A 144,179-nucleotide genomic window follows, 5' to 3' on the forward strand; every position below is an offset into this window, starting at 1 on the left:
ACTTTGACGTGGATTCACCCACAAGTTGATTTACTTACCTGACTTGAATGGAATGAAGATATCTTTCATTGTACAACTGCCACCTTTATTATATACATATATACAATCACTAGAAATATACGCTATTCTATTGGATAATAATTAGATACACACCAAATATATCTTCATTCCATCTGTGTCAGCTCTCGTGAATCAAATTATTTGCCAGTGATCTATTCTAAAATTTCAATTTTATAACCTATTCATTTCGTAGGCTTTTTATGACTAGTATGTATATCTAATCATGACTGAATGTAAATGTGTAGAATTAAAATTAAACAATAAATATACCAACATTGTTTTTTAACATTTACTCTCATGAATTACACCTTACAAATGTGTTTTTGCATATTGTAACCTTACAAAATATTACATCATTACAATGTGCTAAACTTAAAATAACCTATTATGTAATCATGTCTTTCTTTCCTTGCAAGCAGTCCTCTCATTTGATTACATTTTTACCACTCAATGATTCTTAAGAAGATGTTAAAATTTATCTTATTTTATATCAAATTTTTGATTAATGAAAACTGTGTATCAAATTTGGCAATAATTCAAAGCAAGGCATGTAAAAGATTATGTAAATTTAGTCACACCAGATTCTAAATCAATATACACATTACACATAGCTAACAAAAGATTATTTATCTATTGTACAAAATGCTTAATTACACATTGAAACACATGAATACATATTTCATTTAACTCCCCATTGAATAAATAGACCTGCCCAAATAAATTTTAAATATACAGAATTAACTATGATTTTTACATTCATATAAAATTAAAATTTTTGTTATGTAAATAAAATACTATGTTTATTATCACAACAAATAGGATGAAATTCGAATAAAAAAACGGAAGGAAGGTCAGTGAAAGGACACGTTTTTGGTAAATAAATGCGATGTATGTAATGTGAAAAATTAAAAGTAAAATACACACAAAATACATAGCTCCATCCCCTCATGAAGAGTCTAACATTTCACATATAAAATCACAACTAATAACATTCGTATATGTGGTCCATAATGATTCGTAGCTTGCCAAATTGGGGGATAGGGGTACGCAATACTGACTGAGAAATTAGAAATACAAACATAGCAAAAGTAGTGAACATTTTCAGAAAGAGTAAGTCTGGGATGAATACAGCTGGCGTTTACAGATCAACTCATAAAAGCTAGCACGAATGAGTTAAGGTGTCATCTTTAAGTGAAACTATCATCCCTTCTATTCGTAGCAGGTTTAAAATCAATCTGTTTATCAACATTAGTGTTTACCAAGAGCCCATTTCTCGAACGATATTTGACTAATATTATTAGTCCACGAACTGTCATATGGGTTGCAAGGGCAACACACATGTTATTATTAGGGCCACTTGCACCACCCGCTTAACTCAAGTTTAGTGGGCTGTCAAATTCCATAATTATAAAATGGTGGGTTAAACCTCCGTTTTCGGTGGTGCGACCCTAAAGGCCAGTTGCATCAACCGCATTTGACAGACACATCATCGTCACGCGGCAGATGTGTATGGAACTTCCCATACAATAAAATTTAACGAACGCTTTAACGGTGACGGACGGTTTGATGCAACCGGCCCTTAGACTAGGATCTTTCGAGAAATGGGCCCCAAATACCAAGGCCAGGCACTTCGCTTACCCGTGTTGTCATTACTTTTTTCTAAGAATGCTCTACAAATAGTCATAGAGTACACACTTGTCTCGTACTGTAAGTCTTACAATTACTAAGTATTAATTAAGGCCAGTCGCTTTCCGGTCGCCATAGTGGGTTTATTTATCTAGGAAAAATGACTTACAGCTTGGCAAAAAGAGTATAAATAGAGCAAATTTTTTTATCATAGCAACACTTTTCTCTTAAAAAAGTGACTCAAAAGTTGCCACATGCAAAACGATTTACGTAGAGGGTGGCGCCCCTATTATTTTCTTTTCTTTTTGCCATGCTGTGGGTCCACTATGAGACCAGACAGGAGAGACGAGCTAATTTGAGACTTTAATTTTACAATTATTTCTATAAATCGAGTCAACCTTTGTATCGCCAGGTAGTTATAACAATTTTCGGAACCCGTAACGCTAACGAAGTGATTATAGTCGAATAGTTTTGTAAAGCCTACAGTCGGTGTTCCATACAAGTCTAGGAGTTTGTAATTGTGTTTTGGAAGCACCTCTTTTTTTGCAGTTAGAAAAAGTCCTAAGTCAAAAATATGTAACATGCGTTCACAATTGGACTAATATTATCTTTTACTATAAGAGATACGTATAAAAAAGATCATCTTTCCACTGAACTAGTATGGAAAGCAGACTTTAGCCCTAACAAATACGATAATAGTTAAGTTAGCACCCCGAGATTTACAAACCATGTGAATGTTAAGTCATTATCATTCCTTTCACACACTGTATTATGTACTATAAGTATTAGAAGTGCCCGAGTGGCATGCTACAATTTTAAAGTGTCCGGATGCAAGCGAGTTTGCAGCGCTGAAATAAATCTGATACATGATCTGTCCTGCAGTAAATTTCGTACCAATGTTCGTTGCACACAGCTGCGCCATTCCTGTGAACAACATATATAATTAAATAACACAAAGAAAATACAAAAGTATTCAACTTTTCTGGCAAAATTAGAAAACTTATGATTTTGTACAGAATGTTATAATTTGTACATGGAACACTGATTGAGGAATTTTGTTACAGCATACAGCAAACAAAATTTAGCCTTAAAATTATAGTGTTTTCGCTTTTCCTTATAGTTCTTGAGGGAAAATCAATATGAAATCCGCTTAAATTTCTCACGATCAGACACCGACACTCTTATAAGCGGTCCGTCGGGACTGAGCTGTTGCTGTCGTGTTGCCAACAGTAAATAGCGATAACTACTAACTATAGATTGTGTAAATGTTAGTTTTATAAAACAAAAAATAAAGTTATTAATTAATTTTTCCCCTCACTAGCTCGGAAACACGTGTTTTGTCCTTTAATACCAGCGGGTAAAAACGCATTTTATCCACTAGTGGGTAAAGTAATTTGACATTGAATAAAGTCAAATAAACTGCTTTAAAATTGATAAAAGTAGGTGAATCTGGTAATAAAGATGATTTACCACCTGTGGAACTACTGGAAGCAGTGATAAACGCATTTTTTTGCCTTATAGTTTCCTCGCTATAGTGAGGGGAAAAGTTTTGTGTTACACTCGGGTGCAAATGTATTTTACTTCTCGTGTGTTAAAAAACTCGCAAGTTCAGGATTCTATTCTCGAACCACTCGCTTCGCTCGTGGTTCAACTATAGAATCCTTTCGCTTGCTCGTTTTTCAATTCCACACTCGGCGTTAAAATACAACTTTGCCCCCTTGTATAACAAATAACTATTATTGTGCACTACAAAAAAGATGCAATTTACAAAGCCAATTAAGACTAAAATAGCAGACTACAACAGGCGGTCTTATCGCTAGAGAGCGATCTCTTACAGACAACCTTCGGATAGCGAAACGGTGGTAAGAAATAATTTATTGGGCAGTGCAAAAATAAACTACATGAGTATTAAGATTGTAACATAAGAAAATATAAAGTACAGATCACAAAATATAAACTACATAGACTACAATACATGTATTTTATTGGTATAGAAAAATCTTATTAAAACCTCTTTCAAAACCTAATCATACTAAACTGTATACCAACAAAACATCTTGAAGTTAAAAAAAAAAATACACACATTCCATTCTAACGTTTGCCGCGTTACTGTGTTGAAATCCTAATTTATTCATCATTCTCCTTGCGTTATCCCGGTATTTGCCACGTCTCATGGGAGCCTGGGATCCACTTTGACAACTAATCCCAAGATTTGGCGTAGGCACTAGTTTTTACGAAAGCGACTGCCATCTGCCTTCCAACCCGAAGGGTAAACTAGACCTTATTGGAATTAGTCCGGTTTCCTTACGATGTTTTCCTTCACGGAAAAGCGACTGGCAAATATCAAATGACATAATTTCGCACATAAATTCCGAAAAACTTATTGGTGCGAGCCGGGACCTCCGGTACGAAAGTCGCACGTACTTACCGCTAGGCTACCAGCGCTAATCCTAATTTATTAATGTCTCATTTTTCTTCACAGTGATCTGGAATCCCGGCGCGAAGTTAAAAAGGAGGAGGGCGAGGCGTTCGCCCGCGAGCACGGCCTAGTCTTCATGGAGACCTCGGCGAAGACCGCCGCCAACGTAGAGGAGGCCTTCATCAACACCGCCAAAGAGATCTACGAGAAAATCCAGGAGGGAGTCTTTGACATCAACAATGAGGTTAGATTTCCTTAGATATACAAGTACTGTACTTACATCACTGGCACTGAAACTTCGTTAGTAGTTCTTGTGCTCCGCCTACCCCTTTATGGGATACAGCCGATACAGGCGTGATTATATGTATGTAGGTACTGTACTACAGTCTAGTCTTGGAGACCTCAGCGAAGACAATCATGAATGTAGGAGGTTTTCAGTAGTACCGTCAATCTATGAGCAGGTGATTTCCTATTTCCTGGTTAGATTTCCTAAGATATGCGAGTAGTAGGCACTACAGTCTGGTCTTGGAGACCTCAGCGAAGACCGCCGCCAACGTGGAGGAGGCCTTCATCAACACCGCCAAAGAGATCTACAAGAAAATCCAGGAGGGAGTCTTTGACATCAACAATGAGGTTAGTTTTCTAAGACATGGTACCACAGTCTAGTCTTGGAGACCTCAGCGAAGACCGCCGCCAACGTGGAGGAGGCCTTCATCAACACCGCCAAAGAGATCTTCGAGAAAATCCAGGAGGGAGTCTTTGACATCAACAATGAGGTTAGTTTTCCAATGAGGTTAGACATGGTACCACTGCCTCATTTTTAAATTTTTCTTTTTTTGCCAGACTGTAGACTAATTTATGAGAAATTAATTTAAAAAAAAATATATCAACTTGTACTAGTTGTACTGTATGTGTTATTATAATAATCTATTGCTAATCGCAGCTCGAAACTAGAACATCTGCTTATCTATTGTATCACAGTTTCTCACAGAGAACCTCCTATAGAGTGGCAGTCTTGTATATTTGGTTCGCGATACGAGTCACCAGTGTTTGGGGTGCGAGGAGCGGGCGGGGAATGTGTTAAGCGCGCTGTGATTGGCCGTTTCAAGGACGGCGGGCAGTCGCGCCAGATGAAAAGGGACAGAAGTATGACTGTCCCTCTACTGACGCGTAAGTGGCCAATGTAAGTTGACCTATGCCGGCTCTGAATAAATTATAAATATGACTTATTTGTGGAATGTAATGCCGTCTGTTTTTAAATTTGAGCTTCTTGTTACCTTTCCACACCATTTCACACTACAGGTGGACATCTTTAAGGCATCAAAATACCCTTTTCCAATTTTTTTGTGCGAAAAACACGCGCTGCTTTCGGGTCTGTTACTTGGTCGATACTGATCGGGCACGGCGAGCGCCCGCGCTTATATCAGTGCAAATACTAGGAAGGCTGGCCACCGCGAGTCGTCTTGTAATAGATGTCTATAGGGGTTGGTCTGTGCAGTTTCTTTATCGAAGTTTCATCCTTACGTAAGGTGAACGCATATTTCGCCCGCTTTTACATCGGCCCATTAGCTCAGTTGGTTAGAGCGTCGTGCTAATAACGCGAAGGTCGCGGGTTCGATCCCCTCATGGGCCACTCTTCTTTTTGTATTTTTTTTTTCCTTTTCTACACAGAAAATAATTCCGTGTCACGATATAAGTATTGAAAATTATTGGTGTTTTTCATTTATTTGATTATTTTCAAATTATTATTTGTTCTGTTTTTTGTATTGTTATAAGCGTACCTATCTACAAACATTCCGTAATCAGATATTCAAGTTTTGACGTTTAGGATTAATTTGTTATTTATGGTAGTGTTTTTTTATCGTTATTAGCACAGAATCACAGATACGTACGTTTAAACATTTGGTTTCTTTTATAGTTTGTTTTTTGTTTTGACGTACTCTCGCGATCTAGGTTGATCAATATTTAGCCTAGGAACCATCCGGTCTTGCTACTACTGGGAAAATAACTTAATTCTATAACAGTACTTTTTATGTCACCAAAAATTAAGTTTGGTAATTTGAAATAGTTTTTTTAGTTAAGCCACCAAAATTTGTGACAAAAAACGTATAATAGAATAAAAAAAATATTATTTTAATTCACTAAAAATCAGGCGAAAATGGAATCAGGACTTTTGTTTTAAATTCGACTACTTTAATTTATGACCTTTATAACACATTAAGAAACCACCTATTTTTGTGAATGATACTTCGTAGTAGCAAAAAGCGGACTAATTAAATCATGACACAAGCAATAAAAGGACAAGTGAAGTTATGGTTGTTTTGTATATACATTATGTGTTGAAACACTATGAAAACTGAAACCACCCCAAAAACAAGACGGATGTTCAATATTTTACTAGCTCGGAATAACATTCACGGCAAAAATTACATAAGCAAAAAAATTGGAACAGACTTTTCGTTAGGATCATAATAAAGAAGAATAAAAATTAATCCACCTTTAAATGCTCGCCAAGAAGCGCTAAAACCACATACGTACGTACTGAAATAAGTATTTTCATATTCTTCTTACCTACAAACTCTCTACCATTGACGACGTAATTTCCTGCATTATTTCAAAAGTGACTCATGTGTTCAACCGCATTTTCATTACATCATGGTATAATAATATATTTCGTCGCCACTACTATCGCTTAAATAGCTCAGGTTGTACTAGCGTAACGTAAAATGACGGACGGTCCTGATGTCGTGGATTCGATCCCCGGCAGTCAAAATGAGCTTTTTTTGGTTTTTATTTTTATTTTATTTTTCTTTTACCGCCCTTTTACCCCCTTTATTTAAAATATTGTTTTTTTTTTGTTGTATATAACATTTTATTTAATGCTGTGAGTAATTTAGGTACAGTCAAGATATTTAATTCCCTAGCCATTTTTGAATGTTATTAGACACATGTAATGCAATAAGGTCGAAAACTGTATTTCAGTATTAGTATTGATTGAAGGTAACCTAAGGTTCAACATCGTTCCTCCCCGCAACCGCAATACTCTGTCTTAGCTAACCATCGCTAGACGTTATGCCCTTGTAATAAGGATTACAAATGTACAGTGACAGTTGTCCGGTATGACTCATAGATTTATATATTATTAAGCTAGATTGAGTTGTTAGGCCCAAAAGTGTGTCCACGTGAGAGGGTAAAGTTGGGGCTGGTGTCCCTCTCGCACTTATTGCCACTGTCAAAATTATTTGAATGACGTCATCACTGTCATTATTTGGGGATATCAGTCAATATTCAAAGTTACTACCAAATCTACTAATACCGAATGAAAGGTTTTTTTTAATTGCGCAAATCTTTGATTTTATGGCTTCATAATAATGACTTACCAATTCGCTACAAGGTATTAATATCCTTGCCTCGATATAATACAAAAATCATTTAAGAAGTTTATTAACTTAGTTATCATACAGGTAAAAACACTACTACTATAGTAATCTCTTTAACACTGGTCACACGTGCGAGAGGGACACCAGCCCCAACTTTGACCCTCTCATGTGGATACACTTTTACTATCCTAATAAGAACGTTTTTCTGCACCGGTGATAAAGTTCAATTTATTATGGCAAAAAAAGTGTGAGCTCAGTCCCTATTGAAAGTCCATGGTATGACTAAATGAAAAATTGGCTAAATAGTAATCGGAAAACAAGCAAAAAGGGTAGAATATATTTCTATAAGTTATTTCGTTGGATTACATTACAAAATTAATGTATAATACATTATAATACTCGTTGTAATTGTATAGATTTAAATAAATAATTTTATTAGTTCAAATTAATGACCGTCAAGGAACAAAAACTAATTGAGTCGCTATTAGACCGTTTTCACATTATCCGATCCGATAACGGATGTCGGAAGGATATCAATAGATGAATCCAAGATTCCGCCTGTAATGTATGGGATATCGGTCCGACATCCGATATCGGATCGGATAATGCGAAAAAGCACTTAGGTCTACATTTTACACGTTTGAAAACCAAGATTAATTAGAGTCAGTTGTATGGTCGGTATGTAGTGTAAATAAAAAGTCGAAAAGTAGTAGGTTCTTTCTATACTTTTTGCTATGTATTTTATATTTCAATAGGCAGGCTTCTGTACCCATATTACAGTACTTTCAATATGTGCTATCCTATAATTAAATTCGGACACTCGCGTAGACACTTCTAATATTATTTGAATGGCATTACCAACATTAAATCTCCTTTTGAAAATAAATTTTAAAGAATATCCCACTATCAGATCAGAGCCACTGGTATTTAATTTAAAACAAATGCCTATAATAAATAAATCCGATGAACCTTTGGGTTGTCTGCTGTCGAATTTAATTATTTTCATAGAAAATATTTTAATTTGTATCCTTCCAGCTCGAGATTCTTGGAAGCCCTGTAAATTTCTCTTTGTGACAACAAGATATGACATGTCAGGAAATTTACACATACATACATTACATACATTTATTGTAATAAACGTAGTACAAGTGACCAAGATAAAGATGATACAGTAGGGTATTTTTAAAGTTTATGTAATGAAGAAGTAAAATTGCGGCCTTTTTTAGGTATTTCTATTTATGGAATAAATTGGAAATATCTAATACCTACATACTTATTATATATTGGTAGCGGCTCCATTCGTTCAATATTCGTTCGCAATTCATTTTGACATTTAAGTCATTTGAGCATATTATGACAAAAGGTATTTTGATAAAGAGTTTTTAGTGTGTCGCAGTTCCATTTGCAATTTTGATACTTAGGTCTTTATACACTAAGTTGGTTATGGCATGAACGATTTTTTTCCTAAGCAGATAAGAAGTTAACGTTATTAGCATCAACAAGAATGTTATAAATGCAATTTAGACCCAGATTTTTAAAACATTTTTGTTATGAATTGTGCGTCCTTGTATTTAATGTCATTGCAGTAGCTTGTACTCATCAACTTATAATATAAATAAAACATTAAAAAAATGAATTAAAAAAGCTGTAATATCTACATTCTACGTATGCGACGACTGAGATTTGAACCCGTGACCTGTGGCTTGTAAGTCTAACGATAATCGCCGGGGCTATACCTGGCCGTGACATATGGGTCGAAATTAGACTTTGCATAGCTTTCGCGTGTTTGTAACAAGCGTTGCTTCAACGATTCTGAAGAATGGAAGAATACATTTCACAAGATGACGGAGATCTGTCAAATGGTAGAAGAGAAAAACGTGAGATAGATGTATGTACTGACAAGTATATACTCTTTTCGACGACTGTCAAATCGCATGCCTAAAATAAATATGTAATTTTTTAAATTACTTTGGACTTTATTATCGGTGGGAAACGTCTGTTTTTAATCTACCTAAAATATTACTTATGTAGAAATAGGCATGTAATGAGGAGGAACACTCAAAGGATACGACAGATGGCGCCACCCTATTAGTCCGTGAAACGTGAGAGCGAGAAGCTGATAATTATGTTTTTTTCTCTCTCTCTCACATATGAATGACAGTAACATGCCTAGACTCTTGCATAGGCGCCGCCTGGCGGGGTAAAATGTCAGTGTGCCTCCTCATGTGTAATAGAAGAACAGAATAAAAAGCATGCGACACGGCTCATCACCTACTCTCGGCCCAGCTCCACTGGCGTGGTGGTTTGCCATATGGATTCCTAAATGTAAGACACTAAGGTCCAAACCAAACCACGCAAAAAATGTAAATATACCTATTATTAAAGTATTAAATAAAGGTCAAACTTATTGGGTGGATTATCATGCTGTTAATATTGTTAAATAGGGACAGTAAAAGTCAACCTCGTACTATTATCTGTTCCTAATTTGCCCGGTCAAATATTTAGATTTTTTTATTTCCATATAAATATATTGGTGGTTTTTTTATGCTAAATATCTGAAATATTATGTGCTATTCATTTCTGCTTAAAAATATCTGTTGTTATATTTGCTCTAGAGCACGTTAGAAAAAATTCAAAAATTCTATATCATTAAAAAAAATCTTATTTCCCGTCATATATTTAGGTGGCTTCGGGTTGTAAACCTTAAAACTGATTTTTTTTTACATGTGTCCACCATTAAATTACTGTGAGGTATTTTGCTGAAAGAAAACGCTTATTTTTTGGGCGTAGTTTTTTTTAATATCTTCCATTCCAAACTATTGGTGGATTCGAAAATATAGGTTTTTTAAATTGCGATTAAACGCTGTATATGAAAAAAAACTACTGTTGTAGAATTATTTTCAAAAATATCGCACCGTTCTTAGGCTAATTGACGCCACGTCCAGTTCAGTCGGAACCGTAAAATCAGCGTATCACATACAAAATTATGTAGATACGGACGTGACAAAATGTCAATGTTTATTTTTTATAATTTTGGCAACCTTCGTCCCACTCACTACTCATTATAAGAGTAATTTATCCGGACGACATCCGCACTAATATTGTAAATGGGAAAGTGTGTTTGCCTGTTTGTTTGTCCGTCTTTCACGGTAGAACGGAGCTTTTTTATATACCACGTCGGTGGCAAACAGGTATACGGCCCGCCTGATGGAAAGCGGTCACCGTAACCTATGGACGCCCGCAACTCAAGGGGTGTCACGTGCGCGTTGCCGACCGATTAGAAACTTGTACACTCCTTGTAGCTTTTGTCGTGATTTTTTTAAGTGGAGATAGTTGAAGGGATGGAGAGCGACATAGGTTACTATTTGTCTCTTTCTAACGCGAGCGAAGCCGCGGACAAAAGCTAGTAATAAATAATGGAACACGATGTGCAGGCGAACGGCATCAAGATCGGGCCGCAGCACTCGGGCGGCGGCGCGGCGGGCGGCGCGGGCGCGGCGGCGGGCGGCGCGGCGGGCGGCGGCTGCTGTTAGGCGCGCGCCTGCACACACTGAGCCCAGCTGGCACGTCTAAGGTATGTACTGTTTAGGGTTGCAAAAAAAACGGGTTTTTTCTGGCTTGAAAAAAAAAACGGGTTTTTTCTGGCTTGAAAAAAAACGGGTTTTTCTGGCTTTAAAAAAACGGTTTTTTTCTGGAGTGTGTTTTTTTTTCTAAAGATCGAAATATCAAAATTTGCAGAACAGTTAAAACTTGTATACGGTTTTTTAGACTTTATGTTAACTATTAAACAATAGTTATTTGTTATACAAGGGGGCAAAGTTGTATTTTAACGCCGAGTGTGGAATTGAAAAACGAGCAAGTGAAAGGATTCTATAGTTGAACCACGAGCGAAGCGAGTGGTTCGAGAATAGAATCCTGAACTTGCGAGTTTTTTAACACACGAGAAGTAAAATACATTTGCACCCGAGTGTAACACAAAACTTTTCCCCTCACTATAGCGAGGAAACTATAAGGCAAAAAAATGCGTTTATCACTGCTTCCAGTAGTTCCACAGGTGGTAAATCATCTTTATTACCAGATTCACCTACTTTTATCAATTTTAAAGCAGTTTATTTGACTTTATTCAATGTCAAATTACTTTACCCACTAGTGGATAAAATGCGTTTTTACCCGCTGGTATTAAAGGACAAAACACGTGTTTCCGAGCTAGTGAGGGGAAAAATTAATTAATAACTTTATTTTTTGTTTTATAAAACTAACATTTACACAATCTATAGTTAGTAGTTATCGCTATTTACTGTTGGCAACACGACAGCAACAGCTCAGTCCCGACGGACCGCTTCTAAGAGTGTCGGTGTCTGATCGTGAGAAATTTAAGCGGATTTCATATTGATTTTCCCTCAAGAACTATAAGGAAAAGCGAAAACACTATAATTTTAAGGCTAAATTTTGTTTGCTGTATGCTGTAACAAAATTCCTCAATCAGTGTTCCATGTACAAATTATAACATTCTGTACAAAATCATAAGTTTTCTAATTTTGCCAGAAAAGTTGAATACTTTTGTATTTTCTTTGTGTTATTTAATTATATATGTTGTTCACAGGAATGGCGCAGCTGTGTGCAACGAACATTGGTACGAAATTTACTGCAGGACAGATCATGTATCAGATTTATTTCAGCGCTGCAAACTCGCTTGCATCCGGACACTTTAAAATTGTAGCATGCCACTCGGGCACTTCTAATACTTATAGTACATAATACAGTGTGAAAGGAATGATAATGACTTAACATTCACATGGTTTGTAAATCTCGGGGGTGCTAACTTAACTATTATCGTATTTGTTAGGGCTAAAGTCTGCTTTCCATACTAGTTCAGTGGAAAGATGATCTTTTTTATACGTATCTCTTATAGTAAAAGATAATATTAGTCCAATTGTGAACGCATGTTACATATTTTTGACTTAGGACTTTTTCTAACTGCAAAAAAAGAGGTGCTTCCAAAACACAATTACAAACTCCTAGACTTGTATGGAACACCGACTGTAGGCTTTACAAAACTATTCGACTATAATCACTTCGTTAGCGTTACGGGTTCCGAAAATTGTTATAACTACCTGGCGATACAAAGGTTGACTCGATTTATAGAAATAATTGTAAAATTAAAGTCTCAAATTAGCTCGTCTCTCCTGTCTGGTCTCATAGTGGACCCACAGCATGGCAAAAAGAAAAGAAAATAATAGGGGCGCCACCCTCTACGTAAATCGTTTTGCATGTGGCAACTTTTGAGTCACTTTTTAGGGTTCCGTACCTCAAAGAGGAAAAACGGAACCCTTATAGGATCACTCGTGTGTCTGTCTGTCCCTCTGTTACAGCCGATTTCTCCGAAACTACTGGACCGATTTACTTGAAATTTGGTACACATATGTAAACCTGTGGCCCAAAGACGGACATGTAATTTAATTAAATGAAATTTAATCATAGGGGTCACTTTTGGGGGGTAAACTTGAAAATTAAAAATCAAAGTTATTAAAACTATATTGTGTTATATATCAAATGAAAGAGCATTTTATGAGCATTTGAAATATATTTTTTTTTTAATTTTTAATTTTGGTACTTTAGAAGTAATTTAAGAAAATAGACAAAAAATGACCATTCCCCCCTTATCTCCGAAACTACTTAGCGTAAAATTTTCAAAAAAATACACGAGATAGCCCTCTACCTGTAGATTACAGGAAAACCTATTAGAAATCTACAGTCAAGCGTAAGTCGGACTTACGAGAAAAAAACTCAAATTAAGATTTTCACTCACTGACGCTGCAAGCAGTTACTAAACGTCTTAAAATTTTGTAAGCGTGATGGACAGGTAGAAAGAAATTCATTTCTGTCTTTTTCTTTTTAGAAATTGTTCAATTTTTTTTTCATTTGCCAAAATGACTTAAGTTCCTACTAAAAAGGAGGCGCTTAAGACCGTTTGTAAGTGGACTGAGCAAAATTTTGTTCAAATCGGTCCAAAAAAAGGTCTCTGTTGACGAAAACATAGAATTTGTGGCAACGACAGCCCAAATCTGAAGTCCATTTTGCTCTATCTCTTATCGTTTCCGAGATATATACGTAAAGTCTTGAAAGTGCGAAAAGTTAACTTTGCCATCACAGTCGTTCAGGCGCTCATGAGTTCTTTGTATGGAAAAGTCGAAAACCGACTCGCACTTGACCAATGTTCATAGAACGTGTTGTGGTTTTTTACGCGGGTCCGCGACTGACGACGTTCGAATGTTTTGTTCGAAAATGTTTGAGGGTGGTTTTTTTGAAACGTCGCCGGTGGCGGGTGGTTCGACGGGCGAAGGTCACACGCCGCACGCGACGGTCTGTATTCGTTTTGTACAATAGCAACGGACGGCGGGTGGCGTCTTGATATGGAAAATGACTGACTTCACTAAAGATAATGATGAACTCATTGAGGTAATACTAGAGAGGACACTGCGAGCAAAACGTTTGCGCTACAAACATAAGTCCATTGGACTTATGTTTCTGCCTGCACACAAATAAAATGTAAAAATGCCTTCCTGCGCAACAAGATGCTGTTTAAGCCATACGAGAAAATCGAATAAAACTGACGTGTCACATTTCATCGGTTAGTATACACGCTATGTTAATCGATCTTTATTTAAGTAATTATTTCAATGAAGGGACGCGCTCCTCAAACGCGAAGCTATCGCTGCCATTTTGTTGAACGAAATCATAGATTAATCGCATCATAATCGCACAGACTTGACATGTAGGTAATGAAGTATAGTAATTGTGATTATATTCTGTTTGTAATATATAAAAGAGAAATGTTAAATTTATTTCACGTTATACTTATGAATACTACACAGTTCTAACACGAGTTGTAATCGATATTTTCATACAATAATAACCTATGATTTTCTTCAAGGGCAATTAAAGTAGGTATATGAAAAAAATCAATAATGTATTTTTGTTTCACTTAGTAGAACTTAAACATAGCACAATGTATGATAGTGCTAAAATTAAACTACTTACCCCCTTATTCATAAACGTTCACTAAAGTTATCAAGCCGATAAAGTTCGTTTGTCCCTTTCTATCACACCAATACGCCGAAAAGGGACAAACGAACTTTATCGGCTTGATAACTTTAGTGTGCGTTTATGAATAAGGGGGTTAGTATTTTACAAAAAGTATAAAAAAGGTCTACACTAAGAGTGTCGCGTCTAGGTGGTCATTGGTCAAGTCTTACTCTATGACACGGTACCTCCCCACGCATGCGCCGCGCGCTGCCGGCCGGAGCACAGACTTTGTTTGGGGTGTAATTTCTAGTATGTTAGTACATAGTAATTCAATGGATGAATTGTACTTCTGTGAACTGTTTTCGATATACTTAATCGAATATATGATGTTAATTTTTCTTTACTACAATGAAAGTGTTTGAGTACCAAGTTAAAAATTTTACTTTCTTTTTGCCGGTTTCATACAAAAATATCGTTTGACTGTCTCTTTTTTTGGGTAATATCAATATTTATATGGAAACGGATTAAGTCGCGTATAATCTTCTTCCTCTAAGAATTACAATGTAAGTATTTTTACATTCATTTTGATCAGAGCACAACACAACAGTTCAAAAATCAGTCTACCAGAGCTTCTGAGTTCCGTCGCCGACGACGGATGACCAAGGGTCAGAAAACCCACGCACCCGCGACCGACAGCGTGTGGCACAGCGGCACATGCGGCTCACATCCAAACATTCCAAACGCCGCCGGGCGCGTGTGACGGGCCAGAGAAACCAGGGCCTTAGGGCTAGGTGATTATCGCCGCGCCGCAGAGGACGCGCTGAGGGGGGGGCGGTGCCTACAGCAGTTGTAGTTGTATGCATACCTAGCTCACGCACACAGACGCGTCCGCTGGCGCTGCCAGGGGCGGCTCACTCCGCTATCCTATCGCCGCGCTACAAGCTACAAGTATATCCTGGCGGCCGCGAGCTGTGGCCGCGAGTTCGCGGCCTACTCAGGGGTGGCGCACATTCTCACGGAATGCACGTTCGCACTTTCTATTGTTACTTTACGTCGCGAGGTTTTTTAAGCGATGTCCGCGGGTGGAATGGCTAATAATACTTAATTAAATAGACATATTGAATAAAATAAATACCAAAAGATATTCTTATACAGATCTACTACTGATTAAGTCCCACGGAAAAGTTCAATAAGGCTTGTGATGTTGGAACCTTGAACAAAAATATATAAATACAGCGTATATACCTAGAAAGTACTCAAGACTTGAATATAATAATATAACATTTAATGTCAGTATTAATTCGTTTGGATCCATTGGTAACCCTATCACCGGACGCCGCGCACGTGCGGCTCGTTTCTTTGTAAGAATGTTGTAGGTATTTAAAAAGGCGGCATTTCGGAAACATCAAAGCAGTGCGCCTTCTTTACTTGTGCTATTATATATTCTGTGGCGCCGCGCCGGTGTCCACGTGCGCTCTCTGCAGTGTGCGCTGCCGCTGCCACGAAACGTTTACCTACTCCGTGTAATACTGATAAAAGAAAGTATTGACATGAATTCACACGTTTCGGAAATGACTGTAGGTTTTTTAAATATTTTAGCACAATATGTTTTTTGCCTCTTATTGCCTATTATACAATATAGGTATACATACCTACTATGGCAACTCTATCACAGCGCAGAATATGCAGAAGCCACATGGTGGTCTGCGACAGAAACTCAATAGACATTTTCAGAGTTTTTAAAATAAGTACCTAAGTAGGTACGTGAAGTAACATGGTAAATTAAAAAAATATCATTAGATACTTATTGCGAAGGTGTAAACAATTTCCTTCGTTTTGCCACATATCAATAATTACCTATCTATATTAAATTCATTAATCCGTATACAACTATACATTACATTTTTACAGTACGGTAATACTCACCCCGTTATTCATAAACGTACACTAAGTTATCAAGCCGATAAAGTTCGGTTGTCCCTTTCCGACGTATTGGTGTGATAGAAAGGGATAAACGAACTTTATCGGCTGGATAACTTTAGTGTACGTTTATGAATAAAGGTGTTAAAATTTATAGCTACGAAATTTTACATAAAACACCTACTTTAAAATAAAAAAAAAAATGTTGAATTTGGTTAACATTATAAAAGACCTCACGCAAGCTGTGCTAATTAGTTCGCGAATTCGTCGAGAGGTGGCGCTAAACACAATTATGCTCATTAGAGAACCTATACTTCTAGCCTAGCCCAGTCTTTAGACTTATGTGAGTAACGTAAAAGTACCTAATAGTTTTGTAGGTACGGAACCCTCGGTGGGCGAGTCCGACTCGCACTTGGCCGGTTTTTTAAGAGAAAAGTGTTGCTATGATAAAAAAATTTGCTCTATTTATACTCTTTTTGCCAAGCTGTAAGTCATTTTTCCTAGATAAATAAACCCACTATGGCGACCGGAAAGCGACTGGCCTTAATTAATACTTAGTAATTGTAAGACTTACAGTACGAGACAAGTGTGTAATCTATGACTATTTGTAGAGCATTCTTAGAAAAAAGTAATGACAACACGGGTAAGCGAAGTGCCTGGCCTTGGTATTTGGGGCCCATTTCTCGAAAGATCCTAGTCTAAGGGCCGGTTGCATCAAACCGTCCGTCACCGTTAAAGCGTTCGTTAAATTTTATTGTATGGGAAGTTCCATACACATCTGCCGCGTGACGATGATGTGTCTGTCAAATGCGGTTGATGCAACTGGCCTTTAGGGTCGCACCACCGAAAACGGAGGTTTAACCCACCATTTTATAATTATGGAATTTGACAGCCCACTAAACTTGAGTTAAGCGGGTGGTGCAAGTGGCCCTAATAATAACATGTGTGTTGCCCTTGCAACCCATATGACAGTTCGTGGACTAATAATATTAGTCAAATATCGTTCGAGAAATGGGCTCTTGGTAAACACTAATGTTGATAAACAGATTGATTTTAAACCTGCTACGAATAGAAGGGATGATAGTTTCACTTAAAGATGACACCTTAACTCATTCGTGCTAGCTTTTATGAGTTGATCTGTAAACGCCAGCTGTATTCATCCCAGACTTACTCTTTCTGAAAATGTTCACTACTTTTGCTATGTTTGTATTTCTAATTTCTCAGTCAGTATTGCGTACCCCTATCCCCCAATTTGGCAAGCTACGAATCATTATGGACCACATATACGAATGTTATTAGTTGTGATTTTATATGTGAAATGTTAGACTCTTCATGAGGGGATGGAGCTATGTATTTTGTGTGTATTTTACTTTTAATTTTTCACATTACATACATCGCATTTATTTACCAAAAACGTGTCCTTTCACTGACCTTCCTTCCGTTTTTTATTCGAATTTCATCCTATTTGTTGTGATAATAAACATAGTATTTTATTTACATAACAAAAATTTTAATTTTATATGAATGTAAAAATCATAGTTAATTCTGTATATTTAAAATTTATTTGGGCAGGTCTATTTATTCAATGGGGAGTTAAATGAAATATGTATTCATGTGTTTCAATGTGTAATTAAGCATTTTGTACAATAGATAAATAATCTTTTGTTAGCTATGTGTAATGTGTATATTGATTTAGAATCTGGTGTGACTAAATTTACATAATCTTTTACATGCCTTGCTTTGAATTATTGCCAAATTTGATACACAGTTTTCAAATTAATCAAAAATTTGATATAAAATAAGATAAATTTTGACATCTTCTTAAGAATCATTGAGTGGTAAAAATGTAATCAAATGAGAGGACTGCTTGCAAGGAAAGAAAGACATGATTACATAATAGGTTATTTTAAGTTTAGCACATTGTAATGATGTAATATTTTGTAAGGTTACAATATGCAAAAACACATTTGTAAGGTGTAATTCATGAGAGTAAATGTTAAAAAACAATGTTGGTTTATTTATTGTTTAATTTTAATTCTACACATTTACATTCAGTCATGATTAGATATACATACTAGTCATAAAAAGCCTACGAAATGAATAGGTTATAAAATTGAAATTTTAGAATAGATCACTGGCAAATAATTTGATTCACGAGAGCTGACACAGATGGAATGAAGATATATTTGGTGTGTATCTAATTATTATCCAATAGAATAGCGTATATTTCTAGTGATTGTATATATGTATATAATAAAGGTGGCAGTTGTACAATGAAAGATATCTTCATTCCATTCAAGTCAGGTAAGTAAATCAACTTGTGGGTGAATCCACGTCAAAGTAACACGAGTCACGACTTCATTGAGTGTTTATTTGAACTACAGCTGCAAATGAAAGGATCTATGCATATGCATATATCGGGAAAGTAACACTTATTTAGAGATAATTTTCACTTGAACCTGCATCGTGAATAAATGGAACATGCCATAAAATCGGGACTTATGTTACTCTTGCCTCGGATTGACCTTGTACAGTTTTACACACAAGGAGGAACTCAGACTCAGTGTTTGTTTACAACCACTAATGCCCACTCTCAATAATTATTAATAAATTTAATAATTAATTGTATAGACAAAAACATTCACACAGGAAATCTATGCACATGTCAACTCTACTGACAAAGTACAACCACAAAAATACAAAAATTAAGACATGACTTTTAGCTTACATTTTCGGTTGAGAGCAATCACATACAAAACTAACCAACATGATCAACACATCATATATGTTTTTCCATTACAGCAGGGTCCTCCGTCTGAAATTCAAACATAAATGTATTGCAAGAACCATTAGGACCCTTTAGTGATGGAATGCCACACATGAAATCAGCTCTCTAACGGAGTCTCATTGCAAATGATCTCATTCAACACATTAAAAACAGAATTCACCACTTCAGGTGATTTCATTTTAACAATACCGTTGCTTTTGACCTCCGCTTTTAGCAGTGTGATTTTGAAGATGTCCAAGAAAGATATGTCATACTGTATCGTATGCATTATTTGTTTTTGTAGAATCTGATATACTTGGCTTATGAGCTCTGACACATTCTCCACCTCATCTTTTAATCTGCAAAAATAAAATATTTACAATTTATCTACAGGGTGTAACAGAAATGGTGGTGATCCGTTTTAAGGGCGTATTCAGTATCGTATTCTCATCAGGAAAAAATAGGATAAACATTTATTTTCGCAAAAATTTTTTTTATCTTTGTATTGGAGATTCGACCGATTCGCGCGGCCCGGCTCATACAAAAATGAAAATTTTTTTAGCGAAAAAAAAATTTTCTTCTACTTTTTCCTGATAAGAATACGATACTGAGTACGCCCTAAAACGGATCACCACCATTTTTGTTACACTCTGTATACAAAATACACAAAAGAAATTGAACACAATATGATCAAAAAAATTTGGTATTTTTTTTTAATAAACAGGAACTGGGGTAACCACTTACGCATTCCACATGTAGTGTACGTCGCCAACTTCAAACCGAAGATCCAGTTTGTCCTTGATGTCAACTGCTCCTGGAGTGGTGTAGGACAGGACAAAAGGGTCAGTGCCCCTTGCTGATGCGCACTCCACAAAACTGAAGCCCATCATAGATTTAGAATTATTAAACTAGATTGTGTAGTTAGGTCAACAAGTGTGTCCACATGAGAGGTCATTGTTTGGGCTGGTGTCCCTCTCGCACTTACTGACAATGTCAACATTATTCAGTGAACGTCGTTTTTAATTATACAAATCTTTGATTTATTGGCATCAAAATAATTACATTGTAATTACATTGTAATTATTTTTCTAATAATTTTTATTGTAATAATTTTTATTTTTATTTTTTTAATTACATTGTAATTACATTGTAATTATTTTTCAATTCTTTGAAATATATCGAAACCCTAGTTTGAATATAACACTAAAATAATATAAGAAGTTATAAAGTCAGGTAATATATATATATAAAAATACTACTATTATGGCTCATTAACACTGGCCACACGTGCGAGAGGGACACCAGCCCAAACAATGCACGTATAGAGTATAGACATAGCGGAAACTTTAAGAGGATACGTGTTTTTATTGATTTCCGTCAAATTTAAGGGAAGGTTCTTTAGCTCTTTTACAATAAATTTCTAAGAAACTAGTGTCTTAACTCATAATACGAGTTATTCAAAAATAGTACATTACGCATGTGTATGTGTGTGATTTTCATGTGTGTTCAATACAATTGCGGCAATATAGAGGTAGGTAAGTAATTCTTGCGTTTGAAAATCTCATCTTTTAATCTATACTACCAAATACTATGTAAACTCTACGAGTTAATACGTGCAGCTCGGTGCCAAAGTTGGCAACAGGCACACTAGCGCTCCTAGCGGCATGAGTTGATCAAAATAGTTTAGTTTCATACAGCATAAAATTAAAAAAAATTACAAATTCTTATTTTTTTGTTTTATTCCGTCTAAAAATGTTAAAGTAGATCAAATAATAGCATTTTCTATTTTAATTTACTCAAATAAAAGTCTGAACAACTACTTTGATCAACTCGAACCGCTAGATGGCGCTAGTAAAATTGTTGCCGCTCAATTGTATGAGAAACGTCAGAAGCTGCACGTATTATAGTATATAGTATTTGATACTACGGTAATGTTTGACGTTATCACGTTAAACTACCGTCCGTAAACCGACTTTACAGACAACCAATTTTTCTTTTTTCAAAACGTCAAGTCGTCAACGTCAAATCTGTCGTAACTTGTTTGAATTTTGTAAGTTAAGTAAATAATAAAATAACTAAAGTTATTGTTGAAATTTCGGGCAAACCAATAAGAAAGTGTGAAATTTGTGGTGTTAGATATTTGAAAATATCAACTTGTGGCTTGTTTTTGCCTAGCTTTGCACTGGATATATGCAGGTCGGTAACTAGTATTTTTTTGTTAACCGACTTCAAAAAAAGGAGGTTCTCAATTCGACTGAATGTTTTTTTTTTTGTATGTATGTTACTCGATATCTCCGAGAATCGTGGACCGATTTTCAAAATTTTTTTTTTGAGCGAACGGGTATAACCCCGAGATTGTCCCATTGGCACCAAGTCGGGGTCTGATGATGGGATCTTGGAGAAATCGAGGGAACTCTTCGAATGTTATAGGCACATGTAATGTTTTTAGTATATTTTTCAAAGGTACACCAGTATTTACGCCTGATGGTAATAATTTTATGTGGCTGAGCTGATGCTGGAGCAATGGTTAGGGATTGAGGTTTTTGGACCCCCCCCCCCCCCCCCTAAGGTCTTTAACTCACTCAATGACGTATGGATGGCCTTAGGAGTTAAAGAATAATTCTTTCACTGCTGTATGCATATTCGGACTGATACATATAATATCAATAGGAACCACTAAAAATCAACAAATAAATAAACTTTTTAACAAAAAATAAAACCGCCTTCAAAAATTAGCGCGTTACAAAACACGGAGAAACTAAAAAGCAAAAAATAATAAACCTTTGAATTCAGATTTCTTATCGTATTGCAATAATCTAAACATCCAAATTATAAACAAATCAATTATTTTTGTAGTCGGTGCCAGACCTGTTCGTCGCCTTGCTATTTCCTGTTTGCCCCACCCAACCATACGCAGGCTGGCCCCGACTCCAAAAATAATTGATTTGTTTATAATTTGGATGTTTAGACCGCGACCGATCAGTGTGCACGGAACAAAACATCCAGCGAGCCAGCTTAGCTTTTAAGCTAGGAACATACTACGCGGACGTCCGTCGTAAATCGACCGCGGACGGTAATCTGTACAATGAAATTACACATAACCGTGCAAAGTGCAAACTATCGGTCGACGGACGTGGACGTGGCCTTGAGCGCATGGACGTCCGATCGAAATCTGGCTCGCTGGATGTTTTGTTCCGTGCACACTGATCGGTCGCGGTCGCGGTCGATTTACGACGGACGTCCGCGTAGTATGTTCCTAGCTATCGGTTTAAGGGTTGTTCGAGAGTGCCGACTCTTAAAACGTAGTGATTCAATGCCCTTTGATCCCATCAGCCAACGTTGACACGAGTTTCAAATAGGCACGCCTCAGACAATCTGAAAAATTCATAATCTTCTAGACCGACAACAGACAGTTTTAAATTTCATAATCTTAAAAAAATCATAATCTTATGAAATCAGATCGAGTGTCGGATTTCCATACAACTTCGCAACTGTCCACACACAGTCTTATTTTTTAAGATTATGAAATTTAGGCCGGCAACAGACAGTCTTATGGCCGCTGTACACATGGGGCCAACGGTTGGACCAACCCTTGGTGGAACCCCTTGGCCAAGATAAGAGTCGCTGTTTTCACGTTGGTGAACCAATCACTTGGCATTGGCCCTTCATAAAAGATGGTCGTAGTATGGAAAAGACTAGATAATTCTAGGTCATTAACGTTGTCAGCAAAATTTAATTAATAAATTATAACCTTGTGATAAAATTAAATTATCTGAAACATTAACAATTTTTTGAATATTCTGATACTTAAGCACATTTATTTTTTTAGGCAGTACATTAAACATTTGCAAGGCTATTGTATTTCCTAAAATCAACACTATTACTGGTATAGATAAACTTATTATTTTCGTAAATCTTTCACTACTGTCCTCTCTGACGGCTCACGACAAACTGAATGAGGCGCCAACGTGTGAACGCAGTTGGCCATTGGCGCCAGCCAAGATCCTTTTGGCCGCTGTACACATGTGGCCAACGGTTCCACCAACCCTTGGTGGAACCCCTTGGCCAAGCGTGTAGAGGGCTACTTGGCCGTATGTTGGCAGTTGGCGTTAGCGCTGGCCGGCCAACCGATTGGTGTCGGTTTTTTGTCCACACATCAAAGGATCTTGGCGCCAATGGCCAACTGCCTTTACACGTTGGCGCTTCATTCAGTTTGTCGTCAGCCGTCAGATAAGACAGTAGTGAAATATTTACGAAAATAATAAGTTTATCTATGCCAATAATAGTGTTGATTTTAGGAAATAAAATAACCTTGCAAATGTTTAATGTATTGCCTAAAAATGATAAATGTGCTTATCAGAATATTCAAAATAACAGGCATAATCCATAGTTTCTGAGGTCGCCATCGCCAAAATCGGTGAGGAGGACTATAATATTGGGTTGGTAAGAAAGTAATGAGCGATCGATTGAATTCCACATACAATTTTTGAGAGAGTTCTAGAATCTTCTATGGTCGAAAGTATATAAAGGGCGAGTCGCACAGTTTCTCGTCAGTCATTCACTAGCTGTCGCCGAGCTAATATAAGGAAGAAAATGGACGAATTAAAAGTGCATGTAAGGCATTGCTTACTATATGAATTTCAGTCTGGCCATTCAGCCGCCGAAGCAGTGCGTAATATATGTCAGCGTGTTACTCCTGAAGTTGTGTCTGAGGCCACGGCGAAACGATGGTTCCAGCGGTTTCGTAGTGGCGACTTTTCATTATCAGATCAACCTAAGTCTGGTCGACCGGTGAAGATTGATGTAGCCAAATTAAAAACCTTAATTGAAGGAGATCCGAGGCTAACGAGTCGTACTCTTGCTACCGAGTTAGGCTGCTCTCATGTCACCATAGAAACACATTTACACGAGTTGGGAAAAAACTACAAATACAGTGTTTGGATACCGCACGAACTTGATTGAGATCAACTAAACCGCCGTGCCGATATCTGCATACAACTTCTGTCTTTTCGCCGCACATTCAACTGGTTGGACCATCTTATCACTGGAAATGAAAAATGGGTCTTATATATAAATCACACACGCAAACGTCAGTGGCTAGCTCCAAACGAAAAAGGAATAGAGGCACCAAAAACAGAGCCTCACCCGAAAAAAGTTATGCTGTCCGTTTGGTGGGATATTCATGGTATTATTCACTGGGAACTCCTACCAAGTGGAATGACTGTTACCGCATCAGTAATACTGTAATCAGCTTGAAAATTTAAACCAAAAAATCTGTCAGAATCGTCCACAGCATGCTAAAGTTTTTTTCTTACAGGACAATGCTCGCCCACACATTGCAAAAGTGACTCGGCTAAAGCTATTGGAGCTAGGTTGGAAAGTGATACCTCATCCACCGTACTCTCCAGACTTGGCACCTACGGATTACGCATTGTTCAGATCGCTAAGCAATGCCTTCAATGAAAAAAAGTTCGATGATCAAGCCCATCTACGACAGTACATAGCTGAGTTTTTTGAATCTAAACCTAACAACTTCTTCGCCGATGCTATTCATTCTTTACCAGAACGATGGAGACAAGTAGTAGATAACGAAGGCCGTTATATTTTTGATAAATGATTAAAATAATAAATTAAATAAAAGTTACAATATTGGTTATGATTCGCTCATTACTTTCTTACCAACCCAATATATTCGCAATATGTCAGATCAATCTGAAAAAAATCGTAATCTTAAAGCTAGGAACATACTACGCGGACGTCTGCCGTAGTGCGACCGCGGACGCGGATCTAGACAATGAATAACACTTAAGCCAGGAATATACTACGCGGACGTCCGCCGTCGCGCGACCGTGGACGCGGATCTAGACAATGAATATACACTTAACCGTGCAAACTATCGGTCGTCGGTCGTGGACGTGGCCTTGAGCGCACGGGCGTCCGATCGAAATCTGGCTCGCTGGATGTTTTGGTCAGCCGAAGCCACGTCCCGAAGACCGTGCACACTAATCGGTCGCGGTCGCGGTCGCGCGACCGCGGACGTCCGCGTAATATGTTCCTATAGCTTTTACCGTGCAAACTATCGGTCGTCGGTCGTAGACGTGGCCTTGAGCGTACGGACGTCCGATCGAAATCTGGCTCGCTGGATGTTTTGGTCAGCCGAAGCCACGTGCCGAAGACCGTGCACTGCACTGATCGGTCGCAGTCGCGGTTGCGCGACCGCGGACGTCCGCGTAGTATGTTCCTAGCTTAAAAAATAAGACTGTGTGTGGACAGTTGCGAAATTGTACGGAAATCCGTGCACTCGATCTGATTTCATAAAGGCCGCTGTACACAGAGCTGTCTGTTGCCGGCCTCAAGATTATGAATTTTTAGACTGTCTGTGGCGTGCCATACTGACAGAATTTTCAGATTGATCTGACCAAGTCTGTGGCGAGCCTAAAGTATGTCATTCTGTTGGATTCGGAGAAAATCGTTACTTCAAAATTTCTGCGAGTGAGATTTGTATTTCTAGGTTTTCTTTGGAAAACCTGTAGGTGACCGCAGTGTTTAGTAAAAATAATAATATCAACTTCTTATGGTAATGCTGATATTAAGAGCAAACTCGAAAAACTAACCGATCATTTTATCGGTGCCATATAGGTGCAATACAACGAAAGGAATTTCATGAGTCATGACGCGGGCACAAGTGACTGAATGGCATCAGGCCCCGTAGCCGAATGGCATTTCTGCGACGCGAAACACCACCGAAATGCCGCAGAAATGTAGTCTGGCTCTATCGCGCCAATACGCAAGAGCGATAGAAATAGATAGCTACGAAAGAGATATTATCGTATCTAAACGTTGCGTGAGCGTTTATGCATTCGGCTACGCATACGCACACGTCGCACAGGAAAGGAGCGAAGCAACGATGGATCGAAAGTGTGTGGCCCCTTGCGACCAACCATTCTATTTTTATCTCATACTTACCTACTGACTTTATTATTCCGTTTCGTTTTCGATTGATCGAACGATCAATCGCTTCGTATATGGCTGGCACTAGCACACAGCACACAGCACTAGCACTTTCGATGCGACCGATCGCCACGATATCTGTCCGATCGATCGAAGCGATGAATCGTACCGTGAATTACGCTTTATACTTTCTAAACTGCCTATATGTAACGGCTATATTACTTATACTAGATTTTGGCCGCGACTTCGCTCGAATTAGAAAGAGACAAAAAGTAGCCTATGTCACTCTTCATCCCTCCAACTATCTCTACTTAAAAACCGGCCAAGAGCGTGTCGGGCCACGCTCAGTGTAGGGTTCCGTAGTTTTCCGTATTTTTCTCAAAAACTACTGAACCTATCAAGTTCAAAACAATTTTCCTAGAAAGTCTTTATAAAGTTCTACTTTTGTGATTTTTTTCATATTTTTTAAACTTATGGTTCAAAAGTTAGAGGGGGGGGGACGCACTTTTTTTTCCTTTAGGAGCGATTATTTCCGAAAATATTAATATTATCAAAAAACGATCTTAGTAAACCCTTATTCATTTTTAATTACCTATCCAACAATATATCACACGTTGGGGTTGGAATGAAAAAAAATATCAGCCCCCACTTTACATGTAGGGGGGGTACCCTAATAAAACATTTTTTTCCATTTTTTATTTTTGCACTTTGTTGGCGTGATTGATATACATATTGGTACCAAATTTCAACTGTCTAGTGCGAACGGTTACTGAGATTATCCGCGGACGGACGGACGGACGGACGGACGGACGGACGGACGGACGGACAGACAGACATGGCGAAACTATAAGGGTTCCTAGTTGACTACGGAACCCTAAAAAATCACATCCATTTGTCGCTCCGTTTTGCCGTGAAAGACGGACAAACAAACAGACACACACACTTTCACATTTATAATATTGGTATGGATTAAATTACAGTACCATACCACAGTATAATAAAGAGTACTATCGTACAGTATGGCCACTCCCGCTCCCCGCTGAAAGTGCTGCCCACCCCCTCTCGGTTACCTCACAGTTACCGCCTGTCAAAAACGCAAACAGTCGACCTGTCATATTTCACTCATACAAGCATAGTACGCGTTCACTTACACGGGCTTAGACTGTGTGCTAGGAACGCGCTTCTTTCATATATTTGATCGCCAGTGTCCGAGGTGTGACCATACCATGTTGGTGTCAGGGTTTCGAATCCCGGCCAGAAATTAAGTTTTTGTTTTTTGTCTTTTTTTTTGTTTTTGTATTTATAAGAGTTTTTTTTATCTAAAGACGTGATATATTAAAATAGAACCGAGCGAAGCTCGGTCGCCCAGATATTTTCCACATAATCTGCAACAAAAAAAAGTAATGTGTACAATGTGCATAGCTTTGATCTCAGACGATGCGGCTTAAGTTAGTACATTTGCGCTTGTTACATCGACACAAAGCTGATTCAACCCGGTTGCCACGAGTTAATGCCGTGCCCCCTCCGGAAGTAGGGGTCAAATTCGAGCAAAAATCGTAATACTCATACTAGTAATAATTACAAACTTATTACTTAAATGAATCTTGCCAAACTATTCATACTGTTTTCATTATCATTATAATGTACTTATTTACCTAGTAAAAATAAACGACTCTACACTTGTACAAGTGCTGGCACAGATTAATAAATAGTTACTAAGTATGGTAGTAACTAGCAAATGTTGACATAACCCGAACCGTCTGCTTTGGAGATGTCCAACGTTGTAGCGACTAGCGACGACCAAGTTGCGAGTTTTCACGACATTTCATGTAGCAATACGAGTAAATGCTTCTCTTTATGCTGGTTACTTAGGCCTGATTTAGACGGTGTACGAACTCGCATGCGATTGTAGTTACATTGCGGGCTGTTGAGGGTAATTAAACTCGTATGCGAGTTGTCGTACCGTCTAAATGGGCCTCAAGTTATCGTTGTTTGCGGTTTTTAAATAATGATAACATAACTGTCCTTGCCGGGATTCGATCCCAAAAATCTCCTGTTTCGTAAGCCTCTTACCTAATTTAAACAAAATCGGGGCTTTAATTGTACAAATACTATGTTTCAGAATATTTTAATAGATGAGGTCAAATAAAATAAAACGACTCATTATTCCTTAATTCTCGTATATTTTAATACTGTAACAAAACAACCATTATAATCTAAAATTGATAATACATACCAAAAGAACTTAGGAATGATTTCCTTTACAGTTAACTAATAATAGGTATACATTTGACATGTAAATTAAATTTAAATACACAAAATAAATCGCCAATATGTGTTAAATTTTGATAAGTAGGTAGTAATGAATGTTAACTCATTGACAAACTTAAAGAAAGAAAAAACAGTATGACGGGGGAAGAGATGTACTGAATATTTCAGGCAAATATTACACGGGGAAACAGATGTTAAGGGTGCCTACCTTCCAATAAAATACTGAATATTTTATGCAAACATTACCACTAACTGCTGTTTCCATCTATTTTCATTAATCGCAATTAGACATATTAACAGATGCACAGATATACAAAATGGCAATTAAGTACAACATTTACATGTGTATTATTAATATAATATTAATAAGAGCTGTGTGTAGTAGCAAAAAGCCGGTACCTACTATTAAGTGTTGGTTATGACATGACTCAAGTCCTTTAGTCAAAATTTGAGTAGGTACTTGTCTAAACATGAGGCTTCTGAAAAGAATTAACTGAATCTATGAAAGGTAATCTAAATGCATATTGACTTCACATGAAATTCAAGGGTAAGGTTCACACCATTCAATAATGCCTATTTTCTCAATGTACACTTGTTTATTTACATAGCAAAACATGACGAAGTCTCTATCAGGCTCGAGTCGGCGCTAAAAGACTCAATAAAGGACTTGGACTTCCCCAAGTCTCGGGAACTTGGTAGTTTTGTAAACACTGAGTCGCGTGAAAACGTCTTCATATTTTGACTCGAAGGACCTGAGTTCCTATCAGCACTAGGTACAACGCCAGGATATTGACGGTAATAGTAATACATTCAAAATAATGGTTATCGTGTCAGTAGATGTTGACATTGTTGACACACGTTTTGAAAGGAATTCCTTTATACAGTCAGTATTTAGATATTTTAATAAACAAGGAATTCCAATACATTACACTTTTTAAATAGGTAGTAACACAGAGCCAATTACAGGAACTCGCAAATAGAAATTGGATAGGTTGGTATATATGATTACAAGAATGCCAGCTATTTGTATAATTATTCTAAACATTTGAACATTCTGACCTTGTAACAGAACAAGCGTCTATGACGAGGAAATGGACTCGTTATTACATATAAAACTTACGGCGAATCAACTTTTCCTTGACCAACTTTCTTGGTGCAAATTTTCTTTGGGATTTCATTGGATAATTTAACAAATAATATCTGTGAAGCTTTATCACATGTTTAGTCACGTCTTCACTCATAGGGTTCACTGTTATTCGATGCAAAACAGGTTGGAAAAACATATTTATCAACAAACTACGTTCACATGGATGAAATACTGACACTGACAGTTGTCAACTGAGTAGCGTTCCAATATTATATCTTGATTTCAATTATAGGTCGTAAAAATTGATAATGATAAGTAGTGTATATATTTTCTGGATGTGTTTATTGTAGCATTTAGAAACAAATATGATATTTTGCCTCAAATTTGATTTACAAAACTGGTTAAAAACCTTTGATAAAGTAATATTTGCATATTTATATTTACCACAATATAAAATGTTTCATTACGTACTAGGAATCAACAAAAGATATCTCCATCTCACTCTAAAACACGTGCAGTCATGCAGATGTTACTATTGAGAAGCAAAAACGTACGTGCTGAGATGTCTTGGACATTAATGCCTAAGGCATACGACTTAGTAAACAAAACAGTTACGACCTTTTTCTTATAAGTGTAATTTAGCGGCTATCCATTGTTATTTGTCGCCAGTCGCCCTTTTGTCGCTCTTTTGTCGCTCTTTTGTCGCTCTTTTGTAGCTCTTTTGTCGCTCTTTTGTCGCTCTTTTGTCGCTCTTTTGTCGCTCTTTTGTAGCTCTTTTGTCGCTCTTTTGTCGCCGTTTTGTCGCTCTTTTGTCGCTTTTTTGTCGCTCATTTTGAATCTATAAAAGGGTCGGAGCGAGCCGACGCGAGGCATTCTTAAAATATCTACAAGACTAACAGTGTCTCTGGCTTTCGTGTGTTATACTGGTGAGTGAAGTTGTTCTGCTATTATTTCTCTGTTTGTTTTTACTTGGAAATTATTCTAAGTGATTGTAAACTTTGAAATTGTGTCTCTGTTTGATTGTGCGGGGACAATATCGTCGTACAGTTGAATTTAGACCTGTGGTGGAATTGCTTTACTGTCAGTTGTGGGGTTATTTTAGTGTTCTATTTATAGTGTAGTGTTACATTTAAATTAATGTGTATAGTGAAGTTTTCTGTGCTTTGTTTCATGAGTGCCGTTAAGCAATACAAAGACTGGGTCGATGTATGGCTGGTGCTTGGAGATAAGTCTGTGTTTGGTTTTGTAGGGAGTAATTCTTGCAAAACTAAGCTTAGATTATAGCACGTAAAGGAAACTTCACTCGTTTGTTTAGTTAGTCAGTAAAATTGAACTTAGTAATTTTCTATGGGGTTATTTTGTGAAAGTTATAAGCCAGATCATTGTTTGTGACAGACTGTTGTCCGGCTAAGCGCTTTATACCTTGCGGCTGTTAAACATAAGGCGTTTAGGGGTCTTTTTGTTCCAAGTGGAGGGCTTGGGCGCTTTTATTTACTTACAAAAGCGTATTTTCTCACCGGTCTCAAAGAGTCCAACTGTTAGATGGAAGTGAGGACTTTCACGATTGACGAAAGACATTAGGAGTAATCCTTGCTCACTGAAGTCGGCAGTATTTGAGGCTGGGGTCCTATATTTATATATATTTATTTACTCGGTGTTCTGGTTCATGCTGGCGTTGGTCGCTGGGGATTTTGGTTGTGATCGATCCACATCTAAGTAAAGTTGATCGCAGCTGGGTCTCTCATGTGGCTGGTACTGGTATGTCCTAGAATACTGGATATATACACGGATAGGGCGATCTACTCTCTGCTACCCTAGCCTGCGGGCAAAAGCAGAGGGGGGGGTCTAACCAACACAAGCCTATAGGTTGCCTATCTCAGCTTCGCTGGCTGAACTGTACAGCTTATGGTAGGGATACACTTGTGCATATTTTGAACATTAGATCTATGGTAAGTGACGGTCTTTGTTTCAGATATGCTAGAATAGGGAAAACGATAGGAATAGGGTAGAGTCACACACTATTTCTATAAAAGTAGAGTTCTTTTATGATTGGTCTTGGAATATAATTGGTCAACGTGTATTGTGGAGAAATAATTTAACTACTACTATTTATATGGTTTTAATGGACTTTAAATGTGGTGTTTACTATCTTAAAATATGTGTTAAAACTGGTAATTTATAAAATCTCTTATTACTTAATTTATCTGAGTGAAATTAATAATTGTGGTAGCAATTTCTGATTCTTCATGTAGCATCGAGCCAGTGAGTGTTGCTAACTAGTTTTTCAAGGTAAATTCTATCAAGTTGGTTAGGGAAACAAACTATACTTTGGAATAAAAAGCATAGGTTTGTTATAGGGCCCAGTGGCATGCGAGCGCCGTCCACTGATGACAAGTCAAAAGCTTCAAGGAGTTACTAGACTTACTTACTTCGTTCTCAGTGGTAGCAACTACTCGGAGCCTTGATGATACATTAGAAGGATCGAGAAGTTATGGTCTATTAGCAGTATTGGGGAAAAGGGGGATTAGCTAGGGAAAAGAAACAAAACAAAATAAAAGGGGGTTAGTTCGTAGATAGATAGCCCTTCAGGCTTACTTGCTTAGGATGCCTGATAAAGTGGTTTGATCAGGTTAGGGGATTCAGACGGCAACGCAAGGCAGTCCTGCAACTCGAATCCACTAATAAGGCGTAGCCGATGATTACCAAAATATTTTTTAATATTTATTGCATGTATGTTTCACTCACTAACTTTTATTCTAAAATTTCTTCATCACGTTATTAATTTTCTCACATATAACTTTCTAGGCCTAAATCTGATAAAATTCTCTACTATAACACTATATTATTATGCTACAATAACTTTTATTCTTCTTTAAAATATAAATAAATAAAAATTTAAAAATTAGTCAAAAATACAGCTGATACTCATTAAAGGATCTAGGTTATCGCGGTTCACGTCGAAGGGTTCTACTTATTCACGCTAGACGATCACAAGGCCAAATTTACGGGGTATATTTAAAGGGGGGTTAGTTATAAGTATGTTTAGTCAAGTAAGTAAGTAAAAAAGTAAGGTGAGCGGAGGTTTAGTTACAACCTGCTAGCAAAAAATCCTGTTTCAACTCTTTCAGGACACATGCGGTGTGCTATTTTCAGACCATTTACTACTGAATTCACCGTGCTGTGCGTGCTTGCTCTCTGTTATATAATAATTAATTCCTTTATTAGGTAGGATAAGATACCTAGTAGGAATAAATTAATAGCGTGTCTAATATTTTAGTAATAAATAAACCAATAAGAGCTGGCGCGAGATTAGTAGGTACCTACCTAGTAATAATGGTCAATGTTTAAATATTTGCAATCTGTAAGTTAGGAAGGCTACGCCCTAAAATCACCCAAATATCTGGCTCTGGAGGACATCACGACACAATTAACCTCGGTACTTACTAAAAAAACCTGCAGAACCCAGCACTGGTTATCAAATTATCACCGACATGGGCGACATGAAATTTTACTTTGACGAAGGCAGGGGACCATTTCACAAAACTGAAAATTTGAACTTAATTTACTCGTAATTTACACTATTGTAAGGAAAAGTCATCGCTATTTTATTAAAATAAAATTTAGTTAATTTTGGATTTTTATGATTTAATGTTTAATTAATTCATAAAAGGGCAAATACATTTGATGTTCGATGTTCTTTCAATGATTTAATACGTACGAGATTCATTTAATTCTGTCAATTGCCATCTTATTGCATCTTAAAAAAAAACTCTTTTTTTTATAGCAATGACCATAATTAGTGTCCAAATGACCGTTATGTATAACGGCATAAATAATATTGTACCTAATCCGACGAGTAGTCCCAAGCAGCTAATAACTGTTAGACCAGCCGTCGTATTTCCACAGGTAAGAGACGAATTTAGTGTAATAGGCACCGAAATATAAATATGTATCAATCCTATCTATCTATTCCAATATGCCGGCTGCAAGCGTACTGTTAGATCTGCTGGTTGGTATAGGAACATTTTAATAATACCTATTCTGAAATTAAATATGTTTCATCAAACTAATAATAAATACAAGTATAAATTATGATTGACCCTTCAACTTCACTTCGAACAAAAGCGCGAGTCAGACCCATGCTTCAAATGTTCTATTGTTTCTTGTGAAATTGTTGAATATATTTCTTATCAATATTACGTAATCTAATTTTGTGCTCAGTTGTAGGCCTACGTGACTTACGACGATTATTTAAAAGTGGCTTGGGGGCTCTAAATAAGTTGAAAAGCGAGGGATGTTTTCTTTAACGAAAATTGCGTATCACACTCTAGGTTGCATTCATTATTCAACGGAGTTAACTAATGTCACAGGTAGTTTAAACAATATCTTAGGTATTAGCTTTGTAAGCTATTATTTAAATGCTTTCAATCGCTTTATAAAAATCAATTATAAATCTCTCCTTTAGTAAGCACTCATTGTATTTACCCTAATGAAAATGCATTCATCACACTATCACAAAATATTTCGTATTATGATTTTTAAACTATTAACCAAAATCTAATTAGGTGTATTTTGCACAATTTTGGTCTTCTTAAACGACAATTAAGTGGTTACCACCTGATTTATTATCTACATCAAAAATATATTTTTGCTTATTTTAAACAAGTTCAATAGTGGGTGTTATCATTAACCTAAATGTATCACATTTCATTAATGCACTAGAAAATTCTCACACGTTCATATAAAGTTATCTACAGTTGTTTTAACCTACATGGCTACAGAGATTCGAGGCTAAGGAATAATGCTTCATGTAAACACAAGACACCACATACTCTACTCATAGCTTAACTGACCATTGGTAGTCCTTTCTTGTGGCATTGACAGTAAGTGCGTTTTCACATTATCCGATCCGATATCGGATGTCGGACCGATATCCGCCATCTTGGATTTTTTCTATTGAAATCCTTCCGACATCCGATATCGGATCGGATAATGTGAAAACGGCCTAAGGCCTACTAACGATCAGTCTTCGGTCTTAACGATGGTACTCCGTAGTCCAGTGGAACTCGGGCAATGTGCTCAAATGCACTTTTTAGTCAGGTTTTAAAAGTAACTCCATACCTAATATACCCTATATTATAATGGGTCTAGTGACCTTTGCGTTCAGTCCTGCATTATTTTGCTTTGCTTTACATGAAAATTGTTTTATAATTATTTATCAAAAGATACGTTCGCAAATTGTACAAAAGACAATCGCCTACTTATTTAAATTTTATCAAGTCGGTCGTGTCCAATTGCCATCTTTAACAATCCTCCGGTGCTTGACAAAATTGTGGATACCTATTACTTTAATTTTTCTATTACTTTAAAAGGTTTCATCTTTTTTCCTGTCTTTTTTGCGTGGGCAGACATCTTATTTTATTTACAAAACAAGGCCGCGATGTAACTTTAAATGTTCAACTAAGTATAAAACTATTGTTATAAAATAAAAGCAAAAAGTGATTCAAAATGGATCTTATTCAACTACATTTTATACAAGTACTTTTATCTATTCCTCGATTGCCAGACCGAGTAGGTAAGTTTTATTATTTACTTAATTAGCATATTAATCTCCATTAATTATTTCTAAAATACTAACATAGGAACCAGTTAAAAATCCGAGGATTCCAAAAGAAACCAAAAACATATTTTTCCACAGAACCCACTTGCAAAAGCCGAGTCCATTAGGTCTATCCCAAAAAGTGACCGTTTCGATGACAGCCGGAAATATGAGACCCAGGAAAGACAGGCACACGGCACCGACGAGTGATATGAAAGGTGATAATTTAGGAATGGCAATGGCAATTCCGAGTGTCAAAAGTACAATCCCTATTCTTATACTGTACTCTGCGAGGTTTTTCCTGGCGCCAAACAAATGGCGAACGTTCTTCCAGATGATTTCCATTGGCACGTAGAACTGCAGACTATAAGTAAAGAAAATAGCTACGGCGATCATCAGTTTCACACTCTGGCCCAATCTGGAATGATAACAAACACTGTTTAGTATTCATATCTGTAAGATTATGGTAACAATATTTAGCGAGGTCAAGCTAATGCTTCTTTACAATGATAGTGTAAGGCTGTTTTCACATTATCCGATCCGATATCGGATGTCGGAAGAATTTCAATAGAAAAATCCAAGATGGCGCCTGTAATGTATGGGATATCGGTCCGACATCCGATATCGGATCGGGTAATGTGAAAACGGCTTTAAGGTTTCCATAAAATAAGAATTCATACATTTACGAGTATACACAACTGGCCAAGTGTTGAAAAAGCTGCAAGTTTTATAGGTATTACATGTGATTTTCATGTAATGTAAACCTATCTTGTCTTATCTTATACCTTTAAACAAGCAATTCTTGTATATTTATTTATTTATTTATATATACCGACGATCTCGGAAACAGCTGTAACGATTTCGCTGAAATTTGTTATGTGGGGGTTTATGGGGGGTGAGAAATCGATCTAGTTTAGTCTTAGGTCCTGGACAACGCGAATTTTTGAGGTATCATGTGTTTTTCTTTCTCATTAATAAACGCAAAAACGGTCACTATTTTGTCGGCTGATCATCGGCGGTACGTAGCTCCGTCGTAAGAGCGTCGGTCTAATAATCGCAGGTATCAGGGTTCAAATTCCAGCCAGAAATAAAGTTTTTTTTTTATATACGAGTTTTTTTTATCTAAAGACGCGATAATATAATAAAATAGAACTTCGCCCAGGTACTTATTTCTAATGCAATGTTTTGTAAAATGTTGGCTTGTAAAATAGCCCTTCTGACCTACTTGCAGAAGAAATGTTTGTATTTTGCAATAGGTACTTACAATTCATCCTGAGGAAGATTAAGCGTGATGCTTCCTTGAGTGTCAAGTCCATATTTCAGATATCCGAAAAATCCAGTGGTTGCATACAGAGACACGACAAAGAACATGCCAATATTTAGCACGCCAGGGCAGCCGATGAAATGCGTTGGTGTTTTCATGTTGTTTTCCAATGGCATAACGACACCAATGCCTTCTAGGGCGAATATAGCGGTACCAAAGAATGTTGGTAGTTTGTCGAATCCAGCGAAACTATCACGTGTACTGGCATCTGGCATATCTTGAAAGAGGTAGTAAAATGTGATACCCATTCCGCAGCCAACCAACAAGTTTGCAATCATCGAGAACGGAGCCAAGTACTTTAGATTTCTGATAAGATTAATAAGAATTAGAAAAGGTAGAGTCGCAAGCATGTAGAGCCGTACATCCATATCGTGCCATTCGCTTCCTTTTGCGTAAAAATCGGCTACTTGCTTCACATTCGTTGCCACAAATACTATGTACACGCAGCAACATCCTAATAAGTCTACCACAAGGAACCAGTTCACCATAGCTCTGAAAAATAAAATACAAATACTTAATAAAAAATCAAAATGCTACACAAGTTACAAGACTTACTAGTCCCTCTACAACGCCATCTATTTCAGCTGTCAAACTATGTGCATATTTTTTTCGTAGACTTTAGACTTTTCTACTGCCAACTGTATGTTGTTGTTGATAGGTAAATATGTGATTGTGCACGGGAAAACGTCCCACTTTGTCGGTTGCTATTAAGCCGCTTTGTCAGTTTATTCATATGTGGTACAAGTAAATCTCGCCTTAATGGTAACCGACAAAGTGGGACGTTTTACCTACTAAACACACTCACATATCGAAAGCGGCTCAATACCGCTTTGACACCTTAACTTGTCATATGATCCACTATTCTGTCTCGTCAACAGACAGTGCTGGGCTGGCGTTGGTCGAGGTCAATCTTTTTCAAAAGGTCAGCAGTAGGTATTTTTTCATGCTGACTTAATGGCATGTCAGCCGGAGTTAAAAATGTGGCACAGTTGGTAACGTCAATACGGATAAGTGTGTCATAAGGGGTATTGTGCCTGGCCTTCAAATTTGGCCTGTTTAAACCAATTATCAGTGTTTATTGAGAGTTCACAACTAATCGTGAGTAGCAAGTAGCAAAAGTATGAACTCGCAAAAACACCTATGACAATGAGTAAAACGGACAAACGTGATGGCCAGACACACTTCTCCTTATGACACACTTACCCGTATTGACCTCACTTTCATTTCACGCCGTTACTATTTTAAACTATTGGACTAATTAATTGCAATAAGGTTTAGACCACAGAGACGTACCGTACCTATGTAGAATTGTAGATTTAATAACAAACAAAATAATGTTCAGCTTTTGGCAAAAGATACTCAATAACTATACTTCGTTTCTTTTAAGATTAGAATTATCTGTTAAACGGGTAAACAAAGAAGCAGTGGTCGTAGACCTTCCTTCTTCGATTTCGGCCGATACCACTGATTTCTTGGAACTTATGTACATAGCATTATAAGTTATAAGTTCCAAGAAATCAGTGGTATCGGCCGAAATCGAAGAAGGAAGGTCTACGACCACTGCTTCTTTGTTTACCCGTTTGACAGATAATTCTAATCTTAAAAGAAACGAAGTACATATAATAAACCTACCGCATGAATACGAATGCTTAGGTCAACTAGTGTTCGAAGCAGATGTCATGAAATCCGCATTTAAATGAACTCTCCTAAAACTAAAAATAAAACTGAAAAATAAGTACTAGAATTTAACCTACTTCGCTAGTCTTGAGAACTTGTGAGCAGCGGGAGGGCCGGCCAAGAAAGCCGCCTCAGCCGTTTCGGCGAAGCCCAGCGACGGTTTCTGCATCCTGTGGCACAGCTCGTGCGCCGTCTTCACCAGCACGTGCACGCAATACGTGCAGATGCCGCCCACGAGGAACGTAGCGAACAGCCCCACATACAACCCAGCGTGCAAAAACGCCATGGGCATGGCTAAAATCCCGCTGCCGAGTGACCCTTTCAGTAAATGAATCAGTGTATCCAGATCTCTGAAAATGAAAAATAAAGAAATCAACCATCACTGTTCAATAATTTGGTTCTAAGCACTTGTGGAAAATTTTTAAAGCCGAGAAAGATGCATTTTCTCTTGGGATGGCATATAACCTAACTCGGTATTAAAAGAACGCACCATCAATTTCAATGACAATACCTGCAAGGTTTGGTGGACCAGATACTGGGAAAAAGGTGTTTTGAATTTTTATCATCATCATACAAAAAGGTGAAATTCAAAGTGGTGTCCAACTCTATATTTTTAAACTTTTACTGCAAATTTCCATTAAGGTAAGGTTTTTGGTTCTTAAGAGGTTACCTTTCATCATGATTTGATCAAATTTTCTAACAGCTAGTTTCTGCGCTACAAACCAAAAACCAAAGACTGAAGAAGTGCGAAACTTTTTTCACAACTCGTGGGATGGGTCAAACCGAGGCATTTAAAACCATATGAAGGTAGTGAAACTATGCCCAGCTTGCTGGGAATTAACTCTTTGAAAATATCTTATTTCACTGGGTACTTAAAAGTAAACCTACCCTTTTCAATGTCGATTTAATGGATCTCCTTCTAAACTATATAATTAATTAGGTACCGATGTGACAAACGAAACGATTATGAGCGGCTGGACATATATTTGACTTACGATGTCGGGTGCGCCAGTTTCCGGTGCTCAAACGGATTGTAGTCTTCGTCAGCCTCTATGTCCCGTCCCGGTATTTCCATAAGAGGCAGGGTGGACCCCGCCTGTTGTTCCACCGGGATTTCATTAGGGTCAACTTTATACCTGTCAAACATTCCACAATTCTGTTATAGCCAGTTTAATCAATAATATAATGCTTAAATAATACTGTATGCGAGTTGATGACGTTAGAAGTGAGTATAAGAGTGTAGTATTTAACGATACAAATGAAAACACAAGTAATCATAGGAACATGATGTGATAGCTAGAACAAGTAAAGCGCCACACTTGGAAGCTGATCTGTGATCGGTAAGAATGTAGGACGGTGTGCTGTCGCGACCGCGTGTCCATGTCTAGTATGTATCGAGACTATCGAGAGCTATTGTGGCTATTACTTGAAATAATTATATTGTAAATAAGTCGGATAAACCGCGCTAATAAAGCTGCGTTAATGTGTGTCAGTGTTGTTGTGTACAGTGTGAATAGTGTGATACATTCATTATGGTCTCTAAAATAATAATATTAATTTCTTTTCATATGCGTTTCACTCTGTTAAGACTCGGCATTTACAGATATGTGGCTCCAACATTAAATTCAATACAGCTTTACATTATGAATTAGGTACATTATTTTATAGCGGAGACCAAAAATTGAAAAGTATAAAATACACTGTTAAATTAAGACCAAACCTTACTTACAATCAATTATTTTACCTTGGATGAAAACAAAATATAGGAATATCAGATATTATAAAGCTAAATCAAATTTGTACAAATCTCTTGCTAGAGCCAATCCCGAGCCTGAATAGAGATGGCGCACGGAGAGCCACCACCGTGGGCCGAAAATTAGCTCTTAAACACATAGAAACTGAAGTTATATATTTTCTGATTGAAATGGCTTTTATTTAGCAAAACTATCTTTGAATTATTTCCCAGAATATGCAAGGAGCAAAATCATAAAATCAATACATATCTAGAACTGCCTAAACAATCGTACCTACTATCCTAGTAAATAAATAAGTGGCTATACAACAAATAGCTTGTGATTTTTAGCAACCTACAAGAGAACATTTCATTCACGGTGCCTTTACGTTGGAGGTCGTTATATAAATCTCCCATTATATTCTTAAACATGACGCAGGGAATGATGATCCTTATAACAGTTGTAGGAATCGACTGTCAATATGAAATGTCCATAAAATTTTAGACTTTTTTGGCTCTATATAAATTTTTATTAGTGTTTAAGTCTACTATCTAAAAAATCGTAGATTGGGGGAACTGCAATATGTTTCATAATCCCCCGCGTCAATATAATTTAAATCGTTGTCAAAACATAAGTTTAGTTTAATAGGTATTATAAGGGTGAAGTCATTTCAATCAAGAGCTAAAATGAATAACCTCAGGGTGTATGCATGTGAGAACCGATTGTCTGCCCACAGAGCGCCGGTGCGCCCGCGCGTCGTGCGCACCTGCGCAAGCGCGCCAGAGGCGGCCGCTCCCATCGTTAAGTATCAAAATTTTACCATTACCAAACAAAACAAATTATAAAAACAAAATTGAAACCATAAAATGGAATGATGTACCGGTGTAAGAGTCCATTGCGAGATGGTCAAGGTCGGTGACCGACTTTAACCTCGTGAAGCAGCGCACGTCTTCCCGGAACGTCTCCGAACGGCGTCGAGCATTATTAGCTCGTTTTAAGGAGCAAGTACTTAACAATCAACATACAATATAAAATACCATTTTAACAACAAAACATTTTTGAAATCATTAAAGATGAATATTATAAGCCCACGCCTCGCATGCCTCGTGCTCTACGAGTACACCACAGGGCGTAGTAATAAAGCACTGATTCTGTAATAACTATTACAATAACGAGTTGCGTAAAATAACCCCAATATTAGGTACAGTATTTTGAAATAAAATTTTCTTTTCATTGTCCTGTTGAACAAAAATTTAAATATTATTAAGTTTTAAAACTCAACTTCGTCTTGATGTTTGGACAATAATGAGGTTAAGCTATGAAGCATGCCATTTTTTTATCCAATTCCTAAAATACAAGCATTCAGTCACAAACTTCAATGAATTAAATTAGTATTCTAGTGACGGTAAAGCCATGTAGTTACAGGTATTAAAATCACTAAGTGATACTAGTGAATCATTTTTAACAAAAAGTGGGAAAAAATGAATCAATTATGAAAATTTGAAGCTCAAGTCTGTTGTAAATGTGAATACTACAGTAACGGTTTAACTTACTTGACCATAACGACATCTGATAAGTCAGTCCTGACTCCTTTTTTCTTGGGGTCATACTCGGCTATCATCGGCCGCATTTGTGGTTTCTGAAACAAACAAATGAAGCATTGTATTTATGTATATTGTTATTCGACCTCCATGCAGCGCTGGAGACGTCACGGAGCTGATGACGTCTCGCTTGGCAAGCGGAGCGGGGGCTCGCTTCGAGCCGTGGTTAACGCTACGCTTCCATGTCGTGGCTATTTCGGCTCTTTTATAAATAGCACGCACTCATGAACGCATGAGGCAAACTTGCAAATATATCCCCCACGTCCAAACCAAATACCGTGGATAAGTAGATGGAAATATTTACACTTGCGACTTTTACTTCATACCAGCTCCGGCCGATGCAAGTAGCCAAATTGCTCTGATATTTAGAATAAGATGATAATTGTACATTGTTGACGATTTGAAAGTGCTTATGTTAAGGCTATTTGAATAAAGAATATATTGACTTTGAGGCATTGTATGTCTGGCTATCTCTACATACAGGAGCGAAAATGGAATGGAGGCCTCCTTTCAATTTGGGAATTTTAGTTCAATATATTATATTATTACTTAACTAGATTTATCTAAAAAAACATTGTCCATTCGGAACAAATCAGTTAAAAGATGTTGCGAAAAAATCTTTAAAATCGAGGTTCCGCTCTAGACTGTTTCCTTTCCTCCTTCAAAACTTAATCAATCGTAATGAAAATTGAGAATCTGAATAACAACGAAATTATCTGTGTCGGACCGTTTAGTTTTTTTGGCTAATTGTTACCAATTTTGAATAACACACCTTTTTTGCGCCATAATCAATAAGGCCGTTTTTGGAAATTTTTGATGGGCTCTAGCGTCTTTAAAACTAAGAATATCAAAAAAATCAAAACGGTCCGACACAGATAAAAATAATGATAATCTGTGTTAAAAAAAACAGTGCTCTATCTTCAAAAACCAGGGAGGAAATAGTCGAGAGCGTTTGTATGGAGAATTGACCCCTCCTGTATCTTCTTAAGGGTGCTTTCAAGAAAAACGTCAAAATAACGTAAATATGATAGTTTTAGTCGGTGAAATACTACACTTTCCGTTATGTAAAAGATTATTTAATTCAAGTTTCAATTAGAGCATCTTATTCCTAGTTGACTACGGAACCCTAAAAAATAAAGTTTAGGATCTGTGTATGGCGGCCATTTAGAGAATGTGGCATGGCGCTTCGCTTACGCTAACTCCGACTTTGATGTCGAATTTATCTATCATACAGTGTTTATATCGATCTGGTTTAGGGACTGTTCAAACACCATGAATGTCTATTAGACTTTGGTCTATGGCTAATTTTGTTATCTGTTTCTCTCATCCTGCTTGCATTAATAATTTACGGCAATCCGAAACGTTGCTCAAAAATGCGTTTTTTTTTTAATTATATAAATTCACTGCATTTATTCTGCAAGTGCCCAATTGAACAGCCATGAAGAGGACTCTTAGGCCCACTTGCACTTGCACTCCTGCCGGCGTATCATGCTTCTAATTTTATCACTTATCCACGTGGATAAGACGTCTGTCACGCTTTAGCAAGTATGTCAGTGTGAGAGTGACAGATGTCTTATCCACGTGGATAAGTGATAAAATTGGAAGCATGGTAGGCCGGCTGGGTGGCTAGCCGAATGGCACAATCGCTCACGAAACGCTCACGAAACGAAGCGCTAGTAGATATCTATCTCTATCGCGCTTGCGTATTGGCGCGACAGAGCCAGCGGCGTATCGCTTTCGTTTGGCGTCGGAGAAATGCCATTCGGCTACGGGGCCTGGAGGTCGATTTTTGAATCTCGCATACGGGATTTTGTTACTGAAATACCGGTTGAAAACGGTGACTTGCCTATTACTATTACTTTCATTGACAATTTTCTGAATTCGAACGCGTGAGACTCAAAAATCGGCCCGCTGTACGTGTATGTTGTCCCGCGATATCATATTTATATTCATAGCTGAGCATGCTTAATTTGGGGCTAGGTTGGTGTAAGATGTCCCCAAATATTTATTTAAGTTATACTTAAGTACATTTATTTCATTAAACACAATGAGGTACCAATTATAAGTAGGTAGTATTAATTATATTGTAGTCACACCTGCGGTCACACCTATCATCGTGGCTGAGTCAATATTTGCTACAACTAGATACACAGACGACACTAGTGTCCACAATCTAAAGCACGACATCGGCTTAGTGAAAACAGACTGCTGATCACCTAGCTTAGTCTTCGGCATAAGCCGAGAGTCATTTTGAGACCAATTCTAGTTGGTTTGACTCGACTCCAAGACTTGTAATGTAACAATATCATGCTGAAACAGAGATCTCACTTAAATTGTTGGCGTTTTCAATAACAACAAAGCTTATCGTCACGAGTGCTAATAAGAAATACCTATAGTCGGAGAAGAATGACGACATGTTAGGCGGGCAGTCAATGTGCGCAGTTTGTCTAAATCAATTGTGAAGGTCGCTGTAGCTGAAGAACTACTGTGCAAATTATTTGTCGATGAGTGACACGCCTCCCGGCATCTCGACATAACAAAAATAAACTGAGTGCTATTGATATATAGTTTTGCAGTTATCACATACCTACCTAGTCACGACAGTTTTACTCGTGACTGTGAAATATTAAAACATAATTATTTAAGTACGTATACTACGTACACTACCTATGATTTTAAGTAACGAAGTAAAGCTATTTTTTTTTATTTAAAAGTAAATCGGGACTGATATGGGGCTGCAGACTCATGGTGGTTGAGGTTATAATGCATAAAGCAAACAACAAACGTTGTTAGGTATTAAAGTGGTCAAGTCAACTGACTATGGGTTCGCTCAGTTCGCTGGACTGTATCGGCGCGTCAGGTATAGGCAAAAAGTTACGGCGACGAATAACTGGCAGGCCTTTACAACCATTCAGGGCTTTAGGTAAACGTCACCACCATTTCCGCAGTGTACTATCCTCCATAGGTATCTACGCTTTAAAGATGGTGCCGATGGTAGATAATATCACAGAATATATAATAGTACAAGTACAGAAGGCCCACTGCTTTGATGTTCACGACATGCCGCCTTTTTAAATGCCTACAAAATTCTAACAAAGAAACGAGCCGCACGTGCGCGACGCCCGGCGATAGGGTTGCCTACGGATTAAAACGATTTAATACTCAGATAAAATGTTATACTATTATATTCAAGTCTTGGGTACTTTCTAGGTATAAATATATAGTACTAGCTTTTACCCGCGGCTTCGCCCGCGTAATAAAAGTATTCATTAAGATTTTCATTTGGATCCGTAGGGACCGTAGGTTTCTCTGTAGGTATATTTATCTGCGATTATTTCGATTGCACATAATACTTTTGCTTGCAATGATTGTAGAAATATTACACATCGACCACAGCGTAGGTAATTCTATATACGCTGGGGAAACCTTTATAAACATCCCACATAGCCCGTATTTCGACACTATGATCGATGGGTAAAAAGTACTTTTTTCTATTATCCCTTACAATTTTTTACATTTTGCTTATACTTATCGCAAACGTAATCTTCAAGCAAGCAAACAACGATCGTCTTAGAGCACATTGATTGTAAGAGACCGCCGACCGATTATCCGTATCCCGCTAACGATACCCATATTATCCGTATCCGTATCGCTATCCCTATCGCTATCCCTATCGCTATCGCTATACCTATCGCTTTCCCTATCGCTATCCCTATCGCTATTCCTATCCCTATCCCTTATCAAGATGTTTAATGATATAACACTTTAAGTTCTCGCGCTTTGTACACATATTTAAAGTCACATACAGGTCGAACGCGATTAATTAACATTATTTTTACCTTTTTTCCCAACGTTTCGGCCAGGTTGCACTGGCCGTGGTCGCGGAAGACTGACGTCCCAGCAAAATGTCACCGGAGATGTAAACAACACAAAACTACCCGATATTAATTTATATAAATGTTCGGGGTAGACAAATAAATATAATCTACCTGCTTTTAGTTAATGTTTATTTCCCACCATGTTTATTTCAAAGGTAAAAATAATGTTAATTAATCGCGTTCGACCTGTATGTGACTTTAAATATATGTTTAATGATTTCTTATCAAGTGCTAAAATATAAAGTTTCATGGTTTTATCATTTAAAATTAAGAAATCCCATACAAACTTTCAACCTCTTTTTCAACCCCTTCATTCCTTTTTTTCGAAATAAAAAGTAGCCTATGTTCTGTCTCAGGGTCTAAAGATTGTCTGTTCCAAATTTCATCAAAATCGGTTGCGTGGTTTAAGCGGGAAAGCGTAACAGACAGACAGACAGACAGACAGACAGACAGACAGACAGACAGAGTTACTTTCGCATTTATAATATTAGTATGGATAGTATGGATTTATAAATTTTTGTTTAAGTTCCAATATCACAAGCCTTATTGAATCTTTTCGGGGCCTTAATCAATAGTAGATCTGTGTATACATGTCCTATGGTATTTATTTTATTCAAGATATCTATTTAACTAAGCATTATTAGCCATTCACACGCGGACATCGCATATGAACCTTAAAAAAAACTCACGACGTAAAGTAACATTAGAAAGTGCGAACGTGCGTTCCGTGAGAACGCGCGCCACCCCTGATTAGGCCGCGAACTCGCGGCCGCCGGCATGTATTTGTAGCGCGGCGATAGAATCGCGAAGTGAGCCGCCCCTGATAATATGTAATACGCTGCCAAAATAGTATTATTTATCTGTATTAGATAGTCACGAAAAATTTACCTATGTAATTTTTGTTACTAGTAAAATAACCGTTTGGGGGCGTTGTTCACAATATGTAACTATTTACTTAGTCGTTCAGTATTTGTAGTTACTCGTATTATAAGTTGACAGCGATTTCGGTAGTCCCGTCTGTAAGGGATATGCCATAATGTCATACATATAAGTGCGTTTTCACATTATCCGATCCGATGTCGGATGTCGGACCGATATCCCATATATTTACACCCCCATCTTTGATTTTTTCCTTTGAAATCCTTCCTACTTCCGATATCGGATCGGATAATGTTAAAACGTACTTAGGTAGACGTTTCAAAATAACACTTACACCGGGGGGGTAGTCGAAATCCTTGCTCACTTAGCTTGGTATAATTCTAATACTTAACCATGTCGCGGCAAAAATACCATTAATAAATGCTGATGGAACATGATTTTTGATAGTAACTTTCAGTAGGATTTTATATTTTCCACCTTTTTGCCAGTTGCCAGATATTGGCGTATGCATAACGTTCTCGAGTTACGCAGATGACGTTCAAAGGTGAAGCATCTAAAGTAGGTATATAGCAATGTGACACCAACATACATTATTTAAATATTTGTAGACTATAACATTAACCTTTACCATAAAATTAAAATATAATGGAACCTTAGAACAACTAATATGTCTATATTGGCACTTGACCAGGTTTTTAATAAGTTAGTGCGTTTTCTTGGCAAAACTTCAGTTATATTTTTTGCGTGTTATTTTCATGGCGTCTAAAATAAAAATCTAATAGTCAGGCTCAAAATCAGCGCTCTATATTTAACCTTTTTATTTAAAGGGAAATCAATTTTTCATCTTCGAACTTTCTGAGTAGGTAAGTACCTACCTAATTTTATTATCACAACTCCAAATCCAACCATCCTATCTGGTATTAATTTCTGAATTTTATTTTATGCTTTGATGAATGTTTATGAACTGGGATAATGCAGTTTATAATTTATACTTACTAGTATAACTATTACAATAATAATTTGTATATAAATACAAACAATTGACAGTTTAAAAAAGAAACGGCAAATGTTCACAAAAACCGGCCAAGAGCGTGTCGGGCCACGCTCAGAGTAGGGTTCCTTAGTTTCCCGTATTTTTTCAAAGACTGTTTAACCTATTAAGAAAAATGAAAGACTTTAGGAAAATTATTTTAAATTTTCCTAGAAAGTCTTTACAGAGTTCTACTTTCGTGATTTTTTAAAATATTTTTTAAACTTATGGTTCAAAAGAGAAGGAGCGATTATTTCAGAAAATATGAGCATTATCAAATAATGTTTTTAGTAAACCCCTATTCATTTTCGCGCGTCTTTAATGTCCCCCTTACCTCCCTTGTTGCACAATGTACTATTATTAGGGTGGCCCCCTACACGTAAAATGGGAGGTGATTTTTTATTGTATTTCAAGTATTTCAACTCTAACGTGTGATATATTGTTGGATAGGTATTTGAAAATGAATAGGGGTTTACTAAAAACATCATTTGATAATGCTCATATTTTCTGAAATAATCGCTCCTTCTCTTTTGAACCATAAGTTTAAAAAATATTTTAAAAAATCACGAAAGTAGAACTCTGTAAAGACTTTCTAGGAAAATTTAAAATAATTTTCCTAGAAAGTCTTTCATTTTTCTTAATAGGTTAAACAGTTTTTGAAAAAATACGGGAAACTACGGAACCCTACTCTGAGCGTGGCCCGAGACGCTCTTGGCCGGTTTTTGTGAACATTTGCCGTTTCTTTTTTAAACTGTCAATTGTTTGTATTTGTGAATAATAAACACAAGTCTTTATTTAATGTCCTTACCTCCTGAGTTACACACAATGATTTTCATCACATTTGAGAGAAAAATACAGAGGAAACAGTCATAAAGCAAAACCTTCAACCGGCGGCGGCGTTGCGACCAGTGTATCTTGATATTCATATTAAATCCATTGTTTTTGATAACAAACACTTTTTGAACGAAAACAAACACGAAAATACTGCATATAAATTAAGTTCAACGTTCAAAAAAAGAATATAAATCATATAATTGAACTAAAATTTTACTAATTTTTCATTCATTTAAATATTTTGATCTGTTGTACTCTCCGTTGCTAGGCAACGGTGGGTGGGTGTAAATTATAACAATTTAACTGAGTTAAATTTACGAAATAAATGTAACACACACTGAAATAATTGTAAAGATTCAGATTCATTCAGATTCAGGGGGTAACTCCAGCCAGCAGATCCTGCTGCAAGGACTAGGAAGGGGAGACTACAGGGGGAGGAGATTTTGATACACAATAGCGCTGTAGGCTCACGTGACTCTGATGATTGAGCCTAAGAGGCAGCGAGTCGTTGGATATGTCTGCGTCACATCTCACCGACTAAGACTCGAACGCTGAATCAGACAGAGTACGTTTGCAAACTGGCTCATTGCGCAGCAACCCCTGCTGCCCCGCCGTAGGCCCCCGCAGCCTGTCCAAGACACCAGAGCACCCAGTAGATAGGGTTGGGAGTGTAGGGTTTGCAGTCAGGATAGTAGGAGAGACGGGAAATTTGGAGCCGACCCGAATACAAGGCATCGTAAAGTCAGCGTTGGGTAGATAAACACTATACTTGGTGTGTAATAAATATTAGGTGTGAGGATATGTGACTGCATTTAAAATACACCCTCCCCTTTGTCTCACTTGTCATTTCTTCGTCTCGGATGTATCAGACGGAAGCTGGCTAGCTTCCAGAGGGGCTTCTCCCGTCTTCTTTTACGGTTTCAGAGCCAGCTTGATGTCGTTGCACGTTGTAGTTGTGTTATTTCAGCGATAGTGGAGTATATCGGTAGTTTTCTATAACTCCACGGATCCCATGTATATTGTTCTTCTTTGTCTCAATTCTTCCATAAGTAGTCTCTACGCGTGAAGTGTGTAAATATTGGTTGATTACTACATTGCCACTGTTAAGATCACCCACAACACTTAACTAAACAAATGACACTAAAAAATCAAAACGTAACTAAGTAATTGTTAAATTTGGTAAATATTTCACACTGTAACTGCTTTCACTGTAAGATAAAACTGAGGCTAGCATTCTGTACAGTTCTCAGTTTTGTTCAACCGGCTGCGCAGCGCATTCTTGATGATGATCTACGAAGAGGGTTGAGTTGAGCACTGTTTAGATAATGAGTTATTTTTTCTGTTGCTTATTCTCGTTGATAGTTTCATTTCATGTCATTCTTTGTGAACTCGATGTATTTCTTATTTCTTGACAGACGACAAACACGTGAGGTTTAGTGCAAACAGTTTGAGTGTCCATAATATGAGCAGACTTGGCGAAGTAATAAGGGCTCCAGTAACGTTGTCCTGTTGTGGGTAAGTGCAGAGTAATGTAATAGTGTTGCTGGTTGTAGACGTCTACGGCGATATGTTTGATAACACGTCCGCTGATGGGATAATTAAGAATGAATAACGTTTTAAAGCGCTGATGCAACTATGTATTACCATTTAGGCAAATAAGGGTTTATGTATTTCTTTGGTATCTTCTTGTGACATCTATTTCTTCGAGCTCATAAAAGACCCTCACAATTTTAGGCCCATACTTTCACGGTGCATCCATTCACCACAACACATATAGCATTAGATACACAAGTTCACTTAAGGATAGCACAGATAATAACAACAACAAATTATGGTAGTAATAGTCACTTCATCATCTACACTCGAAATCACTTAATAAGTACTATACTTCTGTTAGTACCCACTATTTTGACTACCACAAGTACCACAACACTAGATCGCGCCCGTATGTATTCATGTAGGTACCTAAAAAAAAAAAAAAAAAAAAAAAAAAAAAAAGTTCGTTCAACAAGTTTTTTGGTTAAAATAGCGAATACGTGCTCTTTGGCTCAAACAACAAATTAGGTTTTGTTAAGAGTAACTAGTACATTCTACAAGTTACTTGTCATTTGAATCAAGAATATATTTAAATGAACAGGTCGATTTTTTAAAAGCAACATGACACATATTGTATTAAACATCTGTTTGGCTGATTAAATCAAATATCTTTTAACAAGTTTGACCTTGTTGTTCGAACAAATCCGACTTTGAATTCAGATTTCTTATCGGATTGCAATAATCTAAACATCCAAATTATAAACAAATTATTTTTTATTTATTATTTTTGACTTTTTAGTTTCTCCGTGTTTTGTAATGCGCTTATTTATGAAGGCAGTTTTATTTTTTTGAAAAAAGTTTATTTATTTTTTGATTTTTAGTGGTTCCTATTGATATTATAAGTATCAGTCCGAATATGCGTACAGTAGTGAAAGAATTAATCCTTTAACTCCTAACCATTGAGGAGTTGACCTTCCATCATCAGCTCAGCCACATAAAATTATTACCATCAGGCGTAAATACTGGTGTACCTTTGAAAAAAACATTACAAGTGCCTATAACATTTCAAGAGTTCCCTCGATTTCTCCAAGATCCCATCATTAGACCCCGACTTGGTGCCAATGGGACCATCTCGGGGTTATACCCGTTCGATTAAAAAAAAAAATTAAAAATCTGTTCACGATTCTCGGAGATATCAAGTAACATACATACATCCTCTAGAGCTCTACCGATGCGACATTGTACAGGTGTCATTTTTATAAGCTGCAATATTTTAAGGACATCATGACCTGGCTATGTAAATTTAATTTACTTACTTTTCATATGAAATAAAACTATGGAAACGGATTAAATCGCGTATAATGAATTTAAAATTCATCCCGACGTTTCGAACTCTTTACAGCGTTCGTGGTCAACGGGTGACTGATTCAGATTCAGATTCAATCTGAAATAATTGTAAAACATAAATAAAATGCTTTTTTCATACCGTATATACTATATTTTATAGCTTAATTTAATAGTCAAATTTTGGTTGTGCAATAAAAATCCTTGCCAGATTGAATGAAACATCCTTTGCCTGAAGTATTGTACGGATTGTATTCATTTTTAAAACTAAATCCATTATTCCCCTGGGAATAAAATAATACATTATGCTTCAGTACACGTAGACGCAATGATACCTTTAAACAGAAAATGTGATGAAAAACATTTTTTCTCAAACATGCAATGAAATATTGTCTTTACGTTCCTTAAAATGGGCTGACAAGTATCGCTTTTTGGGCGCAACAACTCGAGAGGACTGTAAAGGGATTTCATATTATTTTTTAGGTCTAGGCCAGCAAAGTAACTTTTTTTTATAAAATATTGTCCTTTAGAGAATTTTTTTTTATTTCATTGTATGTTTGAGAAAAGCACTATACATGCCTCGGCGTGAAAACGGATTCCCGGCCTCGTATCCCTATCCGGCCGGAAATCCTCATTTTCCCGGCCTCTGATGTAATGTACTATTTTGCACTTTGTCGGCGTGATTGATATACATATTGGTATCAGCACGGGAAGCATGGTCGCGCGATAGACGATAAAATATCAGGCCGTCCCTATCGCACTTACATATAGTGCGATAGGGACGGCCTGCTATTTTATCGTCTATCGCGATCGCGCGACCATGCTTCCCGTGCAAATGTCAGCTTTCCAGTCCTAAAGGTCACTGAGATTATCCACGGACAGACAGACATGTCGAAACTTTAAAGGGTTCCTAGTTGACTACGGAACCCTAAAAAACGTAGGTAAATGTTTAATATTACATCATATTTATTTTTCAAACTTGTGTATAAATCATAAAATCACTCCAAACAATGAGGTCACAATTAGCAACAGCGGTGTCTTAAAAAATACTTTAATTCTAACAAACTAACCAAACATGTTAGTAACATATTCTACAGCAAAGTTAGGTGTAAAAATGAGTCAACGGTGCGCCTAATAAGGTGATGTGCAGATTATAATTATAGTTCAAAAATTTAATAAATAGCAAGTGATACACGTCTCACAATATGTTCATTAGTCACATTACAGCTGAAGGAGAGGGTAGCTGAAAGATAGGATCATTGCGTTAACCCGGCATATTGCCAAGGCTCATGAGATGAGAGCCTGGGATCCACCTTGGCAACTAAAAGCTATTGCGGAACCAAATTCAAATTGCAAATGCACATCCTTGACACGTCACTGACATAATAAATGTGTAAAATATTCGCTGCGCTCGCACGTTAAAGCAGTAATAAATGGAAAGCACCAACAGCTAAAATTTAGAATGATATACTCGTACATATACAGATGTAGTGCGGAAAGGGTTTCCTTCGCATTTTTCCGGAAACATTCGTATTTGTCATGCTAGTTCAGTCAATGTCAATACATCTTGTACTGAGACAGACTGAAATAGCATGACACATAGGCTTGTGCCGTTTCGTTCGTTGATCGGAGCGCTCCGATCTCGTTCAATCGCTCCCACGAACTAGTTCGCTCTTTTAGGTCTTTGCTCATTTAGTTCAGTCAGACCAGCGACCACTACGGTCGGAAAGATCAGAACGAATGGGATCGACTAGTCTCAAAATGATACGAATATTCCACAGACAATAACAATTCCGGGCCGAAAGGTTGTAAGTAACCGAAGCTTAATATGAAAACCTGACGTTTTTGTTTCGCTTTGCTAAATACCTCGCTCCCGGTCGGCGCCGTCACACACTCTTTCTTGATCCAAACCGCTCGCGCTCGCCGATCCTATACTGAACCTGTGACTGAACTAAATGAGCAAAGACCGATTCACAGAGCACGGAAAGATTCAGTTCATTTCGGTCATTGATGGGATTTTATTCCTAACAGTTCATAGTTCGTGAACGACACAAGCCTAATGACACATTCGTACGTTCCCGTAAAAATACGAAGGCAAATCTTTTCGCACTACATCTGTACATTGCTGCATTGCGTCCTCATAGCCAATAATAACAGACGGACAGAGTCGCGCCATAAGGGTTCCTTTTCCTTTTGTACCTTTTTGGTACGGAACCCTGAAATAGTATTTTATGCAACTGGTGGTTAAAAGAGATCAAAAAAGGTGAGTGGCGTGGGTAACAATTTGAGGCGAAGCCGAAAATTGTTAATAAAGACGCCACGAGCATTTTTTGACTCAGTTAAACACCGTTGCATACAATACTTTTTCTACGACCAAGCACTTACTTAGAAAGAAAATTATAAATTCAACAAATACCTAATTCCAGTCATCTTAGTTATCTAGTGGACCTACCATTTTGAATTATGCAGTTTAACACACACACAACAGTACGGGTAGTAATAACAGTACGGGAGTATAAAAACGATTATAATAGGACCTTCGTATGTAATATACCTGTACATTACGCGAACGACTACATCCTCGAGTAGTGAATCAGGAAGACCCCATCTTTAAATGATATTACGCGAAATTGATCCAGCCGGATCAGAATGATTTATCACTTATGCTATGCCACCAGACCAGATTGCGGCGCTAAGTTTGCGACGACACTGACAATTCGGGACAATGAATTTATTTACCTGCGGGCCGATTTTTGAGTCTCACGCGTTCGAATTCAGAAAATTGTCACTGAAAATAATAAACAAGTTACCGTTTTCAACCGGTATTTTAGTGACAGTGAGACTCAAAAATCGGCCCCCTGGAGGGCGATTTTTGAATCTCGCATACGGGAATTTGTCACTAAAATACCGGTTGAAAACGGTAACTTGTTTATTATTTTCAGTGACAATTTTCTGAATTCGAACGCGTGAGACTCAACAATCGGCCCGCTGATTTGAAACTAGCGTCCCTGACTATAAGCACTTGGTCGTTGAACGTTTAGTTTAATAGTTGTTTTTGATAAGTTAGACAGTGTATTTTTTTTTTTGGTTTGAAATCTAATCCAAAGCAAGATTATCATAAACTTACGACCACATTATTTTTACGGTATTGAATAATTGACTGTCTTGTTTTCATGAGGGGTAATTCATGAAATCATGAAATGAGTAGCAATTCCCATTCAGACTAACAATAAAATAATTAACGAGATTATTGGACATACTTGTGAAACGGTTACATAATTAAAATGATGTATTGTATGGAAAAGTTAACAACCCCCAAATTATTATATTTAACAGAACTGATTTAAGTACATACTTAATTATATTTTCCGAGACGTTTAATGCTATCGAGTTAGACATTAAAACTCATGGTAACCACAAATAGGTTACTTATTGATTTAATTCACAGGAACAGTTATGAAACTCTTTTGATATTTCGCTAATTTATGAAATAAACCGTTATGTCAAACGAAACAACGTGTTGTAACACAGACTTATACTTAGGGATCATATTGGAACAAAATTGCCCTAAAGGCCTTAAAAAATAAGTACCTACGCTCTGAAACTCTGAACACAGTACTTTTCATTGATCGGTCATTTTAACACATAAATCACTATTTATATGTAATATCATGACTAATATGAGCAATAAAGATTTGATGTCTCGTTAATTCAATTGGCTTACAGCTACTCATTTATACATAAGTATATACCTACTATGCAACGGTTTATATCGTTGTTAACAGCAGACATACTTACTACGTTTAAGGTTGTGAGTTGTGACCGTGACCATATACACCGTGTTTCACTTAACACTAAAAACCTGAAAACCGTTTCTTCAGAATCGAGAGTAATATAGAGTTCGCCTTTGTACTGAAACTTTTTATTTTAAATATTATGTGATGTATTCTTTTCTTGTACAATAAAGTGTTTACTTACATAGAATCTATTGAGCTAATTCTTAAGATTTTTTTTAATTTATGATTTAAATTTACTTACTCATCATTACCTGTCCAATTTGAAGTTTACTGTGACAAGGTTGTCACAGTAAACTTCGAAAGTGTCATAGCTGTCTATTGGTAAACTTATGTCGTTGCAGTAACATACACAAATAAATAGTTTTTAAGGTTTATGATGGTAGCTAGCAATTATTTTATTGAGTGTAGAGTTAAAAGTCGAGTAGAGCTGTACAGAAAATTATTTATTTTATTTATTTATTTATTTAGTAAAAACATGTTTGCATGACATTACAGTAAAACCAATGCGTCACGAAACTTAGATAACAAAAAACACAGAAAATAAAGAAAACAAAATTAAAAATAAAATTAAACAATTGATTTGGGCGATGACGTCACAGCGTGGCTCCGTTGCGTCGTTTGCCCCGGTGTGGGATTATAAATTCAAATAAAAAATATATATACATCAGATTAAAAAATTAATACTCTACATAAGTTTAAAAAAATAAAAATCAGTTGGCGTATCTGAGGTTGAATGATGATACTTACCAGAAACACGGTGTAGAAATAGGATAAGACAATATTTATAAAATTTGTATATAGATACGTCATTGACTGTACTAATTATACCCTGACACTGATAACAGAGCGATTCCACTTATGTAAGTACGTATGAGGGATTAACAGATTACATAGAAATCAATGTGTAACTGAGAGACGAAGTGCTTTCAAATGCTCCCATAGAAACCTAAACATTTTTTAAGTTGTTAAATTTTCTAAAGTACCTACCTAGCATATTTTAATGCGTCATATAATACTTGAGTTGAGTGTTACGTCGGTTAAAATGTTTGTATACAAGTTCCAGAGATAGTATTTACAAGCGGTCGGCTTGCCAACGGACGGCCGCGGTATTAGAGGTGCCTTTAGGAGCGCCGATCACAAACGCACGTGCACGTGACGCTGCCAATACTAAAAATATCCTAGTCGTATGTGTTGCTTGAGGGTTTAATGAGTTTGATTTGAGTTCAATGTGATAATACTTAGGTATGTACTATGAGTAACTATGATTATACTAGGTATGATACATATGTTTACTATTTAACGCTAACTGGACACGGTATTAAAGCGGAAGCTTTTCTTCATGGCTTGTCCATAACGAAGGATTGAGAGTATGTCAAACCTATGGTGATGTTTAATGACCGTATGACCCCATAGTACTGGACAAAAGTTACTTCATTAGTTACCTACTGTTTTCCTCTTCCCCAACAAAGAAAGCATATAAGGATACTACCTAAATGTAATCCATTAGTAGGTGAGTGTTCCTACACTTCCTATCTTGATCAGAATGTATTGTACGCATATAGGTTTGACTTTAAATGGTATGGGATACGGGTTCATTGGAGTGGATGCGAGTGAAGAGGGTTACGTTGAGTAAATCGAACTGTTTGCGGGCCGTGAATGAAGATTGAGCCCGAGGGCACAATGGCGCGTCACGGTAGCTGAATAGTGCGGCCTTGTTGTGCCGGAAGTTAATACTTACAGCTGCGACAGATTTTTACATTAATTCCGCTGCGTTTGGTTGCCTCCAGACACTATACTTTAACATCTGGAAAATAAAACAAAAAACATTAAAATCCGTTCAGTAGTTTTTGAACTATACGCATTGAAAATGAAGCGCGCGGGTTTGAAAGACGTCTTTGCACTTGATATGTGATGCATCGTATCGTTTGGTACCGCTATACACGCAAGACTGATTATTTATTTTGGTCACAACTTACTATATTACTATTCAGAATCAATGTTTTTAGTATTTATATACATTATTAGTTTTTTATTCCGAGTTTAGGTATATTTAGACGACCCCCGTAAACTTGACCATCACATAATTTTTATTTTAATACGTAAAAGAACTTAAATGCACATAACATAACATTTGTATTACATAATAGCGATTGTCCTTTCCGAGGACTCCAGAGATATTTTTCGACAACTTCTGTAGGGGGCTTCAGAAATATCTATGTATAAAATAACTTGTTTTCTGCGACAAGGAGCGTATGTTTTTGTAGTGCTGGCGATGTTGGTGGGATGCTGGTTATTAATTTTGGTTGGAAACAGTTCCTTGCGCACCAAGTTAACCGATAAATGTTGATTCTGCGGATCAAGTTTTCAAGCTTGGCCATTATTCCTCCAGGAAGACACTGTTCAGGATGACAACCAACAAGACTTTTTCCAGAAACTGTAGCCTGTTGATGTTATAAGTGTGGTGATTATTTTTTTCTAAACAATTTACTTCCTCAAAGAACATTTGCTCTGCTATTTCAGGGTAAACCATAGGAACGTAACCGGAAGAAGCTGATAGCCTCATTGTACCTCGCGCAAAAGATATGGCGGAACAGGGACTCACGCGTATCATCACATCTTCCGATACAGATGTCTTGGTATTTAAATAAAAACCACTGGAGTCTTCGGGTGAAGGATAGACGTAAAGTCAGTGGCCAGATTCGGGTTTGGACCTAGCTTAGAGCCTCGAAAGGTTTTTTGCCTCATGTGAGACCTCGAGTGAGTTCAGGGTGGTAACGGATGCTAGAGTGTCCCATGCCCTTCGTTGAGTTTATCTCGCAGTTTGTAGCCGTGAAGGCTTTCAGGGCGTTACGTGCGAGATCGGACGTGATGTAAATGGAGGCAGGAATGACGGCAAAACGACACTTTACGAATGCCTCAGCCGCCAAACCATACCGGTAAACAGGCCTGAGTCCATGCTTGCTCAGTAAAATATGTGTTAAGAACGGTCCCAATTTGGCATTTAGGCATGTGATCTATGGAGCTAATTATATTGGAAAATTTCCAATTCTTATCTAGTATACTTTCTTAAGACTTCAAATGAGAATAACCTACCGGAGTATAAGGTACTACTGCTATTAGTGGTTTTTACGCTTTTACGTCTGATACCACTTCTTTTTTTCAATACAAAAGGAAAAAATCATGTTCTAAAACATTGTTTGCACACACACTGAAGTTATACCAGCTTTGATAGAAACATCGCAGTAACTACAAAGTCTTCCTGGAGGAATAATCGCCATGCTTGAAAAGTTCACCTGAACTTGGTGAGCAAGAAACTGATTACCACCAAAAATAAATTAGTACCTAACCAACATGGGCAGCACTCCGTGTCGTATAACAACGCCCCATATTCTGGATATTACTTCTGTGCCTATGCCATCATCCTGGGGTTGGAAGACGTACAATGATAGTTGGGTACTGCAGTGGTCTGAAAACAGGGAGATACGGTATGAATATGTATACTTGGACAATTGCGGTTGTGAAAAAGGCTGCGAAACAATACGCTGTACGTGTTGTCATGTTGTGGGTCTACCCTGCGCGGCGCAATGCAAATAATGCAATGTATTAATAATGTTATATTTGCAAAGGGATCTGCCAAAATAAAAAGTATTTTGCAAAAATGATATTATAAATTATTATGTTATCATTATTTCCTTGTTTGATATTATTTTGTATCTCTTTTATCTTTCAGTATAACCTAGACGAGAAGCAAAAAATATGTTTTGTATTAATATATGTTTTCGTAGCCCCCTACAGAAGTTGTCGAAAATTATCTCTGGAGTCCTCGGAAAGGACAATTGCTATTAATACAAATGTTATGTTATGTGCATTTAAGTTCTTTTACGTATTAAAATAAAAATTATGTGATGGTCAAGTTTACGGGGTTGTCTAAATATACCTAAACTAGGAATAAAAAACTAATAATGTATATAAATACTAAAAACATTGACTCTGAATAGTAATATAGTAAGTTGTGACCAAAATAAATAATCAGTCTTGCGTGTATAGCGGTACCAAACGATACGATGCATCACATATCAAGTGCAAAGACGTCTTTCAAACCCGCGCGCTTCATTTTCAATGCGTATAGTTCAAAAACTACTGAACGGATTTTAATGTTTTTTATTTTATTTTCCAGATGTGAATATCAGATTTTATTTCAATAAATAAAAATGTGACCATATGGTAGAAAAACTATTTGTAAATTTCGTGAGAATAAAAAAAATTGAAAATTTCATATTTTTTTTATTATTCGGCCTCTCTGAAAAGATGTGCCCGAATGCGTACCTAATAATTCTAATTATTATTTTTAGCGTTACCAGGGATGTAGGTAATGTTCGATACAAAATAATTATGTTTTCCCCTCACTAGCTCGGAAACACGTTGTTTTGTCCTTTAATACCAGCGGGTAAAAACGCATTTTATCCACTAGTGGATAAAGTAATTTGACCTTGAATATAGTAATTTTTTCTGCTTTAAAATTGTTAAAGGTGAGTGAATCTAGTGATGACGATGTTTTACCGCCTGTGGAACTACTGGAAGCAGTGATAAACGCGTTTTTTGCGTTGTACTTTCCTCGCTATAGTGAGGGGAAAAGTTTTGTGTTACACTCGGGGACAAATGTATTTTACTTCTCGTGTGTTAAAAAAGTCGCAAGCTCAGGATTCTATTCAGAACCACTCGGTTCGCTCGTGGTTCAACTATAGAATCCTTTCTTGCTCGTTTTTCAATTCCACACTCGGCGTTAAAATACAACTTTGCACCCTTGTATAACAAATAACTATTTCATGCATTGTATTATGTTTTATCTGAAAATAAAACTTGATTGATTTATATGTAAGGAATTTGTCAGAACAACAACAACTATTACGTTTTTTATACATTCAGTCTTTATGGATGTAATTTTACGTGACAATTATCTACTTTACAATGTTGATGTAATCCTACTATGGGTATAACATTAATTTCATTAAAATGTTTATAACCTAACCACAAAATTAAAATTTTGAAAAAACCCCCGACCGCAGCATAGTGGACCAATTTTCATGAAACATAGCTAGAACACTCCCGACTAACTCAGGTTTCAAACAAAAAAAACTAAATCTAAATTGGTTCATCCGTTCGGGAGCTACGATTCCACAGTCAGACACACACACACACACACACAGACAGACAGACACACAGACAGACAGACAGACAGACAGACATACAGACAAACAGAGAGACAGACAGACACGTCAAATTTATAACACCGCGTCGTTTTTGCGTCGGGGCAGGGGCGGCTCACTCCGCGATTCTATCGCGGTGCTACAAGTACATGCCGGCGGCCGCGAGTTCGCGGCCTAATCAGGGGTGGCGCGCGTTCTCACGGAACGCACGTTCGCACTTTCTATTGCTATTTTACGTCGCGAGTTTTTTTTTAAAGGTTCATATGCGATGTCCGCGTGTGGAATGCCGAACAATGCTAAGTTAAATAGACATCATGAATAAAATATGTACGATAGGACATTCTTACACAAATCTACTATTGATTAAGTCCCACGGAAAAGTTCAATAAGACTTGTGATGTTGGAACTTAAACCAAAATACTGTATACTTATATACCTAGAAAGTACCCAAGACTTAAATATAATAGTATAAAATTTTATCTGAGTAATTAATTCGTTTTAATCCATAGGCAGCTGGTTTCTTTGTAAAAAAATTGTAGGCATTTAAAAAGGCGGCATTTCGTGAACATCAAAGCAGTGGGCCTTCTGTACTTGTACCTACTATTATATATTCTGTGGTCGGGGGTTAAAAATGCGAATAAGTACAGGGCGTCCCAAGACTATGGGACATTATAGGAAAGTACCTTAAATATCGTTGCTGAAAGAAGAATTTATTTTATTTTTAAAAGTCAGTAATTCTGCATTCTTGGGAAGCCATGTATATCTTTAACAAATCAAAAGCGAAACGATTTTAATTTTATAGCTACACGCAAATTTTCACACGGTGCGCTGCACTAGTTAGAAGTTAGAACAGCGCGTTACGCTAACAGCGTCACTCGTCATTCAAGCAGTAGGCCCTACCTAACGAACTAACGATGATGCCACGACCAAGGCCAATCTAATCGGTGCGGATGTCAGTCCCCCCTCTCATCATCTCACACTGGGAATGTGAGCTGACAACCACTTATACGCACCTACATGGAACTGATCTGGAACGACGCGAAGCGTTTAATTATTCTGTTTATTTATGCAATCAGTTACAAGTGCTTTGATTTGTTGCTCGCGGTTGCTTCCAGATTATTTGACTAATGTTACGTTAACAACGAGATTAGTTATGGATATATGTCATATAAAGGACAAACTGAAGTGCAATGAAGTTCTGCGTGTATTTTCTGCAGTCAAGTACGAGTATATTAACTATATTATAACGTGTGATCATTTCGAAGTCGCTCTGAAAAATAGACTTACTCTGTTGCATAGACTTAAATTAGATGAGAGTGGTGTGCCTGCTTAAAATCGTCTCTTCATTAGTTTCAACTAAGGTACAGGGGGGCAAATCTCAACTCCCCCAGTCGAGTGCCCCCAATGTAACTGGTCCATTTTTTCCATGTTTTACAATGTTTGCATTATTAAATAGAGTGTCCACCGGTTATATATGGTAGGCGTGTTCAGTGGATACATGTAGAACTCAACATCATAGTGTAATAATGGAAAAAATGGATTAGTTACAATTGACCCCCAGTCGAGATTTGCCCCGCTGTACCTTTTTTTTATGGGATAGGAGGCAAACGAGCAGACAGGTCGCCTGATGGTAAGCGATCACTGCTGCCCACTTTAAAATATAGTACCAAGTAAGTAAATACGTTTGTGGCTAGGTAGTCTAGGTATGTTTTTAGGAAACCTTACGCGGCTTATCAGTTGAGTTGAGACGCTCATTCCAATATGTAGGTGAGGGAGCGAACCGGTCGTTTTTCCCCGTGACGTCACCGTCTGCACGCTACAGCCGGCACCCCACTTTGGCGCCAGCCCGGCATGCCAACCCCGCGAATCCCGCGATACGACTATAATATGTACTGCTATTATACAAGGGCAGTTTTGTTCTCTTCGTACAAAACAATCATAAACAGAGATTAATACTATTTAATTATGAGGAGGATGTCGAGGATGTATCCGTAAAAATAAAATAAGTAGTTAATATGACTGATACACAAAGTAATGCATTCATATTCAAGTGTGAGTTTCATAATAAGATCACACAAGTGTTTTGGTGCTCACTCGTAATTATATACAAAATTACATACATTTAAGCCTGTACAATTAGCCTAAGACCGGTACGATATTTTTGAAAATAATTCTATAACAGTAGTTTTATTTCATATACAGCGCTTAATCGCAATTTAAAAAACCTATATTTTCGAATCCACCAATAGTTTGGAATGGAAGATATTAAAAAAAACTACGCCTAGAAAATAAGCGTTTTCTTTCAGCAAAATACCTCACAGTAATTTAATGGTAGAAACATGTAGAAAAAAATCAGTTTTAAGGTTTACAACCCGAAGCCACCTAAATATATGACGGGAAATAAGACTATTTTTATTGATATAGAATTTTTGAATTTTGGCTAACGTGCTCTAGAGCTGATATAATAACAGATATTTTTAACCAGAAATCAATAGCACATAATTTTTCAGATATTTAACATATAAAAACCACCAATATATTTATATGGAAATAAAAAAATCTAAATATTTGACCGGGCAAATTCGAAACAGATAATAGTACGAGGTTGACTTTTATTGTCCCTATTTAACAATATTAACAGCATGATAATCCACCCAATAAGTTTGACCTTTATTTAATACTTTAATATATTTACATTTTTTGCGTGGTTTGGTTTGGACCTTAGTGTCTTACATTTAGGAATCCATATGGCAAACCACCACGCCGGTGGAGCTGAGCCGAGGGTAGGTGATGAGCCGTGTCGCATGCTTTTTATTCTGTTCTTCTATTACACATTAACGTAAATGAGGAGGCACACTGACATTTTACCCCGCCAGGCGGCGCCTATGCATGTCACTGTCATTCATATGTGAGAGAGAGAAAAAACATAATTATCAGCTTCTCGCTCTCACGTCTCACGGACTAATAGGGTGGCGCCATCTGTCATATCCTTTGAGTGTTCCTCCTCATTACATGCCTGTTTCTACATAAGTAATATTTTAAGTAGATTAAAAACAGACGTTTCCCACCGATAATAAAGTCCAAAGTAATTAAAAAAATTACACATTTATTTTAGGCATGCGATTTGACAGTCGTCGAAAAGAGTATATATTTGTCAGTACATACATCTATCTCACGTTTTTCTCTTCTACCATTTGACAGATCTCCGTCATCTTGTGAAATGTATTCTTCCATTCTTCAGAATCGTTGAAGCAACGCTTGTTACAAACACGCGAAAGCTATGCAAAGTCTAATTTCGACCCATATGTCACGGCCAGGTATAGCCCCGGCGATTATCGTTAGACTTACAAGCCACAGGTCACAAGTTCAAATCTCAGTCGTCGCATACGTTTTTACAGCTTTTTTAATTAATTTTTTAAGGTTTTATTTATATTATAAGTTGATGAGTACAAGCTACTGCAATGACATTAAATACAAGGACGCACAATTCATAACAAAAATGTTTTAAAAATCTGGGTCTAAATTGCATTTATAACATTCTTGTTGATGCTAATAACGTTAACTTCTTATCTGCTTAGGAAAAAAATCGTTCATGTCATAACCAACATAGTGTATAAAGACCTAAGTATCAAAATTGCAAATGGAACTGCCACACACTAAAAACTCTTTATCAAAATACCTTTTGTCATAATATGCTCAAATGACTTATATGTCAAAATGAATTGCGAACGAATATTGAACGAATGGAGCCGCTACCAATATATAATAAGTATGTAGGTATTAGATATTTCCAATTTATTCGATAAATATAAATACCTAAAAAAGGCCGCAATTTTACTTCTTCATTACATAAACTTTAAAAATACCCTACTGTATCATCTTTATCTTGGTCACTTGTACTCCGTTTATTACAATAAATGTATGTAATGTATGTATGTGTAAATTTCCTGAAATAAATGTCATATCTTGTTGTCACAAAGAAAAATTTACAAGGCTTCCAAGAATCTCGAGCTGGAAGGATACAAATTAAAATATTTTCTATGAAAACAATTAAATTCGACAGCAGACAACCCAAAGGTTTATCGGATTTATTTATTATAGGCATTTGTTTTAAATTAAATACCAGTGGTTCTGATCTGATAGTGTGGGATATTCTTTAAAATTTATTTTCAAAAGGAGATTTAATGTTGGTAATGCCATTCAAATAATTTTAGAAGTGTCTAATACGCGAGTGTTCGAATTTAATTATAGGATAGCACATATTGAAAGTACTGTAATATGGGTACAAAAGCCTGCCTATTGAAATATAAAATACATAGCAAAAAGTATAGAAAGGACCTACTTTTCGACTTTTTATTTACACTACGTACCGACCATACAACTGACTCTAATTAATCTTGGTATTAAAAAGAGTAAAATGTAGTACGTTTTTCCATTATCCGATCCGATATCGGATGTCGGACCGATATTCCATACATTACAGGCGGAATCTTGGATTTTTCTATTGATATCCTTCCGACATCCGTTATCGGATCGGATAATGTGAAAACGGTCTAATAGCGACTCAATAGTTTTTGTTCCTTGAAAGTCATTAATTTGAACAAATAAAATTGTTCATTGAAATCTATACAATTACAACGAGTATTATAATGTATAATACATTCATTTTGTAATGTAATCCAAAGAAATAACTTATAAGAAATATATTCTACCCTTTTTGCTTGTTTTCTGATTACTATTTAGCCAATTTTTCATTGACTCATACCATGGACTTTCAATAGGGACTGAGCTCACACTTTTTTTGCCATACTAAATTGAACTTTATCTCCGGTGCAGAAAGGCGTTCTTATCAGACTAGTAAAAGTGTGTCCACATGAGAGGGTCAAAGTTGGGGCTGGTGTCCCTCTCGCACCTGTGACCAGTGTTAAAGAGATTACTACAGTAGTAGTATTTTTACCTGTATGATAACTAAGTTTATAAACTTCTTAAATTATTTTTGTATTATATCGAGGCAAGGATATTAATACCTTGTAATGAATTGGTAAGTCATTATTATGAAGCCATAAAACCAAAGATTTGCGCAATTAAAAAAAACCTTTAATTCGGTATTAGTAGATTTGGTAGTAACTTTGAATATTGACTGGTATCCCCAAATAATGACAGTGATGACGTCATTCAAATAATTTTGACAGTGGCAATAAGTGCGAGATCACCAGCCCCAACTTTACCCTCTCATGTGGACACACTTTTTGGCCTAACAACTCAATCTAGCTTAATGATATATAAATCTATTAGTCATACCGGACAACTGTCACTGTACAGTTGTAATCCTTATTACAAGGGCATAACGTCTAGCGATGGTTAGCTAAGACAGAGTATTGCGGTTAGTAGGAACGACGCACGATGTTGAACCTTAGGTTACCTTCAATCAATACTAATACTGAAAGACAATTTTTAAACTTATTGCATTACATGTGTCTAACAAAATTTCAATGAAATGGGTTGTAAATCTAATACTAAAAAATAAATATTTAAAAAGAGAGGGTTTAAAAGGGTGTAAAAGATAAAAAAATAACAAGAAAAAAGATTTCCACTGCCGAGGATCGAACCCACGACGTCAGGTCAGGAGCGCGCCCATCGTCTTACGCTACTATAACTGAGCTATTTAAGCGATAGTGAAGGTGGCGAAATATATTATTATACCGCGATGTAATGAAAATACGAATGAATAACTAACTTTTGAAATAATGCAGAAAATGACATCGTCAATAGTAGAGTTTGTAGGTAAATGAAAAATATGAAAATACTTCTTTCAGTACAGATTTTAGCGCTTCTTGGCGTGCATTTAAAGGTGGATTATTTTTTATACTTCTTTATTTTGATCTTAACGAAAAGTCTGTTCCAATTTTGCTGATATAATTTTTGCCCTGAATGTTATTCTGAGCTAGTAAAATACTGAACTTCCGTTTTGTTTTTAGGGTGGTTTCAGTAGAAATAGTGTTTCAACACATAATGTAGATACAAAACAACCATAACTTCACTTGTCCTATTATTGCTTGCGTCATAACTAATTTAATTACTCCGCTTTTTGCTACTACGAAGTATCATTCACAAAAATAGGTGGTTTCTTAATGTGTTATAAAGATCATAAATTAAAGTAGTCGAATTTAAAACAAAAGTCCTGATACCATTTTCGCCTGATTTTTAGTGAATTAAAATAATCTTTTTTTTATTATATTATACGTTTCTTGTCACAAATTTTGGTGGCTTAACTAAAAAAACTGTACCAAATTACCAAACTTAATTTTTGGTGAGATAAAAAGTACTGTTATAGAATTAAGTTATTTTCCCAGTAGTAGCAAGACCGGATAGCTCTTGGGGTAAATGGTATTAGAAGCTTTTTGTTTTATGGAATCGTATGGTACGGTACGGTACTACGACGCATAGGTACTGTCTCCATCTCCACCGCGGTGTTGATCAATTGTATTACCAGCACAAAAGGGTTATTAGTGCCTGTGCTATAACGTCAATTACCAGGCCCTTGCAATGCTATGGAAAGCCGCAAACGATGACATTGTTTGCACCTGACATTTTATTTCGAATAAAACGCCATAATATATTTCTTATTTGAATCGAGCAGATCGAGCTCAAATATAATCTCAAAATGTTCACACGATAAACTTCAAAATTTCAAGTCTTATATAACTTATATTATTTAAGGAATTGATGGGTTTGAAACGAACCGGGCCATTGGGTGAAGCCGATGGACTAAGAACAATGAGGAAAAACTAAATCGGCAGCTTAATAAATAAAACAGTATCGAATTTTATTTACGATAGATTTACTCTCCTTCTCAGCTGTCGAAATGGACCCCTACAAATAGCGACATCTAAAAGATGGGTCAATGGCGACACCGATGTGAGTGCCTCAGGGGTGTAGCCTGTATAGTGTGATGTACGCCGCTAACAGCCACTGTGCCAACGCCAACTCGCGTTTTTCACTTGCACCCTTCCTGGTTTTTTCGAATCCACTCTGGATGGCACATTAAAGCTGAGATTCCTGTAGGTCCCCTTGGGTTTCCACCCGAAAGGGGAGACGGAGACCCTGGTCGACACTAGAATTTTCACAGTTATGTACCTAATTGATCTCGCAAAACACAATATTACGGTTTATGAACGCATCATAGAGGAATCATTATGTTATTATGTTGAGAGCGTCTTAGTTAATTTGCTAAGACGTTAAATTAAGTAAAAAAGTCCACAACAGATAGGATACCTCTGTGATTGTGAAATTTAAAAATAATTATTTAAAAATATTTTCTATAATGACAGAACAAAAAATATAATACTCACTTGCCAGAACAAAATACAAAGAATGGGTAAGGTACTATGTACTATGGTATTTAGAAGCGGCAGTTACCTTACGTCGTAAGAAGTAGAGACTAGAGCAAAGGAACGATGCGGAGAAGTGAAAGTATTAACAACATAATTCAGTGCGTTGCAGTCCAGAGCAGTCATAGATCATAGACATGGTTTGTGTGCTAGACACACAGGTTTGTGAAATCTAGCCTGTTACTAATAGCATCTCATTACGAGTCAAGGCACGCTTTATCTTAGGTAGCAAGGTACTTTACAAGTTTTATTATATCGTACACTGAGAGAAATTTGCATTGTGAATTTAACAAGTTCGACTTGTTGCGGTTTATCCGTTTGTATCAGCCAAACGTATGTTTAAAACAATATGTGTCAGGTTGTTTTTATAAAATCGACTTGTTGATTCAAATACATTGCCGATTCTAATGACAAGTAGCTTGTTGTTTGAACCAAAGAGCACGTAGGCGCTATTTTAACCAAAAAACTTGTTGAACGAACATGAAAACTGGTTGTATTTTTTTCTCTCAGTGTACGAATCTTAGGCACTGATCCCATCGCGAACTAGTAAACTATGAGCTATCGGCTATAAAAACGAACAAAAGATAATCACTCCCGCGTAAATAAATGAGACACGGCGATGTTTATAGTTACTCGCCCAACAGTGAGCTATCAATATCGCCGTGTCTCTTTTATTTGCACGGGAGTGCTTATCTTTTGTTCGTTTTTATAGCCGATAGCTCATAGCTTACTAGCTCGAGGTGGGACCAGTGCCCTAATGTCGTCCCGTTATATAAAATAAGTATTTATCAGGGTTTTCTTATCATGCTTCATGGAACTGAGTTTAAAAAGGCAAATAATTTGGCACCCACAGATCCACATACATAATAAGGCATTCGCCACACGGCTCACCAGAGCCTGGGATCCGTTTTGACAACTTTGTATGTTATAGACACATGTACGAGTATACATATAAGTATAATATTTAGTTAATTGATTAGGACCTCTATAATGTACGTGGCTCAAGTAATGCCATCAAAAACACATAAAATAATAATTAATTACGTAGTATTTTGGCACCTGTATAACTCCACTGGCAAAATATATATTTAAATAATATACATTTTGGTGATCGCCAGATATATATTTCAAGGCATATCGAGTAACTTTACGGGAGACATAATTTCTGGAGGCAGCGTTTGCCTTTCAGGCATATGAACTGAAGCAATATATCCTAGGTAAGTAAAAAAGTACCTATCCATTTAATTAGACAGTCACCAAAATATTACACAAAAACTTTACAATGGGTCAACGTCATACATATTATAAACATCGCAGAGCATTTCCCATTGCATGAAAGCATAGCTTCAGTCAACACTGTCAACAGTACAGTACGAATAGATTATTTTTTTATTATCTCGGTATGTGCTCGGATGCTAAAAATGCACATAAGTATAGAGCATAGAGCCCTAGGCAGGCCGCTAGCTCTAGCTAGATAGCAGCTAGAGTATGTGTCTTCCGCACAGTTCGGAACGTGTTTCGGGGCCAGGAGCGCGGAGCACGCAGCGAGCACGTGCTGGCCGCCTGCGCGCGCGCCGACGGCGGTGGGGGACGTGGCGGACGGCGGCGGCGGTGCTATCGGTCGCTTCTATTCACTATTTCGCGCAACGAAAGCTAAGCTTTGCTGCCATTGGTTTTAATGACTCGCCAATTGAGCTGTAATAGCCTTCCTTAGCTTATGGCGGGTTCAAAACTTCAAAACTCCTATAATTATTACCTACTTATAATAATGCACGTATTTTATTTAGAATTCAACAATAACGGACTGAGCAACATCTACATCCAATTTATGCTACAGAACTCAAATTGAATGCATTTTTATAAATAAGTAATAAACCATAAATAATTCACAACACATAAGAGTTTTTAACCGTCGCCTCATATCTCTCAAGAAGGACGGTTATCAAGTCGTCTGTATGTTTTTTTTTTATGTTTGTTCCTCGATATCTCCGTCGTTACTGGACCGATTTTGAAATTTTTTTTTATTGAATGTATATGCATACAGATTGGTCCCATTTTTCTCAGAACCCAGTTCTGATGATGGGATCCTGGAGAAATCGAGGGAACTCCTCGAATCTGAGAGGCATACATATGGTGATTTTTGTGTTTTTAAAGGAACAGCATGCATTTAGGTACGGAACAGTGACATTTGGTGCAGTGGAACTGCTGATGATGGCCAGAACGGAACTCTTCAAATCTGAACGGCACGCTTATAGTGACTTTGGTATTTTTATAAGAACAGCACGCACTTTCGTCTAGAACAGTGACATTTGGTGCAGTGGAATTGCTGATGATGGTCAGAACCGAACTCCTCAAATCTGAACGGCACGCTTATAGTGACTTTGGTATTTTTATAAGAACAGCATGCACTTTCATCCAGAACAGTGACATTTGGTGCAGTGGAACTGCTGATGATGGCCAGAACCAAACTCCTCAAATCTGAACGGCACGCTTATAGTGACTTTGCCATTTTTATAAGAACAGCATGCGCTTACGTCTAGAACAGTGACATTTGGTACAGTGGAACTGCTGATGATGGTCAGAACCGAACTCCTCAAATCTGAACGGCACGCTTATAGTGACTTTGGTATTTTTATAAGAACAGCATGCACTTACGTCCAGAACAGTGACATTTGGTGCAGTGGAACTGCTGATGATAGTCAGAACCGTACTCCTCAAATCTGAACGGCACACTCATAGTGACTTTGGTATTTTGTAAGAAAAGCATGCATTTAAGTTCAGAACAGTGGCATTTATTTAGTTATGTTTGTTAAGCATATTGAGTTTCCAAGTCAAAGTTTGTCAAGCTTCGATTTCTTATAATATAATCGGATTCATGAGGAATTGAGGAAACTCCTCAAACCTTAACCTTATACGTATATTCATTTGTGTTGCCATCTAATAATTAAAGCATTAAAAGCAGTCTTAAAAAATACTTACACATTTCTACATAATCCAACATTCGCAAGTAGCTTTCACCAGAACCCGAAAGGCGACGGTTTTTTTTCTTAAAAATTATTTCAATTATACCTACCATATTATTTGCATTATTCGGTATTACATTTACGTACAGTAAATTTAGACTTACACAGTAACATAGGTAACGTTTTTCTAAGTATGTTATCTACAGAGTCGTAAAGAGTGAGTGTTTTCCTTCCAGTTACGGTATGTATAGATATTTAGTATAATTAGTAATAGACGTAGATTCCGCCAGTCCGCCTCCACCGAGTTGACTGAATCTCGGCTTATAGTACAGAAACCCGTATTTTCATATCATTATAATCATTAGATGATCATTATAGTGAAGAGCCTCGTGATTAGATCTTCCCTTGACGCCTGAAGTGGTTTATTTATCTTTGTACTGAAGAGCGCGAAAGCGTTCGTTCAAGTAGCTAATTATGACCCATTTGTGTTCGAATACGATACGATGACAGCTAGAAACTACTTATATAGAATATATGAGCAGGGGGCGCCACAAGCCTTTGTGGATTGTGTCATATACCTGCTTAGAAATTTCGAACCTTGCCAGTTGCCACCGAGACCGAATTGCCGAGCGGAGCGGTTCAGCCATCCATCGCGTAAACGGAGGACGCTGGTTCGAATACAGCTTTGGACGTAGGTCGTGGTCATTTTTTCTTTGTATGTGACATTTATTTCAGTATACATATATAGGATGGTTCATTCAAATCGGTCAGTATTGTAAAGTCTGAAACTATAAGACATACGAAGATCTGTTCTTAGGAACCATGATGTCATCGATTTTAATAAATACTGCATTTGAATGGGCCACCCTGTATAAGTAAGCATTGTCGTATTTTCAGAATTTCTAGTCAAACTTTACACATTTTTCATAATGGCTGAGTTATTTCTTTGAATTTAGGTTTTACTGCTTAGCTGAGCCTCAATGACCTAATTTGTTTTTCTCTAGGTAGAGTGGGAATTTACTTCCTTAAGATATCTAAGTATCTAGATAAATCCGGAAGGCGACGTTAATACTTAGTGAAGAAACTACTGGAAAACCATAATTAGTTCGAGCTTAATAGATAGGAAGTTTATGTCGGAATATTACAAAATTCCTACACAACCTCAACCTCAACGATCAACTCTAGCCATTAAAATACTTTTTCTGCTACCGTACTTTAATTTGTCACTTACAGAGTCATGCACACATCTTTAAAACTCTACCTAGATGTCAAGACAAGACTAGTTTATTCCCCAAAAACGCATTTCTGCATACACGCAATAGTATTTTTTAGCACGTTTTAATTTACCGTACTGTGTAGATAGTAAATACCACTTTATAATATAACACATTACATGAATAGCTACCAAAACAAACACACACGCAATTCACCACCTAGAAAGAATATTAGTTTTGCATTTTCATTTTTCATGCTTCCCGCCTGTAAGTACTTTTCCTACTGCTTGAATGTGGCTTGTGGCAAACTTTGTGTTAACATCCATTAAACAAAGTATAAATAAAGTATTCAAGAAAGTCAATTTGAGAAAACTATAAATAAACAAAATACATAAGTTTATTTAAGAAAAAAAAATACAAATTAACATATAAATTTCTCTATTTTCGAGATGAACTCAACATATAAATTTCTGTATTTTCGAGATGAACTCAATAACTACCAAATAGATTTTATTCGGCATTAATCCTTCAGTAGAATGTTTCTTGGGTATGATTTAGTTAGGTAGGTAAGGTACTATGAGTAATGTGAGTAAATAATGTGTAGTACCTATTCTGTAACCGCAATATTTTATATCACGTAGAGTCAGTCTATGATAAGTTAGCACCGATGAAAATCTTAGTTTTAAACGTCAAACTTCGACGAAATTATGACGTTTACTTAACCTTTGCACAGGCTGGGCTATCAAAGAGCAATTCTGAAAAGTTTGTACATTTGGATCATGTCTCCGATTTTGATAAAAATTGGTAGGCTGATAGAGTCCATGATGCTGAGCAAGATTCCTTTTTTGTTACCGAAAATGTATAGAAATCTGGTAACAAAAAAGGAAGGTTTCATACAAACTACCTAGGACATTTTGGGAAACCTAGTGGATCTTGATCAGCATCATGGACTCTATCAGCCTACCAATTTTTATCAAAATCGGAGACGTGATCCAAACTTGTCGGGAATTGCTGCAAAATTGTTGCCAACTGTGTGATATAAGCAGCAATTGGTCCACTGTTAAAAATAATTACTATACGATGCCATACAATCCCTCATGGTTATTTTATGAAATTTAAATGACAGTAGGCAATATTTACCGCCCAGCCCGAGCTCTCACTGCTATACGCGGTGCGGTGTGTTTATAAATCGAACGCAGCGCATGTTGACACATATTGCGGTCTACAACCGCCTCGAACCGGTGAGCCAAGTACTGTAACGTAACAGCCTTATTCATTAATGTTTGGTAGTTGATACACATGTTCACTGTTTTCTTTTTACAGCAATTGTCTTGTTAAATATTGACTTTTTGTTCAATGGCTTATTAATTTTTCAGGAGAAACCCACACACAGATATATTTATTACTGTATAAAATACCGAGCTTAAACTTTAAATTAGTTATCGCGTCTATAGCTATAGGCATAACTAGTCAAGTATCTATTCAAGTTTTAATTGAGGGAAAAAACAGTTTTCTAAAAAATATATTATATAAAGGACAATATTAGGCCGTAATCGTAAACCACATAGTATTGTGGCGATGTTTCTGGTTCTGGAAGATTTCGAAGTGAACTGCGATAGACTCCAATCACGCTAATTTTCGCCAACTTGGCACTCTCAGCGGTGATACTGATAATATATATATGTATACATACATATGACCAATTGGAAATGCCATACTTCACTTAAACTTGGCGAACGACTTAGCGTCGATAGTCGATAGTCTCGCTATATAACATAGCGTCACTATGTTATATACCTGAAACAACTGCTATCATAGTCGTTGTGTATTACTTTCCGTCTAAATTACATAAGAATATTAACACTTAATAAAAACATAGGTAATATTGTCTTCGGTTATCGCGATAGTTACTCATGAAATAAAACTATGGAAATTATTATTTCATGAAAAACATAGGTATTTATGTTAACATGTATATTTTAAGGCACGCCACAGACAGTCGGAAAATTCATAATCTTAAAAAAGATTTGTATGCAACCTGTCAGTTCAAACTGACATAATTTTCAAATTGAACTGACAGACTGCATACAAATCTTTTTTAAGATTATGAATTTTTAGACTGTCTGTAGCGTGCCTAAGATGCCATTATGGACAAATTAGATCCAAAACCTAACGGCATTGTACCAAAAATAATAGTCATAGAGCTGCTTAATTTTGACGTTTCCTTTGGTTATTTTTGAAGGATTCCGCGGCAAGATAAAAGTCATCAGTTTACTGAAAAAAAATATCAGGTCGAATTCTTAGTAAAGTTTGGTAAGAGAGCTGAGTTCATGTATTAAATAATAAATTAATAAATAATACTCGGTGTAAATTTGAATGTGTTTTTCTTACTGCATTAACCACGAGATAAGGTATAAAACATACTAGTTTGTTACTCCAAAGATATAAAGAAATAGTGTTATTTTGCGAGTGTCTATAACTGGAACCGGAAACTGCATACTTCCTATGATGACAAGGAACAATTTACGAAATTAAAATTTACAAGAAACAATCCTATGTTAAAATAACAAAAACAATTGTTTTTGGGGTATATAGAATTGACTCATTGAGTATCAGTTGGCTTTAAAAGTAAATTTTTCAACTTATTTCATTGTCCATAATGGGGGATCCATTACTGGAGATCTGACGTCCATGACTGGAGAAAAAACACCTCGTTGTAATTTGTTAACTATGAGCAATGAGGAAACCAATAGCAGTACCTACCTATTTTGCAATACGCTTGAAATGTAAAAGAAGGATACGACATTCAAGATTTAACAGGCTTAGGCCCACTTGCACCAACCACCTAACTTAGGGTAAGTGGGCTGTCATCTGTCAAATTCCATATAAAACGGTGGGTTGTCCCTCGGGTTAACCCTCCATTTTTGTTGGTGCAAGTGGCCCTTAGCGGTAGAATTTTTACATATTTATCAGTGAAATATCAAAAATAGGCAATTTTTTTAAAACTGTCCATGATTGGGTCCGTCACGTTAAGCATCTTAATTGACAATGACAATGAAAAACAGATCTAGGTACGTATTTAATCGTCCATGAACAGCACACAAACAGTCATAAGTGAACTTGGACCTGTTAAATTGATTCTGGCCGGCAGAATGATACGTGAAAATCGTTGGTAAAGCCATGGAATCTGTTTTGTATGGACTTCTACAGCAGAATGTTCTTACCTCCGCCATGCTATGTTATCAATTACTGGCAATCTACACAATAACGTTCACATGAATTGAGTCACCTACTCATCGTCGCCAAACATATTTCCGCAATTATATTCATACATCAATTCCATGATATTAGATTTTATCATGTTGTTTGGAGGAATATTCAAGTGTTCTTATTAAAATATCGCTCATGTTGTACCTAGTCATCATCATCAGTCATCAGTCAGGGCGCACTCAGAACACATTATAACATTGTTCTAAAAAATATTAAAGAGATAGATTCTGATCTAGACATGGTCATTGTGCTTGTTTTCGTCCGTACACGAATTAATAATAAGCAGTGTGTACTAATACTAATTAATATGCACTATTGTCCTTATTTAAATATGATTAAATACGCACAAACATCAATAAATAAGGAAAATTATCATATATAAGTTAACTTTAACAATAAGTTTAGCTTTTATGTGTTAAGGGAATATCAAATAATCATTTAGCAGATACCACATATGCTTAATGGTTTTCCAGCAGCCAACATCAACGTAGGCTAGGCTAGGCAGCTGGGTGCGGTGGGCTGCCCCATTTGGAATAGCATTTTAACTATCGTAAAACACGATAGCCAAACCTAGTTTTACTACATGAACCTGTCCATCAATCAACATTATAGTACTAACTTACACTGTTGCAACAATAATGCTCCCACACTTGTAAGAATAATTTAACATTACCTACATACTTATGTAAATGAGATAAACGCACTCAAAAGTACCTAACTTTGATCAATTTAGTAAATGACAATTGTTATACTATAAATAATAATAAACCACGAGCGTAGCGAGTGAAACACAAAATTGCTCACCACACCAACACCAGGAAAATACTGGCTGTAAACATCACACTAAATCAAATCCATTAATTTATTAACTTTTTATGATTAAAATTTTGTGTGAAAATACAAAATTACTTTTCATTCTTGTGGATAAAATGCAACTTTCTTATCCATTTTCGAAAAATCAAATAAGCCTTTACCAGTTTGTGTGGTGATAAAATATTTCGCGTACGTACCTAATGTCAAGCGTACAAGTTAATAAAAAAATATTTTTCATTAAATGAGTTCTAAGCCGAACTAGCATGTGGCCACTTTCCATCAGGCGATCCGTATGCTTGTTCGCCTCCGACGTGTCAATAAAGACACTTGAACATTCGTCAACCAAATACACCTATTAAATTAACAAATGAATTATAATAGGTAGGCCATTGCCGCCACTAGCCTTTTTTTTTTAGAAAAAAAGCAAGTAACAACGTATGTATTTACATACAGGAACAAATCATAACTGCGACCGGGTATAAGCGAACAAACCAGCGTCAAGGACGCGGTTTTTCTTATCTTATCAGTAACTTATACGGTGCGTGTGCGGTTTAATCGATGGTAAACCCATGTCAGTACGGATTTTTCGATCAAGACAGTACTTAGTTACAAAAATGTATGCCTATTCATGTACCCCCCTCTGTAGGGGTGAGATATGTATGTATGATACAAGGAAGCCCAAAGTATTAAACCACACATTTAAATATGAATTTAAATACACATCACTAAAAAAAATTATGTATTTCTGCATTTATTTTTTTATACGTTAATACTGCCGTCCTGTTCTGAAACTAAACTCTATTTATGACGCTATCCTTGCCAAATAACTTAATTAATGAATCGTAATATTCTTATTTATTTATAATTTGATATAATTATGATTTATGGTCTTTTGTTAAGTGCAAGTGACTCTCATAAATTAATCAGCGATAGTTTTTCTTTTAATTTGTTGAAGGGACGTGCCGTTCAGATGACACTGTAAACAAATACCTACGTATTGTTTTATGTAAGTAGTAAGTACATACGTATATGTTATAGACCAACATAGATAAATCGGGCATTATATACAATTATTTAGGAAAGACTAAGTCTAAAAGTTTTTGCGTTAGTTGGGTCTGTATTCTGGTTTCTTCAGTAACAAATAAATTTTGACAGACGCGTAACCAGTAGGTAACTACGAAACCCTACACTAAGTTTGACCCGACGATCTTATTCGATTTTAAATTGTTCTAGATACACCACTATTAGTGTAGTGTTATTTGGTCAGAATGCTCAGATGTAATTAGTATTTCAAGTAGGTCGTAACAATGGTCAGTGAAAGCCACAGAACGCAGTCAGTGCCTGCGCCCGCGCTGCGTCCCACCCACGATGTGCTGCGCTCGAGGCTTCATTCACTATTCATTCATACTAATATTACTAATGCTTACAGTCGCCTACTAACATATCCTAACAGATTTATTCTGTAATTTCTGTATTGTAATTTAAATAGCATAATTTTCGTCAATATGAACGTAGGTACCTATATTGTTATATGTATTCCGAGCTCTATTAATTTGTAATTTTCATAATTTTGTAGGTTCTTTTATGTATCTTATTGTTAGATTTAATTTATGTGGACAGTGGATTTGGTTTTGTAGGTATAATTCTATAAGAGTCTTTAGAAGAATCGTTAGAAGAGTTAAAATTAGCTCGAGTGCACGTAAGTTATGTATAATATGTACTTTTGAATACGTTAACCGTTTGGGAGGGCTGTTCACTTTCCTATCTCCATACAATTAATGCCATATTCCGTGACATTTAGAAAATCGAGTAAAGTATCCATACTATATATATATATTATTTATAATATTATAAATGGGAAAGTGTGTGTGTGTGTGTGTGTGTGTCTGTTTGTTTGTCTGTCTTTCACGGCAAAACGGAGCGACGAATTAACGTGATTTTTTGTGGAGATAGTTGAAGGGATGGAGACTGACATAGGCTACTTTTTGTCTCTTTCTAACGCGAGCAAAACCGCGGGAAAAGCTAGTCTTACATATACTTACTAGTTATAATTCTTGTAAGTACAAGATGAAGTAAAGAAAACTTTAAAAGCAAATAAGATAGTATTAATAAAAGACATCAACGCACTTGTATTATTTAATTACTTTTTTTATTTATTTCTGGTGATGTTTCGATACTAAGTATATGCAGCCACATTACTGCTGTGACATTTCACATTTCTGATGCGGTTTGGCATGTACCTGTGTTCATGTATGTCTGTAAGTATATTTTTTCCATCCAATTCGTCTCTCATTTAGTTAAGGAAATTGCCTGTCACCGAGCCCCCGCAGCTAATGCTGCAACAGTAATGCAGCCGCACTCCCAATGTAACTAATAAGCCGATTAGTCAGCACGTGGTAGGCAATTTAACAATACTTACCTAATTTCAATAAAATCTTAGGGTAGTAAATAGTTGTCCGTGGAGTTATCTATTAACAGACAAAAATTTATTAAGGCTGCCAAAACTCGAAAGTTATATGCACCCGGATATATTTAAAAAAAAATTTAAACCCTCCGACATAGCGGACCGATTTCCATCAAACATGCCTAAAAAGTACTAAAAACACTCTTGATTAAATCAGCTTTCAAACAAAAAAACTAAATCTAAATCGGTCATCCGTTCGTGAGCTACGATGCCACAGACAGACAGACAGGTAAAACTATAACAACCCGTCGTTTTTGCGTCAGGGGTTAAAAATAAGATCTTATAAGCAAGTGTTTAGATATTAAGTAAGAATCATAAGAATCTGGTAGATACATATAATAAGTATATCATAAGATAATTTATAAGTACCTACCTAACACACAGTTTTGGAATTGTATAAGTTCATGAACTTGTATTATGTTGATTTTACTGTTAAGGGAATACCTATTTTTAGGGTTCCGTACCAAAAAGGTACAACAGGAACCCTTATGGTGCGACTCTGTCCGTCTGTCTGTCCGTCTGTCACATTCCTAAATATCTCGAGAACTACTAGTGCTATCAACTTGAAATTTGGAATAGTTGTGAACATTGTGAACCTCTACAAATAGAAGGTATAATTTTTTTAAATTTATTAATTTTAATTGTAGAAAATGGCCAAAATGAAAGGGGGGCAAACTGTAAATTTCAAGTTACAAGGTCAAGTGGGGTATCGTTAGAAAGAGCTCAAATTGAACGTAAATAAACTATTTTTTATAATTTTTTTGTTGTGGAAAAAAAAAAGAATTTTGAAGGAAAATGTAAAAAAAAAATACCGTTCCCCCCCTTATCTTCGAAGTTTACCAAAGAAAAATTATGAAAATATTATTAAACATTGGTTTTATGCTAAATATTACAGGAAAAATATAATCGTGTTTATATCTTGAAAACTTTTTTTTTAATTCACAAAAAACTTTTCAGATTTTTACTTTTAATTTACCCACCTTTGCGCATGTATATAGTACTTCAAATTAATACGAGATGTTACGTAAATCATCTTCTTTCCAATAAAGTAAAAATTGTTTAAATCGGTTAACATTATAAAGAATAATCCCTGAAAAACCAACATACTATGGTCGCGCAAATTAGTTAGCGAATTCACCGAGAGATGGGGCTATACACAATAATACTTATTAGTACCTATACTTTTGTCTTCTAGTCAAGTTGTTAGAGTTATGTGAAAACATGAGATTATTTTAACTGGAGAGTTTGAAAGTTTGTACGGAACCCTCGGTGGGCGAGTCCGACTCGCACTTGACCGGTTTTTTCTTTTGTACCAATTGCTCATGTTTACTGCGTGAATTTATGTACTCAGTCTCATGTAGATGGTCGGTCACACGTATATGTAATTTCATTATATTCTATACCTAAGTCCAAAATATTACCTTTTAATTACCTTGTAGGTAAATGTACTTTGGGGTTATTAATACCTACGTCCTTAATTCAATGAAAACAGATTTACCCTCATAATTCTCAATTGAGTACGTTATAATATAATATAAATATAATCAGATTATAATTTTATGATTTGGCTCTACCAACTGCTCAAGTGATAAGCTTCTCGGCGGACTGTCTGGCTTCTACCGTTGTATCAAAAGCACAGCTGTGTTTTACACGTTTTAATAGATTTTACAAATAAAGTTCAAATAAGTACTCTAGTACCATTCTGAGAAACTAAATCCTCTGGTATTGTTATAATACCAGGAATGTGATTGGGGTCTCAGGTAGCAGTGAATACAATAGCCGCATTTCAATAGTTCGCATTGACTTTCAAAACATTTTTTATTCGAAGTGATAACTAAGCATGTTCCTACTTGTTTCCGCATGACACCTGTTTTATAATTATTTGATTTGTTATTATTTGTTTGGCTGCTCATCTATAAAAGCTAAGACTGATTTCCGCCACCTCGACAGATTATGGGTGCTGTTGACAAGCTATAGCGGGGACAATCGCCCCTGCTGTAAAGTCGAGTTCATTCTTTATTCATGATTTAAATCTGGCGACTAGTGGGGAGACCGCCATAAGAATGGTATTCAGAACCGCGGAGTGGCGAGACGGGTTGCGGGGTGAGAGGAGAGGGCGCGGCGCCCGCGACGACCCGAGCGCTGTGGAAATTTCCGTTGGCCAAGCGCGACGCTCGCACGAATAAAACCGCGTGCACATTGCTAAACCGGTTTGTTAACGCGCGAATACGGTCCCAAGAATGAATAACTTTTAGAATCGGGTATATCAAATTCATAAAAACCGGCCAAGAGCGTGTCGGGCCACGCTCAGTGTAGGGTTCCGTAGTTTATCGTATTTTTCTCAAAAACTACTGAACCTATCAAGTTCAAAACAATTTTCCTAGAAAGTCTTTATAAAGTTCTACTTTTGTGATTTTTTTCATATTTTTTAAAGATATGGTTCAAAAGTTAGAGGGGGGGGGGACGCACTTTTTTTCCTTTAGGAGCGATTATTTCCGAAAATATTAATATTATTAAAAAACGATCTTAGTAAACCCTTATTCATTTTTAAATACCTATCCAACAATATATCACACGTAGGGGTTGGAATGAAAAAAATATCAGCCCCCACTTTACATGTAGGGGGGGGTACCCTAATAAAACATTTTTTTCCATTTTTTATTTTTGCACTTTGTTGGCGTGATTGATATACATATTAGGGTGTTTCATTTTTCCAAAATTTTGATTTATCTTTGACTTCGCTTTTCTTCTTATTTCTACACCTATACAGAGCCCATATACCAAAAATCAGGGAAATCGGACAATATTTAGAGGTCGCACACTGTGGCAACTTTTGTCTGAAGAAGTTAGTATGGGCGCAGGAAAGGCTAGAAACAAAATTTATGTAACTTTTTGTAGTAGGTGGTATAAAAGTGATTTTAATGAAAAGTTTTTATATTGAAGCAAGTTCTTTTAAAAAAATTACTAGTTGACGTGGCATTTAGTTTCTAGGCAAGGTTTCTTATGGTATTTTTTTGGACGCTCGACTTCCTTCTAAGGAACAAGTTTTTTTGGTTTTTTGTCCTGTTTTTGGCATGAAGCAGTGGTCTCTCGGCCCTCTCGGGGCACTGATAACAGGATAGGTGGATGATATCAAGCGGTACATTGGCTATCACCAGGTCCGCCATGGACCGGCTCGGCAAAATATCTAATCTTCATCACAAATGTCACTAAAATGCGACTTGTCAGGGCATTAGTATCTCCCAATTTTCCCATATTTATTTACGGTGCTGAGACGTGGACTTCAAGGGAAAAGAAGATAGATTTCCTAGAAATGTGGTGCTGCAGAAGAAAGCTAAGAGTATCCTGCAGAAGGTTCAGATACGATGGACCAGCCAAGTCAAGGCTGCACTTAGTGGCCCACTCTACGAATGCGTAAAGGAATGTCGATGCATTGTTAAGCTTGCTACCACCCCTGATGTGACGACCACGACCACTCTGCCAAGAGTGTGACGACAAAGAAGAAAACAAGATCGTTCTTTGACTTAAGTATATTGACCGGGATATAGACCCTACTTACATTTTTGATTTTTGTCTTAGTGTGGGCTACCTTCCCACTTACACCTAAACTTACATTAATAACATATTTACACTTATAATAAAAGAAAATCATTAATATATACACATATTTATTTATATATTAATGATTTTCTTTTATTATAAGTGTAAATATGTTATTAATGTAAGTTTAGGTGTAAGTGGGAAGGTAGCCCACATTAGAACTATTTAATGTTCAGGATGTTAGCGATTATTGTAGCCCTAACACCAGACTTGGTCGATAGTCTTACAATAGTCTATCATACCGCAAAGAAGAGTAAGTATACCTATATATTTAATAATAAAAATTAACGCTCCAGTCAAAGATGAAGAGCAAAACGGTTCTCGCTGAAAGTCGTCGAACATCACAGAAAATGCGTTACTACTTGCGAACAAAAGATAAGGTTGCGGCTTACACATGTAAGCTAAATGATGATGATGACTTATTTTATGAAGAATGGATGTTACAACTGTTGTATTTTAAGTTTACTTTTACTTTCAAATAAGTTACAACTACTCTATTGTTTTATTTGAAAAGAAAATTGAGTAACATTACTTTTTAGCGACTTTTTTTCAAACTGTTCATGTGTGCGACCTCTAAACAACGTCCAAATCACTTGAAATTTGGTATATAGGCGTTTAAGATAAGCTAGAACCGAAAGCCGAGCGAAATCAGAAAAAATATCACAATTTTATTTTTCCCATACAAATATGAAACACCCTAATACATATTGGTACCAAATTTCAGCTTTCTAGTGCTTACGGTTACTGAGATTATCCGCGGACGGACGGACAAACGGACGGACGGACAGACAGACATGGCGAAACTATAAGGGTTCCTAGTTGACTACGGAACCCTAAAAAAGGATTCGCCTTTCTTGTTTACAAATAAAGGATAGGTAACACCAACAAAAACTCTCAAAATTTTTTGTGGTTTGTATTTATCTTAATGTGGAGAAGATAGAAAATATGTGAAAAAATATTTGCGCTAAATCACGTGGAATCTATTAGTCTATTAGGTCAATTTTTAAAGTTGGATGTCATCAATGTAAATACGTCTTAAGCCAGCTGTCGGTGAGTAAGCGAGCGATTCGCGGCCGCGACCGCCTCCTCTACTCTCACGCGCCGCGCGAGGCCGTCGGCGCCGGCGCGCGGCACCGCCACCGTGGCCGCGCCGCCGGCGCTAGCCATCACGTCGGAGGGCGATTTTTGAATCTCGCATACGGGATTTTGTCACTAAAAACCGGTTGAAAACGGTGACCTGCTTATTATTTTCAGTGACAATTTTCTGAATTCGAACGCGCGAGACTCAAAAATCGGCCCGTTGGTCTTAGATTTTGTTAAGGCAGACTGCGCTCTTGCCTCCAAAAAACGTGCCGACTGTGTCAAGCGAGGTAACACGTGACAGACCTTTCTGGTTTATTCAGACCAACTTACCATTGAAAATAACGTTGCCATGTCAAACAGAACAGAGGTATTCATAGTTTTTTACTATTGACGTATATGTACTTCGAAAGGACGAGGTATACTCGTACAGCCCCCAAAAATGGTCAGACAGCAAAGGTGTCAGCAACTCTTAGGTTTATTCCCAAATCCCTTGGAAGTAGGGAACCCTAAAGAGAAAGAAGGACATTCTTAAGTACTAATCTTTAAATGAAAGATTAAATATGATAACTTGTTTTAATTAGTTATATTTACTTCCGCCATTACACATCGCCGCCCATATTCTAGTTGTCATGCTCTATGCGCGGTATGCGCTATTTGAGGCATATGAATACACGACATTCGTCCCCTTTTTAAAATGAATGCACTTACTCTATCTTACAAATCTAATTTTTCAGGAGCTCTCCTGATTCTCGTAGACCGTCTCAGATCCAAGCCAGTCTCTTGCGATGATTGCGTTTCAGGGATGCTTTCATACAATTGTGGTTGGGCAGTTACTTCCACTCTATCTGATGATTCAGCTAAAGGTCTCATATCTCCTAAACTAATCCCTTCATTTTCCCCCGTTCCTGAACCAGGCTATCCTCATCTCTGTCATTTCTTTCTATTTCTGTTGGAATTGGAGGTGTTATTATAACAGGATGTGTGACCTCTGCTGATGCACTGGACCTATTTTCAGCTGGAATCTGAGGCAGTTCTACACATGGTCTTAAATCAGACACATGGAAATATTTTTGTATGCCATTACAATCAATTACATACCTAACTGGGCTTAACATTTTAACAATAGTGGCTTTGGTCCATCCTTTTCCCTCTTTTAAATTTTTTGACCACACTTTTTGTCCTTCCTTAAATACTAAAACGTTATCCAATTTATTCTCTTTTAAAACTTTTTTAGACAAGGCATTTGAAGGCTTTATTAATTCAAAACGTGTTCTTGGTTTATGTTTGAAAACAATTTCATTTGGAGACATGCCAGTAGAATTTGGACTATTTCTATATGTAAATAAAAAATTTTGTAACAAAAGTTCTTTTGAAGGTCTAGATTCCTGTTCAACTAATAACTTATTTAATGCTTGTTTGGCTGTCTGAACAGTCCTTTCTGCCATTCCATTCGATTCAGGGTGGTATGGGGGGCTCTTTAAAGGCACACACCCATTATTTTTTAGAAATTTAACAAATTGGTCCGAGGAAAAGGGTGGCCCATTGTCACTGACAAGATATACATGAATACCAATTATAGCAAATGTTTTACACAGTTTTTCTATCACCTGGGAGGCTGAAGTACCATTATTCATTATGTGCACATCCAGCCACTTGGAAGTAGAATCCACTATTAACAAATAAGTTACAGAATCTTTCATAAAAAAATCTACATGCACTCTTTCAAAGACATTTTCACATTTCTTCCAACTGACTGGTGTACTTACATTTGTAAAATTTCTTGATGACTGACATGCCTCACAATTTGCAACAATTTTTTCAACATCTTCATTCATATTAGGCCACCAGCAATAACTTCGCATTAACATTTTTGATTGAACAATTCCCTGGTGAGATTCATGAAATAGTCCTAATACTTTATCTCGTAACTTCGTAGGAATAATAACTCTATTTCCCCATAGTACACATTTCTGTTCAGTGCCTAATTCTGCCCTTTTATTAAAATATGGCTTCATGAACTCATCAGTCATTGAGTTGGGCCATGCAGATAACACATATTCATACACCTTACTTAATGCTACATCCTTTTGTGTATACTTTGCTATTTCCTGAAAGTCCAATGGAACATCATCTTTAAAATTAAAGTAATTTATGCAGTCTGCTACATTTGCTTTTTCTGGCAATGGTAATCGTGATAGAGCATCAGCGTTTCCTAATAGTGTACCCTTTCTATAATTTATTTCATACTGATACCCTGATAATATTAAAGCCCATCTTTGCAACCTAGCATTAGCTGTAATTGGAATTTTTTTTAAAGGATCAAATATAAATTTTAAGGGCTGATGGTCTGTCACGAGCATAAATTTTCTACCATACAAAAATTTATGAAATTTTTGAACTGCAAAGATTATTCCCAAAGCCTCTTTTTCAACTTGGGAATAATTTCTTTGAGCCTCATTTAAGGTAGCCGATGCAAAACATAGGTTCACTATTTATTCCATGACTTAAAACTGCTCCCAAGCTATATTGACTTGCATCTGTTGTGACAAATAACTCTTTATTACAGTCATAATGCACTAGTAAATTACTATCTGTGATTAACTTTTTACTTGTTACAAAAGACTCATGACATTCTTTTGTCCATTTAAAGGGAACATTTTTTCTTAATAATGCATGTAGTGGTGCCAGTTTATCTGAAAGTCGAGGCAAAAATTTCCCATAGTAATTTAATAACCCTAAATATGCCTGTAATTGTGTAATGGATGTAGGCTCTGGTGCCTTTGTAATAGCCTCTACTTTTTCAGGCAATGGTTTTATTCCCTCTTTACACACTAAGTGCCCTAAAAACTTTATTTCACTACAAAAGAATTGGCATTTATCCAAATTTACCTTGACATTATATTGTTTTAGTTTTTCCAGCACCTTTTCTAAATTCTTATGACAATCTTCTAAGTTAGTACCTGATATGATCAAATCATCAATATAAGTTTTAACATTATTTACTCCCTGTAACATTTGGTCCATAACACATTGAAAAATGGACGGACCTGATGATACTCCAAATTGTAAGCGAGTGGGCCTAAACAGTCCTAAATGCGTATTAATAGTCATATACACGGTGGGAATGAGTATACCGACAGATTTTAACTAACGCTTCTAGGGCCCATTTCGACTCAAAAAGTTCATACAAACATTGCTAGTTAAAGCCTTAGTTTTCGAGATATTAAAATATTTCAGTAATTCGCATGCTGAAAAATGTCCATGGTACCACGCCTTTATAATGTGACGTAACGTAACCATCCGCATAAGGATGCACACACGAAGTTTAAATGCGGTAATAGCAAACTTGCCTGCCAGTCCTAATCATTTTGTGAAACTTTTTGTTAATAGTTGAGTTTCAACAGCAAAGAGTTTTAATTATTGAGGATTATGTGTTAAGTACTTATGGCTGCCATAACTTAGCACTCGAACGTAACGATTGCTCTGTATGAACGTAGCTGTGCTCAAGATATCCTTAAAAGTTAGAATAATATTATCTCTATTAGTTTGGTCTTATGTTTTACCACCTGTTCTCAACGATATGCAGACTTTTCTGGTTGTGTACGTTTACTGGCCTTTAATCAGTTAGGAAACGTTCTTGACATATTATGACAATAAAATCATAACCGATTGTCACCAAAGTCAAAATAATAAGTTATTATGCCGCAACATTATTGTAATAACCTAATAGCGGATATTCATTTTGTATATGGATTCTGTAACGGAAATGGACGCAGATCAGTTGCCGAATATAGGAGACGATTTCCTAATCGTCGCACTCCGCACCATTCTACTTTTGCAAGTATTCATAGACAAATTCGTGAAAAGGGCTTAAAAGCGGGGCATGCAGAAAGAGCAATTAATTTAGACTTGCGTACAGAAAACCGGATCATGAATTTAATTGTCGAAGATCCCACGTTGTCTTCTAGAGCAGTAGCGAGAATTGTGAATGTGAACTACAGAGTTGTCTTACTTGTATGGAAAAGGTATGGCCTTCGTCCATATCACTACAGAAAAGTTCAAGGACTAATACCTGGTGATGGGCTAGCCAGGGTGGCTTACTGTCAAATAATACACCAAAAGCTTTTGGAAGATCCGGATTTTACAAGAAAAATACTATGGACAGATAAAGCCCTCTTTACCAAGGAAGGAATATTCAATTCGCATAATATGCATATGTGGCTTGAAGAAAATCTAAAGGCAAAGTGGGTACATTCTTACCAGCACAAATTTTCCGTTAATTTGTGGGCTGGGATCCTTGATAATGTTCTGATCGGCCCAATTGAGATTCCACCACGCTTGAATTCCGCAAATTATTTAAATTTTTTGAGGAATGAATTGAATATTTTGCTAGAAGACATCGATTTGCAAACCAGACGCACTATGTGGTTTCAGCATGACGGCGCTCCACCCCACTTTGGCCGTGAAGTGCGAAATTGGTTGGATCAAGCATATCCTCGCCGCTGGATAGGACGTGGAAGTGAATCGGTAGCCTGGCCGGCCAGATCACCCGACCTCACCCCTTTAGACTTTTTTTTTTGGGGAACGTTGAAGGACAAGGTGTACGCAAGGCCGGTAAATACAAGAGAAGAATTATTGGCACGGATCATGACGGCTTCGGATGAAATAAGAAATAGTAATTTCTTATTACATCATCAAATCAGATTACGATTAGCTCTTTGTGTAGCAAATGAAGGCTCGCATTTCGAAAATTTATTATAATAATAAGTATGTGGTAAACCGTATTTTTTTCCTAACTCATACGTAGTCTAGTTATCTTGCGTTACGACTAATGTGTCGATTTTGAACTCAAATTTTGATAGTCGTATCAAGCTATAAGCTGGCAGTGATTTTGACAGCCCCGCCGGTGCAAATGATATTTCAAATAGGTATCAAACTTCTATGAAACTATTACGTTTACACATGCGGGTCTGTTAAAATCTTTGCCAACTTATCTTGGAATCTCTAATCTCTAATTGAAAAAAAAGTACATAGTTTTTAGTTATTTATAAATTACAATAATCCCATTAATTAATAACAAAAAATACCAAATCCAACCTTTGGTAAAAAGAATTTAAATTTCTTATTTTGATAAAATAGTAATACCAAAATTAAGTCATAGGTATATTCTTGAGATTTTTCATCTAATAATAATTGTTGGTAAGCACCACTCAAGTCCAGGACACAAAATACCTTGGCTCCAGCTAGCTCTGCAAATATATCTTCTGGAAGAGGCAAAGGGTAGTGATCTACGTCTAACATCTTATTTAAGGTAACTTTATAGTCCACACACACTCTAATTTTCTTATCATTCTTTTGAACTACAACAATAGGGCTAGCCCAGTTACTATGAGTTACTCTCTAAATAATACCTGCTTTTTCCAAATTTAATATCTCGCTTTCTACTTCATTCTTCTTAGCATAAGGAATAGAGTAAGCCTTATGGAAAATAGGAGTTGTCCCCTCTTTAAGCTTCAAAGTAGCCTGCATGTTGACAATTTGAGAGGACCTATCTTTATCAAACACACATTTATATTTGTTTTTAACACTTTCAACCAACTCACTTTTTTTTCCTTGAGACTTCCCCTCTTGTATACAACCTACCTTGTACTTAAATTTCTTTTGCCAATTTGGGAATAATATTTTCAACCAATTCCTACCCACTAAAGGTTGAAAATAAGTATTACAGTCAATTACTATGAGATACAGATCACTTTTTATATTTCTGGGTTCTATTTTAACAGCTCCAAGTATGGACAAGGGATTTCCTGACACAGCCTTTAACTTAACTAAACATTTTCTTAATTTGTACCTAGAGAAATATGTTTTATAGTCTTGGAGATGAATCACAGACTTGCAAGCTCCCGTATCAATCTGCATCTTCAATTTCCTGTTACCTAGTCACAAAGGGAGTTCTGCGCAGTCCTCTTCTGATACATTTGCGATGCTGCCCAGTACCACATCTTGCACCGGCTCCTGCCTGTTTTCCCCAGGTCCTTGATCAACATTTCTTATATTTCTATAATGACACTTGTGAGCTAAGTGCCCTTGTTTCTTGCATACAAAGCAAACACATTCTTTTTTGTAACACCTATCTGTTGTATGCGCACCCCCACAGCATCTGCATTCTAGCTTTTGGGTGTTGTTATATGAACTGTATCCCGCTCGAGTAGGGACGGTTGGCGCCTTGTGATTATTGAATACTTTCTTTCTTTGGTTTATTAATTGTATGTTTTCCGCGCCTGGCTGAATATTCTTAGTATCTTTCGCAGCACTCTCAAACGCAGTAGCCAACTTAACTGCCCTTTCTAGGGTCAAATTGTCCTCCGCTAGCAATTTACTGATTATATTTTCATTTTTCAATCCACATACTAATTTGTCTCTTAATGCATCATCCAAAAACGTTTTGAAATCACATTTCGCCGCTAACCTTTTAATCTCCACGACAAAATCGCTGATAGACTGGTCGTCTTTCTGCCGGGAGAGGTAAAAGTCATATCTCCAAGCTACAATGCTCCTCTTTTCCACATAGTGCTCTTTGAGAGTATCTGTCAATTCTTTGTATGTTTTGTCTTTCGGAATCGCCGGAGACAATAAGTTTTTTAGTACGCCATAACATTCTGGTCCGATTAAAGTGATTAGTAATGCCACTTTTTTATCTTCATCCTTGATGTTGTTCACAATGAAGAACTGCTCCATCCTTTCTATGTACGCCACAAAATCGCCACCATGGCGATAATTTTCAATATTGCCTATCAAGGCCATGATTTTGTTTTATCGTCGTCGCCAATCTTAAGTACTAATCTTTAAATGAAAGATTAAATATGATAACTTGTTTTAATTAGTTATATTTACTTCCGCCATTACACATCGCCGCCCATATTCTAGTTGTCATGCTCTATGCGCGGTATGCGCTATTTGAGGCATATGAATACACGACAGACATGACATAGCTCACTCTCTTAATCGACTCGTTGTCCTCTTCCCTCCTTACCAAGCGCGTTAAAATTTTAAACTAAAAGAAATTGAGTGCATTTTTGTTTCTTACTTTTTAACAATTGCTCCCCCTGTAGTCCTTGGCGACCAAATAACCGCATCCCACTTTTTAGCACACAAGTTATAAAATAGTACATTACGATACAAGTGCGTAAAAAATGAACCACTTCTCGCACTAGTGCGCAAAAAAGGCACCATTTGTATTGTAAATAATATGTTAGTTGTACTATTATATATTCTGTGTTAGTACCTACGCCATTTGAAACTTCCTTCTAAGGTAAAGACTTAGAAGCCCACTTTGCAATCGAAATTATCGTTGATTCTTAAGATGGACTTTATTCGAGCTGTCGAACGTGTCAAGATCAAGGATTTCACGAAAATTATTCTAGAAAACGATAATAAGTAGTAGTTGATGCAACTGGTATGGTTAAATGAGGTCAAAACAGAAGAGTGGCGTGGAAACAATTTGAGGCACGAAGCCGAAAATTGTTAATAATCAAAGACGCCACGAGTATTTTTTTAAATAATTAAGTACTATTGTACACTTTTTCTACGACCATTCAGCTACTTTTTAAGTTTTCTAGAATAACTTTCGTGAAATACACACTGTTTCCTGGATTTTGGCGCAAAGGCCTCCTCTCTTTTCCTCCACTCAACCCCACTTGCACTTTCCCAAGCAGCCCCGTCACCCTATTATACATAATTAAATTCAATATGTATTCCAAATCGGTTCAGCTATTTTCGTATAATGCTAAAACGCGGACGAAAGGTTGGGTTTAACCCTAAATGTACAGAACGGTTAAAGAGGACATCAGTCGTTTGCGCATAATAAGTGATTGCCGACAGCTGTTGCCCATACGTGAAAAACCGGAACTGCGCCATACAAATTACTTGACAGAAGATTTCTGCATCCTTTTATATCCTGATATGTATTACCTATAGATAGCCTTTCGCCGATTCCCACGGTAAGCTCAAGAAGGCTATATTGTACGTAAATATTTAATGATAGAAATGACCAGTGACTTAGGGACTAATACCTATTTCTGTTCTTCAAATAAATGTCCTTACAGGGATTCGATTCGAACCTAGAACCTTGACATGGGTTGGGTCAAGCAGAAAGAGTCACTATCCAAGTACCCACCACTTAGAACTACAGCATTAAATTTCAAAAATGACACTAGAAATGTTGCCATTAAAAGGTTTGTTGTATGTAACAGTAAATTTTCATTTTTCTAAATTAAAAGAGTAGCAATTTTAAAACCATTAAATTAAACTGTTTAGATTTAAAAATCTTACTTAAAATAAAAATGCCATTGAAACTCGTTAGATGTATAAAAGTTCATATTAGACTGGGATTAATGCTGTGTATAGGTAATCCACGATAAGTTTGCAACGGTTTTCACAGCCTCGCCAGTGCCGGCGTATCATGCTGCCAATTTTATCACTTATCCACGTGGATAAGACATCTGTCACTCTCACACTGACATACTTGCTAAAGCGTGACGGATGCTTTATCCACGTGGATAAGTGATAAAATTGGAAGCATGATACGCCGGTGTTATTTTAAACATCAAACTTTGATGACATTATGTCGTTTACTTAACCCTTGCTATTAAAATGTTTGCTAACTTATCTTGGGCGGACTCTAAATTGGGCGTTTTCCAAACTAAATCTCGAATATCGAATTTCACCAGATCGACGTGTTTGAGCTCATTCTTCTCAGAATCACGAGCTAGGAGGGCGATTTTTGAAACTCGCATACGGGATTTTGTCACTAAAATACCGGTTGAAAACGGTGACTTGCTTATTATTTTCAGTGACAATTTTCTGAATTCGAACGCGTGAGACTCAAAAATCGGCCCGTAGGTACCTAATGATAATGACATGACATGTACCATTGTGATATGTATGATGTTCAGTCACTTTCAATCGTAGTTTTTATTTTTATTTTATTTAAATGTGTTTCTAAACCGGTGGATAACATGCATACGTATTATTTTCGTAATACATGTTACACATGTCGCATTCAAATAATGAGTTTATTTCCGGGCGCTCATTAATAGAAATAATAAAATAATGGTACCTTGAGTGTTCAGATGTCTTGTTTATTTTAGTTTTTCCACAGACATAGTAAGTACGCCAATAATGTTACCTGAACAATAACATGCTCGTGGTCGTGTATCGCATGAACAATGCGCCACCCGACGCCGCGACTGAATGGACACGTGAAGTGTACCCATGCAACCGCCGCGGACGGTATCACGCGGTCGGTATAATTAACCACGCTCAATCTCCTGCACTATTTAATTACAATTTACAAGATCTTTCATGGATTCAACGACATAATTAACTTTAAATACACACACATATATATAAATATGATTCATATTTAAGTAGGTACCTATTATTGCCTTATAATACGGAAATACCAAAGAGAACTGTATTTATTCGGATCATTATATGGTACCGTAGTAGTAGTTTAAACAAAATACCTATGTAAAATAAATTCAACTGTGGACGAGCTGAAAAAGGAAGTTAAATAAGGGGCCTAGTATAATGTATTCAATGCTGTTTCTCGCCCGGGAATCGAACCGACAAAAAATCGGTGTATATATTGTACGATAGACACTGTTTGGGTAAACATACTTCATCCTAGACTGCATCGGCACTGAGATTGTGGTCAAATGATTTACCTGTTGCTCATAAAAATAAAAAAAGACTAGTTTATGACCTACCTACCTATGTAAAATGTTTCTAGCAAGAACGATTTAATACTGGACTGACAAATAAGCCCATACATAAAAGTGTACCCCTGAAATGTATGGACCTTTTAGGCTTAAAACTAGATGGCGCTGTTCGCAGCCTGGAAGTGGCCAAAATCATATTTTCCCGAAATATTTTTGCGTGTTTTTGTTTTATAAGAACAAACGACATATTTCTTTATTATAAAATCATGATATCACGTCAATACACATTTTGAAAAAAATAAATTCATCATCAGTGTAGTTAAGATAGTACTTAATAGGTGGCGCTAAAAAATTGAGGTACGATTCTTAGTTTGAAGTATGTAAATCCTATATAAGTGAGTGTGTTTAGTAAAACGTACCACTTTACTTAACATTAAGGCGAGATTTACTTGTATCTTTATATGAATAAACTGACAAAGCGACTTTAAATATAGCAATCGACAAAGTGCATGGGACGTTTTCCTGTGCACATTCACATAATAATCCTTGGTTTCTAGGAAAAAAAATTGACATTCATAATTAACTATTCGGTGAATACCTATAGGTACCTGATAACGATTGTTTTTTTTGGAGTTTACTCCTTTACCAGATTCGGCGTTTGGAAATACATAAATGAACATTTTTATATTAAAGGAAAAAATGGAAAAATTTACGCTTCCGGCGGGACTTGAACCCGCACCATTTTTGCAATCCGTGCAATGCTCTTACCAATTGAGCTACGGAAGCCACGCCGGACCTCGCAAATCTTTCCATTTTTTCCTTTAATATAAAAATGCTTAGAATCGTTAGCAGACGTTTCTGCTTAAAAAAAAATTAATTTACATAAATGAAATTAACTTTAATTACCTAAGTCAAAAGCGGTTTGACTACTTCATCGAATTAGTACCTACTTACCTACCTACTGAAAAAATCCCGGGATCAAATCCTGAACCTCGAAATATTTTGTTTAGTTCAGACTTATCAAATGCGAAGTGCCAGCATTTCAGTACTAAAATATTTTCACCACACTAACTGGTTGATTTTCCATCTTGATTTTTCATAAACGGATGAGAAAATTGCATTTTATCCACAAGAGTTCAAAGTCATTTCATATCAATTTTAACTTGATGCATAAAGCTGGCTGGTAGTATTAACCTTTAAATAATAATGTGTTAAATAAATTGTTGGATTTGATTTAGCATACCTAGTTAATATTTTTATCGTGTTTAATCGTGAACATTTTTGTGTTTCATTCGGTCGCAAAATTCTAGTCTTACTTGAATGAAACCCCAACGCTCGTGATTCCCCTTTTCGAACCACTCAAATCCACTCATCATTACGCTTTCAGTTCAGTATTGACACGTGCGGTTAAGAAATAACTTTACCTCTTATAGAACAAATAACGATTTCCTATGTTTGGCTGTTCTTGTGTACCTACGAGTAATTTTAACTGATTTGTGGAATAAACATGAAATAAGTATATTTGTGGAATATTGTGAACATCTAACATGCAAGTGATGCAAGCCAGGTAGCCCCACATTTAAAAAAAATCCGCTGATACACAACACAAATAAATGTCCTTCCCGGGATTCGAATTCAAATCCCGAACTACACGAAAGCTGCTGATAGTGGAAAGGTAAAATATCTACTTACTTGAAAAAAAAACTTAAGTAAATAGAGATATAAGAGATATAAAGATTATAAAGAAAACGTATAACATCAAAGTCAATTAACAAGGAGCTATCTAAGCGCCTTATAGACGCTTCTGGTGACCAGAGGGCTGGTCAATACCTTGCTCAGCGGATCAGCATTGCTATCCAGCGGGGCAATGCGGCCAGCCTTCTGGGCACCTTACCCAACGAGCAAGACCTGGACAAATATTTTATTTATAAGTTTTAATGTAAGTTTTAATTTAAGTGTTTATTATATTATTTTTATGTTTTTTGAGTAAATAAATTAACAATTAAGAATATTAAGATAAACAAATACATAAATAAGGGCCGTCAACTTGCGCTTGATTTGAGTCAATTGAATTTGTAAAAATTATAACTTAACTAAAAAATGCCATATACTTAATGAATTCGTTCCTGCTAACCTAAATATCGTCACTACTTTGAAAAAATCTCGTATCTCACACTGCTCCTCAAAGTTAAAACGCAGTAAGTCTATATGCATTTCATACATACTTACTACAATTTTCTTTTCATTAACAGAAGAAGATACAAGTTTTTTCAAAGTAGTGACGATATGTATGAAGTATAAACCTAGCGCAGTAAAATAAAAATGGTTATATGTAAATTATGTAATTGTTGGCCGAGCTCTTGGAGGGCGATTTTTGAATACGGGATTTTGTCACTAAAATACCGTATGAAAACGGTGACTTGCTTATTATTTTCAGTGACAATTTTCTGAATTCGAACGCGTGAGACTCAAAAATCGGCCCGCTGCCACAAAAAGATGCCACGTTAAAATAGCGTAGAGCAAAAATCCCAACCATAAACTTTGACGCAATGGTCGTCCCCAAATTAACTCATACTCATATTATTCAATAACTACGCGTTTGACATTCTACAGCAAAATATACACTATACAGGCTTTAGCTTTACCGAGCAGTTTTCCTGTTTGCACTAGGATTGTTACGCTAACTAAATTCCCGCTAGAAAATATGTATAGTTAGTAGTTATATTATAATATAGAAGTCGGGAAGTCTCTTATCTTTTACTCTCAACCGCCTCAATCAAATTTGATAAGTAAAGAAACAAAGACTTAAATTCTTATTCTGGCTTACACTGTGAATTTTGTTTGGAGGAGTATTGCCTAAATTTCTTGGTTCCGATACCTATTACCCGGGCATGGTGGCGTAAGCTTGTTGCCTCAGACTGTTTGGAAGATACAAACGGAACATCATTATAACATATAATATAATATAAATAAATACCTTACTATAGATTTATACTATACTTATGTACGCTGACTTCTCAATGGCTCTCTATCATGTCTAGAATAATTTTATTACAATAATCGTATGTACAACAGACTATTTTTCAAACTCTTTTTATTGTTTCTATAGTTAGTTTATTTTATTGGGCATTTTCCGCAAGTCGACAACCATTGTGTGTGCCTCGTTTGGTGAAAAGACGAGGTAAGTAATACTACTCTAACCACCCTTATTCTTTCTCTGTTCAAGAGGTCTATCTTGTGGTTTTTTATGTACCTACATGCTTACAGATATCAAGCAAGTAATTTTTCAATTATTCCATTAAATATAATTTTATTTGTATTAACTAAATATAGTTTTAAACCATTTACAAAAAATAAGGTAGCTAAGAAAGTTTTATCTACCACAAACAGATTCTACATCATCCGAATTTCGTCGCAGATAAGTAGGTAATACTTATACGACTTATACGTGTTTAGAACAAAAACAATGTTAAGTATGACATTGATTAAGTTGTATTAAACTCATACGTCGCTGTATTCGAGAAACATGAGAAATTTTAACAAGATATCTACGCCGCGGCATGAGCTATTTGTGTTACGCGTGCTCGGTACATCACATGCAGGTATCTAGTTCTAGTTTATGATGGATCGCCAAAATTTACATTGTTTTAACATGTGATCGTTAAGGTAAACATTGGGGTTTTCACCAGTCTTTTTAAATCTTTACAGTTTTATAGTTCTAGCTGAACGCATATATAGTTATGTATTTATTAAAATTATCGAAAATAATAATATCAGTTCCGATTCACTTCTAGTCTTAACCCTGTTTTTTTGTACATAGTTCAAGATCTTTAAGATACTAAAAAAGCGGTCTTCCAAACTAGAATCGCAGACTGGAATCTCTAACAATCCTCCCAAAGATGAGAGAGTTCTCAGGTTAGTTACATAGCAACATGATACCCTACAGGGTATTGCAATATGGTACACATATTAAATACATATGTAGTATGTATACAATACAATAGATAATTATTGCTAAATAAAAGTGTAGTCAATGAATTATTGTATTGTGATGTAAGCGGTGCCTGTTACCTATGTATTTTTTAAATTGATTGAATAAATAGTATATTATGATACAAGTGCGTAAAAGAGGAAGTCCGATACGAGTGGCGATAAATTAAAACACGACCGAAGGGAGTGTTTTAACCCTTAAATGCATTATGATGTATATATATATGCATCATGCATTTTTGACTCTATTGACAGCATGTCAAAGTTCAAATTTGAATAAATCTTTGTCAATGAAACTACTAAAGCTTCAGTGCCACTCTTGGCAAATAAGGGGTTGAACGAAAACGAAACTGTGACATTGCAGTGACAGGTTGCCAGCCTCTCGCCTACGCCACAATTTAACCCATATCCGATAGTCGCCTTCTACGACACCCACGGGAAGAAAGGGGGTGGTGAAATTCTTAACCCGTCACCACACAGGCTTTCTTTGTCAAGGTCATGCATTTAAGGGTTAAATCGACACGAGTTAGGAAATTCCTTTTCGCACGTATATCGTACGACGTTTTTCAGTACAGATGGCCCTCCGAAGTTTCGACCTGACATATTAATAATGAACCACTTCTCGCACTAGTGCGTAAAAAAGCACTATCTGTACTGAAAAACGTCGTACGATACACGTGCGAAAAGGAAATTCGTAACTCGTTTCAATTGTATCGCCACTCGTTTCAAACTTCCTTTTTTCCGCACTTGTAGGTTTCGTAATGTACTATTATTTCATACTTTCTAGTACTTTTTCAAGTATTAGATATAAAATATATCAAGTATAAATATACAGTGGTAAAATGAGAGAAAATATTATACCTATAAATAATAAAATAACGTAACAACAAATTGCTAGAAACGATTTGTTGCAAGAAAATAAGCGCCTTGCGTTTAACACGTGTGACCTAACTGACGTAATTTTGTCAGGATAATAATTCACTGCTTTACGATTACCTACTCGTATTGTAAAAATAATCAGTATTGGTAGTAATAATTTAGACTTGTGTTATTAATTGCACCCACTCGCATGACAGTTTTACAGGCTTTAAGTATAAGGATATAAATTAGTTTAGAGTATGAGTAATCAAACTGATAACTGCAAGTAGATACCTATCTGCTGCAGAGTACTTTATTTTTGTTGAAAATGTAAACTTTAGTCACTATGACTATGTCATTAAACACATAAATCTGTAAGACATTGCCCAAACAATCGCTTAGCTTTAGTATTAAATCTGCTTGTTTATGATAGTGCTTAACTGCCTTTAAACCTTAAGGTAAGTATGTACAGCCAACAATACAACTGTGAATACAGACAAAGTGCCAAAAATACGTATATAGATAGATAGATAAAAACTTTATTGCATAAAAATATCATGACAAAAAAAATTAAGAACTGTTAGAATATAACTTAGGTCTACAGAACTAATTCCTAGCCTAAGTAAGGCTTCCTAGCTTTTATTAAGGTGTGTGTACATATTTTCGGCACTTTATATTCACAGCTGTGTTGTTGACTGTACAAGGTACCTATATATCCCAGTCGCACTGCCCATGCCCTGCCCTAAGTATTATTTTTATTCATCACAATCGGGATGATTAATAATTATTAGACTTCAAATATCGAGACGTTTACATTATTTGTTGAATGTTTCCACGACTAAGTAGAGGCATAAAGTACCTTGATAAAAACTAAACGCACTTACCTATACCTACCTATACTATAGCGAGCGCGTATTATAGTTATTATTATTTTTTACTTATAATTCTCATCTAAGTACCTATTATACCTATTATAATGTGTGTCAACAAAATCGAAACAGTATTAAGTAGGTACGTCAGCGTTACAGTAGGCAAGAAATATACATTCATTATTTTCCGCTTACGGCTGTAGTTTCAAACAATGTTCAAGGAAAAATCACGCGCTGTAAGGTTTTAATTATTCGTGTAATGTAAAGTCGTATAATTTAGTAGTTACACTAAATACGCTTCCGTTGTTACTCCATTTTCTAAACCTATTCTTTTTTTTTCTCTTTTAGTAAGCTAATGTGTTTTTTCCATAGCGAAAGGAGGTACCTTAAAAGGAAAAGATCCTTATATACTCACTGTATAAGGATCTTTTCTTATGGAACACCATAATATAATAATATAATATCTGGGCGACCGAGCTTCGCTCGGTTCTATTTTAATATATCACGTCTTTAGATAAAAAAAAACTCTTATAAATACAAAAACAAAAAAAAAGACAAAAAACAAAAACTTAATTTCTGACCGGGATTCGAAACCCTGACACCTACGATCTATCTGCGTACATTAGACCGACCTCGTGCGACTGAGCTAAGCGGAATCGATGCGCGCGCGGCGAAATTAAGGACCATATTTTACGTTTACAAATGCGAAAGAAAAACTCATGAAAACTCGAAAATTCGCGTTTTCCGGGATCTAAGGCTACGCTAGATCGATTTTTCACCCCCGAAAACCCCCACAAAACAAATTTCAGCGAAATCGTTAGAGCGGTTTCCAAGATCGTCGGTATATATAAATAAATAAATAAATAAATAAATAAATATACAAGAATTGCTCGTTTAATAGTATAAGATATCTAACCCCGGTTAAATCGGAGAGGTAACTTTGTTTTAGAAAAGTTTAACATTCTCAATTTGCCACAGTGACTGTAGTTATTTTACTGTCTTCGTACAAACTAGTATCTTAATATTAAATATCGCCAAACTAATTTCAGTAACTACCTATATGATTATCGCAAAGCTGTTGAGCTTATTGCTACCTTAGTTAGTGTTTACAAGTTTCATGATGAAAATTAAGATTTACATATGGATTTTCATATAAATAATAATTATTAGTTAAAATAATAAAATAAATAAAAACTTAATTCGCAGTAATTATAAAGCTATAAAAACTCTTACCTTGAATACCGCAGGAGCTAACGGTATAGCGGCTTGATTGTGGAGATGTTTTTTCGACATTTTCGTTCCTTTGAAGTCGTCTTCTATTTGAAAGTGATATTGCAATCTTCACGTTCCCCTCATAAATCTCTATGTATGTAGAATATGAAATTACTGCAAGCGAGAGCTGTTTCAAAAATTTCGCGTACCTATTCCGAGATTTGTTTGTATAAGTGGAAGTGCAAATTTTAAGATTTAAATAACAAAACTGTGCTCGAGATTTCAATATGAATATTCGAGACTTTCACTTCAAAAAAAAAGTTAACTGGAAACAAAAAGTTAAAGATTAAACGCGGCGGCAACGTCGTGCCACTGTTACGGACAGATCGGCAATGAATGGAGGGGCGCGCCGTTCGTCTGAGCGCGCCGAGTGGAATGAGGCGAGTCGAGGGCGAGCGAGCGCGGCGCGGACTCGCGGAGCCCGACCACGCGCCAAGTACCGGGCGCCGAACGCCGAACACCGAACGCTGGCGCTGAGCGACGGCCGAGGTGTCAGCGCGGCGACCCAATCTCTCATAGTCCTTCGACAGTCTTCTTAGCACACTATGTCAACTCCACTCCCCACCAACTCGACTCACACTTTCGATGACACACGCGGAGCGGACGACGCGAAGACCACACATTTATTGCATATTATAGTACTAAGTTACCTTAACAACAATTTTGATGAAAATACGCAACGCTTAAATTTCAATAAGGTACAGCGGGGCAAATCTCGACTGAGGGGCAATAGTAACTAATCCATTTTTTTCATTATAACAGGTGGACACTCTATTTAATCATGGAAACATTGTAAAATATGGAAAAATGGATCAGTCACATTTGCCCCCCAGTCGGGATTTGCCCCGCTGTACCTTATGATCCAAGTGGCTGTTGAGTAGTTTTAGTGTGCTAAGATCTTTATGGTGCTCGCACACCGGGCTGTTATAAATGTTATGTATCAGTCAGTGTGGGAGCACCATTAGGCCTGAGATAGACATAAGAAGTTTTACTCACAAGTAGGGTAGTTTGAGACACAGTACGTTTACTACGTTATGTCTGAGCGTATGTACGGTCATTGACAATAACATCGCATAAAAATAACACCGCAAAAATATCTGCTCTAAGCTCATACGTAAGGCACTTGGTTGACTACTGTAGCACGACCAAGTTTCCCACGCGTAACGCAGGTAGAAGGTTCCGCCGGCCCTTCCGATTCCAACGGTACCGCACCATTTTTTCTACATTGCGATGGCCGGCCACTGCAGATGCGCGGGTCCAACGTCCCGTTACTCCCGTTACACCCCCTCCACGCGGGGTGACGCCACGCCGCAGGAAGGAAGGAAGCGTCGCTTTCACCCACGCCGCCGGGTGGTATAAAAGCCCGCCGGGACACATCCCAAGTCAGTTGACATCCCAGTCTGCTCCTAACTAGGACCTTACTCTAGGCCTAAGCTAGCTCCTTGCTAAGTACGGAGAAAGCCCGTTCCGATCACACATTGCGTAAACCCCTGCGTTTGGCGTAAGGTCGCAATTCCGATCACACACGGAGAGTCTTCTACTAGCAAGGCGTGAGCCCGGTTCGGAGTACGTCTCGTCACGTCACCTCTTTTCGGTACACCCGCTACCGTCGCGTCCATAGTCAAAGTGAAGTTCAGTGAAAGCAACAGTGTACAGTGCTAGATATACCACTCACGGCATTCGTGTTACTTAGTGTTACTAGACTACATTGTATAAGACTATTTGTGTAAACTTGCGTGTAACTCTTGTGTTGTCTAAATAAATCCAATTGGAATCGTTGTTGTTGTTCTGTTAAGCCAGGCCTGAACCCTCACCATCTTATAAGAGTGTCGACTTATTGGGACCCTCAACCCAATTAGTCTGCGCTCGGTAAAGGGAACAATATCACCCTTTACCGCCTTTCACAACTGGCGCCCAACGTGGGGCCCTGGCTTCAGAACCCAGAACACGAGCACAACACAGAGCAAAGATGGCCATCAGCATGACCGAAGAACAGCTCCAGCGCATCATCGCAGCTCTAGCACCGGCAAGCAGACAAGGTTCATTCGCACGATGCAACGCAGTATACGACGGGACCGGCGATAACGAGACTGTAGAGACGTTTCTCTCAGCCATCAAGGTGTACAAGAAAATCGAGAACATTGACGACGAGAACGCTCTCGAAGGGCTTACCCTCCTATTAAAAGGAGATGCCGCTGTCTGGTGGGAAGGCGCTAAGTCAGACGTCAAATCCTGGACGGATTTTGAAGATCGGCTTCGGCACGCGTTCGCACCGAAGATACCAGCGGACATCCTGTATCAGAGGATAATAGAACTCAAGCAGGATGCGAAAACCCCCACTGAGAAGTTCGTCGCAAAGAAGAGGGCACTCATAGCCCAGCTGCCTGCACCAATCCCACCGGAGACCCATCAACTCCATATGATTTATGGTCAGCTCCACTTGAATATACGGGAAATGGTGCCAAGAAGCGCTTTCAAATCGATCGACGAACTTCTGAAACTCGCAAGGAGCGCTGAAGAAATCCTATTGGAAAAGAAGACGAGCTGGGAAGAAAATGTTGCCTCAGTACCTTCAAACAATGAACGGAACACTTCAGGCCGACAACGCTGCGAGTACTGCGATAAGAACGGGCACGCCGAAGCAGATTGTCGCACAAAGAAGCGGCAACAACAAGATATGAGCTCAACTGCAGGGGGAGATGTGAGCAAGGTTGCTCCATCAGCACCGGTTGGCATCAGTTGCTACGGATGCGGCAGACCCGGCGTCGTTCGCAGCAAGTGCCCTAATTGCTGCAGAAATGCAAATCCAGGAGACCAGAGCGTTGGCCTATATTCTTGGGCCCCAAGCGTACCTGGTGAAATAGGGCCAAGCCCTACAGCAAAACTTCAAGTAGGCTGTACGCAAGTTCCCTCTACGGAAGAAAGGGAGGAAATAAGAAAAGGAGCATTAGACAAGAATAGTCAGGAAGCTTTGAAGTTGCAGCCACGTGATCCAGCAGTGGTCATTCCAGCTCATGCTGAGCGTGCTAAACTTGCACCAAAACAAGATAGCTCTGACGTAAAGTCACAACGTCAGCTCGCATCATGCATAGTCACTCGGAATAGTGACTGTCCGGAGAAGATTAAACCTCCCCAAGATGCAGCGTTTGCGCTATATCATGAAGAGGTGGTGGCCCCTATGGAACCACCACTCCAGCCACTCAAAAACTTCAAGAAGAAGACTAAGAAGCCCAAGGGGCATGTAAAAGCAAAATCGATGGAAAAGAAGAAGTGCTACCTCGTGCTGGCTCCTCGCCGGGACGTCGTCGGATCCAGAGGGGGATACTGTAGCACGACCAAGTTTCCCACGCGTAACGCAGGTAGAAGGTTCCGCCGGCCCTTCCGATTCCAACGGTACCGCACCATTTTTTCTACATTGCGATGGCCGGCCACTGCAGATGCGCGGGTCCAACGTCCCGTTACTCCCGTTACACCCCCTCCACGCGGGGTGACGCCACGCCGCAGGAAGGAAGGAAGCGTCGCTTTCACCCACGCCGCCGGGTGGTATAAAAGCCCGCCGGGACACATCCCAAGTCAGTTGACATCCCAGTCTGCTCCTAACTAGGACCTTACTCTAGGCCTAAGCTAGCTCCTTGCTAAGTACGGAGAAAGCCCGTTCCGATCACACATTGCGTAAACCCCTGCGTTTGGCGTAAGGTCGCAATTCCGATCACACACGGAGAGTCTTCTACTAGCAAGGCGTGAGCCCGGTTCGGAGTACGTCTCGTCACGTCACCTCTTTTCGGTACACCCGCTACCGTCGCGTCCATAGTCAAAGTGAAGTTCAGTGAAAGCAACAGTGTACAGTGCTAGATATACCACTCACGGCATTCGTGTTACTTAGTGTTACTAGACTACATTGTATAAGACTATTTGTGTAAACTTGCGTGTAACTCTTGTGTTGTCTAAATAAATCCAATTGGAATCGTTGTTGTTGTTCTGTTAAGCCAGGCCTGAACCCTCACCATCTTATAAGAGTGTCGACTTATTGGGACCCTCAACCCAATTAGTCTGCGCTCGGTAAAGGGAACAACATCACCCTTTACCGCCTTTCACACTACCAAATAAATATGTCGCCAAATGCATAAAACTGCTCGATAAAAGGTTGCAGGCAAACTTACTACATGCAATGCACTCAGCGAAATGGGGTGGCGAATAACCTCCCCTTTGAGACCTAAAAGCCCTTTGAGCTTTTATAGTCAATGGAAATGTACAAGTGTTTTATTTACTTTCGCAAGCGAGAAGCGATGTCGTCTAGTAATTGTCAGTCAATTCATCGTCGTATTTTATTTTATGCAACCGGTGTTTAACGGAGGTAAAAAAGGAGAATGGCGTGGGTAACAATTTGAAGCAAGGCCGAAAATTGTTAATAAAGACGCCACGAGTATTTTTTGACTCGGTTAAACACCGCTGCATACTATTATTTTATACAATCGTGATATAATACGGAGCTTTTCAGTCGAGTACCATGTTTAGGCCAAGAAGCTTGCAGAGTGGCCTAATAGTACGGTACGAGAGTGAAAAGATTAATTCTATCACTATTGTATACAATCTATTATATTGTCTACGAGTCATCATTTTCATCATCTATGGACAAACAATATCATCATTCAAGTTAAAATTAATGTTAATGGCGTTGTATCAAAATCGAATTTCCTAGCAACCAATTGTTTGTAATATTAACTGTCTCTGATTGGTCGATAACGCGATAGATAAATAGTATATTGTACATAATAATGTTACAATTGTATACTATACTTTTTCTACGACAGCCAAATACATTAGGTATGTATGTGTATCCGAAAACAATAAAATGGGTTAATTTCTATGTACGCTTTCTTCGACTTTTCAGGTAACAAACTGTCAGTAACGGCGCCATATAGCCTTGATTTATAGTTGAGTACATCAATCATCAGAATCACTCATAATAATTAATAACTTAAGATTTTAAACAATAACGTCGACCGATAATTAACTACAAAACACTAAAATAGTTTCGACAAAGTTTACAAATTTCCAACAAAACACGCGCCGAACAAGCCATAGACAAGATAAATAGAAAATAAGCTGGTTCTCAATTACAAAAAATGTGGTACGTTCAAGAATATTAAAATGTCGAATGAAAAATTATATGATATAATTATGCTTTTTACCTTTGTTTTGCAATATTTAATATATAAAACGCATTTCAGTGTATTTTTTCATCTATATTTAAGTTATGAACCAAAATATTAATTATTTTTAAAAAGCTACTTATTACTGCAATTGAAAACAAACCTGTTAAATTAAAGTTTTACTTTTTTAAAAAATTAACAGAACTCCTATATTCATATGATGAAGCTAGGAACACACTACGCGGACGTCCGTCGTGAATCGACCGCGGACGGGAATCTGGACAATGGAAATACACACAACCGTGCAAACTATCGGTCGACGGACGTGGACGTGGCCTTGAGCGCATGGACGTCCGATCGAAATCTGGCTCGCTGGATGTTTTGTTCCGTGCACACTGATCGGTCGCGGTCGCGGTCGATTTACGACGGACGTCCGCGTAGTCTCAGATTAATAACACCTAGATGGTGCTTCCGAACGTCATACTGTAGCCATGCCAACGGCGAAATTTTTTCGCCGTTGTGTGATTGTATCAGAACGGCCCTCGCAGTACTCAATTTCAAATCGTCTTGAGAACATCTCCGGGAAAAAATCAAATTCGCTAGAAATATGGTAGGTTGTGCAGTGAATGGGTGTCATAACACAACAAATAATATTAAGAAACCGCCCGACATTACATTCCACAGGTAAGTACAGAGTTTAATGTGATATATTTACGAAATTGTAAATACTAAAATTGCAATTTTCGCCGTCCGCCATTTCTTATAAATGTTGCCAGTCCAATGTTTTTTTTTCCGCCAAATGATGTTTAAATATAAGTATTAACAATGTTAGGTTCTTTGTATGTATATTTAAAGAAAAAATACACTATATTATTTTGATAATTTTTTTTTTTTAATTTTCTCGAAGACAAAAATTTTGTTGTTTTATCAAAATTCAAATTATAGCTAGGAATTTTAGCATGATGTTTGTTTTAGATTTCCGACTGATCCGCTTCTGTCTGCGAAATGGATTGAGACAATCCGGCAAAACAGGAACGATTTTATGTGGAAGCCTACTAAACATAGTCGTGTATGCTCGCTCCATTTCAATGAGCAAGACAAGTTCATTAGTAAAAACGGCTTGCGGAAATTACGGCGTGGTACGGTCCTTTCTAAAGTAAGTGCCTTTCTACAAGCTTTTTTTAACTTACAATGTATGCAGAGTAAGTCCGTTATCACACTATACGATCCGATATCGGATGTCAGAAGGATATTATTTCAATAGAAAAAAGATGGCGCCTGTGTTGTATGGTATATCGGTCCTATATCCGATATCGGATCGGGTAATGTGAAAACGCACTTATTGTACTAGTGTCCGTCCACCGCTATATATTTTTATAGGTGGCAAACAAGCATACGGTCCGCCTGATGGAAAGTGGTTACCGTAACATATGGACGCCTGTAACTCAATGGGTGTCACATGTGCATGGCTGGTTTTTTTTACGAAGTTACATGAAGTTGTTCTTTTTAGGGTTCCGTAGTAAACTAGGAACCCTTATAGTTTCGCCACGTCTGTCTGTCCGTCCGTCCGTCCGACCGCGGATAATCTCCGTGACCGTTAATACTAGAAAGCTAAATTTTGGTAGCAATATGTATATCAATCACGCCGACAAAGTGCAAAAATAAAAAGTGGGAAAAAAATATTTTGTTAGGGTACATGTAAAGTGGGGACTGATTTTTTTTTTTACATTCCAAGCCCAACTTGTGATATATTGTTGGATAGGTATTTAAAAATGAGTAAGGGTTTACTAAAATGGCTTTTTGATATATGTTTAAAAGATATGAAAAAAATCACAAAAGTAGAACTTTATAAAGACTTTCTAGGAAAATTATTTTGAACTTGATAGGTTTAGTAGTTTTTGAGAAAAATACGGAAAACTACGGAACCCTACACTGAGCGTAGCCCGACACACTCTTGGTCGGTTTTTTATTGGTAGTAAAGTAACTCTCAAACTAGGCAAGAATTAGGTATATTTTCGTCCTAAAATGTGATTAGGAATACTTATTACTTGCTACTCCATATTGTTTGCTACTCCATGCGTAGAAGAAAACCAGAGTAGGTATGTGGACGAGAACTAGAACAATCGAGTCTTTGTACTATTTTTAATTTTAATATAACATGCTTTGGTTTCATTTATTGATACATTTTTACAGAATGTACCTGTTTTTATCACAGCAGAGAAACCGAATGACACATGTAACATTTTAAATCAACACGGTCCAAGTTCACCGAAGGCGGTATGTTTATAATATATTATTTTCTATCTTGTTTTTCTTATATATTCGTTTAATTATACATAATAATAAGTAAAATGAATCTTTTCAGGGTACCTCTCAAGACGACACTAATGAAACGCAATTAAAATCGACATCTTTGTCTTCAGTTTCCATACCGTCTTCTATTTTTGATACACCAAAAAAGGCTTCATTGCGGCATAGCTTAAAGAAGAAAGTGATTCAGCATCGCAAATTGACTAAAAAAATAAAGATGCTTCAACAAAAAACACGACGATTAAAAAAAAAAAATGAAGCATTACAGAACGTTTTGACAGAATTACGTAACGAAAGATACATCAATAACGACGTGTGCAACATATTATCAGAAAACGTATTAGCTGCAGAACTGTACAACAGCATGGCTTTAAAAAGGACAGGAAAGAAACGGCCAATGCCAAAATATACTCCAGAATTCAGAAAATTTTGCCTCACGTTACATTTCTATTCACCTCGAGCATATGCTTATGTTAGAAAGACTTTTAACACTTGTCTCCCGCACCCAAAAACAATATATAACTGGTACCGAACTATAGATGGTTCACCAGGGTTTACGGATGAATCATTTAAGCTTTTGAAAACTAAGACACAGACTGCTGATCAGAAATTAATATGTGCCTTAATAGCCGATGAAATGGCCATAAGACCGCAAAATTTAAAAGGAGGCGAAGGTTGTGTAGACTTAGGGACTGGCATGTCGGGTGTTACTACGAAAGCCAGAGAAGCGTATACATTTATGCTCGTCTGCTTGAATGAACACTGGAAAATTCCTCTAGGATATTTTTTAGTTAATGGATTATCAGGTGATCAAAAGGTTAACCTGATAAAAATGTGTCTTACAAGATGTGAAGATGCAGGCGTGAAAGTAGTTGCATTAACATTCGATGGCCATGCAACCAATACTTCAACGATGCAACTGTTAGGCTGTCGAATAAACGACCCCGAAAACATGAAAACAACCTTCAAGCACCCAACTGCGGATCATGACATAGCGGTATTCCTTGATCCTTGCCACATGATTAAACTGGTGCGTAATCACTTACAAGATAAAAAAACATTTTTAGATTTGGACGAAAATAAAGTTGAGTGGGATTTCTTCGAAAAGCTGAACAACCTACAGGAAACTGAAGGCTTACATGTCGCCAACAAACTGACTCGTAGACATCTGCAGTTTAGAAATACGATCATGAAGGTAAAATTAGCCGCTCAACTACTGAGCCGAAGTGTCGCAGTTGCGTTGAAATTTTGCCGCGAAGAACTAAAATTAGATAGTTTTCAAAACAGTGAAGGAACAGAGAACTTCGTTTCAATTTTTAACGACCTGTTTGACGTATTGAACTCCAGGCGATTGACACAGTATGGGCTTTGTAGACCACTTTCAAACTACAACAAAGAAGAGGTATTTGAATTTTTAGAGAAGGCTAAGAAATATATTCTCAATCTAAAAGTAAAAAACACCAGAAAGCGCAAATATAAAGAAAATGCGACGTCCCTGAAGCTTAAAATTAAATCATTCGAATCGGCCTTGACAGTAAAGTGCTCACCTGGCTTTAAAGGCTTACTTGTCTGCATCGAGAGCCTTAAACATCTATTCCACACGTTGGTTGAAGGCACAAATGAGCTACGATATATTACTACCTACAGATTGAGCCAGGACCATATCGAGTTATTTTTTGGGTCGATAAGGATGCAAGGTGGGCACAACGACAACCCTAACGCATTGCAGTTTAAGGGTAGCTACCGGAAATTAATGTGTCACATGGAGCTACAAGTTGGGTCTACTGGCAACTGCATCCCGTTAGAAGATGTCACCATTTTGACTTGTTCATCTGCACTAAAGTGCATTAATGGAACTTCAGCATCAGAAAGATTTGATAATGATGTTGCCGTTGAACAAGTGAATACAGATCACACTCAATACGACACCGACATGATGTTGTATTTATATGATGACCCGGACTACAAAAATTTCATTGTCGGATACATAGCGGGAAATGTAGTACGGCACATTCACGCTCGCATAAAATGTAGCTTTTGTGTCGAAAATATGTTGGCAAAAGAGAAAATGTGGTTTCACAAACTTGTAGACTTAAGAGATAAGGGCGGGTTAGTCTACGCAACAAAAGAAGTATATTACATTTGCTGTGTGGCCGAATCTTGCCTCAGAAACCACATTAAGGAAAACCCTTCCAACTCAATGTTGAGAAAAAATTAGCCCTTGAAATATTGATGCAGCTTGTTGGCCATCGACTGTTTCCGGCGACAGACGACCATATAAATTCGCGGCACCATGACACCAATTTGGCGAAGCTCATAATTGAGCGTTATTTAAGAATTAGGTTATTTTACGAGTGCAAAAAAGAAAATTTAAAGCAGAACGCCACATCGAAGCGCCAATTATTTAAAAAGCAGCTACAGTTTCAAGGATATTAATAAATAAATAAATAAATATTATAGACTGGCTGGCAGATTGACTGAGTCCCACGGTAAGCTCAATAAAAAATGTCTCATATAAAAGACTTCGTGCTTCTTAAGTACTTAATATGTATAGGTATTCTTAAAATAAAAGACTGATTAAATTTATTGGCTTATTCATTTCAACCATTTGGAACAAATACACGAAAAAAAAAACTTAAATTAATAATGTTAGTTACAGCAACTTCATGCAACACTCACTAAAATTATTAGTAATTAAATACTATGACCAAGTACAACGACTTTGTAAAAATCCCAACTTCGAGGGAAAACTTTTTCTCTGGCAACATTTTTTTATATGCATGTGTGCGTGGGGTGAGCGTAGAACAGGCGCGTTCCACGCACACATCGATCGGCTTTTGGCTTCACTGTTGGCCGATGAGTTGTATGGAAACTAGTATTCTATGTGTAATAATTCTATGCGCGTAGTATGTTCCTAGCTTTACTGCTCAGCAGTTATCTAAATGAAGTTAATTTGGATACCGCTGACAATAATCTAATTGACAGATTTAAGTGCTGCAGTAGAAAAAGAAATGTATTTCAGTGAACTTGTATAAAAGTTTTATTTTTGAAATTATTACAGTTAAATAAAGTGAACTGTAATGAAATATTTATAGTTGACTATACATTCAAGTGTCAAAGACTATCTAACACTGAAAAGTCAGCACTTAAAATAGTTTAGTCTATGGTGTCCTAATTGACAGATTCAAGTCGACGAGTAGAAATTAGTACATTACGATACTAGTGCAAAAATGGTAAGTTTGAAACGAGTGGCGATAAATTAAAACACGACCGAAGGGAGGGTTTTAAATCGACACGAGTTACGAATTTCCTTTTCGCACGCGTATTCTACGACGTTTTTCAGTACAGATGGCTCTCCGAAATTTCGACCTGACATATAATGAACCAGTTCTCGCGATGGCGCTTATTTTAAGCACTAGTGCGAGGAGTAGTTTATTTCTTGTCAGGTCGAAATTTCGGTGTGCCATCCTGAAAATCGTGGTACGATACACGTGCGAGCAGGAACTTCCTCTTTTTGCATTTGTATCATAATGTACTATTATGTAGGGTTTTAAAGATCTATGCACGACCCAGTAAATTTATGACGAATAACAATTCGGAAGTAGCAAAAATATAAAATAATCTCTCGCTCGAATATTTCATACGAATGACGTCATTAAAAGAAATCTAGAAATACTAAGGAAATTTATTTATCTATGCAAAGCCAATTATAGGATCTCACTTTTATAGGCTTATAACCTCTTAAAATAACAGTTTTAGCAAATTAAGCCGAATATTGCCCATAATATAGGGAAAACACACTTGTAGTTATATAAAATGGTACATTATGTCGATATGCTGTCCACTTGAGGGTAATAGGGGCTGTGGTGTGCTGGTAAGTTTGTTCAGATTTTTGTTCGTACCTCGAATATATACTCGTTGATGTACGAGTAGCATTATGATTTATGAATACATAATATGTATTATTATATTATATAATATTACTATGATACTACGTATTTATAATAAAAAATTCTACATGCAATTTTCTACAAGATTAACCGACCTTTGTATTTATTATGAATACTAGTTTTTACTCTACAATACAATTTAGGAGCTACAGGGTATTTAATTATTTTTGGAGTTCATTTCCGAATTAATTTGTGACATCATATTGACATCAGTTTAAAGTTAGTCGTTAAAAATATCTAAATTTCGCTGCACAGTTATTTTCTGAATTATTTTTAGTTAGTGGAATATAATACATAATTATAGAGATAGTTTGAAACACAGGGAAGGACATAGTACAGTTTCTATCGTAGAAATCACCTCTTAAGGAAAAAGGAGTGTAACACTTTGTATGGGAATTTGGGAAATAACCGCTGAATTTAGCATGTTCCGCGTCTTTCATTTACCTAGTTGAAAATTTCAGTACTTTTATGTAATTTATCAGATAAGTCAGATAACCCTCACGACCCTGACGTAGAGTATGTACAAACGTAGTCTTTTTTCTCTGGATAGCCAGGTAGGTATTTCACTGGTTCTGTAATTAAACTATTACAATGATGAAAAATGTGAATAAGTCAAATATAGGATGTAGGGCATAGCTATGATTAAAATACATAAAATATTGTAAAAATACATTATTGTAAGTATACGAGTATCAAGTAATGTCAATATTCAGGGAGAAAATAGGACTACGTTAGAAAAACATTTTCGGGATGGATGGCCATTTTCGTCTAGGTAAGGTACTTAATGCCCATCAATAATTCCCATGACTAATCAACATATTTACCACAACGAATTAGTATAAACAGTCAATATATTAAGTAATGTCTTAGTCTTGAATGTAGATAGATATATACGTAGTTAGCTGCTTGTAGCACAAACAAAGCAATAATATTTTGATATGCACATTGCCCTTGTTCAAGCTAAGTGCCATGGAAACTTCCAATCCAACGGCCAAGCAGGCGCAGTCGAATCCTTCTCCAGTGTCGCCTCCATAAAATCCCACCTAAAACATTAGCATGCAAACACTGACGCCAAGTTTCATGAGTAACGTTTACCATTAAAAATCTATATCCACTCGTTTATCCATCGAAGGATAAAAATAACTACCTAGCGTACCAAGTAGGTATATATTGTATAGGTATGTATTATTGTAAACGATGGAAGCTCTAATTTAAATTTTAATAAACGAGAAACGAAATGAAATTTTCAGTATAGGTTTCGAACTATTCAAAGTCTGTCCGCACCCAAACTCGTGGAGGTATATACTTATATGTAGAGAAGGTATTTAATCCACTTGCGCAGGTCAAATGAAAATGGCATTTCTTCCTCTTCCTTAGCTGTACTTTTGCGGGTGAAGCAATCTCAAACCGTTCATTCTTTTGCCAACTCCTTAACCATCTGGTATGACACGACCTGAATCTTTTACCTAGTTTTTTCTTTCTCCTCGTCTTCCTCCCTTTGATTTTATTTTCTTACTGAAACAATTGGCCCTATTTATTCCTAATTCAACCATCACGTATATTTTTTATCACTGTAAGTGCGTTTTCACATTATCCGATGCGATATCGGATGCAGGACCGATATCCCATACATTTAAGCCGCCATCTTGGATTTTTTCCTTTGACCTTCCGACATTCGATATCGGATCGGATAATCTGAAAACGCACTAATTCGTTATTATTTTTTTCAGTTGAATTTGTTTATTAGTTTTATTACAAACAACTGATTGAACAGTTATCTTTTATATTAAGTACATGAATTTAAATACGCGAATCAGCATCCAATGCTGTTACGGAATGAGAATGACCAAAGCGCGAATAACCTTCATATTGACTTGGCGATCGCACTTCCCTGTTTACAGATGTCGTTACTGAAACAAAAGGCATACAGGTCATTAATCATTGGAATTACGAGTGTTATGCTATAAAATGAGTGAATGAGCAGTTCCCGAATACTTTGTACATAGCCATGTCAGCAAATTATAATAAAATTGATCCTATTTTGTTACCAACATTTAGTAATATAAGTCGACTTTCGTAAGATATATACAGGATAATTGTTATAATTAAGAAAATATAGATACTAGACAACCTTAATGACGAAATAAAACTTACTAAAATTGAGATTTTCAAAAAAATCTTGGTAACAAAATAGGAATAATAAAAACAAATTTAACTTTTTCCTTAATTTTTGTACAAACTTTTCGAGAACTGCGGAAATACGACTGACCCTCGAAATATCAAGTTAACTTCGCTAAGTTAAGGCATGGGTATACTATACATGTAATTAGGTAGATACCTAAGGTAACGGACCCAATCATGGACAGTTTAAGAAAAAATTTCGCCTGTTTTTGATATTTCACTCATAAATGTAAAAATTCTACCGCTAAGCGTGTTAAATCTTGAATGTCCAATCTTTCTTTTACATTTCAATCGTATTGCAGAATGGATACCCCTATTAGTTTCTTCATACTTAACAAATTAAAACTAGGTGTTTTTTCTCCAATTATGGACGGCAGTTCTCCAGTAATGGATCCCCCATTATGGACAGTGAAATAAGTTTAAAATTTTACTTTTAAAGCCAACTGATACTCAATGAGTCAATTTTATATACCATAAATACAATTAGTTTGAGTTATTGTAACATAGGATTGTTTCTTGTAAATTTTGGTTTTGTAAATTGTTCCTTGTCCATCATAGGAGGTAGGCAGTTTTTCGGTTCCAGTAATGGACACTCGCAAAATAACGCCATTTCTTTATATCTTTGGAGCAACAAACTAGTATGTTTTATACCTTATCTCATGCTTAATGCAGTAAGTAAAACGCATTCAAGTTTATCTCATATTATATGTATGTATAATCGGACTTCTCTGGAAAACTTGTAATTCAGCAATTCCCGAAAAGTTTGTACATTTGGATCACATCTCCGATTTGGATAAAAATTAGTAGGCTGATAGAGTCCATGATGCTGAGCAAGATCCACTAGGTTTCCCAAAATGTCCTAGGTTGCTTGTATGAAGCTTCCATTTTTAGTTACCTAAAATGTATAGAAATCTAGTAACAAAAAAAGGAAGGTTTCATACAAACTACATAGGACATTTTGGGAAACCTAGTGGATCTTGCTCAGCATCATGGACTCTATCAGCCTACCAATTTTTATCAAAATCGGAGACGTGATCCTGTACTTGGGTAAAACTCATGGTATTAGCAGATAAAACATACATTTTCAGTACAGATGGTGCTATTTTATCGCACTAGTGTGAGAAGTGGTTCATTATGTACCTAATTATGTCAAAACTTCAGAGGGTCATATTTACTCCGGTATCAATTACACGAGCGGTTAAACGACAACTATCGCCCTTGTAAAAGAAATAACTATTTCCGCGACATTTACGCTATCGAGTAATGTCTTTTAAAGCCTTAAACACCCAAGAGAGAGGCTCTGGTACCAGTTAATACATACATACATATATCATCAATAATAAAATTAATCATCTTTGTACATTTAGATAGTACATTAGCATTAGGCCGTTTTCACATTATCCGATCCGATATCGGGTGTCGGACTGACATCCTACACCCGATAAACGCTTCCGATAACGTCGGATGTCGGTCCGATAAAACGCATTGTTCCAAATCAATGAAGTATGATTTGTATCAAAAAATATTTTTAAAAAGTTTTATATTTAATAAATTATAAGCACTATATTTCAAATATTTTATTGTAAAATTAAAATAACGAGCATAAAAATACTCAAGTGTGTGCAGGTAAAATAAATAATTTTACATTTAACTATATCTACTAAAACATGAAAAAATTAGTATCCGCAATTCGGACCGATGAATTACAATCTTTTTTTTTTCAACAGAAATTCATCATTAACAGCTGTTTAATAGACGCCATTTTTGTCACGCACACTACTACAAACGTATACCTACATTATATACGCACACATACAAATATTATCGGCCGACAGCTGGCGGGGGGTCCGGCATACCAAAAATGTCGGAAGCGTCCTGCCGATATCGGCAGTTCGATGGTGCCTCGGACAAAAACTGTTGTAGGAAAGTGCCATCTGCATTAAATCCGCAATTTTTGCGTTTTATATCGTTTTTTAGTAATAATGATCTATCAAATACATAAATAAAGACCTGGAAGCGCATAAATCTTACATTTTACATCCTTCCTACATCCGATATCGGATCGGATAATGTGAAAACGGCCTTACACCGGCTGACTCTACTTGAAGCAAACAAGTTGTACTAAAATGTTTTCTGTACCTACGCAGTAAGCAGTAAATGAATAGGCTAGTTTCCTACTACTGTCAAATTAGCTTCTTTTTAAGACCTGTCAAAACGATTTGTTAATAACTTGAATGCGTTTTACTTACTGCATTAAGCATGAGATAAGGTATAAAACATACTAGTTTGTTGTTCCAAAGATATAAAGAAATGGCGTTATTTTGAGAGTGTCCATTACTGGAACCAAAAAACTGCCTACCTCCTATGATGGACAAGGAACAATTTACAAAACCAAAATTTACAAGAAACAATCCTATGTTAAAATAACTCAAACTAATTGTATTTATGGTGTATAAAATTGACTCATTGAATATCAGATGACTTTAAAAGTAAAATTTTAAACTTATTTCACTGTCCATAATGGGAGATCCATTACTGGAGAGCTGCCGTCCATAATTGGAGAAAAAACACCTAGTTTTAATTTGTTAAGTATGAAGAAACTAATAGTATCCATTCTGCAATACGCTTGAAATGTAAAAGAAGGATAGAGGACATTCAAGATTGAACACGCTTAGCGGTAGAATTTTTACATTTATGAGTGAAATATCAAAAACAGGCGAAAAATTTTCTTAAACTGTCCATGATTGGGTCTGTTACCTTACTTAAATAGAAATTATGTTAAAACCAAAGACATATGTAACTCCGTATAGACGGACTGTGATTACACATTTTACTTTGACAGTAACTCTCTATAAAACTCGATCCTCTTTGGTTAAAACATAACTACTGTCCATATTTTTCTTCTAATTATGTGGTGCTTTATTTCCTGCATTGCATAAAATATTTTATTATAAGTATAGGAAACTAGCCTATTCTAGGTTTGACAGCACAATCTAGCTGAAAAGACGTAACCTGACAATGGGGTGCGAAAACTACTAATAGTATATCGACTGCGGTTAATAACCGAAACTGTATTTATTTCTCAAAATTTGGAAATTTTTCAAAAATAGTAAAGCGCTACAATGACTCCGCATAGACCTAACGTCCAACCTCTTGTAAATTGATAGTCCGGTTGTCACATTGTGGCGCTTTTAAAAAAATTTTTGAGTAAATACGTAGACGTATACTGAATTAAAATACGTTATTGTTATTGAAACACGATTCCACGAAAAACCGTTAATATTATTTGTTCATCTGAAAAAAAAACCATATTTAGAAAAACCAAGGTGCTCGGTTTTTTTTATATTTTTCCATAATTCTGAAAAAAAAACAATTTAAAATGGACTGTATTGAGCCTTCGCGACATGCCTAGAAAACGCAAAACTGACGAATCATTTCAAACCACACAAAGCCTTTTTTACCTAACTTGCGAAACAATGAACAAACGAATAAACCTCGCTCTCCACATTGTGCTAATAGTATATCGACCTGTCGATGCTAATTTATACTCATTTTACTGAACCTATAATTTTATGTAAGTTAGATCGAGCATGGAGATTGGAGAAGTAAGACCATTTTAGGAGCGAACTAATCGTAAGGGAAGGGCAGGGAGGGGAGTAAGAAAAGTTTGTCTACCCCTGCTGTAGAGTATCTATACATAAAGAAAAGACTGGCTTTTCTATTTAACCTATATACCATATCGTCACTACTTTTAAAAAATCTCGTATCTCACGCTGTTTCTTAAAGTTAAAAATCAGTAAGTCTATCTATATGCATTCCATACATACTTACTACAATTTTCTTTTCATTGACAGACGAAGATACAAGTTTTTAGGGTTCCGTACCAAAAAGGTACAACAGGAACCCTTATGGTGCGACTCTGTCCGTCTGGCTGTCCGTCTGTCACATTCCTAAATATCTAGAGAACTACTAATGCTATCAACTTGAAATTTGGAATAGTTGTGAACATTGTGAACCTCTACAAAATACAAATAGAAGGTATATTTTTTTTTTAATTTATTAATTTTAATTGTAGAAAATGACCAAAATGAAAGGGGGGCCAACTGTAAATTTCAAGTTACTAGGTCAAGTGGGGTATCGTTAGAAAGAGCTCAAATTGAACGTAAATAAACTATTTTTTATAATTTTTTTGTTGTGGAAAAAAAAATAATTTTGAAGGAAAATGTTAAAAAAAATACCGTCCCCGTCCCCCCCTTATCTCCGAAGTTTACCAACGAAAAATTATGAAAATTTTAGGAAACATTGGTTTTATGCTAAATATTACAGGAAAAATATAATCGTGTTTGTATCTTGAAAAAATTTTTTATAATTCACAATAAACTTTTCAGATTTTTACTTTTAATTTACCCACCTTTGCGGATGTATACCTATAGTACTTCAAATTAATACGAGATGTTACGTAAATCATCTTCTTTCCAATAAAGTAAAAATTGTTTAAATCGGTTAACATTATAAAGATTTAAAGAATAATCCCTGAAAAACCAACATACTATGGTCGCGCAAATTAGTTAGCGAATTCACCGAGAGATGGCCCTATACACAATAATGCTCATTAGTACCTATACTTTTGTCTTCTAGTCAAGTCGTTAGAGTTATGTGAAAACATGAGATTATTTTAACTGGGGAGTTTGAAAGTTTGTACGGAACCCTCGGTGGGCGAGTCCGACTCGCACTTGACCGGTTTTTTTTAAAAGTAGTGACGATATAGGTATGGAATGTCGTTGGAAAATACTTTTAAAAACAAAGGGTTCTCTGCAAACATTTCACTTCAAACTATTATTTTCGCAAGTAAAACTATGCAGGTACTAGGTATGTGTAATGAATGTTACGATTTTATGATACGGAAATAATTGAGAAGGTATTTGCAAACATTTCTTATGAAGTGGTCATTGATATTTTTTAGGTAAGTACGAGTAGGTGTAGGTTGTTGATCATAGATTTCATGAAGTGTCCATAAGGTTGTTCATTGGGGACGAAATAGTAATCAATGCAATTATTCAATACCGTTTGGATACGATTTCGTAGAAAACCGACTAAGTTCAGTGATTGGAAAATACATATTTATGAAGAGCTAAAAATGATATTTTGCAGCCAGTCCTTCGAGAAGGCCAAAGACGTTCAGCTCACCTTAATGGTGCCTACACCTATAGTTAAGTTTCGTTTAGTTTCGCTAGATTCGCCATATGAGTTAGTGCAAAGGCCCACTGTTTTGGATGATTAAATCCATTAGCAGCAAGCGAGTGACTCATAACATAACAGTCTCTACCATAGTGCTAAAAAGCAGCTGACGTTATACAGTCATCTCTGTCTTACACTTATGCTGTCATGCTAAAGTGGAGGTGAATATAGATTTGTAGGCTTCATAGGTGTTATGTAGGTACGTAGGTACTATGTTTTTCAAACTGGATATTACTGAAAAATTAGCAACATGTTTATAACTGTTTTCACGTCAAGATAAAGTAGGTGTTTGGCCTTCGAAAACGACTTTATCAGATTATTAATAATATAACCTTCTAGTATGTGTTATACGAATTAGTAATGGTTAATATTAATGGAACTTTCTTCATTGAGATAATTTCCATTTATTCAGCAGTAAAAATATAAAAAAAAGAACATCAGAAAAATAAACGAACGAGCAATGGAAGCAAAGTTCTTGCATTCGACTTTTTACGACTGGCTAGAGGCACATCTCCGATATTTTTAGGAGTGTGCCCGTTTAATCAAACTCATTTTAATCTCCCCTAAATTTGTTCTAATTTAAATGAAAGTTACCTATCTGATTGACATACACATAAGAGGTAGAGAGAGAGTGTAATTTATGTATGATAATATAAGACCTATGGGATAGCCTATTTTCCTATTTCATAAAACCGTCAATTATTTATTTGTACTCAGTATCTCGATGGCATGTGACCTGTGATTGAACATTGAACAAGCAAAAAGTACTTATCGGCATTGTGGCATTTGTGACGTTTTTTTTCATAAAGGAATAGGTACCTACCAAGTAACATATGTACATATACATTTTCTTGCGCGCCAGCGCCACATAATAAAAATGAAATGAAAAAAAAAGTCTTTCAAAACGTGCAGGTCCATATACATTGACAAGGATCTCCTAATAGGTATCACGTGGTGATTCAATGCTCTTTGGTGGTATTTATACTTTGTACTTTTGGCACTTGAAAAAAGTGTAAACAAACCGAAGCCGTCAAATTTGACAGATCCAGGGATAGAGAACCTTTTAAGGCCAGAAACCTTTTCCTGTAAAATTTAGCTTAAAACCAATATGTATTTCGTAAAAAGTAATAATTTTTCGTTGGTAAACTTCGGGAGATAAGGGGGGAATGGTATTTTATTTTTTACATTTTCCTTCATAATTCTTTTTAAACTTAAACTACAAAAAAATTATAAAAAATAGTTTTGATATGTACAATTTGAGCTCTTTCTAACGATATCACACTTGACCTAGTAACTTGTCATTTACGGTTTGCCGCCCTTCTATTTTGGCCATTGTCTATAATTAATATTAATATATTTTTAAAAATAATAGTTTCAACTTGTAGAGGTTTAAAATGTTCATAACTGTTCCAAATTTCAAATCGATAGCGTAAGTAGTTCTCGAGATATTTAGAAATGTGACAGACATACAGACAGACGGACAGAGCGTCGCCATAAGGGTTCCTTTTGTACCTTTTTGGTACGGAACTCTAAAAAACATAAATATAACAATCATCATCTAATACGGAGAAACGGAAGCTCGAAAACACAAATATCGAACTCGGAACTGATGATGATGATGATGATTGATAACAAGCAATGGCAAATGTCAGACAGATAAAATTAAAAATCGCGTAAGGTGTACTACCTTTATATTTTAGTAGAGTTAGTGCGTTTTCACATTATCCGATCCGATATCGGATGTAGGACCGATATCCCATACATTACAGGCGCCATCTTGGATTTTTCCATCGAAATCCTTCCGACATCCGATATCGGATCGGATATGTGAAACCGGAGTTACACCCAGATTAAAATGCAACCATGAGTTTTAAACGTCTGCAAAATTAGGTACTTTTTGGTTGATGATTCCCTGAAGAAAATAATAATATTCATTAAAATGTAATGACGATAGGTTTGTATTCATGAAGGTGTATACGTTTCGTCAAATTAAACGAAATTACATGTTAGTGGAATGAAATGGAAAATAGTAGTGAGCTCAATTATTTTTAAATAAAGAAAAAAAATTCAGGAACCAAACGTTACCTAATAAACAACCCTCAAATTTGACAGCTCAGGTTTGTTTACACTTTTTTAAAGTGCCAAAGGTACAAGGTATAGTAGAGGAGTTGTACGAGCATTTGTATGGGAGGGGTCATAAAAATTCCCACAGAACCAAAGTTTGTTTTTTTTAGTTCTTTGTGTCTGTCTTTTTGACATACTAAAAATATAGTAAAATATATTTGTGCAAAATGCGTTTTTTCGACCGCCAGAACTTGTATGAAAAAGCACTATGAAAAAAAAATCCTAAAATTTATAAATTAGTCTAGAGCCAATTTGGCCACAAGTCGTCTCCTTCACGATTTTCGTCGACATCTCTTCTAAATACCTAAAACAGGTATGGATATGTTCCTCGTTCTCTCCAGATTACGAATTGACCTGTTTTAGTTTAAGGAGGGGGGGACGGGTCGAGAAAAAGGGGGGGAAAGATGGCGACCGACCATCATAGATATTTATTCACATCTCGAGTCCTATGGCACCAATCTGTTCGTGCGAGATGTCATTTGAAAGCTTATTAAACCTACTTTAATTGTTTTCAAATAACTATGCTCATAAAAGTAACCGTTCAGGAAATATTTGAAAATATGTGTTTTTTTATCGCGCATGAATTGAACAAGTACTAGTAAAAAATGCGTCTAACTCAATAAACAATAACTTTACCGCAATTGATGTTATTATAAAATTTTCGCGTCTATTCATGCTCTTTCTAAAAATATAAGTTTCATTGGTATATGATAATATATAACCATGTAATTAAGAATTTTGTTTGGCAGGGGTTATCCTCCAAGTCGCATAAACGGGCGCTGACCGTAGTAAAGTATTCAATATTTTTGAGGTCTTATTTTACGGATCCATATGTGAGAGGTATCGTTTGAAAGATAATTAAACCTACTATAATTGTTTACACATAACTATAGTATTAAAGGTAGCTGTTTACATAATATTTGAAAATTTGTGTTTTTTATCGAGCATGAATCGCACAAGTACTGGTAAAAAATGCTTCTAAGTCAATAAACAATAACGTTACCGCAATTGATGTTATTATAAAATTTACGCGACTATTCATGAGCTTTCTAAAAATATAAGTTTTATTGGTAAGTGATAATATAACCATTAAATTACGAATTTTGTTTCGTAGTGGTCACTCCGCCGGTCGCATAAAAATGAGCGCTGACCGTAGTAAAGTATTCAATATTTTTAAGTTCTTATTTTACGGATCCATATGTAAGAAGTATCATTTGAAAGCAAATTAAACCTACTATAATTATTTTTGAATAACTATAGTTATAAAGGTAGCTGTTTACAAAATATTTGAAAACATGAGTTTTTTTTCGAGCACGAGTTGCACATATACAGATAAAAAATGCTTCTAACTTAATAAACCATAACTTTACCGCAATTAATGTTCATATAAAATTTACGCGAAATTTCATGCGCTTTCTAAAAATATAAGTTTTATTGGTGTATGATAATATATGACCAAGTAATTACGAATTTGGTTTAGCAGGGGTCACTGCGCCCTGTCACGATATTGAGTGCTGACTGACCGTCGCCAAATTTTCTACGTTACTCAGATCCTATTTTACTGATAAATTTGCGAGAGGTATCATTTGAAAGCATATTATGCGTACTATCTTTATTTCTAATATTTCAAGTCGAAACTGTAGAAGTTTACAAAATATTTGATTAGTAATATGTGTATTTTACTGTGCATGAATAGCATTGGCATTGATAAGACACGCCTCTAGCTTAATAAATTATAGTTTTCCGCAATTGAAATAATAACAAAATAAACGGAAAATGTATGACTTACACAAAAAATAAATTTGGTTTGTATTGCATAAACAATTAATTTGAATTTGTTCAGCTCACCTACTGCGCACCATCATAGAAATGGATGTCCACCGTCGTTGCCTTTTTTCATGATTTTACAGATTTTATTTCACTAATCGTATATTCATAATAAATATAATCTATCACGTATCGAATTTACTTATATACTTAATTGATCAGTAAAATAAAATCTGTAAACTGATGAAAAAATTAAGGCAACGGCGGAGGACATCCGTTTATATGACGTTGACCGTGCGCAGTGGGTATGGTGGACAAATTAACATTAATTGTTTAAGCAAAACTAACAAAACTCATTTTTTGTAAAGGCCATACATTTTGCGGTTCATTTCGTTATTATATCAATTGCGGAAAAATATAATTTATTGAGCTAGAAGCATGTTTCACTCATATCAGTGCGAATGCTATTCATATACAGTAAAAATACACATATTGTCAAATATTTTGTAAACTTCTACAATTACGACTAAAATTATTAAAAAGTAACGATAGTACGCATAATATGCTTTCAAATCATACCTCTCACAAATTAATCGCTAAAATAGGATCTGAGAAATACATAAAATTAGGCGACGGTTAGCACCTATTTACGTCACGGGGTGCAGTGACACCTGCTAAACCAAATTCGTAATTACTTGGTTGTATAATATCATACATCAATAAAACTTATATTTTTAGAAAGCATATGAAATGTCCTGTAAATCTTATCATAACATTATTTGCGGTAAAGTTATTGTTTATTGGTCATGCACCAAGATACAATCTTAAAAATTATGAAAACGGCAAAGAAAATGGTCATCCATGTATATGACGGTGCGCAGTGAGTATGATGGATAAATTAACATTAATTGTTTATGAAATACTGACAAAACTTATTATTTGCAAAAGGTCATACATTTCGCCGTTTATTTTGTTATTATATCAATTGCGGAAAAAATATAATTCATTGAGCTAGAAGCATGTTTTACTCACATCGGTCCCAATGCATATTTTCAAATATTTTGTTAGCTACTACAGTTACAACTAAAATTATTGAGAACTAATGATAGTACGCATAATATTCTTTCAAAAGATTCCTGTTAAATAAAATAGGATCTGAAAAATATAGAAAATTTGGCGACGGTCAGCATCCATACGTGGCCGGGCGCTGTGGCCCCTACTTAACCATATTTGTAATTACTTGGTTATATAATATTATATACCAATAAAACTTATGTTATTAGAAAGCGCACGAAATTCCGCGTAAATCTTATACTAACATCAATTCCGGAAAAGTTGTTGTTTATTGATTAAGAAGCATTTTTTACCAGTAGGTACTTGTGCGACTCATGGTCTATAGAACACATATTTTCAAATATTTTCTAAACAGCTACCTTTATGATATAGTTATTTATAAAAAAATATAGTAGATTTAATTAGCTTTGAAACGATACCTCTCGCATATGGATCCGTAAAATAGGACCTCAAAAATATTGAATACTTTACTACGGTCAGCGCCCATTTCTGCGACCTGGCAGAGTGACTCCTGCTAAACCAAATTCGTAATTACATGGTTATATATTAGCATATACCAATGAAACTTATATTTTTAGAAAGAGCATGAATAGACGCGAAAATTTTATAATAACATCAATTGCGGTAAAGTTATTGTTTATTGAGTTAGACGCATTTTTTTCTACTACTTGTGCAATTCATGCGCGATAAAAAAACACATATTTTCAAATATTTCGTAAACGGTTACTTTTATGAGTATAGTTATTTAAAAACAATTAAAGTAGGTTTAATAAGCTTTCAAACGACACCTTGCACGAACAGATTGGTGCCATAGGACTCGAGATGTGAATAAATATCTATGATGGTCGGCCGCCATCTTTCTCCCCCCTTTTTCTCAACCCGTCCCCCCTCCTTAAACTAAAACAGGTCAATTCGTAATCTGGAGATAACGAGGAACACATCCATACCTGTTTTAGGTATTTAGAAGAGATGTCGACGACTTTTTGTAAAAGAGGTCGTTTGGTCCCTGACTAAATCATCTCTGGTATCAACTTATGGGGAATTAGGCGCCAACAAAATTTGTAGCATGTTTAGTAAAAATATAACAATTTTCCACTATTTCGATAAAATAAAAACTTTGATGAAGGGAAGTGATTGAAACATAAATTTCAGCAATGTAATTTTTTTCATAGGTACCACACCATGGTAAATACGGGTACGATCCGCCTGGTCATAAGCAGTCACGGTAGCCTATGACGCCTGCCACTCTAGAGCCTCCACATGCGCGTTGCTGGCCCTTTAGGGTACCTTTCCACCAGAGATGCGCTATGTGGATGTTTGATATCCACCACTCATGTTCATTGTTCCACAAAGCATAGCGCTAATGGGAACGGGTTCGACTAAGCTGATTGTGGATATCTGACGCATTCATAACACATCTCTGGTGGAAAGGCACCCTTAACAGTCCTCAGCTAGCTCGCAGGATAAGGAGCGTCCGCGGGAGAAAAATCCTCCTTTAATTAATTTTATTGTTTGTATTCGTTAGTATTTTACTGATGTGAGTTAGGTATACTCAACTACAGAATAACACCGATTTGATATAAAAAATTACTCACATAATTCTAAAGACTGGGCTAGGCTAGAAGTATAGGTTCTCTAATGAGCATAATTGTGTTTAGCGCCACCTCTCGACGAATTCGCGAACTAATTAGCACAGCTTGCGTGAGGTCTTTTATAATGTTAACCAAAGTAGGTGTTTTATGTAAAATTTCGTAGCTATAAATTTCAACACCCTTATTCATAAACGTACACTAAAGTATCCAGCCGATAAAGTTCGTTTTCCCCTCACTAGTTCGGAAACACATGTTTTGTCCTTTAATACCAGCGGGTAAAAACGCATTTTATCCACTAGTGAGTAAAGTAATTTGACCTTGAATAAAGTCAAATTAACTGCATTAAAATTGATAAAAGTAGGTGAATCTAGTAATAAAGATGATTTACCACCTGTGGAACTACTGGAAGTAGTGATAAACGCATTTTTTGCGTTGTAGTTTCCTCGCTATAGTGAGGGGAAAAGTTTTGTGTTACACTCGGGTGCAAATGTATTTTACTTCTCGTGTATTAAAAACACTCGCAAGTTCAGGATTCTATTCTCGAACCACTCGCTTCGCTCGTGGTTCAACTATAGAATCCTTTCACTTGCTCGTTTTTCAATTCCACACTCGGCGTTAAAATACAACTTTGCCCCCTTGTATAACAAATAACTATTGTCCCTTTCTATCACACCAATACGTCGGAAAGGGACAAACGAAATTTATCGGCTTGATAACTTTAGTGTACGTTTATGAATAACGGGTAAGTAAGTATGGTAAACATCAGAAAGGGTGAGTAAAACAATCTGAAAGGTTCTAAGTTTTACTTAAAGGTTTTTTTAATCTAATCCAAATTTGGTTATGGTAGCTGAAAAAGTATACAGAATAGTATAACGCAAGTTTCTAGCGGGAAATTACTAAATAAATATTATTTAGTAAATACATTATCTATTGTTGTATTTAGGATTTACCGAACCAACGTCGGTGTAAGTCCAAAGAGAACAATATTTATTAACATTTCGCTATTACCAATTGGCAGCTGGGATTTTTCAAGAGATTTTGGCGAACTTCGGTCTTTTACAGTAACATAATAAACTTACCCAAAAAATTAATAGTTGATAACTGATGCAACTAGCTACAGTAAAATTATTTTTTATCATGATTAACGGATTATCGATTAACTTTAACTTCTGTTAAATTTGTTGAAATGTATCGCTTTAACGATTAACGAAGTTAACTTTTATAGTAACGGATTAGCGATTATCGAAGTTAACTATTTGATTAACGGTGCCCAGCTATGAGTATAATTAATACACTTAATTGTAAAAATGTAATGTATACGGATTAATGAATTTAATATAGATAAGTAATTATTGATATATGGCAAAACGAAGGAAATTGTTTACACCTCCGCAAATAAGTATCTAATGATAATTTTTAATTTACCATGTTACTTCACGTACTAAATAAGTACCTAGTTATTTTAAAAACCCTAAAAATGTCTATTGAGTTTCTGCCACAGACCACCATGTGGTTTCTGCATATATTGCAGAGACATTGCAGAGAGCGCACGCGGACACCGGCGCGGCGCCAGTGGACGCGTCTGTGTGCGTGAGCTAGGTATGCATACAACTACAACTGCTGTAGGCACCGCCCCCCTCAGTAGATCGATGCGATAACATCGATTTAAACTTCCCTAGCCTCGTGGCGCCCACCATACAAAATTTTTGCTAGGGAATTTTGATTCTTATTGTACTTGAGATTGAATTCAATTTCAGTTATTCGAAACATTTTAGAAACAAAAGAAATTATATTTTATTTGTTTACATGAGAGTTAAAATTCCATTGAAACCATTATGTACTTTAGAAAGTACATTCGGCGCCACGTGGCTAGAGTAGATATCTACACTGTCACCTACAGTCCGATCGCTTAGTTGCAAATGTGTGCGTCTAGTTGACAAACGAAAACTTCGCAATGTAGTAAAAACTACTTTCATTTTTTTACAAAAACAACGTTATTTCTTAGTACTTAAAGTTCAATTTCAAATGCAAGCAATTGGCGTGCACACTTACGCCGTGTCTTGCGTGGGCGACGGTCGCGCGACCGTCGCCGTCACGTCTCATCGCATCGTCTACTTCCATATCGATAAGGTTTGATTTCGTATGCGTCGCATCGCCGTCGCGCGACCGTCGCCCACGCAAGCCATCGGCTTATCAGTCGCGGTCGTCAGACGCGTCCCATAATTTGTTTCAAGCTTTATACACAAGTTTTCCTTTCAATAGCAATAGCTAACGTAACGCTTGGCTTGAGTAATAAAAACTGTATAGTTAAATTAATAAAATATGTATAAGTAGGATATTGAAATCTTCTTTCTTCGTTGAGCCATCACAGCTAACTTTAACTTACAAACGGTCTTAAGCACCTGCACTTCTGAAGGCGCTTAAGTCATTTATGCTAATAAAAAAAAACCACAACGTTCTATGAACATTGGTCAAGTGCGAGTCGGTTTTCGACTTTTCCATACAAAGAACTCATGAGCGCCTAAACGACTATAATGGCAAAGTTAACGTTTCGCACTTTCAAGACTTTACGTATATATCTCGGAAACGATAAGAGATAGAGCAAAATGGACTTCAGATTTGGGCCTTCGGTGGCACAAATTCTATGTTTTCGTCAACAGACACCTTTTTTGGACCGATTTGAATAAAATTTTGCTCAGTCAATTTATAAACGGTCTTAAGCGCCTCCTTTTTAGTAGGAACTTAAGTCATTTTGTACAAATGAAAAAAAAATTGAACAAGTTCTAAAAAGAAAAAGACAGAAATGAATTTCTTTATACCTGTCCAACTCGCTTAGACAATTTTAAGACGTTTAGTAACTACTTGCAGCGGCAGTGAGTGAAATTCGTAATCTGAGTTTTTTCTCTTAAGTCCGACTTACGCTTGACTGTAGATTTCTAATAGGTTTTCCTGTAATCTACAGGGAGAGGGCTATCTCGTGTATTTTTTTGAAAATTTTACGCTAAGTAGTTTCGGAGATAAGGGGGGGAATGGTAATTTTTTGCTTATTTTCTTAAATTACTTCTAAATTACCAAAACAAAAAATATAAAAAAAAAATATTTCAGATGCTGATAAAATGCTCTTTCATTTGATATGTAACACAATATAGTTTTAATAACTTTGATTTTTAATTTTCAATTTTACCCCCCCAAAAGTGACCCCTGTGATTAAATTTCATTTAATTAAATTACATGTCCGTCTTTGGGCCACAGGTTTACATACGTGTGCCAAATTTCAAGTAAATCGGTGCAGTAGTTTCGGAGAAATCGGCTGTGACAGAGGGACAGACAGACACGCGAGTGATCCTATAAGGGTTCCGTTTTTCCTCTTTGAGGTACGGAACCCTAAAAAAGGTACAGCGGGCTAAATCTCGACTGGGGGACAATTGTAACTAATCCATTTTTTCCATTATTACACTATGCAGTAGAGTTCTACATGTATCCACTGAACACGCCTACCATATACGAGGTGCGGTCCAAAAGTGTCCAGTCTAACAAAGAAAGGGCTTACATGTCTTTACAATTTTATTTCTATTTTTTGAACTGTGTGGCTTGTGTATATGTATTGTGATTTTACTGTATGTGTTGTATTTGCCTGTTTGTTTCCCAAAGGGTTAAATAATAAATAAATAAAGTAATAAAATTATATATAGTCTTCCTCTGTTCCAATGCACTTTTCAAATCACTTTATAAGCTTCTCTATCACCTAATAAAATAATAAAGATTTTTGTCCTCAAAATCTGCCTAAATCGCACGGGTCACTTCGTCAACCGAAGATTTGTTTTTCTACTTCAGACACTTCAGTTCAGTCTACCTTAAGTTTTTAAAACAAATAATAGTCACTTGGAGTCACGTCTCGAACAAGGAGGGTGCCGAATTTTTTTAACCGCCGCCTCAAATCTCAAAGGAAGGGGTTCTCAATTCGTCTGTATTTTTTTTATGTCTGTTCCTCGATATCTCCGTCGTTACTGGACCGATTTTGAAAAATATTTTTTTGATTGAATGTATATACATACAGATTGGTCCCATTTTTCTCAGAACCCAGTTCTGATGATGGGATCCTGGAGAAATCGAGGGAACTCCTCGAATCTGAAAGGCATACATATGGTGATTTTTGTGTTTTTAAAGGAACAGCATGCATTTAGGTACGGAACAGTGACATTTGGTGCAGTGGAACTGCTGATGATGGCCAGAACGGAACTCTTCAAATCTGAACGGCACGCTTATAGTGACTTTGGTATTTTTATAAGAACAGCATGCACTTACGTCCGGAACAGTGACATTTGGTGCAGTGGAACTGCTGATGATGGTCAGAACCGAACTCCTCAAATCTGAACGGCACGCTTATAGTGACTTTGGTATTTTTATAAGAACAGCATGCACTTTCGTCCAGAACAGTGACATTTGGTGCAGTGGAACTGCTGATGATGGTCAGAACGGAACTCCTCAAATCTGAACGGCACGCTTATAGTGACTTTGGTATTTTTATAAGAACAGCATGCACTTTCGTCCAGAACAGTGACATTTGGTGCAGTGGAACTGCTGATGATGGTCAGAACGGAACTCCTCAAATCTGAACGGCACGCTTATAGTGACTTTGATATTTTTATAAGAACAGCATGCACTTTCGTCCAGAACAGTGACATTTGGTGCAGTGGAACTGCTGATGATGGTCAGAACCAAACTCCTCAAATCTGAACGGCACACTTATAGTGACTTTGATATTTTTATAAGAACAGCATGCACTTACGTCCAGAACAGTGACATTTGGTACAGTGGAACTGCTGATGATGGTCAGAACCAAACTCCTCAAATCTGAACGGCACACTTATAGTGACTTTGGTATTTTTATAAGAACAGCATGCGCTTACGTCCAGAACAGTGACATATGGTGCAGTGGAACTGCTGATGATGATCAAAATCGAACTCCTCAAATCTGAACGGCACTGTCATAGTGACTTTGGTATTTTTATAAGAACAGCATGCATTTAAGTTCAGAACATGAGAACAGTGACATTTATTTAGTTATGTTTGTTAAGCATATTGAGTTTTCAAGTCAATTTTGTCAAGATTTGATTTCTTATAATCGGATTCATGAGGAATTGAGGAAACTCCTCAAACGTTAACGTTATATGTATATTCATATGTGTTGCCATCAAATAATTGGACGGTGTTATGGAATAGCGAACTAAGCGCCAAAATCCGAAAAAAAAGTTATGAATGCAGTTCGGATATAAATGTGATAATCTATAGTATTGACTATTTCTTTGTTGAAAAATCATGCTTACAGCCTTATTTTAAGGGGTAGAATCAAGCGACACGTTAAAATTTGTATGGTCCTGTGTACTAAGTCGTTACGTAAAAACGAATTGAACGCCAAATTTACTTTTACAAATTATAATAAGCGTATATTCTAAATCGCAAAATCGAGTTAAACGCCATAAAAATGTTATTAATTCGTTTTGGTTTAAAGTTTTGATGATTTATAAACGCAATATCGATTTAACCGCCCTAATAGTGTCGTTTAATTCGTTGTTACATATTTGAAATTGCAGGATATTTCGCTTAATGAGAACTAAGTATCAAGAGGTTTTGTTATATCATAATATCTTATGTGTGTAATCCTGGCTAGTACTAATGAATTATTATTAGTTACGATGCCAATTTTGCCATATATGCTGATTTTTTTGACATTTATTAAAAAAAGTTGATTGGAGAACAAAACTAAATTGTTAGACGGATTAGTCCTAATCATTGTGGAGGAAAACATTGTTGTTGATTTATTTACAATAGCACTATTTACTCAAATATATGAAATTTTATTTTATTCCAGTATTCACTTTACCTCTAACAATTTGCATTAAAGAATCAAGCGACAAAATATGTCTCATAGTACGCTACGACGAAATAAATTAACCTCATCCCAGTATTAGTTCAATAAAGAATCAAGCGGAAAAACGTTAATAACTTCGAAACTTGAATAGGTATGGTGTTATTTTTTTTATCTATTTAAATTATGAACACTTTTATAGGTTCAATGTCAAAATTAACTTTTTTACTTTATAAATGAACTAACAACAACTAATTCAAATTTCAAATCTTTCTAGCTCATTTTCTCGATTTCAACTAACTGTCGCTTGATCGCTTATTCCATAACACTGTCCAATTAAAGCATTAAAAGCAGTTTTAAAAAATACCTACACATTTCTACATAATCCAACATTCGCAAGTAGATTTCACCAGAAACCCAAAGGCGGCGGTTTTTTTTTTCTTAAAAATTATTATAGAGTATTATCATCTTACGTAACCATAGTTTCATCTACAGTAGTAATTGCATTCATAAAACTCGCTACGCGGTGTCTATGCTGGTCTGAAGTTTCATGAACTCACGGTATTTGACTCATCTCGCTGTAAGCATGATAAAAGTTTGGGCATTAACTTAGCACTAAAAAACCGTAAAAAAAAACAGAGCCAACAGAGATCTAAAGAAACAATACTCCAAAAAAGTGGAATAAATGACGAACACAATGATATCCATACTTTTTTAAAAATCTTCCTCCATATTTGTTGGGCCGGAGACTTTTGGACCGCAATTCGTATAACCGGTGGACTCTCTATTTTATTTAATAATGCAAACATTGTAAAACCACAGAATATATAATAGTACAAGTATAGAAGGCCCACTGCTTTGATGTTTCCGAAATGCCGCCTTTTTAAATACCTACAACATTCTTACAAAGAAACGAGCCGCACGTGCGCGGCGTCCGGTGATAGGGTTACCAATGGATCCAAACGAATTAATACTCACATTATTATATTCAAGTCTTGAGTACTTTCTAGGTATATACGCTGTATTTATATATTTTTGTTCAAGGTTCCAACATCACAAGCCTTATTGAACTTTTCCGTGGGACTTAATCAGTAGTAGTATCTTTTGGTATTTATTTTATTCAATATGTCTATTTAAGTAAGTATTATTAGCCATTCCACCCGCGGACATCGCTTAAAAAACCTCGCGACGTAAAGTAACAATAAAAAGTGCGAACGTGCATTCCGTGAGAATGTGCGCCACCCCTGAGTAGGCCGCGAACTCGCGGCCGCCAGGATATACTTGTAGCGCGGCGATAGGATCGCGGAGTGAGCCGCCCCTGGTAAAACAGGAAAAAAATGGACCAGTTACATTTGCCCCCCAGTCGAGTTTTACCCCGCTGTACCTTAAAAAATAAATGAGTTTCTTTCTAGTTTCCGGGATTGAGGAAAGAGTCATCATAACTTGACTCGGATCGCGAGTTAGTATATTCGCTTCCTTGGACTTTAGTCTATAGCACACCTCGGACACTGGCGGTTAAATATATGAAAGAGGCGCGTTCCTAGCACACAGTCTAAGCTCGTGTAGGTGAACGCGTACTATGCTTGTATGAGTGAAATATGACAGGTCGACTGTTCGCGTTTTTGACAGGTGGTAACTCTGAGGTAACCGAGAGGGGGTGGGCGGCACTTTCAGCGGGGAGCGGAAGTGGCCATACTGTACGATAGTACTCTTTATTATACTGTGTCTATAGGGTCAATAATTACGTACTTGAAAGTCGCTAATTATGCCAAGGCAATTGAGATGATGAATGTCAATGTCTCTATGATATATTTCAATCAACTATGCCATGAATATCACAAGTAATAAGTGCATTTCGTGGGCCGCTGGCGTGATTTTCCTATGTCACACCGTTTTATCAGGCGTTATCATTATGTCAATATTATTTTAGAACTTGCCATCATAAGTGGGTGTGTCATCACGCATAAAATGACTAATTGCAGTTAGGCAGGTAAAATACGCAACCAAAGTGTGTAGTTCTTACAAAAAACACGAAGTAATAAAAAATAACTTTAAAAAGAACTAAGAAGGTAAAACTCGACTATGATCGCCACTGTAGCTAACTAGCAAAAAGCCGAGCATTGTGAGGGCCCGCGAAGTTTTTCTACGTGGTAATACTTTTTTTACAACTGGATTTCGGTAAATCTACTTATCTTATACTTTTAAACGAGCAATTCTTGTATATTTATTTATTAATATATACCGACGATCTCGGAAACCGCTCTAACGATTTCGCTGAAATTTGTTATGTGGGGGTTTTCGGGGGTGAAAAATTGATCCAGCGTAACCTTAGATCCCGGAAAACGCGAATTTTCGAGTTTTCATGAGTTTTTCTTTCGCGTTAGTAAACGTAAAATATGGTCGTTAATTTCGCCGCGCGCGCATCGATTCCGCTTAGCTCAGTCGTACGAGGTCGGTCTAATGTACGCAGATAGATCGTAGGTGTCAGGGTTTCGAATCCCGGCCAAAAATTAAGTTTTTGTTTTTGTATTTATAAGAGTTTTTTTTTATATAAAGACGTGATATATTAAAATAGAACCGAGCGAAGCTCGGTCGCCCAGATATTAAGTAATTAAATCTCACCTCTGCACGGATGCGTAGTGCGTAAAGTACCATACAAATAGTTAATACGGCTATGACTGTCACGGATCTTTTTTTCTCGGATTCGGATCGGACGTAGTGTGTAATCGCTCTTAGGTGCTCTTAGCCTGCCAGACTGTTTGACAATGTGGGTGAGAGTGAAGTCGCGAGATTTAAGTACGATCTCGAGGGTAGATGTTGAAACGTAGGTACCTAAATGGCGATTTGGCTATATGTATGTTCCTTAGGAGATACTCGTATATGTCTGTTCATAGCAGAGAGCTTTTTTGAGTTACGAAAGCGCGTCAGAATAAGATTTGATTCTAACCCGGGACCACCGTATTTATTTGGGTGGTTAAGTACTTTAGTATCGACTAAGCGATCGTTTTCAGTACAGATGTTGTTTTTTTTACGCACAAGTGCGAGAAGTGTGTTATTTCTTGTCAGGTCGAAACTTTGGAGGGCCATCTGTACTGAAAAACATCGTACGATACACGTGCAAAAAGGAAATTCGTAACTCGTGTCGATTTAGTTTTTTAACCGTCGCCTCATATCTCTCAAGAAGGACGGTTATCAAGTCGTCTGTATGTTTTTTATTTTTTATTTTTTTTAATGTTTGTTCCTCGATATCTCCGTCGTTACTGGACCGATTTTGAAATTTTTTTTTATTAAATGTATATGCGTACAGATTGGTACCATTTTTCTCAGAACCCAGTTCTGATGATGGGATCCTGGAGAAATCGAGGGAACACCTGTAACGGACCACACAGTCCTCGATTCAAATCAAAGGAGATATTTATTAAAACACCCTTACTTAGGTGTAATTATAGTAAACAATTTTAATAACTTATATTAGAAGTAAACGTCTAATAGTATGAAAAATAATAATTATTCCCGGAATTCAAACGTACATAATTTACAAAGATCAACATTTCTAAAACTGTTGCCAAAAGCGTTATTATCGAGGAAAGCAGTAAATCGGGATAAAAATATTAAAGTTAGCGTAATTTACAAAATCAAACATTCTTTAAACTATTGCCGTAAGCGTTGTTATCGAGGAAAGCGGTCAGCCTTGACGAAAATATTAAAGATGGCGTCCCTAACTATTGATTTATTGAGAGGAATAGGAGAAAGGAAAACTTTGGACGAAAGATGCGTAACGCATGCGCGGATAGGATATAAAAGGCAGAGCAAAATGGGAGAGAGGATCAGTATTAGTTGTACGGGCTTAGTAAGAGGAAGTCAGTTACTGTGATTTTGATAGAAGCATTTAATTAGAAATAATTAGAGTGAGAAGGAGTTTATATTGGTAAAGTATAGTGAAGGAGAGCAAGTAAGTGATAAAATTTAATTATTTAATTGTGTGTTAAAATTGATTATGGTACTTATTCATTTCATATAAACGGGATATTCATGAATGTTATATTTATGTGGTGATTATTTTAAGTTGTTCAAATTTCAATTTATTTTTGCATACAATTAACACTAACGGTTAATTTGGAATATTATTAATTAAAATTAGGATCTGAGTATTTCTAATATGACTACTACATGTAACAAAATAGATACATAAAATATTACACATATTTACTTTATGTACATACACATTCTATTAGCTAGAATCTCTTTGGGTGATTGTAACAAAATAGATACATAAAATATTACACATATTTACTTTATGTACATACACATTCTATTAGCTAGAATCTCTTTGGGTGATTAGAAGGATTTTCCCACTATTATCTCATCCTTAAGTAAGATAATTTTGCTATTTCAATGAAAGTAGGATTAATAACTTTATTTATTGTTCATAACATGTAAACTTTATTAGAGTTAAAGGATAACTTGTGGGAATTAATACTAATACTAAATACTAGGAAGGCATAGGACATCTATGGATGTTAGGTTCCTGACTCTATCTGGGGAAGTATTGAATCAAGTAAGATTTGTTCACAAAAGTGGAAATAGAGTTAATAATACTAACTTCGAGATTGGCAGACTTTGGAATCATCATTCCATTTTCATAATATGTTTAACGATAACGTTGTCTGGGGAATCAAACAATTCTAGCATTGACTAGTGTAACATGATGTCAAGCAATAGACCACCATACTTGGAACGTGGAATATTGCCCGCATATAGAATTTATACTTTGTGATCCTGGACAACTTTCGATGGCTAAGGCCGAACCAAACTATATATATATGGGATGGCGTGTGAGTCTAGGGATTTGTCATTCAAAAGGCTAGTTCAATGAAGTATTTGTCTTAGTATCAAAAGAAGGTCAATGAATAGGCCCAATAATGGATATCAAAATAGATATTCTGTTTCCCAGATAGACCAGGAATAGGTTTAGAGCAGCTTTCATCCTGACGGAAGAGAATTTCGTTGCAGAAACATCCCAAAACATATAAAATTATACTGGGATTAAAGGGTCCTTGACTAATTATTTGATATCTACTACTATGGTAGTACATTTTTAAGTAGTGCAAAGACACTTTACATCAGTTTACTTTTGTTCTAAGGAACCCATTTGTTCAATGTTTGATAAAACATGAATTGAACCGGCAACCTGATTTGTCCATATGCTCGAGCGAGGTCTTTATAATAGGCTATATTATATTATACACCTATTATTCCTATGTATAAGGGACTCGTGGGTCGGAAGCAATTAAACCCATTTTAAATAATGTCTCGTATATATTTTTAATATATTTACAGTATTTATATACCTTACACAATTTTACCTATCGCACACACTCTTATTTCATCACACTAAATTCTTCTACAAATGTCGTTCACTCTGCTTATTATATCTCAAGTGAATATATTACTGCCTTAGTTTTTGTCAACTTAAATTTAACCCTATTAGCAAGTTCCTAAAGGTATAAAGAATCTGGATTACTACGCACAACTACGGAGTCCTTCCACTTACTAGACGATCACAGTATTTGTTTTAATGGCCAATTTTTAATAGTGTATTGTTTTAATTAGGGCTAACAATTTGGACTTAAGTTAGATAGTGTTAGGTTAATAAAGAGGGTAATTAATTAAGGGGGTAGCGGGGTGTTACACACCTCAAATCTGAAAGGTATACATATGGTGATTTTTGTATTTTTAAAGGAACAGCATGAATTTACGTACGGAACAGTGACATTTGGTGCAGTGGAAGTGCTGATGACGGTCAGAACGGAACTCCTCAAATCTGAACGGCACGCATATAGTGACTTTGGTATTTTTATAAGAACAGCATGCACTTACGTCAAGAACAGCGACATTTGGTGCAGTGGAAGTGCTGATGATGGTCAGAACCGAACTCCTCAAATCTGAACGGCACGTTTATAGTGACTTTGGTGTTTTTATAAGAACAGCATGCACTTACGTCCAGAATAGTGACATTTGGTGCAGTGGAACTGTTGGTGATGGTCAGAACCGAAATACGTAATCCAACATTCGCAAGTAGCTTTCACCAGAACCCCAAAGGCGGCGGTTTTTTTTTTCTTAAAAAATATTTTTTAAGTTAAAATTTGTGGTTAGGTTATTTCTGTTAGTGGACAACATTACTTGTACCTTTGCCAAATTTCGGATCACTCGGGCGCCAGCAAACAAAAGCTTGTTGAAGACACAAACAGCCATTACATGTTTGTTGAATGTACAGTCACCGGCATAAATAAATGATGATTTCTATACCTTGTCACATTAAGTCTTGTTTGAAATGTCATACGAAATTGCCAAACGATTAAAAGCGTCAAAGTACAGAAATCATCACTTATTTATGCCGGTAATTGTACTCGTACTTTTCATATTAAAAAAGAAAACACTTTTTTACAATTTGTAGGTAGTCACATGTCGAGTCACAAACGCCAAGCTAACGCCGTGGCTTGCGTGGACGACAGTCGCGCGATGATCGCGCGACGGCGATGCGACGCATACTACATCAAACCTTATCGATATGGAAGTATGAGACGCGACGGCGACGGTCGCGCGACGGTCGCGCAACTGTCGCCCACGCAAGAAGGGTAAGGGTATTGAAGATGCAAAACTGAAGCTGTAAAAGGTGGTAAAGGGGTGATGTTGTTCCCTTTACCGAGCGCAGACTAATTGGGTTGAGGGTCAAAATAAGTCGACACTCTTATAAGATGGTGAGGGTTCAGGCCTGGCTTAACAGAACAACAACAACGATTCCAATTGGATTTATTTAGACAACACAAGAGTTACACGCAAGTTTACACAAATAGTCTTATACAATGTAGTCTAGTAACACTAAGTAACACGAATGCTGTGAGTGGTATATCTAGCACTGTACACTGTTGCTTTCACTGAACTTCACTTTGACTATGGACGCGACGGTAGCGGGTGTACCGAAAAGAGGTGACGTGACGAGACGTACTTCGAACCGGGCTCACGCCTTGCTAGTAGAAGACTCTCCGTGTGTGTGATCGGAATTGCGACCTTACGCCAAACGCAGGGGTTTACGCAATGTGTGATCGGAACGGGCTTTCTCCGTACTTAGCAAGGAGCTAGCTTAGGCCTAGAGTAAGGTCCTAGTTAGGAGCAGACTGGGATGTCAACTGATTTGGGATGTGTCCCGGCGGGCTTTTATACCACCCGACGGCGTGGGTGAAAGCGACGCTTCCTTCCTTCCTGCGGCGAGGCGTCACCCCGCGTGGAGGGGGTGTAACGGGATGCTGGACCCGCGCATCTGCAGTGGCCGGCCATCGCAATGTAGAAAAAATGGTGCGGTACCGTTGGAATCGGAAGGGCCGGCGGAACCTCCTACCTGCGTTACGCGTGGGAAACTTGGTCGTGCTACAAAGCTAAAAAATTAATAGCATCAAAGACAGTTACACTATAAAGACTTAAGCATCGGGTTTTTATACAATTTTTCATCACATTTGCTGTTTAAAGGTCTCATTGCGTCTACGTGTACTGAAGAATAATGTACTATTTTATTCCCAAAGGAGTAATGGATTTAGTTTTAAAAAATAATACAATCCGTACTATTACTTCAGGCAAAGGATGTTTCAACTTTCAATCAGCCAAGGATTTTTTGCACAACTAAAATTTGACAACTAAGTTACAAAAATAAATTATACGTTATGAAAAATGCATTTTATTTGTTTTACAATTATTTTAGTGTGTTTTGCATTTATTTCGTAAATGTTATTCAGACAAATCGTTATAATTACAATCTGACAGGAAATTATGACGGCTCGATTCGCGCTTCAATGCGTTGCCATAGCAAAGGGCAGTACAACAAAAACTTCAATTTGAAAATGAAAAAAATGTTTTGACGGACACGTAAACTAAGTTCAATTGTATGCGTCCTTCGACATTGCATTTAATTTTTATGCAGTATTTTAAAAGTTTTTTAGTGCTCAAAAAGCGTTTGTAATCTAAAACAATGGATTTATGAATCCGATGTAGGTAAAGATAGACTACTGGTAAGGTTTTGCCTTATGATTTTGTCCTGTGTTTTCCTCTCAAATGTGATGAAAAACATTGTGAGTAACTCGGGAGGTAAGGATTTTGAAAACTCGTGTCTATAACTTTGCGGCTGTCGCGAGTTATTAACACTCGTTGACAAAATCTCCCTTACCTCCCTTGTTGCACAATGTACTATTATGCAACCGGTGAAGAGAGGTCAAAACAGGTGACTGGAGAGTGTAACTTTGAGTGTAACAATTGTAGGCGAACCCGAAAGTTGTCATTAAATTGATATAAGTTTGGCCAAAGAGGATTGAGTATTATAGAGTAAAATAAAATGTGTGAAGTCAAAGTAAAATGTGTGATCACAGTGCATAGACTGCCATCTCACGACACAGGCTTAAAACTTCAGTTTAGACAATTTTGGCCCATATTCTTAGCTTGATATGTGTTAAAATGTCAAATATTGTTATTAGCGCCATCTAGCCGAGCGTTCCCCAAAGGTGTAACGCCGTCTTGGTCACCGTACCTTTTTCATTATGGTTTTGAGGTACGTTTTTTTTTAGACTTTATCCGTCTATACGGAGTTACATTATTATGTCTTTGGTTTGACAAATAAAATATTGGAAAGAAAAAAATAGCCATGAGTATTTGGCGGTAAAATGATATGATATCTTAAATTACAGTCCATCTGATATATTTAAAGGTGGAAAGTGGTTTTAGTCTTATTCTTTATTGCTTTAAATGTGTTTAAATTCAAGAAAAATCAACGAATCCGAAAAATCTTTGTTAAAAAAACAAATAATATATTATGTCCGCCTTACCTTAACTGGCATCCTTACCTTAACTGGCATTTACATTCTTGAACTGTGTTCATTTGTTTCGTAAATAAACATTACTTCAACTTTTGGTCAGCACGTCGTGAAAATTTACGGCCACAATATCAGTATAATATATTGCTCCCCAGGGTCAATAACACAACTTACTGCAAAAGTACATTTATCTCAGCCATCAAAGTTTTTAATCATTTGCCCAGTAGCATTAAAATGTTAAGTGGTCAACCATTTAAACGGCAGCTAAAGCACTGGCTACTAGATCATGCATTTTACAATTTAAATGAATATTTTTTATTTAAGACAGTGTAATTTTATTTTAGTAATGTATTATGTATTTATAATTTATAAAAAATTTAAGTGACTTGTATATAATGCGAAATTGTAAATGTGTAACATTGTATTGTATACCCGAAAAGGGTAGCCGTTGTTCATAATTATGTATCTTTTAACATCTTGTTTAACACGGTAAACAATAAACGATTCTTATTCTTATTCTTATTCTTATTCTTATTCTACAGAAGACCGCAGCCAAATAGCACTAGACCCTACTCATAGTGTTGTGTTCCTGCCGGTGAGTAAGGCTGCCAGAGCTCAACGAGGGTGCGGTGTGCTGGTGACGGGAGGACTTACGAAACTAACTTGTTCCGTCTATTGTCCTTTGAGTCGTCGGCAACCCGAGCCCTCCTTAGAACTTGTACACTCCTTTTTGCTGTGTAACTTAACACAGCAAAAGGGAATGTACAGGTTTCTAATGGGGTGGCAACGCGCATGTGACACTGTTTGAGTTGCAGGCGTCCATAGGTTACGGTGACCGCTTAACATCAGGCGGGCCGTATGCTTGTTTGCCATCGACGTAGTATAAAAAAAAATGTATTTAGTATACATTTGAACGAACCGCGCAATAGTAGGGACGTCAGTCGAGGCTACTTTATACTTTATCGATATTCTTATTCTCTAATCCAACCTTTTTTGGAACTGTCGATATGAATATAGGTATCACTGGTCTAAATGTGGTAACATGACGTACATGACCTGTCAATTTAGTTCGCTTAATTTTAGAAACCTCGGTAAAGTTTCGCTCTGTTCGCTCTAAGTAGGTAGGTATTAAGACGCTGATGTTATAAAAACACATCAAATGTATGGACATTAGCAGTTATTATGTCGCAACTCGTCTCGTCTCACACAGCACAAAATTAGATATTTTTGGTACATTTTAATATTATTTTTTGTCCTCTCACTTGTTGTTTTCTAGTTTGGCTACATTCCCGACGCGTTGTTTTAAAGAAATTCTATTTTTTCTTGAGTTGGTGTCTACAGTATATAGTCGCTGACTGGTTCTATTTCGGGCAAATATACATGAAGATATGAAAAAACAACAAATTAAACTGGCGCTTGTTACATAGCTTACAGTAGTTTATGCGACTGTGCATAATGAAGGGCAATACAACACAAGTGTGGGTTTATGAAACGAGCCTAAGACGAGTGTTGTAATGCCTAATTTATAATTATGTATAGTTGAACACACTACTTTATCTACCCAAATATCATGAGGGTTCTACTAGTATGATGGGTTCAGGGAGCATGGGGAAATGACAATGGCGGCGTTTCCAATATCTGACAAACTAACAAAGTCACTATTCTTGTGTCACTCGAGATCATAATGGCGTGCGATTTATAGTAAAAACACACTGAATTGGGGGTTTCGTATCGATATCTGTTTTAATCTCTATAGATATATATTAGAATAGCACACTCACTTGAATTTGACAGGTTCCAAATTTAAACGCATAACCTACTGTTTCCAGTATGTAATGTTAACATTACAGTTCTGTTTATTTCTGCTGATTGGTAATGCTGGTCATTGCCTATGGTTTTTGAACGCATTATACAACATGTTTCCGGTATCACTCAAAACAAAACCTCAGACACCCCAACTGATTTTTATTTTTTTAAACTCATCTAGAGCATTCATCTTTTAATCTAATGGTTACTTTTTTTAAAATTGAATTTTTAATTTTCTGTACAGCTCTACTTGACTTTTAACTCTACACTCAATAAAATAATTGCTAACTACCATCATAAACCATAAAACTATTTATTTGTGTACGTTACTGCAACGACATAAGGTTTACCAACAGACAGCTAAGATGTCACTGTAAAACACTTTAAAGCTTTGTCACAGTAAACTTCAAATTGGACAGGTAATCGCAGTAAGCAAATTTAAACCCAATATTCAAAATGACAAGGTTGTAATTAGGTACGAGTTCAATTTGTTATGACTTATGATAAACATTAAGATTAAACTGACAAACAACGTCAAACTCGTAGCGGAAAAAATAATCACCCAAGTAATTAACCAGCCAGTATTAATACCCTTAAAATTGGCCTAAATACTGAAAAAGGTAAACAACCTCTAGCAATGCGATATACACAATGTTGTATTACGAATACAATAGAATAGGCACATAAAAAATAACTAATAATACTAATTAAAAAAAAAATATTACCCCCATCAAGATATAGCTCAATCGATTCTACTCTCGATTCTGAACAAACGGTTTTCAGGTTTTTAGTGTTAAGTGAAACACGGTGTAGAGGGTTTATGATATTTGGGTAGGTAATATTATTTTATACAATCGTGATATAATACAAAACTTTTCAGAAAAAAAATGTGTTTCAGATGCAGGAAAATTTTCCAGGTATGGCAAATTAGTATAGAAATTGTATGAAGTTCTAATTTTGAAATTATTACAGTTAACTAAAGTCAACTATAATGAGCTTATTATAATTGAGTCGGAACTGCAATAGAGTATCCCAACACTGAAAAGTTAGCACTTATAGTTTAGTTTGTGGTGTCCTAATTGACAGATTACAGTCGACAAGTAGAAAAAAAATAATTTAATATAAGTAGCAGGTAAGTACAATATACAAGTGCGATAAATAAGACTTCCGAAACAACGTCATGATAATTTAAAACACGAACGTAGAAAGTGTTTGAAATCGACACTAGTTGCGAATTACTTATTCGCACATGTGTCGTACATTTTACGTCGTACAGAATAGCCATTAACATTTTTGACATAGTAGTTGTTTTATGAACTCATTATATAACTAGTGAGGTAATAGAGTGCCAAATGTATCTGTCACTGATATACATAGTAAAGTCTACTTTCCTTCCAAAGCCTGACCAGAAATAAAAGACTATTGTCAAGAGGGCGCTGTTCTTATGATGTATGCGATGACAGTTTAGTAGGTGGGGCGTGATTAGTCATATATTTCTGGTCTGGCTTTAGTCAAATCACATTCTTTTGAAGAATTGTATTTTATGGGATAATTATTTATTGCGTGAATCTATTTTAACCATTTTTCCTCTATCTGAAAGAAGGTACTTTCGTTGTTATTCTGTGAAAAATACAGATACAATAAACACTCGCAAGGGTGTTGAAATTGAAAATGTAAATCTGGAAGGTTTTTTATAAATTAAAAAAGTTTTCAAGATACGTGTAGGTACGATTCTATTTTTCCTGTAATATTCATTATAATAGCCGTGTTTGGTAAAAATTTCATAAATTTATATTGGTAAACTTCGAATATAAGGAGGGGGGGAATTTTTTTTTTTTACATTTTCCTTCAAAAAACATTTTTTTTTTCACAACAAAATTATAAAAAATTGTTTTGATATGTACATGCAGTTTGAGCTCTTTCTAACTGTTATATGCAGCGCCAGCATTAGAATTTAAGTAGGTAACACGCGTGAACTACTTACGCCGCACAGATTACGTCATTGCATTATTTTATAAAAGCATGTATCTAAGAAAATTAGTCTAGTCTAGTGAGTAACGTCTAGCTGTTTAATTAGCTCTTAAAATCCTTGTAATATTTAGTGGTGTTGAACGGTATAATAAATAAGTGGTGTAAATTGAATTTTGAGTTTTGTTTGGAAGAGACTCCCCCGGAAGCTGCCCTATAACAAATTGGTGGCAGCGGTGGGATAACGCAAAGAGACAACTCGTAGAGTCGCGTCGCGTTATTCCGAATCCAAGGCCAGCTTCCAGATCGACGGTTAGTCTCAGCCTCTCGCTGAGCCCGCATCATAATGAGATCGACGGTCAGCCTTAGCATCTCCGCCAAGCCCGCATCTCAGCCCCGGATCGACGGTCAGCCTCAGCATCCTTGCTGAGCCCGCATTCGGAACACCCCCGTTCAGCCCACACCAGGTCGACGATCAGCCTCGTACACAGACGAGCCCGCACCACACCTAACGCAACGCTTCACGGCAAAACCTCAAAGCATCCAGTTACTGACATCGCCAAGGATGTTCCTGCGCCTAATCATCTTCCTGTGAGTCAATTTCATTATTATCAGTGAAAGTATGTACTTAAGTTTCAAAAGAAAACCAAGTTCAAGTGAATAAGTGCTCAACGTATACTCGCCGTTAAACTTAATTTTACATAATTTAATTAGTACTTACCTATATCTATAATTTAAGACTACACCTGTTGTCCTGTACGCATAACTAACTTTAATGTCATTAGTGAAAGAAGAACAATCTGAGGACAAATTCAAGTCTGAAAAATCGAGTTC

At 36.5% G+C, this 144,179-nt stretch overlaps 4 protein-coding genes and 1 non-coding gene across 5 annotated transcripts in view; 3 read left to right on the forward strand and 2 right to left on the reverse strand.

Annotated features, from left to right (window-relative positions):
• The first annotated feature begins 4,138 nt into the window (after positions 1–4,138).
• On the forward strand, positions 4,139–12,774 carry LOC125241241 (ras-related protein Rab-2A-like). Its single transcript, XM_048149612.1, has 3 exons — positions 4,139–4,349; positions 10,920–11,059; positions 12,089–12,774. Exons 1-2 carry the CDS (start codon positions 4,242–4,244, stop codon positions 11,016–11,018), a joined length of 207 nt encoding a protein of 68 aa, XP_048005569.1. The 5' UTR covers positions 4,139–4,241; the 3' UTR covers positions 11,019–11,059; positions 12,089–12,774.
• On the forward strand, positions 5,665–5,738 carry Trnai-aau. Its single transcript has one exon. It is a non-coding gene; the product is annotated as a tRNA-Ile (tRNA).
• Positions 12,775–18,440: 5,666 nt separating the features above from the next.
• LOC125240459 lies at positions 18,441–20,085 on the reverse strand. Its single transcript, XM_048148353.1, has 2 exons — positions 19,943–20,085; positions 18,441–19,557 (listed from the first exon to the last, which is right to left on the reverse strand). The coding sequence occupies exons 1-2, from the start codon at positions 20,083–20,085 to the stop codon at positions 19,317–19,319; spliced, it is 384 nt and encodes a 127-aa protein (XP_048004310.1). The 3' UTR covers positions 18,441–19,316.
• Positions 20,086–32,498: 12,413 nt separating this feature from the next.
• On the reverse strand, positions 32,499–99,803 carry LOC125240775 (proton-coupled amino acid transporter-like protein CG1139). Its single transcript, XM_048148847.1, has 6 exons — positions 99,417–99,803; positions 41,394–41,479; positions 39,103–39,243; positions 38,185–38,457; positions 36,371–36,922; positions 32,499–35,524 (listed from the first exon to the last, which is right to left on the reverse strand). The coding sequence occupies exons 1-6, from the start codon at positions 99,474–99,476 to the stop codon at positions 35,113–35,115; spliced, it is 1,524 nt and encodes a 507-aa protein (XP_048004804.1). The 5' UTR covers positions 99,477–99,803; the 3' UTR covers positions 32,499–35,112.
• A 44,280-nt stretch (positions 99,804–144,083) lies between these two features.
• The window catches only part of LOC125240569, a 1,621-nt gene continuing 1,525 nt past the window's right edge, over positions 144,084–144,179 (forward strand). Inside the window, exon 1 of the mRNA XM_048148510.1 lies at positions 144,084–144,179. This exon is cut by the window's right edge and continues 1,525 nt beyond it. Within this exon, the coding sequence (XP_048004467.1) occupies positions 144,121–144,179 (59 nt within the window). The 5' untranslated portion in view covers positions 144,084–144,120.

The sequence above is a fragment of the Leguminivora glycinivorella genome, chromosome Z, assembly GCF_023078275.1.
Source record: "Leguminivora glycinivorella isolate SPB_JAAS2020 chromosome Z, LegGlyc_1.1, whole genome shotgun sequence".
In the NCBI taxonomy this organism is placed as follows: domain Eukaryota; kingdom Metazoa; phylum Arthropoda; class Insecta; order Lepidoptera; family Tortricidae; genus Leguminivora; species Leguminivora glycinivorella.

Excerpts from the sequence above, each read along its gene's own strand:
- LOC125241241 (XM_048149612.1), top strand. The coding sequence starts at position 4,242 with ATGGAGACCTCGGCGAAGACCGCCGCCAACGTAGAGGAGGCCTTCATC. Across the intron at positions 4,350-10,919 it reads TCTTTGACATCAACAATGAG|GCGAACGGCATCAAGATCGG; the intron begins GTTAGATTTCCT and ends CACGATGTGCAG.
- LOC125240459 (XM_048148353.1), bottom strand. The coding sequence starts at position 20,085 with ATGGGCTTCAGTTTTGTGGAGTGCGCATCAGCAAGGGGCACTGACCCT. Across the intron at positions 19,558-19,942 it reads GTACACTACATGTGGAATGC|ATTAAAAGATGAGGTGGAGA; the intron begins GTAAGTGGTTAC and ends TTATTTTTGCAG.
- LOC125240775 (XM_048148847.1), bottom strand. The coding sequence starts at position 99,476 with ATGTCGAAAAAACATCTCCACAATCAAGCCGCTATACCGTTAGCTCCT. Across the intron at positions 39,244-41,393 it reads TCAGATGTCGTTATGGTCAA|GTATAAAGTTGACCCTAATG; the intron begins GTAAGTTAAACC and ends AATGTTTGACAG. Across the intron at positions 38,458-39,102 it reads AAACTGGCGCACCCGACATC|AGATCTGGATACACTGATTC; the intron begins GTAAGTCAAATA and ends TTTCATTTTCAG.